Below are 144179 nucleotides of genomic sequence, written 5' to 3'. Positions count from 1 at the left end.
TCTGAAAATCCTAAATGTGTCTTTTTGAAGATTTTAATCCAAAATTACCTCTCCCTACTGCACTGACAGAGCAACATGCTCGGAATAAATAATCAGCTTAGATTGTAATGCTCAGGTTTTAAGTAATGTCATGACCTTGATCTGAATCAGTGACAGATCGGTAGTACCATTACCAATCTCAGTGGAAAATGTTGAGGAGTGTCAGAGCTACATTTTGATGGGAATTATAGTGGTGATAATGAAACAAACCCAGGTCATGGTAATATACAAAGACCTGAATTAACAAAGAAGGCAAGTTGTTATTAAAAGTACATCAAGGTTTACTCAGATTTATGGATGCAGTTTCTTGAGCAAGTATGAGACATAGTTTGGTTGCACTTGTGTACTTGATTTTGGACCTGGGTTAATGAAAGTAGAGTACATATTAATTCAATTGTTGGCAGATGTTCCATGTATTAGTTATGAGTATTTTATAATTAAATAACGGGGAATGTGACATTCATGTCTTGTTTCTGCTGCATCACATAATTTTATGTTTCAGGCTGAATACGCCTGGTAAACTCAAAATCGTAGCTGACTCTCTATCTCGACTGCATGCTCAGCGGTTCATAGAAGCAGCTCCAACAGCAGATGCCATGTCCTGCCAGATTCCCTCCAGCATAATGTTCAACTGAACGACACAGTAGCTGCCTGCAACCATGCAGCACTCAGTTGTCGCACAAAAAACTCCTACTCCACAGGGGTAAAATCATGGTTTCGATTCACTCACAGAATTCACTGCCTACATGGTCTCCACATGCCCATAACATTTCCCTATAACAGTTGACATCCTGAGATGGTTATGTGCATTGCTATGAGACATATTTTCGGTCTATTGTTTGACCTCTTGTTTGAATCAACATTTCTACTATCTTTTTTCCTGCGCTGCACCAAATTTACCAGCACAACCAAAGTCTCAACCTCTGCATCATATTAACCTCATCATATCAGAAAATGCTGATCAACCCGCACATAACTGTCCACAATAAATTACAGCTTTCAAGACTACCCCCTGCAATTTGGGCACCGTAGTGGGCGCCCTTGAGCTTTCCCTGGCCACCAAGTTCATGGTCATTGACCTCTGCCTTGCTGCTGTGTCAATGCCTACCTTTGTTCATACATTTTTTGCAGCTCCCAAGAAAAACAATGATGAAATTAGACCTATAACTGACTATAAAGTTAGGAATGCTGTCTTGAATAATTTGCTCGACAAGTGATAATTGGTAATAATTTATTCATGTCTCCCAAAAAGTTTGTTTAGGGCCTTATCCGATCTATTCCTTAAGTTACATAACCAACCTTGATTGTAAGTTCTTCAGGATAAATCAAGGGAAGATAACTAAAAAAAATCCTTGTTATTTTAACTCAAGAGATCATCAAGGTATATGTATGTGCAAGCTTATTTTTATTCCACTTGAAAGATTGTATAAATTCACACGAATTCTAATATCAAGGTCTAAATATCAAGGTTAGGATAGATGTTTTGTGGTACAGGCAACCAATATCTTTAGATTGAAATATTCCCCCAGCATTTTCACAGGGTCGCCTAGTGGCGTCACAAGAATGATGTGTCGGCAAGGATATAATTGTATTGTCAGTTATCTTGATGACTTTCTGACTCAAAAGAAGAAGAATCAATTATACAAACTCTTATAAGCTCGAGTAAAGTAGTATCACCTGGACAAGATATTACGTTTTTAGATATAATCTCCATGGATGCATAGCCTTGTCACATGATTAGAATCTTGTTTAAGTGCCCTCAGTTTAACAGTGAAAATAATCACACAGAAGTTTAAAATTGAGGCTGTCTGTGGTAAAACAACATATATTATATGCTCAGACACATAAGCCTTAGCTAAGATCATTAGAAGGCTAGTCACAACGTTGTTGCAATATCTTGCTACGGGAATCCTTTAAACATAATTTTGACTAATTATTACAATTGAGTGAGCAGCATATGTATTCCAAGTTAACGTCTTATTTTTGTGACAATCATTTCAGCTTTAATGTGTAGAAACCAGGATCATGAAGTTGCTAGGACTTATTGTCTACCCTAAAAACAAGACTGCCACAGTGGAAACACTATTTCAACATTTGTTATCGGGGCTAAACCTTTACCTATAAAAGACACTTATATTTGCCATTACATAACCCACATGGCAACGTCATTGTAGCACAGCTCTAACTACAGTTTTAACCAGTACAGATTTCTGATAAAATGGTCTATACTGGGTAACGAGGATAATCGAAAATTAACCATTACAATGGATATATTAAGGGATGTTTATCAATTATGTCAGAATTAATGGATTTGCTAATTGGGCAGCAACCTTTTTTTCCTGTAAAAAATGTTACACAAATCCACCTAGTCAGTGTAAATGTAATGCAGATGAACGTTCATTTTTTATGATTGACGTGTAGTCATTGTTGTCAATTGAGAGTGTGTGTTTATGTGACAGTGTGTGTTCATTTTTTTATTCCAACTTTTCATTCATACCTCTAGTTTGGTTTCATTGTGTTTGGGGTGCTTGGAAGTTACCATGGCCCAGGTGTCCCCGCCCTGTGACACACTATAACATGATATATCATAACATAAAAGCCAAATTTATTTCAGCCGAATTTATTAATCAATAAGGAAAACAACATATTGGTTCACTTATGGGCATCCGTTCAATTTTCTCTGCGTTTTTGTTATTTTGTATCGTGATATCACTATTTATAGGTAGGAGGAGTCTTCTATTGTGAAATACAGTTGTGTCAGACAAACTTGAGAAGTAGATGATAACTTATAGCGAAATGTCAAATACGTCGCCTGTGTGAAATGCCAAGTCTTTCTGTAAGCCACTTACTGGTGATATGATATGATAATTCTCATGATAGTGTGCGCCGTGCGTCATATTTGTTTACGGTTCCCAGCACGTGACCGACTTCAACGGAAATTGCGACTACTCGACCTTCTCTTTTTATACGGCATTTCATGCGACATTGGCCTTGTGAGGGCAACTTAGTTCATACAATTGTGTCTAAAACGATATTTCGGTAAGATTTGGTCATTTGTATATAGTTATATTCAAACAGTGTTTAAAATAACAGCTATTGTTACTTTACCTTGGAACAGCATTTACATATACAAGGATTTTCTAATCACCAATTGCCCATCATTATTGTGTTTGTGGGTAGTGCGAAATTACCCATTATAGCGTAATCTCAGCCATGATCTGATTGGGGTCGCTGTTTCCGCCATTTAATAACGGTAAATAAAATATTTTGACACATGCTTCGAAGCGTTTAAAAATGGAGGCACCCTTGATCAAAGTAGCCATGGTACATCAAAGCAATCGTGGACAGGATTAATCAATACTGTGTCTCGAAATGTAAACATATTCTACAACATAGATAGTTTCAATTTTCATCGTAACACCTTCTTAACTAATTGGGGAAATATACATCTGGCAGGAATTCAGCACCAAAGTCTGAATCCGCTATAAAATCGTCGCATATATCAATAATAGTGCATTTATCATGAGTAAACACAAATTTGTTTTTTTTTGTAATTAGTAACCGTAAATATATATACAGTGTGTGTTACGTGAAACACACCCTGTATAGATGGACTGCTTATAGTAGCTTTATGATATTGTTACATTGGTTTACTAGGTTGATTATCATGGTTGTGAATCAAGGACACACAAGTGAAATTTAGTTTCTAAGTTATAATTTGTAGTAGACAGTTCATTGAGTAAAATTGGCTGCCCTTAAAGTGCCTGTGCAATGCCCACCCTCACGTTTCCCATTTTAGATCTGTGTCCCATTGAAATGGGCAGTTATTGATTTTTTTGCCGAAAATGATTACTCGTACCAAGTAAATTTAGGATATTTCTCGTGTTGTAGCCACGCCCATCTATCCTGAAACGGTCGACTGTTTCCGGATTTCCGACTCTCGCCGAAAGTGCGCCACCAAATGCCAAAATGTGAGAGGAAGTCATATCCCTGAGCCGTAATAACACTGGTCATTCAGTATACTTTTAAACGATATATATTTTTCGGTCGGCGTTTTCTTTTTCTTTTTTTGACTATTTTAATTTTTTGAGAGAGAGTTTTTAGATGTTGTGTTGTGGGCAGTTGCAGTGAAACGTATAATCATAGTGTAAGTACTTACACGTTTCTAATCGACCCGAAGGTGCGACATCAGTGGACGAAAGCCACTTAACCTCAGATTTTTTTTTTTTGGAGAAACTGTCGTCGTCCATGAAAAAACAACGTCGACAACATAAACCTGGCGAAACACTTTTGAAAGAAATAGATTCCGGACCATGATCACCGAGGTGGATTTCAGAAGAGAGAGAGACGTCCGGAAAGTGTTTCAAATGAGTTGACTTTTTTGCGATCCTGATTATCGTTTTATAGAGACCATTTAGTCCCTGTTAGGTAAAAGGTAGCAATAATTTTGACAGTGACACGAAAACGAAGCGTCGGACAAACAGGAAATTACACAGCCCTTACACACTGCTAATTGTTTTCATTTTCGAATGCTAAAAGTTTCTGAATTGTTTGATGATTGGTGTTGAATGTCGAATTCACACCTCTGTTCTGTTTTTACCTCCATGCTTGCAGCTTGATCTGCGTAATAATTTATGAAATAAGAATCCGGGCTTGGTCAATGTGTTTCCACCAAATAAAGTTTTAATATGATGTTATAATTATGACAATCACGCCATGGATCACGCTAACTCGAATCCACTCTGAATTTATCGGTATGTGTGTCGATCTCGATTATTTTTGTGATCCAATTAAAAGCCACTTTTAACGCACTTGCCCTCGTCGTGACCCGACGCGTTCACCTATTTCAACAAAATTTCAATTTATTTCTACGCGGCTGTCATTTATTTAGTAACTGTGATTTGTCGTTTTTTTAATTATTTTATAGTGATCACTATAGTCTAATGTTTAGAATGTCAAAATATGTTCTCTTTTATTTTAATTTTGAAAGTTTTACTCAGACGATCGATGAAATACAACAGTGTAGTGACGTGCCTAGTAACCTGCTAAATAACGAGATAATTCCGACGTCAAATTCTATTTTGTTCAGCGTGACGATCACGGTGACCAGCTACACCAGCACGGACATATTTCGCATCTAACTCAATCCCATGCAACAAAAATTGATACTATGTGTTCATTATGGTCCATTCCTCCTTGACGAACAAGTACATAAGTGAAAATTTAATCAAAGACGAGAAAACTGCACAAGAAATTTGCCTTATTTACACGTATCGGCAATGCAAGCTGCCATGCGACTTCCCCTTCTGACGTCACAAGGGGAATTTCTGTATGCAAATGAGAAGCTAATGAGCAGCCTCGTTTTAAAATACACAAAATAAAGTTGCAGTAGATTGAGTTTAAAACTTTTTTTCACTTAAAAAAATAGTTCATGCTTAGAAACAAAAAATATAATATTTATGTATCAATGGATAATTTTAGGCGTCAAAATAGCAGCCATTTCACAGGCACTTTAACAGAAAAAATAAATACATTGTAAATAAAAATAAATGATATTATGTTTGCATATCGGGAATGGATTATTTTATAATATATAAAGATTTATTATTATTTAAACACATCTTTAAACACAACCTAACCTTACAACATTACCGACAAGAAGGAATGTTCCTATTTGCTCAATTTAGTGTGCCGCTCACAGAGGTCGCTCTTTCAGTGTCTCCGTTTCTGAAAATAGTGATCCACATGGTGTTCCCTATCACTGGACAACATTTGATGTAACTGAATGTAAAATTTGTCCCAAGTTTAATCTGTATGTTATCAACATTTTGAGTTCAAACTGAGAAATTCAAATGTTACAGTGAGTTAACTGGTGCTGAGTGAGGGGAAACCCGACGGTTGCAGTGGAGCCCCTATACAGACATGTTTAGGTACCTATGATAATATAATTCCTTGTCCCATGCTGGGCCTGAGCACATGGTGATATGAGGCTTTCATGGAATACCATTTTGACTCACACAGTGATGTAATTAAACAGGGTTGAAGGGGGCTACTTATGAAATAAGAATCCGGGCTTGGTCAATGTGTTTCCACCAAATAAAGTTTTCATATGATGTTATAATTATGACAATCACGCCATGGATCACGCTAACTCGAATCCACTCTGAATTTATCGGTATGTGTGTCGATCTCGATTATTTTTGTTATCCAATTAAAAGCCACCTTTAACGCACTTGCCCTCGTCGTGACCCGACGCGTTCACCTATTTCAACAAAATTTCAATTTATTTCTACGCGGCTGTCATTTATTTAGTAACTGTGATTTGTCGTTTTTTTAATTATTTTATAGTGATCACTATAGTCTAATGTTTAGAATGTCAAAATATGTTCTCTTTTATTTTAATTTTGAAAGTTTTACTCAGACGATCGATGAAATACAACAGTGTAGTGACGTGCCTAGTAACCTGCTAAATAACGAGATAATTCCGACGTCAAATTCTATTTTGTTCAGCGTGACGATCACGGTGACCAGCTACACCAGCACGGACATATTTCGCATCTAACTCAATCCCATGCAACAAAAATTGATACTATGTGTTCATTATGGTCCATTCCTCCTCGACGAACAAGTACATAAGTGAAAATTTAATCAAAGACGAGAAAACTGCACAAGAAATTTGCCTTATTTACACGTATCGGCAATGCAAGCTGCCATGCGACTTCCCCTTCTGACGTCACAAGGGGAATTTCTGTATGCAAATGAGAAGCTAATGAGCAGCCTCGTTTTAAAATACACAAAATAAAGTTGCAGTAGATTGAGTTTAAAACTTTTTTTCACTTAAAAAAATAATTCATGCTTAGAAACAAAAATTATAATATTTATGTATCAATGGATAATTTTAGGCGTCAAAATAGCAGCCATTTCACAGGCACTTTAACAGAAAAAATAAATAAATAAAAATAAATGATATTATGTTTGCATATCGGGAATGGATTATTTTATAATATATAAAGATTTATTATTATTTAAACACATCTTTAAACACAACCTAACCTTACAACATTACCGACAAGAAGGAATGTTCCTATTTGCTCAATTTAGTGTGCCGCTCACAGAGGTCGCTCTTTCAGTGTCTCCGTTTCTGAAAATAGTGATCCACATGGTGTTCCCTATCACTGGACAACATTTGATGTAACTGAATGTAAAATTTGTCCCAAGTTTAATCTGTATGTTATCAACATTTTGAGTTCAAACTGAGAAATTCAAATGTTACAGTGAGTTAACTGGTGCTGAGTGAGGGGAAACCCGACGGTTACAGTGGAGCCCGTATACAGACATGTTTAGGTACCTATGATAATATAATTCCTTGTCCCATGCTGGGCCTGAGCACATGGTGATATGAGGCTTTCATGGAATACCATTTTGACTCACACAGTGATGTAATTAAACAGGGTTGAAGGGGGCTACTTTAGGATAACCCAAGAGTAGTTTCTATGCAGCTACTCTCCCGGTTGTTTATTGAGCTACCCCCTGAGCTATGTTTGATTTGGTGTGTTGGCTTCCATATCATGTCATGTAGCTGTATTGATAAAATGCAATTAAAACCGACTTTAACCGGCTCTCAGCATGAAGCTGCCATAGCACATCGTTAGCCTGCACGGTCTTGTTCCGTTCGGACATTCCTCCCTCCACAACACCGTGCGGTAATTCTATTCATAACAGTGTATGTCACGTGGTTGCGCGATAGAAAGTTTACCGACCAATAGAAAGCTTTGTTACAATGACTGCCAGAAAGCGCCTCGACATCCAAGCCAACAGCTTCCGCAGCGCAGCGACATTTAAGGTCTCATGCCACTAATTAACCAATGGCTGCTCAATTTAAATGCCCAGCAAGAACCAATGAAATTTTTTAAATATTATTTTTCTCAGGTGCTCCCTGTTTGAGGGCGTAATCACCTGGGTCAGAGGTGAGACCAACATGTGGTCTTTTGTTTACTACTTAGCGGCTGTGTACCTGTGGGTTTATTCTGTGTGTTAATGGATGTTCTAATCTTGGTGTTTTTCCAGTGATTTCTCTTGGTGCAATCCAAATACAGTAGGTGTGTCTTGTTTACCTGAGATTTGCAAGAGTTTGAGCTGGCCAACATGTTAGTTTTTTTCATATGGTTGATTACTGGCATGTTGATTTCCCATTTTTGAGCCATATTTTCAACTTTCTTCGTCATTTTCATATAGCAATCTCGTCATATGTTAACATTGTCGTCTATGGAAATTCAATTAGTGGTATGAGCCCTTAATCTCGGGTCAGGCATTTTCACCGCCTGGCAACCATCATGGTGAAAACAAAGGGTGTGCTTAAACCGAAGAACGAAGAATATATATGTTATGATTAAACAGTATGAACGATGAGTGCATGTAAATGTATTAAACTGTCATGATTAAACAGTATGAATATTCTGTCTTGGTTCTTTGGTTTTCGTTCTTCGGTTTAAACACACCCGACAACAAAGGACAATACTATTTCAGAAAACGGTATTTTGGGATGGTTGTTAACACCCGCTGAACAGTGTAACAAGATTACATATGCAACATATTTAAATTTGGTTGTTTAGGATTTCTTCAAAGCTGAAAGGCGCGTGTAAAATACATTGTTTATTTACATGAAATTCGAACACGCGCTGCGCGACGACCACCGCGCTTTAAGTTCGTGCTGTTTTCTCGATTTCCACCGGCTTTTCGACCGGTGTTTCACAGCAGCTCGCGCAGAGTCTATAGAAAGACATGGTAGAGTGGTGCGCGTCTCAAATAGCAATGTGGAGCGTCTCGTGACTTAGCTCCGCCTCGAAGATTCTGATAGCTTGGCCAAGCGCGTTGAAGAAAGAAGCAATATGATTGGCTGTTGTTTCTAAACTGTGAGGGCATTGTCACATACACGTAGTCCTAATGAAATACATCAAGGTGATAGTGGAGTGCTTCGCCGGAACATTCACCTTGAAAATTTAAGATGCCGTAGCAGACTAGCAGGAATTACTTGGAGGTATGTTGCCCGCCCTCTGTGTCAAAACTTGCATAGACTTTTTGTTTTTGTATTTTCACTTGAGATTTCGAATTGACCTGTTTGCATGCGTGTATTATGATGCATTAATTGAGCTCCGCTGTTTGGTTGTTCACAACAGCTATAGATTCCTATTTTTTGGATTTAGATTTGGTAAATTGAACTTAGCTCCTTGTGGCGGGTTCTAGAGGCCGTAGTTAGAAGTATCTGACCTTTATGATTATGTTTGTTATGTATCAGTCCACTTTGGTGAAGAGGCACCTTGAGACTCAGAAAGAAAAACTGACTGCTGTACGAAGTCAGCGACACTCATATTTATCATAGAGTTTTAATGGTCCTAGGGTGGTAAATATGCGTTTTATGTATCGGTCTAACTAAGTATCATCAAATCGAATTGTAAATGATCCCGCTATGTTATTTGAGCCTTCTGAGCGGCGGTTTGTGCTCATAATTATTGTTGTCACAGCAACGGCTATTTGCCGCCATTTCTGTGTGTGATAAACATATTATGCTTTCTAGTTTTCACCTTTTGAACATGTAAGGTGCATATGTGTACTCTCAGTACTATATTATTTTATATTTTTACAGTTTTTACGGTGTTCACGGTGTAACGATTAATGTGATGCTTATAGGCGCTGAAATTGTTTAAACTATATGACTGCCAGTATCGTTTGTAACGGACGCTCTGATTCGTCCTCCTTTTTACTGTTTGAAATGACCCTGAACAACAGTACATACATAGAGTCTTTATTACGATAAAAACACGGGAATGATGAAGACACAAAAATACATTTTCTACTAGAAAGTGTGAAAATTTTTGTGTTTTTAGAGAAGTTGAACTCTGACAAATATATGAACACTTTATTTTGATATTTTTTCAGGTACATGTATTTATGCAAATATACTTTTACTGTATTATTTCAGAAAGCTATATTTAACTTTGGCTATTTTACATTGGGCAATTCCTTGTGGAATTGGGAATCTTATTTGCTGGAACCTGTGAGATTAATATTTGTACTGCTATTATAGGCAGTATTTTTTTGTATTGTGAAAATATTTCTCAACTGAGTCGCATGCAAGTTTTAACAGGTTATAAGTTTAGATCACTTTTTCCCTGGAAACTGGCAGTGTGATTAAAGCGTAGTCAGAGGAGAAGGTGAGTACACATCTTGAGGATAAATATATGATTGGTGAATCAGGTTTACGTAGATCACTGAGGGAGTACAAACTCACAGAGAAGGGAAAGGAATACAAGCTGTCTAAACTTAATAAACAATTTTGGCTTGTACATAAGAATTTGCAGACCGAAATTACAGTCGATGAACCATTGGTAGGTAAGTCAGTTGAACTCCTTAGAACTTTAGTAGACACTGTAAATGATGAATGTTCCAAACTTACTAACATTCATGATCAAATTAGACTCGTTTAAGATATTCCAGTAGAGGACATACTACTAGCTATGGATCGAATGAATTCTCTTGTTCAAGATATGCTCACATATGCAAATGATTTGATAGGGCAAGCAGACTATCATTCAGTGGTTTGTTCCATAGACAAAGCAGAAAATCAAGTAGTTCAGTTTCCTCACGAAGGTCCAAATCATCAAGCATGACCTCAATGTGTAGAGAAGCGGCTGCTACGGCAGCTGCATTGCAAGCAAAACTAGAAGCCAAAACGGGGGAGGCTATTTATATAGAAGAGTTGAAGCAACTTGAGATTGCTGAACAGAGTCGCCAAGCTGCTGAACTGCGTCGTAAAGCAGATGCCGAAACCGAGAGGCAACGTAGGATAAGAAAATTAGAAGAACAAAGAATCAAAGGTGAGCTTCATATTGAAAAGGCCAAACTTGCAGTCTATGAGAAAGACGAGTTTGGGGAAGTGGTTACATTTGGACAGATGAATCTACAGATACAACAACCGAAGAGGGAGAGGTTACGTCAGGAAATATTCTCCAAACCCGCTATGAAAACAGAACCTCCAAGCCCACCCCAGTGAAACCATTGTTAAGTGAGGAGCATGCTAAGTCATATTTTGCAGTCAATGAATCCCAGCCAGCTATGAAGGAGAATGAGGTCAAAATGATGACACAGTATTTTGTAGCATCTATGGCACTGAGTCGGTTACCTACACCACAGCCAGCGATTTTTACGGGAGATCCTTTGGCGTATCCTGATTGAATTACATCATTCACTACTCTGATAGTCTAGAAGCATACCTCCACATGAAATAATTCACTATTTGAAAATATATTTGGGTGGTCCAGCAAGAGAAGCTGTAGCAGAATGTTTTCTTCTTAGGGGTGAAAATGTCTATGACAAAGCCAAGGTAGTCTTGGAGGAAATCCATTTGCAGTGACACAAGCATATAGAAGTAAGATAAACTCATGGCCAAAAATTGCAGGCAGGGATGGTAAGTCATTACAATGCTTTGCAGATGTCTCATAGCAATGAAATTCATGCCAGATATGAAAATCCTCAATGACGTTCAAGAATCAGAAAGATGCTACAAAAACTACCAGAATGGCTTGTGAACTGATGGGCTTGTATAGTCCATGAAGCTAAGAAGCGTATCCTTCATTTGAAGGATTTGTGTTCTTCATGCGAGAAGAAGCAGATATTGCTTGTGACCCATTAACCTTGGTTGAGACATTGAGGTTGTCAAGAGACCATGAAGAAGTACCAAGTCTTATGACAAAGAAACGCAGACAGGAGGAAGTACATTGTCAACCAATGCTGAACCTACAGAAAGTGGCCAGCAATGTCGTTTCTGCCACACACATGGACACATGATCCAAGAATATTATACCTTTGCTGGAAGATCAGAAAAGGTGGCTATTGTTTTGGTTGTTTGAATATTGGACATGTGTATAGGAAATGTCAGAATCGATGCACATGTAAGAAATGTAATAAAAGATATCCTACAAATTTATATAATGGTGTCTCACGGCAACAAGAAAAGTTGATGTCATCAATGATTCTTCCAGTGGTATATGCTTTATTGGACACTCAGTCAGATACTACCTTTATTTTAGAGCATTCATCGGAGCAACTAGGAACAGTATCAAGGCCAACTAACCTGCGATTAACTACCATGACTTCTAGTGATCGAGTTGTGCAGTCCAGAGGGTATTCCAACCTTCAAGTTCTACAACATACTCGCTACAGTATATTCCAGTTGAAGAATCGCATATCCCTATTCCAAGTACTGTGGACAACTTTCCTCACTTGAAAAAAATTTCACATCACATACATCCCCTACAGAAATGTGAGATTGGTTTATTGACTGGATATGATTGCCCTCAAGCACTTGCACCTCGCAAGTGTAACTCATAGGGTAGTTACTAAGAAGACACCAGACTGTTTACATACAAATTCCTATATAAACAGAAATGGCGTAGAACACATTGAAAACAGTGTACACCATCACAAGTCAATTATGTCTTCAAGTCTAATGCAAAAGAATTAATGGTGAATCCTTCCGATATAGTGAAAATTCTCAAATCAGATTTCAAGGAGACCAAAGATGAGAACATAACAATCTCACAGGAAGATATTCGGTTCTTGGAAATCATAGAAAGTGGCATACATAAGGGAGATGATGGTTTTTATACCACGCCCCTTCCCTTCAAGCTTGACAAACCAATCCTTCCAAACAATAAATTGATGGCGGACCATCGCTTGAAGCACTTGAAACATCGGTTCAAGTCAGACCCAAAATACCTAGATGACTACAACCACCCTAACAAAACTGAGAAAATTCGTGTAGTCATTGACTGCAGCACTAGATATTGGTAATAGTCTTAATGACCTTTTGTTACAGAGTCCTGATCAGTTGAATTCACTCATTGCCGCTCTATGTCGTTCCCAAAAGGAAAAGATTACTATCATGTGTGATATTTGAACGCATGTTTCATAGATTTAGGGTGAACAAATAACACAGAGATTGTCCTAGATTCCTTTGGTGGAAAGATGGAAATATTGACGAGCCAAGTGTGTTCAAAATGAAAGTTCATATCTTTGGTGCCGTATCTTCCCCAGGATGTGCTAACTATGTATTTAGCCAAAGAAAATCCTCAGTATGGCCAGAAAGCAGTTGACTATGTCTTTAAGAATTTCTATGTAGACGATGGTTTAGAAAGTGTCGACTGTGTACCAGAGGCTATTACACTTATTCAAGATGTTCGAAACCTCTGTGCAGATGGTAAGCTTTGTTTACACAAGTTCATTTCTAATGATAGATCAACTGTGGAATCTGTACCAAACTTTGAACGTGCCAAAAACATAAAGGACTTGGACCTTTCATTTGGTAAGCTGCCGATTGAAAGAGCTTTGGGAATTGACTGGTGTATTGAATCAGACTCGTTTCGATTTAAACCAACTGTTAAACATCATAAACCAACAAGGCGTGGTATACTGTCTGCTATTGCCTCGATATTCGATCCCCTCGGTTTGCTTGCACCCTTCGTACTTCGAAGAAAACTTATCCTACAGGAAATGTGCAAGAAAAGGATTGACTGGAATAAATCCATACCAAACAACTTACAGCCAAAGTGCGATTCATGGCTCCCAGATCTATCTCGACTCACTGCTGTGAGAATTAAAAGATGTTTCAAGCCTGAATACTTTGGAGTTTTGAAAAAGGTGGAATTGCATCACTTCTCGGATGCCAGTCTGACAAGCTATGGTCAAAGTTCGTATCTCGAGTGGTTGATTGTTTTGATAACGTTCATTGCACTTTCGTGATGGGAAAAGCAAGAGTTGCACCCCTAAAGACAGTATTATGTAAAGACTTCTTGCATAAAGAACTAGATTACAAGAACATAGAAAACTACTTTTGGACAGATTCAAAGGTAGTCCTTGGGTACATCAACAATGAAGCCTGTCGATTCACACATACGTTGCCAATCGTATACAAAGAATCAAGGATACCTCAGCTGCTGAACAGTGGCACCATATTAATACAGATGAGAACCCAGCTGACCATGCATCTTGAGGTCTCGATGTTAATGGCTTGCAGAAATCAACTTGGCTTATAGGCCCTACTTTCTTATACAGAAAGAATCTAAAAGTCCCTGAGGTAACCGAATTGAGTATCACAGCAGATGACCCAGAATTAAAGAATACAAGAGTGCTTGCCAACACCTCGGGGGGACTACCCATGCAAGATCGTTTAAACTATTTTACGGATTGGTCTTGGGCTGTAAAGGCAATTGTGATGCTGAAGCAGTACCTGTCCAAGAAACAAATTCTGACTCCAGTGGAAAACAAGCAACTAGCAGTATTAACAATAGTGAAGTGGGTACAGCATGAAGCATATGCTAAAGAGATATATTTGTTTTCACTAAAACCTTATTTAGATGAAAATGGAGTACTACAGGTGGGAGGTAGACTATGCAGATCACTCATGTCTGATCAGATAAAGCATCCTATCATTTTATCTAAGAAAAATTCATGTGACAACTTTGATTATTAGATGGCGAGTACCTAAAACTGAACAAACAATCATGTAATTAGAACTCAATATTTATTGTGGTGAACGTGGTGATAACTGGAATGACAGAAAAATAACTCAAACAAAGCATAGTCTATTTCACCGAGAAACAGACACTAACCTCGATTTGCATAACCACTGCGTCTATTAAGTTTGCGGCGCATTTCCATAACAATAGCATCCAAACAAACACTGATCGACTTTTGGGGAGGAAATGATTTGGAGAAAAAATCTCAGGAGCATTGTTCTGCGCCAGAAACGGGGAAAGAAAATCAGAATGGTTTTCACGCTACCTCTGGTTGAAGTACAATTCTGAGAAACAACTGTTCTTTTGCAAATCGCGTATTGTAGCAGGTAGAAACAATATCTTCGTCACAGGTGAATGATCAGAAAATCCAAAAACAGATGATTTTTCAAAACATGAAAAAAGTAATGATATAAGTTTGTTGTGACAGCAGCGAACTCTTACTGTTAATGAAGAGATGCCCGAGCAGCGACGAATGCGTACAGTGCCGTCAAAGAGGCTATTGTGGCAGCCATGAGGAGTGTTTACTCTGTTGCAAAAAAAGATATTGCGAAAAGTAAAGTGAGATCTGTTCATGATTTTTGCAGAATTCAGGTGAATTATTGTAGATATTTTATTGGTTTCATTTTTTAATTCCATGTAAATTCAAAATGTATACATAATATTTTTATTTGTGTGGAATATCATGTACCAATTATTACTGTAATCTGTAGCACGAGGTTTAATTTACATTTCTAACTAAAATAGCAATATTTTGCTTTCATTTTTTAAAATTATTTTCAGGGGTGCAAGTCCTTAGAAATTTTGCGGCATTCAGACAGAGTTTGTTATACGCACAGTACTAAATATCATGATCTACATACGTGGTGTAGTAGATGTAAAGATTGAATCACATTTTTTGAGTGTCAGAGAGGTGAAACATGTCATTAATGACAAGGGCCTACTTCTATCAAATATAATTTCACTGGGTACTGACGGTGCCAGTGTTATGACTGGGCAGAGAAATGGATTAACAACTCTTTCAAGGAGGACAATTCGTTTATTCTATCACAACGTTGCACTGCACATAAACTTGCCCTAGCCAGTGGCCAAGCTGCCGACTGCATTCCTTACCTTGTTAAATACCAAGCACTTGTTAATGATTTTTATAAATATTATCATTATTCACCCAAGAATCAGAATAAGTTAACTGCTACTCAGAAAATAATGGGTAAGTCAGTTGAAATATCAACAGACATTTAGCACAAGGTGGTTATCATTCTATAATAGTGTTTCAGCAATTTGTAGAACAGTGAGCTCTCTTATCACAGCACTCAAAGAGGATGTTGACAATAATAGGAACAATGCCCGTGTGTCTGGAATTTTGTAGAATTTTGCTAGATTTGACTTTCTTGCTTTGTCATTTTTTTGCTTGATGTGTTATCAGTTTTAAACACCACCTGTTTAGCTTTGCAGTCTGAACATCACATTAATGCTTGTCAAAAACTGTATAAGACTTCAAAACTAAAAAGGGTAGCAATTATCAAACTTTTATTGATACTATAACACAGGATACTACCAATAGAAGTAGAACTCCATGGACATGTTGTAGCCGCCACTAAAGAATCAAAGAGACAATTTTGATGAGTGTGAAATTTCTTAGTTGTCTCTCAGAAAATAGATTCCATGAAGATGATGACCAAATCAGTTCAGCTTTTGATATTCTGGTATCTTCAAAACTACCAGACAACGAAGACCAGATTGCAGAATATGGAACAGCTGAAATAGAAAAGTTGTGTTATTTTATTGGTACAGAAAAGTCAAGTATCACATGTGTGGACCCCCGAGTATGCAAAACAGCTGTAATTAATGAATGGTCTATTTTCAAACATGTGATGCACAAGTATAGATAGCAGTCTTTCACAGATTTTTGGGAGTGGGTTTTGAATAAATATAAATCTGCTTATCCTAATATTTGTTTTTAGCAACTATATGTCAGTGACTTCTGTTAATGTGAAAAGGGTTTTTTCTCGTTATAATATTGTGAAAACAGCACTGAGGAATTCTTTGTACACAAAGAGTGTCAAAACGTTACTGACTTACGCATCAGCTGCTGCATCGCATATATTATAAGTGTGTAGAATGCAGACAGCTTAGAGGGAAAACTGGAACACAGAGAATGGCAGATTTACCTGTGGATCGCACAGAACCATCTCCGACATTCACATATGTGGAATAGACTGTTTTGGCCCATTTATCCTGAGAAAACGCCGTTCTGATGTGAAGCGTTATGGGATGATATTTACCTGTCTTGCACTTCGAGCAATGCACCTAGAGGTTGTAGAAGAAATGTCCACTGATGTTTTTTTTAATTGCTTATGTGCATTTATCGTCATAAGGGGTCCAGTGAGACACATTCGATGTGATAGAGGTTCTAACTTTGTGGTAGAAAATAATGAACTACAATGCGGAATTCAGACTTTGGATAAAGGAAGAGTCAAAGACGTGATGTTACTGAATCATTGTGAATTCGTCTTCAACTCACTAGCTTCAAACCATATGGGAGGTGTTTGGGAAAGGCCTGTAACAACACTGCGCTGCACATAAACTTGCCCTAGCCAGTGGCCAAGCTGCAGACTGCATTCCTTACCTTGTTAAATACCAAGCACTTGTTAATGATCTTTATCAATATTGTCATCAATCACCCAAGAATCAGAATAAGTTAGGTTAAGTCTGAACGTCCTTGCAGGAATACTCAGTAAAACCGGAACAAGACTAAATACGTCTTCCCTTAGAACATTCATGTATGAGGCTATGGCAATTGACAACAGTCGACCCTTAACTGCCGAAAACTTGAATGATCCAACCGGACTTGCCCTGCTTACACCTAATCAACTCTTAACCATGAAATCTGATGTAGTGTTGCCTTCTCCAGGTAACTTCATCAAGGAAGATTTATTCGCAACCTGGCCTACTTGTATTGGACAAGATGGCGTAAGGAATATTTACTGAATCTTCAATCTAGACTACTATGGGTCCATTATGATTGGACAAAGCGTGTCTTCAGAATATGGAGAACTAAAAATGAGTGGTAAATGACCTGTAAAATAGTTAATCTAAGACCGACTTTCACTCTGACAAAGTGAGTGTTTTTAGAGCCATATGTTTAATCCCCAGTGCCTTAGATTTGTGCATGAGGAATCGCTGGCCAATGTATTATGGGAGATAAACTCCCATTGTATGCATTTATCATTCTGGAAATTCACTCAATTATATGTAATTTATTAAATGTTTAGGATTTATATCAATAATTATATATATTTGTTTAGCCTATGTCACCGAGCACAATTTTGAGATATGGAGAAATACTTTCACTATTGAAACCAGTGAAAAAGTTTGAGCATTTCCATGATATTTTTTTGGTTTTTTCATCTATATCCTGAAGATGAGTTTTAATATGCAGATATTGATTGGCTGAGTACACAAGCACACCTGGGGTTGGGTGATCTGCCCAGAGCTTCGAACCAACGCAGAAGTACATCGATTTCAAAACCCGGGTAGGAAGGAGGAGCTAGGACTCAGTAAAATATGTCCAGATCGTGGTCCAGTGGATATATTTACGAATCCGAAATAAATAAATTCTGCTAGCAAACGGTGTTTACAAGTCAGATGTTCAAATGTCACTGAATTCAGCAATTCAGAAGAAGGCTTATATATTATGTCTACTGTAAACATATATTTTATATTATGTCACACAAAATGCAGTGTTTCTATTGACAGCGGTGCGCATGAGGTTCTTTGTGTGAAATAACTGAAAAAATCCGCTAATAGGGGAACGGTAGACTGAGTAAACTCCAGTGTCTCACCGTTGACCCAGGTGATGCACGCCCTCAAACGACGCTCATCTGAAAATAACAAAATGTCATTGGATCCTACAGGCCTTTTAAGCTACGTACGGATGGCGCTCGGTTGTTTAGAAGGTTGGATAATTCGCTCCCTCCTGTATGTGATACAACAACATCAGCGCTGAATAATTAAAGTTGCTGTAAATTCAAACAATTCAAATACATTTGGCCCTTGGTGGCGCTATACATTTCACATGCGACAGCCCCAGTGAAAGAGACATAGCATATGGCAAAGTATTCTTGTACCTGAAAATCATTGTTTTTAATAAATAAAATGGGATACTGTTATATCACAATACACCAACACCGCTCGCATCTTGTATCTATTTTGTTACCAAAAGGATAATTTTGGTCTGATCTTTGGAGATTCAATAATAAAATCTGTCATTTTTTATATTCAAACATCAATGTTTATTCTTTCTTTAATTGGTCACATTCCCCAATATGAGTTCACTGTCTTTACTGTGATGTTACCGATATAATGATATCAATGACCCTGAGACATAACACTGAATTCTGATCAAGCATGACCATAATTGGCATAATTATTCTGACCGGCTTGTTATCATACTTACCCAGATCCAATTAAATGTAATAACTTAATGAAAACAAATAACAAACATTTACAGAGAAACATAGCTTGTTATTTAATACAGGCATATAATATACGAGATAGTATGTAACCTTTACTAGCACTTCTTGTACTTATTATTTTTGTAATATTCTTTGTACATAAGGCCGGAGACCAAAGTACTAAATAAATTATTATTATTATTATTATAAACAAAACAATGGCTGTTGGACCAAGTTCCAGAAAATATCTCTTGTCTGGATTAGAGGTTAGGCCAGCGAAGTAGGTGACCACTAGTGTGAGCTGGTTCAACATATCAGGCTGCAGGATGCTTGACATGGAGAAAACATCAAGTTTGTGGAACAAGTGAAACATTACTTAACAACGCTGTACACAGTTGACTTGCAGTGAAATGACATTAAGAAATAGGGAATTTGTGTGACTGTAGGCTTGATGTGTCAAATTATACCTGCAAAAAGTACCGCTTTATGAAGTCGCACAGAACTTTACCACAAAAACTAATCCCAATTGGATATTTTGCACTTTTAACTCACAGGACGTTAATGACACGAACACTAATTCTGTACTTCGTAAATGTGAGGCTGCTGGGGAACATTGGTCAGGGAGAAAATAAATTCATTGAAGCAAAAATAAATTTACATGAAGAGAGACAAAAATATACATAATGGAAATGAAAGAAAAAGAAGAATGAGTAGATTTGAGTTATATAATGAAGTAAAGAACCTGACAAACAGAATACATTGACTATTATGACAGATATACCCCTCTTTCACCGACTGCGAATGTCTGGTGGTCTTGCATGTACTGAGCTACACTTTCTTGAGCAAGGAAATCTCACTCTCATTGTACCATACTGTGTTCCCTTGCTTTATTTTCTATACTCTGTTCACAAAATGCAGCTAAATAAGTTTTCAACTGGCCTAGCCTTTGTAGTTTGTCAGAATAGTTATCCAAACCCCATTCGAATGAGGTCAATATAATGCAAAAATAAAGTAATTGAACGTGATTTCAACCAAAGAAGTTTGAAAAATTGAAAATCTGGACCTCAAATCTCACTTCCGGACTCCAACAACTTATAGATGACAATGTTAACATATAACGCTAAGACCCCATAACATATCCATATGCATTATTACCGTATACAAATATATTATACATACTTCTCACAGAAATTCCATTTTGGTGAAGGGAAGCCCGTCGTAATGATCGAGTGATGGATGATGAATCATAGTTGATTGGGTTATCAAGCGATACAATAACGTTTATTTTCTTTATTGGATTCATTGTATTTTGTATTGGCGTACTTAATTTTAAAAAATTACAGTGTATGTATATTCTTATTGAGATGTCAATGATAGAATTGGTTATGTTAATAAAACAACAGTGTGTCATCAATTCATTTGTCTTACATGTATTATTGTATCTGATATATTGTACAGTAATATAATATATGCTAATATGAACATTGCTCAGCTGAATTCACTGAAAGTATATGCACATGGAAGTCACAGAGAGCTTCGAAATGTGCATTTATGGTCGCAATTTCCAATCTTATATTAATTACGAAATCATGCATCATGGAATTAAGTAAGTGCACAATCTTCCAATATCTGAAAAATACTTTCCTAACTTTCAAACATAAAAGCCTTGTTGGGAAATCAATAGTATAATATTACAGTGAACATCTTAAATTTATGCAAATATGGTTTACGAAATGTTAAAATGATCACATGATTGGTTTGATAGATATTCCAGTGCATTTAAATAAGAATAATGTCTTCTAAATCACTAAAAAGTTAATTAGAGGTGAAATTATGTCTCTGATATTATGGTGACCATTTATGATTTATGCAAATTAGGAAAAATTAAGTGTATGATTTCAGGGACTAAAATCCATAAAAATATTCTGTATAGACTTCTAGTCCAAATTCTTGGCTGGCAAATACATATGATGTGTAGTTAATTTTATACAACATTTATTTTGAAATATATATTTTATCAACACATATTTGTATCTTTATTATATCAAGTGTTAGATATTAGGGTTATACATTTGACAACGAACAATATCAGAGCAGCAAATTTTGAACAAGCATTGCACATGTGGTCACAATTTATATAACATATGCTCATACACTAATAGAATTGACCATTTTGACGTCAGGGCATGCGTACACGATGTGTGCTCATATTAATAAGCATATTTCAATAACATCACTTTTAAATCTATTTTCAAAATACATGTATACACAAAAGCAGCTTTCTTGTGACATATAATATTATGGATTTACTAATACGTTTAGGAGTACGTGACATAATGTACATTTTGAGTAATCTATACAAAAAAATCTAATCTTTGTGCTTCGTGTTTTTTTAATTAAAAGCTTGACAGATTTAACAAGATTGTATTATTGATATGAACATAGAATAAAACTTCCTGTCAATGGTAGTTACCCAAATTTAAGCGACAAACACAAACAACAGATGTAAGCTCCTGTGCCTATTATATTGTGACATTTTTGGAATAATATATATACCACATTGTGTGACTGTCCACACCTTTTAATTTGTAAGATTACCCAGGCTCACATAAAAATATAATTCAATATTGTATAAAAAGCTGATAATGTAATAAATACAGTAAAATAATACTCGACTAATGCTATATTTTGTATGCAAATGGTTTGCTGATATTGAGCTGTTGTTATCAATAATATTCGTTTGGGAATATATTTTATCGTTTTCAACAACAAAATTGAGAAGTAATATTTAGCTCTAAATTTATTTGATGTATTTGATTTGTTGCATGTGATGTACCCCTCGTCCCGCACACACACAAGCTGAAAGGCGATGCGATATTGCACTCTGCGTTCGCTGTAACATTACCGTGATCAGCCACTGTCTGTGCCGAGAATATACACGTTATACACTGGTCATATTGATTCATGTCATATTTCAGTGACGTACACACCCCTAAGTAGTATGTGTACTATACTGTACTGTATGTTTGCTTGGATGAATAGAACTGCGTTGGATTGCATTAGCCGCGGTTTGGAGCTTACTCTTGTGAACATAGTAAACCTTCCTTTCGTAACATTGTTACCATGGTAACCTTTGTTGAGAAGGTTGATGAAATATATGGAAGAAACGATCCGTCTAGCTGTAATTACATTGTATATTGAACATGTGTGTTGCTTAATTGTGTGTTATCTCTCGGTGATATGTACGGAATGCTATTAAATTTGTGCGTTTATTTCTGACTTCACTTATCCATACTGAACTAATATTTAATTCAGACTAAGGCAGGAATCATGTATCATATACTTATATATGTATCATGTACGATATGTTTTACAAAGTTTATTGTCCCCGATTCACCCTCTCAACCCGGTGGGAGAAAATGGCGATGTCACATAAAGTCCGCGTCATTTAGTCAGCATGTATTATTGACCTCGCTCTATAAATATATGCAGATAATTTGCATATCGCATTATTGATCGTAGAAGCCAAGCGAGAAGACGTTCTGTGGTCACGTGATCACTTGCATTGCGAAGGCGGAAGTGAGTAGCTTTGACTGAGCGATACCGTATTCGTACGCAAATATCAATTCAAGATGGCTCGTCGAAGGAACGTACCTGATCGTTGTCTGGTGGTTTTCATATTCGCTTTAATGGGTAAGCTTTAAAATATTTTCTTTTTTATCCCCATAATTTTGTTCTGAGAAACCATGGGTTGAAATATACAGTAGGTCGTCACCGTCGCTGTAATTGAAAAAACGTCAGGATGATATTTGCCCTGAATGAAAAAACATCCATTGTTCTCAACAAATATATTAACAAATGTGTCTCATTCACTGTTTTATTTAAATAATTCTGTCTTTTAAAGTACCGAATGTACTAAAATGCCGGGGCCTCCCTGACTATTCACAGGCTTTCTCATCGTTTGATAAAATAATGGCTTCCATCTTTCCCTTCTGGCGACATTTTCTCGTCGTTTTCTTGGAACGTAAAACACCATCACTGAGCTGAAAGAAACACATTTACTATTATTTCTGCTTCTTTGATTTTCTCTGAATTACGTTTTATTAAAAAACGGACGCGATATGACATTATTCTTCCATTCTTCTGCAGTCACGTGATAGAGTCGATTTCCGAGATGTTATCTCTTGTGTAGATTTCTTTTGCTCAGGTAGCGTCGTTCACACTATTTGACACGCTTGACCCACACTATTTCCAGCGCGGTAGTTCCCGTGGGGCGCTCGCATGGCGCCTCGGTAAACGGAAAATTACTAACGTAGCAGCCTTGTTAGCTAACCTTATGGATCAAATGTGAAAATACACGTTGAAAACAAGTTGCTATTGTGACCACCGTGACTAATAATTATAAGGCATAGTTAACTCGGAGGAGTGCGGAAAAAAATCCTCAAAAATAGAAGAAAACAAATATTTTAGTCATTCATTTATTAAATTAACGTTACACACATTATGGCTATCATAATTAATATTTAATGTGAAATGAACAATTAAACGAAATGGGGAAAAAACTCATGAAAACGTTTTGCCGATTCGACCAATGTAGACCTTGTGGACAATTACTCAACACAGAATTTCTAAATATACCGCCATGCGCCTACCTCTACTCGTGAATGACGAATTCAGTTTTACGTTTTACGCTTGCCGATATAGGATGAACAAGAACAATGCACTACATAGGGCAGCTGTATAATACACATACATTCCCTGTATTTAATATCGACTTCATATGAATTAGAATAATCCCAATAATAATTGGCGTATGACGTTAAATGGTCGCTGGTTGTCATAGTAACTAAGATAATTTGTTCAGAAGACGCCATTAGCCTTGTTCCGATGTCTTAATAATGGTATTTTATCGAGAATTTGGCAATCAACTCTTGTTAGGGTATAACACGTCTCTCGTCTCGATGTATTGGACACTTCCATGGGAATCCCTCGGCGAAAACCTCACTGAGAGAGTCACAGTCGATTTTCTCAAATTTCCGCTGATAATTCATTATTGTCGCGTGGTTCAGGCCAACACGTGTCAACGACCTCATGTTGCTGTCATTTATGATATGCGATTAATGGAATGACTTGTGGCAAAATTGGACGTTAATAATTACTTGCTGTAGCTACCGGTAATATTTTCGACTTACCTTTTCTCGATTGGTACATTGATAATTCGATAATAATAATAATAATAATGATAATAATAATAATAATAATAATAATAATAATAATAATAATAATAATAATAATAATAATAATAATAATAATAATAATAATTGTGTGAATAATATGCACATATTTGACGTAATCTTTGTATACACACCCGACGTCATCACGAGTCATCAGAGCTTTGATAATAACAGATAATTACATATTGATGAATATTATTTTCGATTTTCAGAAAAAAATTTTACAGAAATTATGCTAAACTGACAATTTGCTGCACACACGAAAAAAAAAGTACTACTTCGAAAAATCAGAAAAGGTTAATCTTATAGATTGGTGTTTGAAGCAACGTATTATTTCTTGATGAAGATTTGTTTTCTTCTCTCATAGAATTGTATTGACAACAATTCATCTTTCAGTTCCGTTTTTCCAATTTTTACAATCCGTCAATTTAATTATTCAACAATTATTATTATAATTGCAACATTGACCGTAATGAATCATGAATTACTAAAGTGATATTGGGGAAATTCACAAGCTGGGGGCGTTGTGCGAGTAACATCCGGTGGGATAATAGTATGCAAATTCGGAATAACAAAGCTAATTTACGCGACTCAGTGACAATTCTCTACTTTGACGACTGCCTGGCAACCGGATTCTGTGCCCAGCAACAACTTCGCTCTAAACTCGCTGTCTAGTATCACATTTTACGTTGTTAAATATTTCGCAATGATGGATTATCTGTGTTTACCGTTAACATTTAAACGAGATGCAGACGAGATAAATGTACAGTGAATGATCGATGACCTATATAGCTTGTCATGGCTAGTGAGAACTGGTAGAAAGGGAATTCCCGTGTCTCCATATATAATGACGTAAAGCAGCTACCCGAGCAGTTGACTTTTCTTGAGAAAATAAAAATAAATTGTTAGTTTTTTTTTATCAACGACACGATGGATTATGAATTTAAAAAACAACGCGAGTTTATTGTCACATTTATCTCATGGCTTATATGTGATTGAATATTCACACTGAATTCGATTAGTCATCTGCATTAAGAATACGTGCGTGGTTATTATCGCATCCCACGAGGTCAATAGATTGCTTACGACCTCGTGTGTAAGATAACGCATAATTATAATAAAAGAATAGGCTTATTGAAGCGTCAATTGTTTGCAATGTCATATTAGATCGTATGAATTTTAATCACGTCTTGATCCAGTGTTATAAATTGATTATCATATCTTTGATTCTGTAATGCGGTTATCGTGCGTGATGAAACCCCCTAGCCCGGTGTTTTAAATTCTCGAGATTAACGGACCAGTCTGTGAGTTAATGTAGCTGGGATTAGGTTAGACAATCTACATCACTTTAGATTTGATTTGTTCTATAAATTCGACTCCTTTGCTTGATATTGCCTATTTTTGTTTCATCTTGTCAATTTACCATCTGTGTTGTAATTCTATTTATAAACGACGCATAACTACTGCTCTAGGCGGTTTGTAAATTAACCTCGTTCGGGAAAACGTTGTTAATTTTAACCACCAATTTTCAATATGTACAGGCTTAAATTGTTCAACTGTTTAGTTATGTATTCCCTGTCTCTAATATAAAATATGGAAATTGTCTACGTTCTTCAAAACCTGCAAAATGGTCGGCGTTTTCAAGAGTTTGTGAACATATCTAAAAGCTACATATTGTAAATTATAGAATAAATTTCAGTCTTATTCGGAAACTAAAAATAACTCAATTCCAATCGCCATGGAAACTGTCGTCTGATAATATATTGATTGATAAGCATTCGAAAACCCTGGCCATTGTCACGAGACTGAATATGGCAGGCTTAGAAGATTAAGAAGAAATGCAGTGGCATTTGTGAAAACAGGCAAAACGAATTATTAAGATCCCCTTGAGTATTATTGGATGTTATCATTAACATACAGATACACTTTGATCTCCCATATTTTGTTATTTAAATATGGCATTACGTCACATATTACAAATTATGTAATCTGTTTTCTTACACTGGGAAATTAATTGTTAATATGTAATAATATATATATATAAATATTGTGATGTAATACACATACTTATTTATGATTTATTTTTCACATTATTCCTGTTATTGGTGTGAGGATACTATGTACAGACTGTATTTTACTCCCAGTAAGCTCTGTATACTTTAAACCGCCGCTGTTTAGTATGTGTCTCAATGCTTTGCTGGCATGAGTAAATTGCGTACAGCGGAAAACATAGGGCTTGCATTTTGACATTTTCCGGTTGCGAGTACGCGTCAGCACGCTAATTCTCAGTAGTCTATTCAATGAAATCGTACGTGTTTCGACTTCTTTTCTTGTGAATACAAAAGCATTTGTCTTGTTGAGCAGGGTGAGTCGTACTATGTGTGGTTAAACTCAAGGAAAAATTATATTCGGAATAATAGCAGATAACAGAATAACACTGCATACCTGTAGTTTTAACAATAAACGTATAAACATGTGTAATGATTGGGAGTAGTGACATAAAATAAATATATTTCACAAAGAAATTAATTAGAATTACGTGTTCATTTAGTACACTATTTACATTCATTGAAATTCGTCTGTAGAACGGTAAATTGGCACGCTGTTTTTTATTTAGATATATATAGATATTATGTTAGCATTAGAGTAAATCACTTATTAGGCTTCCTTGTCTCTATTTAATCAGAAATCGGCGAAAATGTCAACAGATGTCAATGTCGATGCACATGATGGAATCGTTAGTTGTCATCCGTCGTATTTATTCTATGATAATCAATATTGACGTTACCCTTTCTGCTCGATTTCATTTCCCCTGTATTCGTCTTCGTTTTAAGTGATATACATGTATGTGACGTGACGTCTCTCACAATTGTGGTGATTTTAAAACAAATAGTTCGTGTTAAGAGTGACCGATAGACCGACAGTAAAACACTCAGTAATGTTTTATTTATTAAAGTATTATCCGTACGCATATATTACAGTTTTCACCGCCCACGAGAAGCATTTTTAAATGATTCATGTCCGTGACAGCGTCAGCATGACAGCGCCATAGTTCTGATGAACCCAGAAACTTACTAAACGATAAATGGTCTATATTTATTTAGAACCGGATAATAATGAAAGCATGCACACCAAGGGAAATGTTTTAATATTTCCGCCAAATGCCATAATTTAAATAGAAAGCTTAAATCGCGGTGGTCGTCACGCAGCGCGTGTTCTAATTTCAAGTAAATAAACAATGTATTTTACACGCGTTGTATACGTCGCTATGAGTCCCATATCGAACAAGACGCGGCACGACGACTGCCGCCCTTTAACATTTTCTTGGATATATTATGCAAATTTAGGTCGCAGTGCTACCGCCCATTGTGTTATCAGCTGAAACTATTGATTACTTGGATTGGAATCTCCTTCATTTTTAATAACATCCTGACATAGGAAACAATCTTGATTGAAACGAGACAATAGGTAATCTTTTTTTTCAAAATGGAAGTGAGTAGGCCCACGGTGGCTGTGTGGAGGCCACGAGGGGGGTAAATCTTTGTATCTCGAAGAATGAATCGAGCAAGGAAATATATATGTATATGTAGATATGTGTTTTGCGACCCTCAATTTCAATACATATAAAAATATATTCATTACTCGTCACTGTCTTTCATTTGGAAATTATTGTTCCGTTACATTCGCAAAAAAATGTGTCATGCTTTCAATGGATGGTTCAATTTTCGGACAGTGTGTATGGCGACTTTTTACCACAATTATCACCACTTATATATTCACTCACATTTTTGTGTTATCTTTAGTATATTCTTGAGGTAATTTAGAGGAAGTTGAAATAAACATTTCTTGTTTGAAAAGTCTCCAAGATGGATTTAATAGTATTAACTGTAGGACACGTAATGCTTTCGTGGGCGTTAAACTGTTGATTCGATTTGAACTGATCTCGGCTGATTTGTGACATGATTATATGTCAAACGTGTTTTATTTAAAGTTATCTACACAAGTTGTCTCTGTTCTTCGATGTCAACTTAGTTCTTAGTGCACGGTAAATGGAAATTCAAAAAAAAACAGCCATCACGTTAATTATATTTTAACATCGTTTTCATCTGATGAACTCTATTTTAACACTATTGTCTGAATACTTAACCATGATATATAACTGTTTAAACAAGTCCGACTTGCAGAAAAACAACAACAAGGGAATAGTCTTATATACATGTATATACCTGATTTCCGATTTAATAATGAAAAACAAACTGTTCGATCCTAAACTGTTTTCATAAAATTAAAACACGGAACGGAAAAATATTCTTATCTCTGGCATGTGCATGCAACATATTTAAATTCTCGTAAATACTAGCGACATCGCCGGCAAAACCATGAACAGCTACTACCGTCCGATTACTAGCATAGATAATGTATATATGGCTATGTTCGCATTCAGTAACACTGGCAGGCATGGTCTAACATAGAAATATCTCAGTTGAACTTAAATTGTCGTCAAACTTAGCGCATTCATGAGTTCTCTCACGAATGGCAATTAGACACACTTTTACGAACACCAAACACGCAATTATTACGCGGCGGTCACAAATTATGACGTCAGCGGAGAATTGGTGCGTTTATGCATTTTTAAATATTTTGGATATGAATATTTCAAATCACGCTGAAATCATTCTAGACTGCAGTTATAATTCAGTGTATTTATTTTTAAAATAATGTAGATATATTTTATATCATTGTTATATTTGACTAGGATACATATGACCACCCTTTGTATTTGGTATCACTGAGATCATTTTTGCAGATTCATTATGAACACGTAAATTAATTAAAATACGACAATAATGGTAAAACGATTGATTGGATCAAACTCAATGATTACTATGCCGGACTGTGTGTATTTCCAACGTATTATCATTCTCTGAAGTGACCTATTTCAAATACGTCATTCAAAATAAACCGACATGTCTGTCAGAGCCGATCACGACATCCAAGTTGTCATTACGCGAATGATACGACCATAACAGACTGTCGCATGATTTACTAATTGTGGGGGTAATAAAACACACCCGGAATTAAAAAAAAATAGCTTCGTTTCGGATAATTGAAATCACAGTTGTAATTTAAAGTTAATTGAGCAATTAAGTTTAATAAAAGCTAGTCATTTTTGTCCACGAATTTCTACCTATTATATTGCAATAGGAATCACATGAAATGAATATTGCACCAATTTTTGTTCAATAAATATTATATGATGTCCATAATACTGATTTTTGCTCGTCGTAACTATCAAGATAATGATGGACAAGTTCAATATTTTGTCATAAGGAATGCATCTTATATACATCACATTGCTATGTGGTTAGCTTATAGGTTAATTGCAATGATTCGACATGTTTAAGGCAACAAATGCGATGCCGTGAGTGGTTTAACATTCCTGGTTAAAATAGAGTATCGACTTCACGTTGACCAAATACTAGAACGCAGCTGTACACACATACCTGCGAAGAGTTAACTGAGCACTGGAAATTAATATGTCACAAAGGATCGCCAGGATATCAACGTCTTTAAACTAGAAATAGAAACTAGAATTAATGTAAATTAAACACACTCCTACACACTTTACGAATCAATTTTAGTTTTTACGTTTATAGATTAACGTTGTTATAAAACTCTCAATGAATTCAATGTGTTCCCAGAATGCATTGCCATCCTACTATAATCGTAAAACAAAACTCCTTTGTATTTGATAGCAATAACTCGCATATATCTTAACAAAATATGAATTATGTTAGCTTTTTTCCACCATGTCAAATTGGCAATCTCAACTACCTTGTCTTTCTATAATATGTGCATTCACTGCAGAGAACTGAAACCCATTTAAAGCCTCATTAAAATAACATCACTACGTAGTAGACGCATCAATAACAAATGAAACGAAATATTGTCAGTGAATAAGGCACTGTTTTTTTTTTTTTAAAACTAGTTATTTATATTCACAGTAAAAACGTTAGATTGAATTTTCTTGAAATTAAGGGAAACAAATGCTTGGTGACCTACTTCGAATTCATGCGACTATAATGCAATTAACTTCCCAAATAATGCGAAATGTCTCTCGCTCTGACAGTCTTGTAAGTGACGAGCTGCTTTGATTCGGTTTATGTCTAAATTTATCGGCCTTTTATCCAGAGATGCGCCCGTATGTAACCACACACTTGAAGACTGGTTGTCCAAAAGCCATCTAGTGTACGCGGTCTCATTAGTTATACAGGCGAATAAGATCCCTCAGTATTGCGTTTTGAATCATTTTAATACGCTTATGTCCGATGTGAGGGTAAGTGCTCTCGACTTGGACAAACGGACAAGTTAATCTAAAACACGGAATGAGGTATATCTGTTGCGATCGTAAAAACAAAATAGCCTGTGGGGAATCCCTATCCCTATCTGAAAAAATGAAATAGTCCACTTGCCAGTGAGATGGGCGATATGAGGTGAAACATATTAGTAGATACGTTTTGCAATAAGTGAACATTGACCTTACAATATATTCTCCGATATAGTACTTAACGTGTGACTTATTTTTATCGCAGTTGTCTCATGCCTCGGAGCTAGTGTTACGCCGACGGAGTCAAGTCCGACCGAGGCGCCCTCGTCTATAGCTAAAGAGGATTTGTCACCAGAACCGACAATGGGAGATGATTCCACGGAAGGTGACAATGATGACGAGAGTGATGACGTCACGCCACCTGCGGCCGTCGTAAAGGAAACATCGCCGGTATTGTTTATTACATTCATGTACTTTCATATATATCTTTGAATTGAATTGAACTACTGAGATCATGGAGGTAAAAAAAAAGATTTTTTTTTTACCTCCATGCTGAGATGCAGCCAGCAATTACTAAATTGTGCTCTCAGTTCATGTTTGGCCATCAGGGGCGGGGTTCATGATCACTCTCTTACATGGCAAACTTTAGCGCGCTAGTATGTGTTTGAAGAGTTTGTGATTAATTAATTTATTTATTTACAGTATGACACATGCATGACGAAATAAAGAAATACATACAATTTACTATATTTATCATAAAGTGTATACTCTAAAATAAATAATTTGACTGGCGAAGACAAGGCGTGGTTTGTTTCGCCATCCACCATGATCATTAATTTAATTAGATACACTTAATTACTAGTTGTTTTGTTTTAATTATTAAGGTAATGTGGCCCCTATGAATTAATTATTGCAGCCGGTTTCAATGTTTTCCGCAAATGTTATAGGCGACATTAATTTCCATGCAATTAACATATCAGTGGTCATTCGTTTCTTTATTCACAAAAAAAAAAAAACAAAAAAAAAAAACGTAAAATCGTTGATGACAGTACCTTGATGACTTAATTCTCGGGTTCATGTCATCTATAGCTATTCGGTAGCAACCAAAAAACAATAAAACTAAGGTTACATAATGCATTAAATTCATGAACCTTTTTTATCGTTTTTATCGTTTAGGCCAATGTGGAAGTGGAAACGACAGAAGAAAGTGCAGCAACTACTGAGTCGCCGATAGAGCAGACGACAGAGCCGTCGGTCCCTAAAGTAGGTAACTTCAGTTTGAAAGACAAAAATGGCAACATCTGTTTAAAAGCCGTGTTTGCAGCCTGGTTTGAATGTGGATATTACAGCGGCGATGAGTCGAGCGTAAGTAGACATTATTGCATAGCGTTATGTTTATGTATGGATGCAAGGTGATCTTCAAAACGAACAGAAAAAATCGAAAACGATATGGTATGAATGATACGATAGAAAAATGTGTTAAGATGTAATACAAATTTCAATACACTATGTATAATGTGTAATATCAATCATTATATAATGTCCTTCCAATCTCCCTCCATACAGCCCACATTCCTCACCACACTGGTACCGATGTTTGACAACAGCAGAGTTGACGGCAAATGTGGAGACATCTATGAACAATCTATTCTCAACATTCGGTGGGGAGGTGACAAATATTTATTGAAAATGACGTTCGACACGGTGAGTGTAAACTTTTAACATCTGGGTAACAATTAGACTATACTTAGTGGCCGTTGCATTAATTACGTTGAACATGAAATGAGTTTCCTTCGCTTGGAACCCATTAAAGGGGCATGCATGCAGTTTTTGCATATTGATTTCGTAGATTTTAATTACGTTATATTGAGGCAACATAACATTATTTTACCATATAGTGTAAGCCGTTATCTGCAGGACGTGACACGTTTCATAGGTACAGACCAAGTTAAGTTTCACATATTAGCTTGGGTGTCGTACGTCAATGTCCTTGTGTGATTTACATGCTTTGAAATAATAAGGACATGTAAGAATATAATAATATGTTCCCAAGCAGCCTCATTATTGATGCCGTTATACAAAATGTATGAGTAAAAGACAATGTGTGTGATAACGCTATTCACAAAGTAATACAGATAACGTTTTCAACATGTAATACATGTTTTAATAAACATGGTCAATAACAGTCGCTTATCGTGCAATAATTCTTCATATCGACTCAAGTGAGGGCGCTAAGTGTTTTTCTTCCAAAAAAACGACCAGACGGTGTATAAATATTCTAAAATTCATGAAAATGTTAATGAAAATTCGGCGCTAGGTTGAAGAAAGTATACATCTTCTCAGTACTGACATGTAGTATGCTGATTCGATTGTCAAATAACAATTACGCAACAGTGACGTCAGAAGTTAACATTAACAAGCGGGTGATTACATTATCATCTTTTAAATACATATTTACTACCAATTTTCATATTTAAATACGACCACGCAATAATAAATGTATGGTTTAAGGGCGATACTAATGATATTCAGATATTCAACTGGGCCTTTATAAATCCGATAAATGAGACTGCTTTAAAGAACGTTTTCCTTTAAATTTAAGAATGGCTTTCGAATCTCACTGCAAATAACGTTAACCGAAATATGTACATATAACTTTGTTGTTTTACTCTTGCTAGGATCAAACAAACTCAAGCAAGGAAGTTGGAACGTGGTTCGCCAAGTCCCTTCACTTTACCTATGATACAAGTGACAAAACATATTTCACGGACGCTGTGAACGGTTAGTAGAACAACAATCACCGTAACACTAGTGATTGTTTTTTTTTAGTCGAAAGGTCGAATTCAAGATGACAACATCACTTAAGGGTAGAAACGGTTATCGTCCTATCCGGACTAGTGTACTTACCTGAGGGATTAACTGCTCAGAGTAACAGGTGACAGAACCCATTATGTTGTTGACCAATGCTGTGCGTACGCCATTCTAATCAGCTATCCCTCCATTGTGGTCTGTGTCTCTTTTAGAATATCAGATCACACTCTGCCCAACAAATTTGTGTCTTATACAAAATATGTGAGTATAATATATAATTCAATAAACTGTTTGTTTCTGTGTTTGTCACCACTAGCCGGTTCAAGGACAGTACAGACGTATGAAGACACCACGTTTTTCGATACCCCATTAAAGCAATCCTTTATGTGCCAAACGCAGGACAACATTAAGATGGGGTCAGAGGACAGTGAAGAAAAAGTCATTCTAAAGATTTCCAATTTGCAAATCCAGCCATATGAGGTAGAAGATGACATGTTCAGTGAAGGTAGGCATAGATCTGATATATTCATGTGTATCAGTTGGCTTCTGAATTAATGGTTCGTTACTGATTAGACGCGTGGTTCTGACTTTTAATTATGTTATACATTAGATTTAACGATCTATTGATTCATATGAAATGCGAATTAAGACGAATCTGCTCGGTCGATTAAAAATCTGTTATGTAGATTGAATGACTTCTCAGTAAAATGTACTGCCGCATTGTATCCAATACATGTAAAATGTCCTAAACTCAGAATTATGTTAACAATGTTTTGTTTTCTATTTCTTGTTGTAGGTATTCTATGTGAAGCTGACGAGGAGAATCAGAATAGAATAGATAGTACTGTGCCCATCGCTGTTGGCGCTGCTCTTGGTTGTCTCATTCTGGTAGTCATTATAGTATATGCAATAGGAAGGCAGTTTGGTGCTCTGGGGACGGGATATACTGGATACAAATCCGTTGATTAATTTTAGAAGAATGACAATCTGTATGATGGTGGCGCCCTTCGCTTTCATATGATGCGAAGGGCGCCACCACTCAGATTACAACTTTCGTTTGGCAGTGGTCTGAGTTCTAGAGAATTGGCGTACATTTGATATTTATATCGGAGAAAACGGTATTATTTGCAAACAAATGCTCAAAACAATCAACTGTTTTGTCATGTCTTCTAGACCCACCTCTAGAGAAAACAGATATGTTAAATGGCTGTTGTCGTCGCACAGAATCCATCATCGAATCTGATTTGTCGTGACGACCAGAGCTGTTTATCATACCCACGTGTTCATAGGTTGAATGTCTTTCAGCATGGCTATTTGAACACCCTACAACCGATAATTTAGTAGTATGTACGAAACATTAGACTTAAACATTGTAAACCGCCCTGAAAAGACCTAGTTATTTTACAATTATTTCACGCACATATTTAATACAATGCATTAAAGTAAAACAAAATAATTCCAAGTAACCCAAATCATGTAATACTTGATATCATTTTATTAAATAAAATTGTCCTTAGTTCGGATGACGTAAACAATCGTAGTAAAAATTCAAGTTGTAATTCTTGGCAGACTGTAGAATTCACATAGCAATACATGCAATCCTCACTGAATACGACCAGTATACATAACAGTGGGGCATACAACAGATATGTTTGTTTTATTTAAATAGTGATGCCAGTCGTGGCTTTAATATCCTGCTGTGTAATATAAAATTAGGTCATACATGTCTATCTGACCCAGTGTTATTTAATATGTACAAGCGTTTGTGACCCATTTCATGTCTCGGCGAATACAGCCGTTTATAATTTAACCCACCGGGACACGTAATAGTTATGTGCTCAAACCGGTTACAGCAAACAAGTTATTGTTATATATATATATATACGGTTATTTAACTTATCAGCTTAACTTAAGGTGGTTTGCGGAGATGTAAAACGCACTTGGCCACTCCTATTCGAGTATATCTGTATTTATTTTTATGTGTGATTTGCCGAATTGCCAGTGGGACGACGATTGTTATGCAGATAAATTAAAAACAATAATTATACAGAATTGAATATTGATATATATGGTAAATATTGAGGACTATATTTAGTACTTCATTTTTTTCTTTGAATTAGAATTTTAGATATTTATTGTAAATTACAGTCGTGTATATATCTTGAAGCTTACGGTATGTGACTTATATTTTCTGTTATTTAAGTTCGGTGATTATTTGTAATACTGTTATTGTGAAAGTTGGAATTATATATAGTATATCAGAGTAACTTTGCAGGAGTGTATACATTTGTCGTTTGTTGTTACCTCGTCGTTCAACGTTTTCCGTATTGGAAGTTACCCCTCCAGATTTGAGCCGAGTTCCCGTACTTATCCCGACTGTGATTTGGTACGCCCTCAGTACTTCCTAGTCATTGGAGAGTTTAATTTTCTGTTTTTGTATTGATGTAGAGACGCACATTATTTGATTGCCCCTCCCCTCGAGTAAATGACTATGAACGATTTTTCGCGTTTTCCGGGAATGGGGAATTTTTGTTTAATTCTCAAATGAAATTACAGTACAGTCAGATACTGTATTTTAACGAGTTTCGGTGTTTTACGTCAAGAATTATCAATTTAATGTTACTTTGTTATTTAAAATGCCCAAATAAAGTAATCTTTTGAAAACATTGTGTCGAAAGAGTTTGTCGAAATAATATTAATACAAATTTGAACACCAATAATATGAGTGACACTCGTTCTACCGTGAAGTCGTATCTCGTCTCCGCCAGTTCATCGGCCACTTATTCCAATCATCATAATCAGATCAGTTATATGATCATCCACCGATCATATTAGTCCCATTTACGTAAACAATACATATGCCACGATAATTGGTACGTTGTACTATTATTCACTGTGATATTACTATAATTGTTAATGACACTTTTACCACCAGTTTGAGTAAAATGCTGATATATACATGTAATGCAATCAGGCCTGAATGCAACTTTTTTCATCGTTTCGATTTGACAAATAAAGCATGTCTACAGCAAAAGAATAATAATATTAATTACAAATAATCACAAAAAAGGTAATTTGACAGAACAAAAACTAATTCAGAAAATAATTCATAGGTAACATATGTCAATAGTGACAGGACCGAGGTCAAACATGTGAAAGAAAGGTCAAGTTTGATACATTGTATGTCAAACACACCATGATAGGAAAGCACAGCTCATGTCAGATCAAGGTGTGGAGATGAATCTCTGTCCCAACATTATCATAAACATATGTGATTTCCAATAACCTACTGTCAATAGCGGTTTCACCTAGTTACCCATGGCCCGAGTTCACAGTATAGGAAGTCTATGGGGTGTATGCACTCTTGCATACAAACCCAATAGTTCCATTTAGACAAAATTGAGCAGCTAGCAGAAGCAAGATGTTTATATTCTGTGTCCAAGATTTGGCTGACCAAGAGCACAAACTAAGATGTTACTAAGCTTTAACTAGATATTTTCATTGGTGATTGGAGGGTATCAAAGAGTCACATGTTGCACCCAGGTCAAAACTGTTACATGATTTTCATTAGAAGAGCGCATTACAATGTAGACAAATTTAAGATTGAATGCCTTATACTGGCTGTGAACGTGTCTGATATTACCACAGCACCCCAACTGGACACAAGGCCACCCCTTCGAACACGACTTGACTTCATAACTAGAAAGTAATTGAGATTTCCCTGTTCAAACATCTGGTTCTTAGTCTCAACAAGATTGGTCTATACAGTGACTGCATCTATGTAAATGTGGTAAACTTTTGACATATAGTCGCGTTTTTTCAATAAAGTAAAATATATAAATGGCGAAAGCCGGATAACACCTGAAGCTTGTATTAACTTCATAGTACAAAAAAAACAGATGGCAGTGATTAACCAATGTTTAGAAATACCTAGTGACTGCAAAACGGCTAGCGTCTCAGAAAGTGGCAAACTCTGCAATGAGGGTAGACCTCCTGGTCTGGCTATTGTAAATTACTTTATTTTCACTTCAAATAAAATCCAGGGAAAATTTCGGTGTTTATATATCCAACTCATCAATCAGTAAAAATAAAAATGTCTGCAGTTATGTCTATGTCCCAAGGGAAGAAATTGAAGATCATGTTTTGTTGAAATTGCAAAATAGAGTTTTTAAAGTAGTTACAATGTTACCATGGCAACAGACTAATTGACCATTTGAGTAGGTAGATTTAAACAGACAAGACAACACAAAACAAGATTTTTGATATGTTTTTTTTTTTTATTACGAGTAATACCCACTCTTAATAGGGGCAGAAATACTTTTTTTTGGTTGAAAGTTAACAATATACAAAACAAAAATTCAAGTATTTTAATAGCACTTTTTCAATGATGAACAGCCAACACCAGTAAAGGGTATTATGATTTGCCACGGTACGAGTACGGGTACGGGTACGGGTACGGGTAGTAGCATTTACTGTTCTAGAAAATAGACCTAAACCAACATAGTAGAAAGTATAATCACTTCTTCGTCATATTCATAGTATACTGATAGATACAAAATAATAAAATTCTCATGTTTATAACACAAGACGTATAACATAATGACAATATAACAAGTAAGGGCTACTACAAATAGGCACATTCAACATTGCTACTGTATTCTGATCTATAATGGTTTTGTCAGTAATTAAATCAGAATAGTCAAGGAACTATTCTTTTTTTGGGGTTTCAAAAGTTCATTGTGGGACAATATAATGTTGCGAGAAATGTAATTTGAATCTAATTTTCATATTAAAAATAAAATCTTGACACAATATAACGAAGGGTTTAGAGTATCTCAATTATTGCTTGCAGTTGAGTCTTTGAATTTTGTCCATTGATATACAATCAAAAACCCATCTGCCCTAGATTGAACAGAAGCATCACCTAAATCTATATACACTTGAAAATAAATTTAATTAAAAAGTTTATTTTGAATGTCAACTTTTTTTCCACAAAGTCTAATGTTTCTAAAAATACATATTTTTCTTTACAAGAGATTATTTTCACATAGAAAATGTTATCTCCAATGCTGAGTATCATGAATACACAAATAATAGACTGAACCACTCCTCCAATACATACATTTCATGAAATCAATGGTTGCAACTTAAGAACGACTTCAGGCAAACATCATAAAGCAAATTGATTACCTCAAAAATACCTGGGGGCAAGAAAACTTTTACATTTTTGCTTTACAAATTAGCTTATGAGCCTCATCCTTTGAAAAAAGTTCCACATTTTTTCAATCCATATCATACAATATTGCAGCCTCTAAAAATGGTTGTGTGCAACAAACTGGAAGTATAAATTGTCCAGGAAATAAAATTTACACAGTAAAAACAGTGAAACCTCACAGACAGTCCAGGTCAATCTTCAAAAAGACTACTGCATTGATTGTCTATTGTACTTCAGTTCAGTTACAGCAGTGAGGATTATCCTGAAGTTCATTTAACTGTGTCTTATTTGCCTCATCAGTGGCACAAGTGAAGAACCAGGACTAGCTTGACGTAAGAAAGGATGTTGAAGCAATTCAAAAGCTGTTGCTCGTTGGGTTGGATCTCTTACTAACATTTTCTCTATGAAACCTTGAAGTCTTGGCGATACCTGCAATGAGAAATTTGTTGACTTGGTATTTTACACCTAATGTATACAGTAACTACAATAATTAACCTTTCAGTCAATCTACCAACACAGATTGTGGGATTTCTAAGATTCTCTCGAAGTATTTACCAATAAAACTGGCACAACAAATAAAGCAATTTTAGATAAAATACCACTGATCTCTCAAGTACAGCAAAACATACCTCACTGCAAAATACAGGTAGGTCTGAGTGAATAAAAAAAGATAGTCTTACCCTATGTGTGTTTTTCAACTTTGGTGGTGGCATGTCTCTGATACGTCTCATAGCTTGTAGAGGTGGTTCATTGAAGAATGGTGGTTCACCGTCCACCATTTCCATTACCATAATTCCCATAGACCATATATCAACCTGGCAATATAATATATCAAATTTACTGAAATAAGTTAAAGTATTTTTATTCTGTTTTAAAAAGAATTAACCAGCACATATTTGTTGCCGATGTTTAAATGCAACAACTAATAATGAGTACTATTATTTTTAAGCAATAGTAACTTTCAGAATTTATTAATAAAATGTTAAACTGCAACTGAAAGAAAGTATAAGGAAGCCATATCAGATTCTGATGCAAGTATTAATTGCATGTTACATAGTTTGCTTACCTCTGGTCCGTAAGGTAATCTAGATATAACTTCTGGTGCCATCCAGTATGGTGTTCCAACTAATGATTTTCTCTTTGGCATATCTGTTGACACTTGTGCACAGAAACCAAAATCCGACAACTTTACCTGGTAATGCAATAGAGAGCTGAATCAGTACAAACCACAATCAAACATAAATCATACTAATGTACATTAACTCTATATATTCACTCCTAATCCAACATGTACAGACATCACTCAAACACATGCAAAGAAGCATTAAGCCAGGAATGTGTATATTGATGTTGAGTTGTCTTGTTTCAAGTAACACAATGACGATGATTAGACATACAAGTCTGGCATCTATTTAAAACTGCTATAGAAAAAAGTGTCATGTCTGATTAAATTATGATTTCTTCTACAAAACATGCTCATGTGTTTGGCAATTCATTGTATACCCCTAAGACAAACTGTACATTTGAGATCCACAGAAAAATGTGTTGTTATCTTGGCATTCTTAGTTATAAAATTCATTTGTCCACAAGATTCATAGACATACATTGAACTAATGTGATCATTTTCACAGTAGGCATATGATCTTACCTTGCCATCATGGGTTAAAAGTATACTGTCACTTTTAATGTCTCTATGTATAACACCTTGTAAATGGAGGAATGATAATGCCTTCAATACAGATTTACAAACAAATGCTACTTGCTCCTCATCCATCCTGCAAGAAAATAAAACAGGTGGCATTAGAAATTTGAGATACTCGTTCATTTGATTAACTTTATTTCAAAAATGCTGCATTACATTGAGTGACTAGTAAGGGTGAAAGAGGTGGCCAATATCGCAATACTTTCAGGGATACATTTTGTTTTTCTATTTAACATAGAATTAGTGATGTTGCCCTATGATGACAAATTTGAATATTACATTTTTCATAATTGGATCTTAGGCATATTGGTACAACAGTTTAACCACTGCATTAAGGGTATGATGCTTACCTTGCATGTGTAACTATGTCAGTGAGTGCACCACCTTCTAAGAATTCCATTACTACCCACAGTTCATCACCAACTAAAAAGCTATCGTACATTTCCACTACATTGGGATGTTTATAATCCCTCATTATCACCACCTATAAGGTAAGACACAAACAATAATGCTGTAACTGTAATACAACCAGTGATGAGAAAACAGAGTAGAGACTATACAATGAGGTTGGTGTGACAAAATATTACAATGTCATGCTTGATTGCTTATGGCAATGTTTTCTTTTGGAATAAGCAAATGTAAAAAGGGCAAATATTGTGGCTGTCTATCGCACACATTTGATCAGGTCCAAAAAACTGTGAGCACTGTGTCTGTGTAATGGTAACACAAGTAAGAGACTATGGTAGACTGTAATATGAATATAAATTAGTACATAGTCTGTTTCGGTAGAGAAGTCTGGCATCAATGTATAATAAGAACAATCCACACTAAACATGTACTGAAACACCCTTTATATAGGGTTAATAGGATTTACACCTCGGAATTTAAAATTGGAGGGAAACACTGTGATTGGTTTGCCATGTGAGAAGGTGACTATTAAAGGCCCAGGTATACTATAAATACGCTCCTAAACAATAGGGATTATTGCCTTGCATGTCACGCGATAAAAGTCAAAAACACAAACCGGGGAAAGGGACGCGCTCCTAATCTTGAGTAATTAACTACTGACAATTTTCTTCTTTCTATTCCCAGCAAAAGTTTTCAAAATGCAGTGTCGTATAGCCCTATGAAATGATCAGGAATCTTATATTTATACACATAATTTGCTCAGTGTAATAAATTTTCTAAAATCACTGTTAACTGCATCTATAACTATACAGGCTTACCTCATTGAAAAGCAGCTCTCGCCTTTGTTGTTTTCGTAAATCCATCTTTTTCACAGCAACCTGTCTTCCACTCCCTCCTTCGGTTGCTATACATACAATTCCAGTAGAACCCTCACCTATTTTTACAAAATTTTCAAGATTGTCTCTGGGATCACCAGGACTAACTACCATTTGTAATGCTGCTCGGAATTGTTCATGTGATACTCTATGTTCCCCAGCTTGTGGAGAGGGCTGGGTTGGGGTCATCTTTAGGGCATTCATTTTATTATTAGGTTGCTGCAGTGGCATATTTGTTTTATGTGCATCAGCATTGGTATCACCTTGGCCAACTTGGGGTGGTCTGTTTTCTTGTGCATGCTGCCCAGGTGGCAGATCTTTTCCATGTTCCTAGATAAAGCAAAATATAATACAAGTATTAGACAAATATAAAATCCAGGACAGGAAATATTATTACAATACTGACATAGCATTGCGCACATACAGATTAAAATAAATACACTGTATTTGCTCTATTAGAAGTACATCTCCAATAGAAGTACACATACATATTAATAAAAAAAAAATTAAATATGACTTAGTTTGGCCATGGACACATCTGTCATTTCCACTAATAGAAAAAATAAGTTACAAGTAAACAGGGTGTTCTGAATACTGTCAAATTTGAAAAAAGCACCAATCATTAAACAGGGACTATACAAAGGAATTGTATTTTCTATTGTATTTTGAATGCAGTGAGAAAATCTAGCTGTAACTGTTTCCATGTTATTCACCAGATAGTCACATGTTTGAATAAAATTATTTATCAAAATTCGATGGTGCAATCGAGTTTTCTTTAAATATCGAAATGTTTTTACGCATGTTGTATTACTTGCTACGCATGGGACACAATATATCACTGTGCCACTTTAATTTTGAAGAAATGATAGTAAAATGGTATTTTATACAGGCAGGGTTCCTGTTTCAATCCCTTTACTCATATCCTTTATGGCCAGGTATTACATGTACGATTCAATTTAAAAAGATCAATGCCAATAAATACATGCAAGTTATTACTTTCAACTTTGACAATGGTGAAGATCATGTCGGCACTAGAATGGTCACTGAATTTCAAGATAAAAGCCTGCTAATGATGTGTTCAGGAAGTGTAATCATACCTTCTGTTTGTAATATGGATCAATTTGTGGTTTGACTGGCTGTACTTGGTGCTCATGAGGAGAATGTTGCTGTTGCTGAGGTGGTGGAGGTGGATGTTTTTCTTGCAGTGCATTATCACTAGCCCTGAAAGAGGAGACGGGGCTGACACTGTTTGTGGATGCACCGGGCGGTGAATGTTGCTGGTATTTCATTTGTCCGGGATGCTGATCACTAGCACCATGTGGATTGGATCTATTATGTGGCAGTGTTGAAGCATTTTGAGGTTGCATTCGCATCATCCTTGGATCAGATTCATGTCTTGCCCTTGCATCTGGCTCATGTTTTACTCTAGGATCAGGTTCTTGCCTTGTCCTTGGATCTTGTTCATGCCTCGTCCTTGGGTCTTGCTCATGCCTCGCCCTTGGGTCTTGCTCATGCCTCGCCCTTGGGTCTTGCTCATGCCTCGCCCTTGGGTCTTGCTCATGCCTCGCCCTTGGGTCTTGTTCATGCCTCGCCCTTGGGTCTTGTTCATGCCTCGCCCTTGGGTCTTGTTCATGCTTCATCCTCGGATCAGGTTCATGCCTTACTCTTGAATCAGACTCATGTCTTGCCCTTGGATTTAGTTCATGCCTCATTCTAAGGTCTTGCTCTTGCCTTGCCTGTGGAGTTAGTTCTTGTCTATCCCGTTGTTTATCATGGTCTAATCTTGCCTTAAGTTCATATTCCTGTGCTAGTTGTCGCTGCCTTTGTTCTTGTTCCTGTCTGGCTCTCTGATCATCTCTAGGTCTGGAACAAAATATATGAATGCTAGTTACAACTGCTTACAAATAATACAACTAAACTAACTAATGAATAGCCCATACAGATGAAAATGACTTTGCAACGTCACATTCATTCCTGTTGGTCAGTGTATTCTGCTAGCCACTTGTAATGTAATTCATACACGCCAATACTAGAACCTGATATTACTTGTTCACAAAGCATGAATCACAGAAGACCTTGTGGCTATAGTATAACACATTATCTTCTGACCACAAAAATTGTCCAAAACTGTACTGCATTTAAGAGTCCATCAGCAATGCATGTCTCTCTGCAACTGCTTTGGATGATCAGCAGAATTATCAAGATGATGACATTTATCATAGCAAAATGTTTACAGAACCATATTATGTCAATCATATACACTATGGTCTTGCAATAATATGATGCCCAAATAATAAGTAGGTATGCATGAAAGCAGTGCAGTGATCGAAGCAGTATTCTTGTGACAACCTTATTTCTATACTCTATTTTCCCTGCTGGTAGTAATAATTCAATGTGAGATAACAGCTCACAATGGCAATGAAAAAATGCTGTCTGAACGTTTGCGTTCAGCTTCTATGTTTGAAGACTAAGGAAAGTGTCAAATGTGATGTAAACATGGTGCACAAATTCCAAACAAGGAAGACATTCAAACATCTCCGTAAAACTTTTGAACACATTCATACGGATTGGTAAATTCTATTGTTTTAGGTGTCAAATGTATAATAATTACCTATATTGTTCATTAGGTGGATGTTGTCTATGATCTAATTGTCTAAATTCTTGCTCTCGATTTTGTGGAAGTGGCTGCTGCTGCTGCCTTTGTGGAGGTGGTGGCTGTCTGTAATCATGATCTCTTGGTGATGGATGATGTCCATCTGGTTCCCTTGGCAACGTACCATATGGTCTGTCTCTATTCTGCTGTTGGGGGCGGTTTCTCTGCGGTGGCAGGGTGCGATGATCTGGTTCCCCGTAAGCTGGCTGCTGTCTTGGATCACCCCTCTGTTTGGGTGAATGTCTGTAATCTTGAGGGGGTTGCTGTCTGTGTGCCTGATCTCGTTGCTGGGGTGGTGGAGGTCCCCGGTAATCACCGTCTCGTTGTGGAGGATGATGGGGATGCATGTAATTTTGGTGTTCATGTGGCGAATCTCTGTGCTGCCTTTCTTTGTAGAAATCCCTATCATCTGGAGGAACTTCTCTATATTCTCTACCAGAAGGATCTCTCTGATGCAATTCTTGTGGCATCCGTTCACGTCTCAGAGATCCATCCCTTGGTGGTTCCCTCTGCCACTGATCACCATACTGTGGATGTGGTGTTGTTGGTGAGTGTGGAGAGTGCTGCTGTGCATAGTGTGGTCTCTGCCAATCATTTTCCCTTACTACATCTGGTACCTACACATCAGAGAAATTTACACTCACAATATTAATATGAGTACAATACATTTCCACAGACCACAATCAATATAGAATGCATGGGTTTAGTACGTCTGTCTGTCCAATATTTGGATGCAAAAATGAAAGTGTAATTACATTTCACTCCATGGCTCTCATCTTATAATCTACATGTACATATACATTTGTGATGAATCTTGTGAAGCTATCATTCAATTTTCAAAACAATGATACAAGCGAAAGAATTAGAATTGGAAACTACATACCCTATCACCCATGTTCATTCTCCTCATTCTTGGTGGACTGCTCTGGCGAAGTGAATTTGACCGTGCAACAGAAATACTACGAGGTGCTTCAAATCCATTCATATGATGTCCTCTAGGACTCCGTAATTCAGCAGTACTAGGTCCCCTAACAATAACCTACAATAGAATGCATTGTAATATCAGTTGAGAAAAAAAATTGTTGAATCATTTTTGTCTTGTGACGAAAGGTTCTCTAGATTACATGATTAGGGGATAGAAAATTAAACTTTAGATGTAAACAGATTTTACAAGTGAAAATATAAATGATGACAGTAGATTGAAATCCAGTTCTCACAAGAGACTAAATAAATTGCTGGCTGAATTGTTTAGCATGCACTTTAATAAGACAATTATCTCAGTGGTCTGACGGTGAGGTTATACCTCATGATTCTAATCTTGTAGATTAACAAAAGCTAAATTATTCTTCAACATCTAAGGTTATCTGACCTATACATGTAGGTCTCTGGTTATCTAAAGGTTACAGATTGAAGATTTTGAAGGCGTGGTCTTATAAAGCTACATGCATGATGTCATGTTTAAAGTGCACACTACATAGTGATCTACAAATAAATCATCAGTGTTCTCCTATAATAAAATTGCAGTAGCATATTGACATATTGACTAGAATATGTTAATCATCTCTCTCAATATCAGTGTTCATTGTTATGGTAATTATGTAGCAGTGGACCCCATATTCTAACTCCCTATGTTTATCAACACTCGTGCTGCAGTTCATACACAGACTGAATTGGTAACCTTTAGATGGTTTTATGTGGCAGATAAAAACAATACATCTGTAGTGCGTTTGCATTTGATTATTTTTTAGAAACTCTAAAAACATAGATGTGACTAAACTATGATGTGGTTATTTGCTGACAAAGCATGGTAAAACAGACAAGAATGTATTTTAATGCACAGTGAAAACTATTTTTTTAGAAACTCTAAAAACATAGATGTGACTAAACTATGATGTGGTTATTTGCTGACAAAGCATGGTAAAACAGACAAGAATGTATTTTAATGCACAGTGAAAACTATTTTTTTAGAAACTCTAAAAACATAGATGTGACTAAACTATGATGTGGTTATTTGCTGACAAAGCATGGTAAAACAGACAAGAATGTATTTTAATGCACAGTGAAAACTATTTTTTTAGAAACTCTAGAAACATAGATGTGACTAAACTATGATGTGGTTATTTGCTGACAAAGCATGGTAAAACAGACAAGAATGTATTTTAATGCACAGTGAAAACTATTTTTTTAGAAACTCTAAAAACATAGATGTGACTAAACTATGATGTGGTTATTTGCTGACAAAGCATGGTAAAACAGACAAGAATGTATTTTAATGCACAGTGAAAACTATTTTTTTAGAAACTCTAGAAACATAGATGTGACTAAACTATGATGTGGTTATTTGCTGACAAAGCATGGTAAAACAGACAAGAATGTATTTTAATGCACAGTGAAAACTATTTTTTTAGAAACTCTAGAAACATAGATGTGACTAAACTATGATGTGGTTATTTGCTGACAAAGCATGGTAAAACAGACAAGAATGTATTTTAATGCACAGTGAAAACTATTTTGGGGACCTGCATTCATACACTTTCTTAAAACAAATCTTTAATACAAATGGGGGCTCTAAAACAACATAATTTCATGATCTTGTTCATACAGAATGTTCTCTCAAATAAACTTATTGGTTATCTAACATTACCCTTATCCACACCACTAAATGATGATTCATGGCATTATTTTGGTATTCTTAACTGACATGACACTTCAGATACAATACTAATTCATTGAACAAGGTTGCTATTCCATAAGAAATCTTTACCGTACTTAACAAAGAAATGAATGCGATTTCCATGAAGCACACACTGGGATACATGGAGTTTTACATTTTACTTACTGCTTGAATGATGACATTACATGGATAAATGCAATGTTCTTTGGGTAACCATTAACGTCAACAAAATCAGTTAGCAATATATTAATTACCTTGAGATCAGATACTTCAGTAGGTGTAATAGTTGACGGATCAATTATGGGTGCAGGCCGATTTTTTACTGCATCTCTATCAACAATGCTAGCCCACTGCGAGGGAAGACCAACATATGAGCCAGCTCTGGGGTCAAAACCTGTATGTACCCTATGTTCAAAGTTTGTGGGCTCAGAAATGATTGGCTTCTTTTTCTTCTTACCGGAAAACATGATGGTAGTGTCGAGAGACTACTGAAAAAAATAAAAATTAATTTTACATCTTAATACATTGAACAGTGCATGTGTTCTGTGGATGATTGAGTAATAATAATACATGTACATGTACAAGGCAAATGATATGCTACTTTTTTAGTGAAAGGAAACACCTGCACCGCCATGTTAGTTTTATTCGAACCAGAGTCTGCTGTGAAACATCCACAATGCACTATTCCTGATGATTCACAGAGTACTGAAATAGAACCCAATTCTGGCCACATGCCATGAATGAGGTATTCAAAAGGGTTACAAGTTCACCTGATCTTTTCATTTATCACATGAATTTATAGTCAATGATACTAATTATTAATCAACACTTTATCTTTGTTAAATATCTATTTGTTCCAAACAATAATGTATTAAAATAGGTACATATTTTGAAATTCAGTCAGACTGTCACAAAATTGCCAACACAAAGCCTTAGTTGGAAGATGTGTTCCAATTATACACACGAGGTATACATTGCTTGATCTGCACTGGTGCATGTACATGCTGACCTTATTTCTATACAATGTATATTAAACATCAGGGAAAAGACAGAAAAGGATGGGTCAATTTTCTGTGGGACAATTATTCTATTCATATGCATCTAGACAGCAGAACAACACTATCGGAATGTGTCAGTGCATTCTGGTCATGCAAGACTACTTCAAACATACTACTATTCATAGTGTATAGGCACATTCAATTGTGTACAGGTTGATGTACCTATAAAGAAGACATATGGTACACACATACTAGTGTGACCTCATCTACAGTGAAGAGGGTCAAACAGCATTTCCATGGAATGTAGTTTTCTTTCAGCTTTGATGATCAATTTTAAATAACTATTACACCGTAGAAATGCAGTCAATGTTATACTTTGCAAATAAAGTACACATGAGTGAAGCCATTACTTAAATAACTAAATAGTACATTTTTAAGAATAAGGGCAACTGCTGATGAGTCTATATGAGCGGCAGTGTGGCATATGACACACAATTCAGCTATAACGTCCACATATACAAGCATGGCAACAATCTGTTGCACAATGGGGAACAGAATTAGGTATGAGAACTATTCAGTATTGAGTGTCATGTAATGAAGATAACAGCTAATTTAAATTCAAGACAAATCAGATGTCCACAATACTGAAATCATGCATATATCAAAAGTTTCTTTAAAAAATCACAGATAAACACATAAATTAATGGTAGGGTTACTCCCTTATTCAGAATTCTGTATGTAAAATACAAATTTTACTACCTAGTTTTCCCATTTCAACTTCTCACTCAATATTTTTTTTTATAATAGAAAAATGTTTATGAACAAAGATACCAACAATTTGTACATAAACATCAACCATATATGGCTGCTGGGCTAACATGTTCCATTGCAAAATAAGCTACCGGTAATTAAAATTTATAGCTTGATCCAAATCATAAAGTTGAGGATTCTTGGAAAACACTGTAGACATGTTGTAGGTAGAACATTTAATAATGTTTCTCCTGTAATATTCTGTTTTGAATTTATACATGAAAGTATAAATGAATACATAAAAAATCTTTGAGTAACAAAAATAAACAAGAGTCCTATATTACAAGAGTGGTTTGGTGCAATAGCATTAACACTACATTAATCATGTATAGCTACCACCTATTATTTCCAAGGTCACGATTACTCTCAATAGAGTAAGTAGCCTCCAGCAACGAATAGAATCTCAACACTGTGTGACATTCAACTAAACATAACAACCTACCTAGATTCACAGCAGAAACAAGTTAAATATAGACGCAGATAATTACAGTAAGTTAACATTTAATACATTCAGCATGTCCGGTATCAAACAGGGATGAATATTATAAGTGTGTTGGAATAGGACACTGTGGAAATGATAATTCACAACATGCTACACCGCCCTTGGAAGAACAACAAAATTCAAAAAAAATATTACCATATTTAAAATCAATGGCCATTATATATTGCACATAACATGTGTTCTCCTGAGGAAAATAAGCTATTGAAACTATCATAGCTAATTTGCACATGCAAAAAGCAATAATCATTGGTTTTGTTTATTTATTCTTAATAGTCCCTCCATTGTGGCCATCAATACTTGAAAGGCCCTGGAGAGAACACTGTGTACATAGCATCAAAATTATGCGGTATCTAATGTGTTAATATGTCAATATGATCACATACATTATCAGTAACAGTTGACCTTGCCCCAGCAGCATCATTTGCTTGTTTTGGGTACAAGTACTCGCCAAATAATATGAAACTTCTGGAATATTTTGATAAACAAATTATATTTAGCAATAATCAGGTGGCTTATGGTGGTAGGACATTATTACAATGAAAACACTGAAGTCAAATAACTGTTCAAAGTGATATATACACAGGATGAATTGACATTAGCAAGCAGGTTAAATAAACAAGGTGTGAGTAAGAGGACTGACTCTCATTCATAGCATTGTAATCAGTTATACTAACAGCATACACACTTCATGTTTACAATATGTAAATTATCAAAATATTTTTGTGATTTCTGCATAAGCTACAAACAGAATCAATACAAAATCCCTAGACATTATCACAATGGCATTTTGGCATAAGCCACGATGAAAACCATATTAAATTCCAGAGACATTAACATGGTATTTTAGCATATAAAGCCACAACAGAAACCATATAAAATCTTAGATACATAATCATAGTATTTCTGTACAGAACACAGCAGAAACCATACCAAATCCCCGAGAGAGTATCATGGTATTTTGGTTTATAGGCCTAAACAGAAACCATACAAATCCCTGTTGCATTATCATTGTAACCAGGGACATTATAATGGTAGAACTATTTTGACATAAGCCACAAAAAAAACCTATACCAATTCCCAGAGAGAGTACCAGTATCATGGTCTTCTGACATATAAGCAACAACAGAAACCACACCAATTTTCGAGACAGTATAATGTTATTTTGGCAAATAAATCACAACAGGAACAATACAAATTTCTGAGACAGTATTATGGTGTTTTGGCAAATAAGCCACAACAGAAACCATAGAAATTTCTGAGAAAGTATAATGGTATTTTGGCAAATAAGCCACAACAGAAACCATAGAAATTTCTGAGAAAGTATAATGGTATTTTGGCAAATAAGCCACAACAGAAACCATAGAAATTTCTGACAAAGTATAATGGTATTTTGGCAAATAGGCCACAACAGATATCATACAAATTTCTGAGAAAGTATAATGGTATTTTGGCAAATAGGCCACAACAGAAATCATACAAATTTCTGAGAAAGTATAATGGTATTTTGGCAATTAAGCCACAACAGAAACCATAGAAATTTCTGACAAAGTATAATGGTATTTTGGCAAATAGGCCACAACAGAAATCATACAAATTTCTGAGAAAGTATAATGGTATTTTGGCAATTAAGCCACAACAGAAACCATAGAAATTTCTGACAAAGTATAATGGTATTTTGGCAAATAGGCCACAACAGAAATCATACAAATTTCTGAGAAAGTATAATGGTATTTTGGCAAATAAGCCACAACAGAAACCATAGAAATTTCTGAGAAAGTATAATGGTATTTTGGCAAATAGGCCACAACAGAAATCATACAAATTTCTGACAAAGTATAATGGTATTTTGACAAATAAGCCACAACAGAAACCATAGAAATTTCTGACAAAGTATAATGGTATTTTGGCAATTAAGCCACAACAGAAACCATAGAAATTTCTGACAAAGTATAATGGTATTTTGGCAAATAAGCCACAACAGAAATCATAGAAATTTCTGACAAAGTATAATGGTATTTTGGCAAATAAGCCACAACAGAAACCATAGAAATTTCTGACAAAGTATAATGGTATTTTGGCAAATAACCCACAACAGAAACCATAGAAATTTCTGAGAAAGTATAATGGTATTTTGGCAAATAGGCCACAACAGAAACCATAGAAATTTCTGAGAAAGTATAATGGTATTTTGGCAAATAAGCCACAACAGAAACCATAGAAATTTCTGAGAAAGTATAATGGTATTTTGGCAAATAAGCCACAACAGAAACAGGTATTTTTTGCTGGAGATACATTATAACAGTATCCTGGAATGCACCAGAAATCATAAAAATCCTGGATGATTCTGAGGTTGAAATAAAAAAAAAAACAATATAAAAACAAAAATGCCAAACAGATTTTTGTCATCCATGATTCAGGATAATCCCTGGTAAAGTTAATGATCCAGTACAATTTAGCTTTCCACATTATTCACTGCCGGGAGATGTTAACAGCAGTAGGTACATGTATCAATGCACAAGAAAGTCAAGAATAATATATAATGGGGATAGAATATGTCCTGCTATTACAATACTCAACATAGCAGGCATGTATGTTGGCATTGTTGACACCCCACTCACCCCATCTGTAGGGGGTATTCTCAGCGGTGGAGCTACGTCACAAAGTGTGTTACGTTGCTTGAACACACACCACTGTATCATGTATTTCTACAGGCTCTGTGCGAGCTGCTGTGGAACAACATTGAGAAAACAGCACAACTCAACTTTGAGGTAATCCTGAGAAACCAAATTTATATATGTTTCACATGTAGGGGTAGTCTTGTTACACTGTTCAGGCGAATTTTAACAACAAGCACAATATAGATTTTTGTTTAGAGTTTTTGACCTTTGTTTTCACCAGTGATCAATGCCAGGCTGTGAAAATAAAAAAACAACCTATTTTTTATATGTTTATGAGGTTAGAGGGGCAAGACTCCAAGCAACAACCTTCTCATTACATTACCAGACTACATTACAAAGCATGTATGAAGATGTATAACAACATGTGCATTGATGACAAATATGTCAGGCATGTATTACAGCATAGCATCAACCTCTCCAGACTGACCTAATCATAAGTGAAATTGCTGAGAAAAATATTGCCAACTAAATCAATTTACAGAGTATTCAAATATTGAATTGTAGTTCGATCAGTAGAATGTTATACAAATTTGATTTGTATAATTTGAAATTATGCATTTCAGATTATGAACAATAAGGTGATGAAGGATTTGGGTATAAATGAAATTATACTCTGATAAGACATACTCCAGTGTTTTATTTTTTTGTAGAGAAATAAAATATATTTTGTACTAGATTAAAACATGACCTAGAATGACTGAACAATTCAAGCAGAAAACCCAACAAGGAAGCTTTTGTCTGGCCGTCATTCAACATTTTGTAATAATAGACGTGTAACATATGGTGCACCCTGTTATTAATATTCTAGGGTAGAAATCATATAAAAGCAGAACAGGCTAAGCAGCAGTGATGGAACAGTAAAGTGGCATATTTCTACGATGCAGTCAAGCGTGAACTTTGCATGGTACCTGGGAAATATTCAGACAAAATATTTGATAATTGAATAAATTTGGAACTGTATTGTGAATTATTACATTTCGATGGGATAATTTATTTAATGTGAATTATGAATATCTGTACTTGCGCAATTTCAATCTCATTATTAATCACAAGTATATTATGTTTGCAGATGCATGTAGTAGTGATAATTTTAATGTTATGACAAATCATGATTAGACTGCAAAATAAATACTATAGTCCAAAAATAACAAGCACATGGAAGCACTAGTACTGGCCACACCTTTGAAATCCATGCAAGTCAAGGTGAAAACAATTTAGGAAGACAACTGCTATGAGCTTGAAGGTCTGAATATTGTACAGCACGTTGTTGTGTAAGTTTTAAATGACTTACAGTCAAGCATACATCATACCGAGACTCCCAATGTGATTACATGTAATACCACTTTGCATTTGATTTGATGATTTAATATGAACAACAAGTTAACAATATGATATGAATAATACAAGTCAATTTTTCACTTTAAAATAAACATTTCATGGAAAGACAAAAAATATTTAATTTACTGGCACAGTTGGATATAAACAATGATGAATGATTATCTAATTTACTAATGCGATGTGACTTTAAAGTTCAATTTAATTCAATTCAAAACCTAATTCCCAGATTTCAATGACAACGCGACAAGAACATTCAAATTATAAACAGTATGTCAAGAAACTAAGCATACAAACAGGAGTTTTCCCATACTGATCTCCTGACCTAAAAATAACTCCACAAAAATGCAACAATAGGAATGGAGGGTTATTTACATACTAATGCCCTACCTCCCTGACTTAGGAGTGAGTCATAGTTTACACCTGTCTTCAATCGATAGCCGTGGTAAAATCATGAAGAATACCACTGACTGATTTTTACAAATACCGAAGTATGTATGCACCAAGGGGATGCCATGTTGACATCTTGTTAGCGATATCGGAAACTCAATTCACTGCTCTAGTGCACTGTTTATTTGTTATTCAGAATGTTGGTAAAATATTGCACTATAGTAAGTAGTAAATAATATAGTATTACGACTACCATGTGTAGGCTTTCAGACTGAGACATGTTAATGTTAAAAATAAATCATACACCAATTGAGTAACAATCTTGAAACATCTCTAAATATCTTCTGTAAATATTTTAATATTAATTAAATAAGTTCAAAACATTTAGTTATTTAGATTTCTCTTGAAAAGTATTTTATAGATTTACTAAACAGTATGGCCACTCTTACTATTATTGCAATCAGAATTGCATATTTAACAATTATTCTATTACTCGTTTACAATACTATTTAAGAAGTACTAATTCAAGGTGAAATGCCACGTAAATCCCTGCAAGTCAGAAAAGCACTGCAACAAGTTGGTGACCGGAATGTCACAACTGGTTTGAGATTCATTTCAATAAGAAACACTACATTGCATAAGTTTGGTCTAAAGTGTTCATATATTACAACACAATCCAGAGAACAGTGTGAAGCCAATGAATGCATGAAACAGTAAACTTTATTGCACGAATTATATGCGATCAACAACGTAGTCACATGTAAATGTCTGTGACCCAGCCCATAATAGCTCAAACCACTGCAACAAATTCGACACCAAAAGATGCCACTGTTGTTAGGCTAATTATAACGAAGCAATATAACCATTTTTTCACAGCACGGGTATACCAAAATTTTGTTAAAAGGCAAAACCGGGTCAGATCATGTCCTTGTCGTGTTGGAGTGGGAAAATTGGTCGCGGACGCGACCAAACAAGCGTAACTTTTTTTTCACAGTGGCGAATATCCCAAGAATTCCTACAAAATTCGAACATATCACAGCATATATGGCAGAATAACGAGTTAATAACATTATTACCTGTTCAATGGCCACAGCAACTTTTAATCAATTTGACTGATGTAAGCGCGAAGGAACGGACTCACACGAAAAAGTACGCCATCTTGGATTGTGTTTATACACCCTACATCCGGGACTTTACCCCGCATATTTCAAATTTGCGCACAGACTCATGGGAAAATATCGCGTTGGCCTCCAACCTCAGCATAGCAGTGACTCAGCTTACACATCCGGAGTTGTTTAGTAATCCCTCCTCCTAGATGTTCGTCAGTAAACGCAAAACAGAAAAAAAACAATGTTTCAAGGGTGGGGCTATTCTTAAAATGCTTTTTTTATAATGTCTGCTTGATATTTATGGGATGTTTAACGTCTGAATCACTCGCTATTGAAGACTCAGTGAATACACAAGTTGCCCAAACAGTATTTTGAAAACAAAACCTACAAGGAAAATGAAGGAAAATGTTTATATATTTTTGATAGAGTAAAATAAATGCATATGTTCACAGAGTATAACACGGTGTTTTCGCCATCTAGGAGTTTAGGGTGGTCAAGGTACCCAATTTCCACTGTGTTTTGTTCAAAATAAAAATGAATTGAATGATAGAATGCCCGTTATAAGAAAACGTGACATTTCTTTGATGGCTTTATGGTTTTAAGCTACATTGCATCTGCGGTTTCAATTATGCGTCTATACTACTAGCTGAGTATCTGTTCCGCTCATTATACCACGGTCCCTCTATAATAGAGGGATAGAGAGACTGTGGTTATACTGAGACTTTTTCCATGATTATTGTTTAATTGTGTGAAATGAAAAATTATGTTATTTTGCTGAATTCCATGATTTGTCTCTTTTATTTTTGACATTCTGTCCTGGGTGGTCATAATGTTAAACTAGGTTTACAAGTTTCTAACCGATTATGCCCCATTGCGTTCACGGTGATAGCATCACAGAGTAAATAACGGAAAATCAGTGTGTCTGTATGATTAACATAACTGTCTGAAGTACATTATTTCTGCGAGGTCGGCTTATAATTATGGCAAACAAATATGCAGAGAAGGAAAAACTATCACGTACTACATGTCAGTCTGAACAGACTCTGTGAATAATATTCAATATCCGCGGAGTAAAAAAAAACACCTCGTCGTATGTAAGGCGACGTCACGTTGAGGAACATACAAACATTAGCCATTACATGCATCATGTAGTTGCTGTAACATAAAGCCATGTAATATTTTCCCATATTACATGGCCACCCTGGGAGAAATACTGATAATAGTTTCTCCCTAAAAATGAATATTTTTTGGATATTTATTGTACGTAAAATAACCATAATCATCGGGTTTTTATCCTGCCAACCTGAATTTCGCCCGGTGACGAGCCGCATGTATTCTCTGTCTAAACTTTCTATCGACGCTCATTTTTTTCAAAAATATAAATATAATTACAAAAAATAAATAATCGTTTTACTCTGAAAGTATGACAATCGTGTGACCGAAACAAGCATAGGACAATTCTCACACCTTAATGGATAGTGTGACGCACCCAGTACCACAAAACACGAGTGTTTCAAAGAAAGTTGTTTTGTCCCAAGTGTTATTGTTACGCTGTCTGACTGACTCGGTGTATTGACTTACAAGACTTCCATTCATTAAGTGTGAAATACTGGCGATGCTGAATTGTTCGAGTTACAGACATCGATGTTCGGTTAACTTACAGTTCCTATGGACTGTGATTAACTATTAATTAAAGTTCGAGTTACAACTGAGTTACTAAATGTGGACGTTCGACAAGAACCAATTTGAAAATATATATGACCCGTACGTAACTCGAACATGCCAATGAACATCGAGTTATAATTTGGGCATGGTTTCTAAAATATCAATAAGATATTAATTGGGCGTTCTGTTTACATTAACATAAATATAAAATAAAGAATAGTAGTGAGAAAAAAACCTGGGAGTACAATGAATGCAATATAATATATTTTTTTTTATATATTTTTAAGTTGGAAATTATGTGGGACTAGCCTGTGATTTTTTTATTCTCTTTTTAAAAGTTATCCTGCACTCCTATATTCCTAATACGAGTTGGAATGCTATTCCAAAGTATTGCTCATGCATACTTAATGGTGCATTTTCACGCTTTATGTTTAAAGCGCAGTGGTCGTCGCGCAGCACGTGTTCGAATTTCATGTAAATAAACAATGTAGTTTTACACGCGTTGTATACGTCGCTATGAGTCCCATATCGAACAGGACGCGGCACGACGACCGCCGCCCTTTAATTTGGGAATTTTTCCTGGTACTAGGTGAATGAAAAAATAGGGCTTATTAATCTTGGAATATGTATGGCAACCTGTTATTAATAAAATGGTTGAACAAACATGGTTAGTTGTAATTTGTGTTGAATATGTCCAAAATTCCCAGTTTTCTAAATAATGCTGCTGAGGGTGCATGTCTATCAATAAAAGTAATTATTCTAATAATTTCTTTGGATAAGGAGAATCTCATTTACATGAGTTGAATAGGTATTATCCTATACCTTCAAAACTTATGAAATACGAGACAGTATCCGAGTATTATAAATCATAACAATAGACCGAGAAACAATATGTCGAAGTTTGAGGAAGATATCCATAAGTCTGCTGATGTTTTCTTTGACTCCCAAGATGTGGTTTTTCCATAATAAGTTTTTATCTATTGATTTTCCAGTGAATGATGCACTTTTCAGTGAAAGAACCCCAGATGATTTTATCTTTTTACTACTGCTACGAGTTACTAAATGTTGGGTTTTGGCTTCGTTTGTAGTCGGTTTGTTGGCATCGCACAGCTCTGCAATTTTGGTCAGTTCATCATTTAGGGAGTGTAAATTGAAATTGTGTCAAATAAATTCGAGTCGTCCGCATAAAGCCTAAAATTAAAAAATTCTGAAGAAATGTAGATATCATTGAAGTACAATGTACATAAGAAATAATGGGTCATAATATAGAACCCTGTGGGACTCCGCATAATATTGGTAAATTTGTTGATTCAATGTAATTTGTAAACAACAAACTGACCCATAGAGGCAAGATAACTGGTGAGCCATTGCAAAGGTAATCCCCTAAACACCATAAGGGTCGAGATTGGCGAGTAAGATGTTGTGATTGATACTGTTAAAGGCTTTAGAGAAGTCTATGTAGATCCCAACAGTAAAATTTCCCTAGTCATTTTCGTGAAGTAGATATTGGGTCAGGTCAATGAGCGAGATCTTTGTACTGTGTTTGTTTTCCTAAAACCATATTGCCTCCATAAGATTAATATTTATTATGAATACGGATTATTATTATGTAGGATATATATTCTTAGTTTGTTACATAATATAAATAGGCTAAACTGTAAAATTCAAGTCTAAAATAATACTGCAACCCGGATTCACTTCAACACATAGTTAATTTAGCTCTCAAAAAATATCTATGAAAAACTCAGATGATCGGAAATAGGCTTATAATTCACACCAATCGCCACTGTTAAACATTATGAGGACATTTTATAAACGAAGTCAGTGTACGTATCATGTATACATATACAGTATTATACTATTCCATAAGTATTAGGTTCTTAAAAATAACTAAAGATTTATTTATTTAATATACTGTATGTGATTTTGTTATCTGGAGTAAAATTCTAAATTAATATAGAAAAGAGGAAGTGACAATCACCATGTCAACGGGGTTACGCTGTCTCATAGAAATAATAATGTTCATTGGAAACGTGCTGCTAAATTGTTGCATCTCACCCGGAGTTATTCCAAATCTTGAAAATAATAATATTTGTCCCCCTGGGCAAATTCGCTGTTATACCGCCATCAACGACGAATATGGATTTTTGACCGCTAATCTGCGAGCAGTGATTAAAAGATTCACCGCCGCGAGTATTCATACGTTTCTTGATAACAAACTAATTACATAGTTATACAGCTTACAGCTACCACAACATGTACACCATCTATAAATTTAGTGACACATTCATAACCATGTGTACAATAACACACATACCGCCGAGAGTGGTATAAACACCAGTTACGGCATACTTGCGGTTTTTAACAAGAAGCCAAAAATATCACTTTTTACCAAAAATTACAAAAATATTCACCAAAATTAGAGAATTTAAGATATCATTACGAAATGAACAAATCTGAGAAAGGTCCACATGTAGTATCTATATATGTAATATCAAAGCAATTGGACTTGCGGTTTTTAACAAGAAGTCAAAAATATCACTTTTTACCAAAAATTACAAAAAAATTCAACAAAATCAGAGAATTGAAGATATCATCATGGAATGAATAAATCTAAGAGCGGTTTACCCCAGGTACATACACACCAAGTATCAAAGCATTTAGGCTTGTAGTTTTCAAGAAGAAGTTGAAAAAGGAAAACATTGAGACGGACGACGACCGTGACGGACAATCACTCATATGATAAGCTCCGGTCGACAAAGTCGACAGCGGAGCTAAAAATTAAAAAAAAAGGTCATCAAGGGAGCTCTTAACACATTAATTTATGTACTGTTGTCCGAGAACCATCTCGGATGCTGAATGCGAATCACACACTTAACTCTCACGATTTCTACGTAGCCTACACGCTTGAGTACAGCTGGCGAATGGTGAACAATGGTCATCTAGCTTGTATGTCCCAGCATATTTGGCCATGTGTATACTTATTGCTGATCAATACTGTAATGTTTTCTAGGAAAACAAAACATTAAAGACAAACTTATGACAGCTCACATCTTAACCACACACATACATTGGTCACTACATAGTAATTGTTGTTCATAACCTATCATAATGCACTATTAATAGACACTGAAAGCATGTGTTGCACCCCCTGGGAGGGTGGGAGCATTAGAATTGGATGCCCAAACATAGCCTTTTAAAAAAGCCTCTAAATGCATGAAAACATAACCCATCCAAGTACAAAAACATCAAAAGCAAATCCTAATTATGAGGGGATTCACTGGAATTTTAAACATGTGTGATGGGACAGAGATTTATTTCACTAAACCAGTAGTTTCTAAATACTTATGGCAATTGTGATTTTTTTTTTACATTTAGAAACAACGAATGTGTGAGTGAGCAGAGATTTCACTAACTTATTTTTTTAAATATTTTTCATTTCAGTTCTCATCAATTTTCAATGAAACTTTGTGCATATTGAATAATTCACAGATTACCTCAGGGTTGAAATCCATACATATCAATTACATACTAAAATGGGTTCACATGACATCATTAATATGCATATCTGTAATATCTCAAGCACTGCTGCAGACAGCAACATGCAACCAGTGCTATGATAAAGCATAGGGCAAGAGATATGACTAACATATCAGTATTTCTTATAAGTACTTCAATTTTTGTTTGTTTTTCATTTCAAATTCCTTTTTCATTTCAAAGTTAACATCCACTTTCATTTCAACATTCATTTTAAAATCAATCTTTATTTAGTTACCCACTCTATTTTAGTTTTCAATTTTCTCGTCACACGGTCGGTCATAATGTGAACTACCTCAGTTGCTGCAATCGAACGTACGTACATACATACACCCATCACTCTTGCAGACAGATTGTTGGTTGTTGAGTATTTTCACATATACTGTATGCTGTTGATTTAGTTACCCCAGTTGCAGTAGCAATATTACCATATGAAAAGGGCGTTGAAAAGCCTGGTTGACCGCAAATCATCTTAACAGGTGTACATAGAACGATCTACAGTGTGATGAATCTGTTTCACATTTAATTACAACTGCCAGATTCTCACTTGTATTGTTGCCTCAACATTTATTTTATCTTCAAAATAAAATTTCAAATTGATCCTTACTTTAAAATATTATTTTACTAATAATTATAACATCTGTTTTTAAAGATCGATATACAACTGCAATTGTTAACAATAAAAACATTAACATTAGTGTAACTTTTACAATCTTGCCCATTGAAGATCCAGATTAAATAACAAAAGAAGTGAGTATAAAAGTCCTAAAACAATTCAATAATATATCTTAAGTACATGTACTGTATTAATCTCTACGTGCCTTATAGAATAATATGAATTGTATAAATAATAGCACAGCAACATATCTAAGAAAAAATTGGCAAGAAAAATACTAGCTGTGTTTATTAATTAATAATACATATACTGTATTAATCTCAAAGTCCCTTATAGAATATTATAACATGAATTGTATATACAAGTACCGGTAGGTTCCAAAATAGCAAAATACAAGTCATTGAAAATGACACAGTTCCCGTTCAAACTGTTAAAATTGATCTTCATGTTCTAAACTTGGTCTTGACAATTTTCAAGTATTTACAAAGTGCTAAAAAACCCTTCAAATACAGGTTATGCCTGTATAAATACTTGAAACTGACTACTGGGTGCAATGACATGAAAAAACACCAAATTTGGTTCACAGTGATCAAGTTTGAAGGCAAATTACAGGGAGGTAGTCGTCGTGTTGTGCATGTGCGACATTAGTGTTGATAAACAGATTTTTCCAAAATCCAATGCGCAAGTATGAGCTTTGACCTGGTCGCCAGACTTGTACTAATTATTGCCAGTGACTTCTTTGATACCTTAAATCCAACCACCTAAAAAATACCCAAATAAAGCTTGGTAACGTCTCAGTTTGTACTCTTTGATCTGCACATCAGTCAAAGTCGCCATCTTTGTTTATATGAGACTCGTATATATCGTGCATGCGTGGTGCGACAATTATCACACTTTAAATCAGACTTCCAAATGTATAGCTTACTTTATTCTTCAGTGTATACAGCAATGTACTTAAAGGGACGTTTATGATTGGAATGTAATATGGCAGTGTATTGATAGTTTAGTAAGCATTAGAAACACAAGGAGAAAGTGTAGGTTTTCAGGTAAAAATCCTGTGTTAGCAGACAAAAACTGTAAACCTATACTTTAAAGCAAGTACGAAAACAAATTTTTGATTTGCAATCGGTCACATTGCCAAACTTAATTTACATAAAAAACAAGACTTTTTCATTTGCTCATAACTATTCAATGCATACCACTTTACGTCAATATGACCCATTTTCCCCCCAAAAAATCGCAATATCTCGTTAGAGGCTGTAGCTGTTCTGGTTGTGAGTGCAAACCCCCTTCTTTTTCCAATTTTTGAAAGTTAAGAGAAAACTCCATCTCCTCATCAACTTCAGCGTTAAGTTGGTCAATTTGAGAGGTCTGTTTTTAATAGCAGTTAATAAACGTGCTGGTGAGTGTGCAAGTGGCACCCTCACTTATCCTCACCCTGCTTCTCCAGTTTTAAAATTACGTGCACCTCTTCAGTACAAGTATAGTTATCTGGAGGGGCCAAAAAAATGGTCACATGACCAAAAGTGGTACAATTAGTAATCTTTCAGGTGAAAGGCTTCACGTAGCATCAAATCTTTCAATTAGCTGTCCAGGGATATATGGTGGTTTGGGTTATTTCATTATGTAACAGGTATGCATACTATTTCGTTTTAGAATTTCAGATAACTATTGATGACAGATTGCAACTTAAGTTTGAGCGACTGTTCAACTTATTAAGTTGGAATGGGGTAATTTCAAATGCTACGACATCAAGAGATTGTTTGGTTAAAGTGGTGGTTAAGTGTTGGATATGGGCAGCAACTTGAATTAAATTATGAAGAACAACCAAAACAGCATTTCAATCACTACCCATGTAACCTTGGCCATTTCTGCTATGTGAATCAAAAACATAGAACATAGTCTTATAGGTAAATATGCCCAACCCATAGTCTTTGACAATAATAATGGCATGAGCAGTACTTTCAAAAACATGTTTTAATGCACAGTCAATGTCAAAGACAACTTCAGCAAGGCACCCAACAATTGATGTGCATGGAATACAGCTAAAATGATATGGTCCAAATGAAATGCAACTATTTAAATCAGCAACCTGTAAATACGTACTAGAATCTTTGGTATGCCTGTTAGGATAAAGTTTTAAATACAACAATTGCCCTATATCTATATGTTATCAATATTCGCACTGTTCCAGTTAGCAGCATCCATAATCATTGAATATACCAGGGCTACAAGACTGTTTGTCATGCATGTACTGAATCCAGATGTGGTACCCAAATATTTAGGTGAACCTTGATTAACATTACCTGCAATCACTAATTTACCTTGACCTGTTATGTCAGTTTGAAGTAGGACCAGGATTGCTTTCTATATCACCACTTAGCAACAGAATTATTCTCATATAGTACAAATAAAGTTGCATAATCCATACAGGAAAAAATCTTTTTATTACAAACTTTAGTTTGTATACAATGACAAATTCAGAAGACCAAATACATACTTCTATATGCATGATTTCTCAGTCAGAAAGTCTTCTCTGTAATATAATATAATATAATATAATATTGGATATGGTACTGTTGTACGATAATTTATATGGTACTAATAGTATGGTAAAGATATGGTATATAATGGTATAATGTATACTGGTTCAATCTGGAGTACTTTGGTAAGCAGTGTATGTGACAGTACGTTAACAACTGACACCTGCAAGCCTCTCTAAAACAGTTGGTGAGAGGAGTACAGTACCAAATAAAGAAAAAATTGAAAGACAAAAAAATCTTCTTTTAAACACAGATCCTGTAAAAAAGCAAAAAAAAGTACATTTAAACAAATAGGTTCAAACAAGTCACATTGGACGTAGATGGCGCTGTGACAGCAACAAGACGGACTTAAAATATTAAAGATGGCGTCCGTGTTCACGAAAAGCACTGAAGGTCGTCACGATATTAACGTACACTAATTTAGGTCATTTAAAAATTGCAGTTAGATAAACACCCAGTTACATCGTCAAAATAATAAAATTTTAAACCATTCAGTTGTTCTGACCGTGTCATATATATTGACAGTGCACTTTGAATAGTGTAGCCAGTCTTCGGGACGCGATGACGTGACGATACAAACCTCCAAGATCTTTTCAACTTGCTACGAAATTTCATTGTTCCATCACAGTGATTTTTTTTCAAATACAGCATTTGCCGATGTCAATTTCTACAAATCTGCCTGCTTTGCACATCCCTAAAATCACCCTGTCGACCGTTGCCGACTAACATCCAGAACATAGACTGTGACATGGCGAGACATCGTTAAAATGGGGTGCTACTATTTAACGCCCGGACACGCGAGGGAGTGTCCGGGCACGCGCGGAGGCGAACAGGGGGGAATACCTAACGCACGGGGCAGCGGCAGCAATCCTTGTACTGTATAATATTCGTTTATGCTTAAAATTTGAACCGGAGTGGAGAATTCGAGCAGCTATCCACACTTTTTATGATCGACGCCCGGGCATTCCGGCGAGTCGAGTCCGCCATGTTGTTTACTAATTTTGGTTAGCGTTTAACAATAGGACAATACCATTCGATCCATGGGGGTGACAGTCCTACGAATGTGCTGACATTGTCGAAGGACAGGACAAGTTTGTGCAAGTGTGGCGAGACTCCCGTAGTATTGTTTAGTAAGATTCATTTAAAAATGACCATGTAAGACGTCTGTTACGCAGAAATTACCGACTTCATTGCAAGTGTACGTAGCATTGTCACCTGCATACAATGCTGTGTTTACGGGGACACATAACAATGAGAAAACAACATGAGGTGAATAATATTCTTCAACCTGGTATTTTTTTTAGATTTTATTTATCATTCTTTTCGTCTGTTTTTTCGAGTTTAAAAAATGTTAGCTGGCTGGAGCCTTCATCCCTTGTCTATTTCTTACACTAGATACCAGCCGATAACCCCCCCCCCCCTCCCCGCTCATAGAAACTGCGTATTACAGTTGATTATAGTTCCTGGGTTCCCTGTGATCAGACAAAAAAAATCGATCACAGAAAACTTATTATTTTTGAAAATAATTAATTTGTTAAAAGATAGATACCGGAATACCAGTAATTTCGATCGTTGACACAAATGACGGCCATCGCAGTGCAGTGATCACCGGCTACGGACATCAAAATCTGAACAATTTACCTCTATAGATCGGCAAAGATACAAGTCCCAAACATTCATATATCATAGTACTTACAAATATATCATGTACTTACCAAATAATTTATTGATCTTCAAACTATTCAGTATCAGCGCGAAGTCACAGAGAGCATCCATAAAAAAATTGTCCTACACGAGGTTTTTTTACCATTTACCTGATTGAAGCGAATTCGCTCCCATGATGCAACAGTAGAACACATTGCCTGGACCCGAAGATCATGCCCAGTTTAGCATGATCGAGGTACGTGGTAAAAATACTGATATCTTTATTGCAATCATAATCAAATCAGGATATCAAACAAAATACGAATAAAGGTAACATTCTGACAAACCAACATAATACTACTACTTTATTGACATCAATTTAACAACATAAAAACAACTTTGTATTAGATGCATGTAATTTATAGTCCATCTTAATCAGAATTTTCGGGTTTAAAATAGCTGCCAAACGCTCAAAATTGATCTAATCTCAAAACAACTTCACGTGCATATGTATACCTTCATGACATGTATGTGTACCAAATTTGAATGGAATCCATCAAAGTGTGTCTGAAATATGACGATGCACGCACGCACACACGCACGCACACACGCACGCATGCACGCACATAACCAAAAACACTACTTCCCGTTTCGGACTACCGTCCGAACGGGAACTAAAAATACTAGACAGATTTGAAAAAAAGGGGAAAAGTACACTTTTTTTGTATTATACTCATAATAATGAAAACAATTACTTATGTAATCAATAGATCTTGGTAACCATAGTACTTAACATCTGGTTCTCATTATCAGCAGTATAAATGGCTTCATTCTGTCCACTTATTTCTATGTCTAACAAATGTTTCATTTCAGCCAAATTTTACCACATATCTGGAAAATCGCACTTGCTAGTTACACCCAAATTGTAAGTGATATTTAAGCAAAACCTTGAAAAATATACATAGAACATGAACCAAAATTGATCTCGGACAAGAACTTAAACTGATTAAAAATATAGGTTTGAAAGAAATTTGAAAAAACAAAAAAAACGTTTTCGTTATTGTAACCACAAGTTTTAGGATGAAGTCAATGATGACAATAGCAACAACATATACCGGTATACCTTGTTTTTCATCAACCATGATATGGACAAGGTAAACATTTTATTATTTTCGAAAACTGGAAATAAGTTCACTGATTCTTTCCAAGGGCAGAATGTGATTCATAGATAGGTTGTTATGTTTCCATGTTAAATAACCCAGAGATGTCACAGAAGCTGCTAACATGAGTAAAAGTGTAGTATTAACAGCCTGGAAAAAATAAATACAGAATAAGAATAAATTATTTGCATGTATAAATCATGAATAATATCAGAAATTATGGTCTTGAAGAACTGACAACTTTGTTTACACGTTACTAGAATTGTCTATCATACTATCAGTATATGTTGGAGAAATATGTCAATGATATAGTCCCCACTTGTGATGACTATGTGATGTCTTGTCTTTGTAAAAACAAAATATTTCAAGGCATATCCGAGAAGTGATTGAGGCACATACAAATGAAATCAACATTGCCACCTGTTGAATATTGTGAATCAATTCACAAAACTTCATGTATGTTTTCATACCAAGTTTGTATAGCATCAGCACTGGCGTGCTGTAGATATGACTGATCAAATCAAATCTCAATAAAAACTGATGGGCATTAGTATACCCTTATGCTCAAATTGTTGAGTTGAAGCGTCTTGTGGGACAAATATGGCTGCTAGTCAATCATTCATTAGTCTATATAAAAACCAGTCCAGATATGTCTGATGGAGGATGTACAGTTGGACTGACAGGATCTCATTTTGAGGAATGAAAAATAATATATGGTCATCATAGCTATGTGTATAGAAGTTTATGGGCCACACATGATGTAATATTAAAGTACACATGTACATGTATATAAAAGCAGTTATTCTCTGTATGGTAAACAAGTGATGATGTCACACATATTGCCAAGAAGAGCAATTTTAGTGTTAAGATGACTTACCCTGTCCTGTTTCTTCCATTGATTGATAACTATATGGTACCTCATTCTTGTGAATGTCACCATAGTGTAAAGTGGTACAAAAGTGTTAGGCAGTATCCAATGAAGCAAATTATCCACCTTCTTACGGAAAATAAACCATCTTGAATTTACTGATGATCGCATCTATAGGAATAGACAGCTTTTTAAAATTTGAATATATAATATCAAGGATCTATAAGCTATGCAAGTATGTGATAAGCAATGAAGATCTCACGAGAATTGATGAAGTCACGTGAATTGCAAGATGTTACAGTTGAATGCTGAACAGAGATTTTGATTGATGAAAGGATACTAAATATTAAACTTATACTACCTCGATGTAATTATAGAGTGCCAGATCACAGATAGCTTTAGCATCGGGATTGCGAATCCTGGTAAATTCAGGAAGTGCTTTAGCTGTGAAAAAGAAATTAGAAACAAAAACTAAACATATGTATACATATCATACTGCAAATGATGAGTTGATTCCAGAAAAAAAAAAATTAATTCCTCTAGCAAAACTATAGCAATTTGTTTTGCAATGATTAACCTGTCCTAGATTTATTTATTACTATTTGTCTTTGAGTATGAACTAATATGAACATAAATTGTGGAAATATAGTAGTAAGGCCAAAAAGTCAGATGGTTGTCGATCGGCCATCTTTGACCAGATTTTGAAAGAAATTGTCATGGACATGCATCCTAACATGTATAAAGTACATGTATGTGCCAAATTTGAATGAAAACTGACAGAGCACGTCCAAGATACGACAGAAAAAAAACAAAACAAGATGTCTGCCAGTCGACCATCTTTGATCCAATTGCGAAATAAATTGTCAAGGACATGTATCCTAACATGTATAATCTATGTACCAAGTTTGAATGACAACTGACAAAGCATGTCCAAAATACAACATTTTCAAAAAAAACCAAGATGGCTGCCAGTCGGCCATTTTGAATCAAATTGCTAAGCCACTGCATGCGCATATGTCCCACATAAGGTACTAGTCACATGCAAAGAATGAACGGATCGGTCCACAGGATTCTGAAATATGACTCTGGACAGACTGACGCACGGACGGACACACGGACAGACAGACTCAGGAACGCATGGACGGTCGGGAACATGTATCTTAACTTGTATGATCTATGTACTAAATTTGAATGAAAACAGACAAAGCATGTCCAAAATATGACATTTTCAAAAAACAAGATGGCTGCTAGTCGGCCATTTTGAATCGAATCGCTAAACCACTGCATGTGCATATATCCCACATAAGGTACGAGACACATGCAAAGAATGAACGGAATCAGTCCAAGGGATTCTGAGATAAGACTCCGGACGGACGAACAGACGAACGCAGATCGAATTATGAGTCCCCGTTTTCAGACTTCGTCTGAACGGGGACTAATAAACACATAGCATAAATTGGTTTTGAACACTTTGATAGGCTCCAATTTAAGGCCGAGTCCGTCAATAAAACATTTGGCAACACAACTGTGAAAATGTCAGTTTGTAGAATGAAGTTGCTTCATTGCATTACAAAAATATTAAAGGGAGGTGGTTGTCCGCGCAGCACATGTTCGAATTTCATGTGTATTTCATATGCATTGTAGACATTGTTATGACAAGTCTCATATTAAACAGACCCTAAACAGTTAGCTAATGGGTTAAATTAAAACTATTTGATCATGCATCTACATGTTTACATCACAGTCCCTCTATGATAGAGGGACTGTGTTTACATGTACCCCTCTCAAATGGGGCACTGACTTTGGCTGAAATGACCCATGTAATCCCATAATATACCTGTCTGGTTCCCTTCATTATACATCTATGTCTGAATAGATGGATGATAGATGGATAGATTTTGTTTTAATATTATCCTCTAGGGGATTTTGAAAAGTTGTTACACAATATATTCAGTGTGAACTCACCTAGATCATTGTTACACTGATCAAGAATTCCATCAAAAACAGTACAGTCTTCTAAACCCTGGAAAACACATAGAATATAACAAGTGAATTTGATGAGGTGGTGGAGATTACCTTTCATATACTCGGATACGTCACAATGACAGTGGACTATATTTGCATATGGTACAGGAAATTGGAACTAATATTTCTCAGGAGCACCTAAACTTAATCAGGATTTTTAACAAGCAGCCTATCGGCTGAGATAGCTCCGCTGTTAGCAATGCACATTTCAATTAAAGAACTGAAGACATCATTAGAAAATGAACAATATGTATAGTATCAAAGCAATCGGACTTACAGTTTTTAACAAGAAGTCGAAAATATCACTTTCTACCAAAAATGACCAAAATATTCACCAAAATTAGAGAATTGAAGATATCATCACGAAATGAACAAATCTGAGAAAGGTCTACATGTAATATCTAAATATGTAATATCAAAGCAATTGAACTTTTGGTTTTTAACAAGAAGTCGAAAATATCACTTTTTACTAAATATGACAAAAATATTCACCAAAATTATAGAATCCAAGATATCATCACGAAATGAACAAATATGAGAAAGGTCTACATGTAATATCTAAATATGTAATATCAAAGCAATTGAACTATTGGTTTTTAACAAGAAGTCGAAAATATCACTTTTTACCAAAAATTACAAAAATATTCACGAAAATTAGAGAATTGAAGACATCATCACAAAATGAACAAATCTGAGAGAGGTCCACATGTAGTACCTATATATGTAGTATCAAAGCAATTGGACTTGCGGTTTTTAACAAGAAGTCGAAAATATCACTTTTGACCAAAAATTACAAAAATATTCACCAAAATTAGAGATTTGAAGATATCATCACAAAATGAACAAATCTGAGAGAGGTCCACATGTAGTACCTATATATGTAGTATCAAAGCAATTGGACTTGCGGTTTTTAACAAGAAGTCGAAAATATCACTTTTTACCAAAAATGATAAAAATATTCACCAAAATTAGAGAATTAAAGATATCATTACAAAATGAACAAATCTGAGAGAGGTCCACATGTAGTACCTATATATGTAATATCAAAGCAATTGCACTTGCGGTTTTTAACAAGAAGTCGAAAATATCACTTTTTAACAAAAATGACAAAAATATTCACCAAAATTAGAGAATTAAAGATATCATTACAAAATGAACAAATCTGAGAGAGGTCCACATGTAGTACCTATATATGTAATATCAAAGCAATTGCACTTGCGGTTTTTAACAAGAAGTCGAAAATATCACTTTTTACCAAAAATGACAAAAATATTCACCAAAATTAGAGAATTGAAGATATCAACATGAAATGAACAAACCTAAGAGAGGTCTACCCAAGGTACATATACACCAAGTATCAAAACATTCAGGCTTGTAGTTTTCAAGAAGAAGTCGAAAAAGTAAAACATTGACACGGACGACAACGACGGACAATCACTCATATGATAAGCTCCGCTCGACAAAGTCGACAGCGGAGCTAAAAAAAAAGGAAACAGGGGCGCAGCGCCCTCATGCCATGGTCATGCGCCCCCTTACCTGGGGAGCAGATCCTCTGGCAATCATGAAATTCTCATTGAGCATAGATCACATGTAGCCACAGTGACCTGAACGTAATTTTGGCCCCAAGGAAGCCATAGAATGCTCTATTTTAACTTAAAATTATTAATAACTCCACACCCTGGTAGGGATCGAGAACCCCATCTCCCCCACTTGGTGGCACCGCTGAATTACAGTGCTCCCTCTTGCAGTTTTTTTCTAGAAAACCCCCTGCTTAATTAAACTTATTCAATGGTGGAAAGTTGTATACTTTCATTATTGTGACTGACTTCTCAAAGGTTGTATTTAACAGAGTATAGGATATATAAAATACTTACACAATTCATTCCTTGACCATAGAATGGTACCATGGCATGTGCAGCGTCACCCATTATGACACCTGAGTTACCATAGTGATATGGAGTGCACTGTAAAAAAAATACACATACTTCTGTAAAGCAACCAGAGGGAACATAAAACAATACATAGGAATGAATGAAATAATAAACACTAATTTAGTGGAAGTCTAATGGACTCAAGTGAAATGTTTATTGAAACAACTTTCAATAATTTCAATCATCTTGTGCCCCATGAAAACTAGCACTAATTTAAGTGACACTATATAGGAAGCACTCGCACAACATTGAATGTTTATTGACGGTGGCCATTTTTTCAGAAATCTGCTTAAAGCCAGGTGTGCATCTGTGAGAAATATTTATGCTTAGCACAGTGTAAGTGAAGTACATTTTTTGTACTAGTAGATCAACCAGAACACCGAAGAACAATAATAAAACATTAGAATGTGTATATCTAAATTTTGATGGTGATTTACATAAAAATCCCATAATATTTCCTCCCAAAATGAAACCTACCTTAACAGTAATTAATGGTAATGGCTGACAGCCAAAAAATGTCTTTTTAATGTTTTCCTCTCCTATGAAAGGTATGGAATCTTCAAAGTTGTTATGCCAGAACGCCATCAAATCACTCTCAGTCTTGATCCCCTCGAACTCATAAAATGGCATAAACAGTGTGCATGTGAATGTCTTGTCTATATTTGGCAATGCAATTAGCATAAATTCATTTCTTGGCCATATGTGTAGAAAGTTGACTTCCATAGCAAACTATAGAAAGTAAATCCATATTGATAAAGCAATTAGCATAAATTCATTTCTTGGTCATATGTGTAGAAAGTTGACTTCCATAGCAAACTATGGAAAGTAAATCCATATTTGATAAAGCAATTAACATAAATTCATTTCTTGGCCATATGTGTAGAAAGTTGACTTCCATAGTAAACTATAGAAAGTAAATCCATATTGATAAAGCAATTAGCATAAATTCATTTCTTGGTCATATGTGTAGAAAGTTGACTTCCATAGCAAACTATGGAAAGTAAATCCATATTTGATAAAGCAATTAACATAAATTTATTTCTTGGCCATATGTGTAGAAAGTTGACTTCCATAGCAAACTATGGAAAGTAAATCCATATTTGATAAAGTAATTAGCATAAATTCATTTCTTGGCCATATGTGTAGAAAGTTGACTTCCATAGCAAACTATGGAAAGTAAATCCATATTTGATAAAGCAATTAGCATAAATTCATTTCTTGGCCATATGTGTAGAAAGTTGACTTCCATAGCAAACTATGGAAAGTAAATCCATAATTGATAAAGTAATTAGCATAAATTCATTTCTTGGCCATATGTGTAGAAAGTTGACTTCCATAGCAAACTATGAAAAGTAAATCCATTATTGAGATGGCAATTAACATAAATTCATTTGTTGGTCATATGTGTAAAAAGTTGACTTCCATAGCAAACTATGGAAAGTAAATCCATATTTGATAAAGCAATTAGCATAAATTCATTTCTCGGCCATTATGTGTAGAAAGTTGACTTCCATTGCAAATTGTGAAAAGACGTGTAGCATAATTTACTTGATGCGACCGTGTACAGTGAGTGCACACTTTGCAGTATCCTTGTAATAACCTTCATCTTCTTGAAGAACAAAGCTGTGAAAATGGTGAAAATTATTACTGTCTATGAATTTTGACTTCAAAAGTGATTTTTATTTTGGAAACACCATTAATGGTTCCACTTATGGCGACACAGTGACAGATTTATAATATAAAATAAGATGAATCATTTACCTCATTATTTTTTGGAGGCATAGTAAATTCCATATATCCATGGGGGATGTACATTTGACTGTAATCAAAACGCCCCATTCGCATTATCTGTCTTCGAACTGCAGAGAAAGCGCCATCACATCCACATATCAAATCTGCTTTTCTAGTCACTTGTTTTCCATCAGGTCTTAGTATATGAATAAACATGTCATTATTACAACAACATGAAATTTAGAACAATTCTTTTAAAATTTATTAGAAATTTTAATTTGAAATAATGTATAGATTCCATAGAAAATAAATTCCCAAATAGGCACATGTTAGCCAGCATAAACATAATGATGGTTCAAGTCTACATTGCACTCTCAGATCATTCTTATACATGTAGATATATTGGGAATATGATGCGAATTATTGGAAGATTACGCCCTTTTCCACAGATGAAAATTCCTATTAATCCATGCACCTTGGATATTCAAAAGCACACATGATATTCAAACACACACTAAAATGGGAAGCCTAATGAATTGAAAACTTGCCCACATCTCAAATGCAATTGTATATATTAAAGCAGCTTAAATTTATGTCCTCTCCCCATCGTAAATCTTTTTTTCATGTGAATTAGTATTAGGAATAAATGACAAATTGTGCCTTACTGAAGAAACACTATTTCTCCTGTATCAAAGTTGCACCTGATAAACTTGTGATTGAAATACACTTTCACTGTGTCGTATTTTTCAGCAGCTGTAAGCAATAACAACAAGTGTATTTATGTGCAGTGTACGTGTCCTCTCGCTTTAAATAGTGAACTTTCTACATTACATTATGGTTGATGTCTGCGTATATTAGTTAGTTAGGACAATAGCTGCAAGTGTGGCAAAATAGATATAAACCCACATTTTGGATTAGCTAGTGCCCTTGTGCAATCTGTAGCCCAGACAGTCTCCTGGTGTTTCAAATGCATGTTCCATAATGAACATTATATATATCCACAATATATATAAGCAGATAGGTTTCAAGGTTGTATTCAAAGAGAAGCTTATTAAGTGACATACTTGTTAAAGCCAATGCTGATTTTGAAGACATTTTTACCTTCAAATATATACAGATACATGCTAGAAACACCAGAACTGAAGTGCACTGATGTTATAGATTAATTGATAAGATACTCAAGATTGAGAATGATAGGATAAAATTACTTAAACTATCTGGGACTTAAGCAACATATACAGTAACCTCTATATCTTGATTCCTTCATTAGAATTAGAGACAAGATAAAAATTAAATAAATAATATCCAAGAGAATAATTACCAGTGAGAAGTTGTTCATTAAGCTTTCTTCTGTCAATTGACATGATGTACTGAATAAACATAAAAAAAAACAGTCTTGTGGAATACTTTAAATTTTTTTTTTATATTATCGTATTTGCTCTATTGTCAGCGCATGCATAAATTACACAGGTGTTTGTATGATCAAGTATACAGTAAACTTTTGGTTCTTCCAAAGTAATAGTAAAAATACAATAGTCCTCCCAGTTAGTGGCTGCCTTTTATTGTGTTGCACATAAACTTTGAAGTAGTTGTCCATTGCATGTGAATATCTCATCAAATATAAATGTCCAGTACATGTTCCACCTCCCTCCCCTTATGAGTTGATCTGCTATATGCTGGTCTTGATACGTTCAACTTGTACATGTTATACTGTAAAATGACTAATTTTCACTGGGTTTAAATTTTGCTGATTTACCATTTCAGGCATATTCAATGGGTTTTAATGTGTTCTATGCTAAATTTTACACATTCACTGGGTTTTAATTTAGCGCATTTTCCAGTCAGCAAAAAAAGCTAAATTAAAACCAAGTGAATAATTAACCCCTTTACAGTACTTATAATAATTGTACAATTTCTAGTACCTGATCTTTCTTTGTTCCATATTTTAAAGAATAGAGCTTTCCGTCACGAGTGTGGATGCGTCTGGCATTCATTGGGATACCTTCTGCAACAATCTGTGTTTAAAAGATGATAGGTGTCATAATTACATAGCTTGTTTCTGTCACGTACTGTATGCGAACAGTGTCCAGTAAAGCAATCACTGGTCAAAATGAGCACAGAGTAAATAAATCTAGTAAAATAACAATTCCTGTAAAATCTGTATTCGAAGCCGCATCCCTAATAGAAGACGCACCAATTTGTTTTGAATAACTGAGAACCAAAAATTGTGTAGATGCTCTAAGAAAAGTCGCATCCCCCTCTGTTGCATTGTACCATTTTAATAAAAGCCGCTGCTTCTAATACAGATTTTACAGTACTGTAAAACATGTCATTTTAGCTCATAACACTATTATTTCACTATTTCACTTTTTAATATGCAGTTAATAAAAATAATTGTCTTTTCAAGAGCATGAATAAAAGGATTCAATTTTTTCTTGTGCGCAAAATGATAGAATAAATTTTGATCAATAGTGATTAATTTTTTGGGGGTGAAAATAGATAAAGACAGACAACATTTGCCATTATATGACCTTCCATCGACAGGTTTTAGTGAGATATTCATGCACACAACGTAAACATTTATTTCTATGCTATCGATAAAGTGCCATTGCTCGAAACGTCCAGCTATTTTTAATGCGATAGTTACTTACAGTAGGACTACAATTACCAAAAATTATCCAATATACATCATATTTATCAGCCCGAGCAGCATTTAGTAATCTGTCTCTGTGCGTCTTGTCATCAACCAAAACTTTTAAAGATCAAGTGCCCCTTTTTTATAAGACTTCAGTCTCCCAAGGATGCTGCCCAAATAGGGGATGCTGTGAAGTTGGAGGCGTTTGGTCTTTCAACAGGAATTGAGATCATTATCCTCAGATACAGAGACAACTTGGTGTCTATGGTTTTAGCGAGTGTGATCTTGTTATCTACACTAAACACGGAGTCCACATTATCACTGTGCCTTTCAAAGAACAATATTACACCAATATGATACAGAAGCTATTTTTGTTATGGTCAGTTTGTTGTACCTTGACTTTTTGCAATAGCATATTTTATGCCTTGTAATATAATTTTGTTATCCCAATTTTTTTTTTGGGCACACTTCTTTTTAATAGACCTTTCCCATTTTGTATGTACATATTTTAAAATTTAGATGACGGAGGGGTGTATTAAGTTGGTATAGAATATTTTTGAAACTACTGGTAATGAATAAACCACGATGTTTTTATTGTACATGTATTTTAACATACAAAGAAAAAAAATGTAGAAAAAGTCCTTAAAGGAATGTGTAGAATATTTACAATTACTGTAAAATGACTAATTTTCACTTGGTTCCAGGCAGCGAAATAAGCAAAATTAAAACCCAGTGAATAATTAATCCTTTTACAGTATTACACTGCACTTTTATAAATGCACCGTGTATTGCACTAAATCGTATCAGTTTTCAATCTGATTACAAAAGATCTTATTGGGCTTTTTTTATTCATTTTTAAAATAACATTAAAATAAAAAAAAGCAGCCTGTCGACTGAGATAGCTCCGCTGTTAGCAATGCACATTTCAATTATGAACTAGAGATATCATTAGAAAATGAAATATATATGTAATATCAAAGCAATTGGACTTTTGGTTCTTAACAAGACGACGAAAATATCACTTTTACCAAAAATGACAAAAATATTCATCAAAATTAGAGAATTGAAGATATCACGAAATGAACAAATCTGAGAGAGGTCTACCTGTAGTACCGATATATGTAATATCAAAGCAATCAGACCTAAAGCTTTCAACAAGAAGTCAAAAATATCACTTTTTACCAAAAATGACAAAAATATTCATCAAAATTAGAGAATTGAAGATATCACGAAATGAACAAATCTGAGAGAGGTCTACCTGTAGTACCGATATATGTAATATCAAAGCAATCAGACCTAAAGTTTTCAACAAGAAGTCAAAAATATTACTTTTTACCAAAAATGACAAAAATATTCATCAAAATTAGAGAATTGAAGATATCATGAAATGAACAAATCTGAGAGAGGTCTACCTGTAGTACCGATATATATACAATATCAAAGCAATCAGACCTAAAGTTTTCAACAAGAAGTCAAAAATATCACTTTTTACCAAAAATTACAAAAATATTAAGCAAAATTAGAGAATTGTAGATATCATCACAGAATGAACAAATCTGAGAGAGGTCTACATGTAGTACCTATATATGTAATATCAAAGCAATCAGACTTGAGGTTTTTAACAAGAAGTTGAAAATATCACTTTTTACCAAAATAACAAAAATATTCATCAAATTAGAGAATTAAAGATATCATCACGAAATGAACAATTCTGAGAGAGGACCACATATAGTACCTATATATCAAAGTAATCGGACTTGTGGTTTTATATAAGAAGTCGAAAATACCACATTTTACCAAAAATGACAAATCTGAGAAAGAACCATCCAAGGTACTTGTATATCAAATTTGAAAAAATTCAGACTTGCGGTTACGAAGAAGAAGTTGAAATAGTAAAGTTGACGACGACGGAAACTGACGACGAACAATCAGTAATATGAACAGCTCCGCTGTGTTGACTTTGTTTCTTTAGGCCTGTATATAGTAGCACAACAATCAATTCAACAGTGTCAAAATAAAGAAAATGGTTATGTTTTGCTGGTATAGTAAAAGCGTTAAAATTACAAAATTTATCATGGGCAAGTAGGCTAAACAGCAACAATTTTTTTGCTCATAAAAATAGCAAATATGAAATTTTGTTCCCAAAAAAAAATCAATTTTCCACACAATTTTCCCAATTCTGATTAAAACTTGTGATTTGACTATAGAGGGAATGTGCTTTAAGGGGTTAGCATACGTTCGCTGGTTCAATTTTTTGGCCTCAATTTACAGACTGAAACATACATTTTACCCATGCATGTTATATACCATAATAAAGATCTTGTTTCAAACTTTGGAAATATGGCAATTTTTTTAAATTATGCAAACACCAAGTCACGTGATCACAAGAATACGCGAAAATGGAGTAAAACGGTTAATGACGCAATTAATAATTAATTTGCAGCACGACTGAATATATTTTTTTATGTAAATATTATAGAGGGGTGCTTCATGTACAATGTTCTTCGTTTTTTTGCAACTATAATTTATTTTTATGTAGCCTTATTTCAAATGTTTGGGCGTTAATACCTGAGTAAAAACAACATGTCTCTATATAAAAATAAGCAAAAAATCAAAACGAAGGCAGACAGAAATAAATCCAGGAACATTCCTCCAGTACTCTATATAGCGGTAAAGTTGACCAAAAATGGCGACGATCTGACCTTTCGTTTGTTAGAAATTGCGTACTGAATCTGTAGAACTACGTAGAAATCAATTTCAAGATAAACGCAAAAAACGTCCAAGATCAATGAATCTCAAACTAGGCCTAACAATTTTGAAAAATATGGAGTTATAATTATTGAAACATGTCTGCCTAGCGACCAGCTACTAAATACTGCCTTCTAATGTCGGGGCTAAATGTTATACGCGTTAAAAACAAGATGAAATATGTTTTGAAATCTCAGAACGGTCCTTCCGTGCGTCAACCGACAACGTGATGACTTCCCGCGAAAGTGACGTAGTGATTTGCATATTACTAATATGGTGTGGAGGCGGAGTTATTCCAAATAAAGAAAATGGTTTAAGCCGTGTGCACAAGATATTTTCAAGTTTGTTTTCATTACTGTTCACTGTAAAACTGATAGCCGTGTGGTACGTCGTAGCAAGCGTGCGAACACGGTTTCTTTTTTAGTAACCGTGGTGCGAACAAGAGCAATGACTTCGCCTTTTTTCGATCGTTTTTGTGACCGCTTGTTGAATTCGACTGGACAATTTCCACTTTATTTTCGATCGCGAAAACCCCGAAATATCACCGCCCGCTCGCTCGCAGAAAATTTCCGAGGTTCTCATTGTCTTATAATTGTCTTACTGGTTTTTATAAATGTTGAACAGCCGACAAAAGTTCAAATACTTTTCGCTTTAACTATCTATAATTATATGCACGCAATCTAACCCTTTGACTTCGATTTGGCTTGGATTGAGTATTTTATTTTCAACAATATTCTGACGTGAAATACAAAATGTATTTCAACACAAGTATGACATGGTCGTCTGGGATTTCTTTCCCGATTGTTGAGTCTTCGCAATGTGTTTACGGTTTGTATAATTATTGTTGTTTTCCTCAAGGCGAAGACAAGCTGAAGGACCATGAAGCTAAATGGCAGTTCCATGCATGGGCTGAGTGAAAGAAAATATTTAATCTAAGCCTAAAATAAAAACTAATATTACACCTCTTTGTGTATTTGTTAATTTTACATGTTTGTCATGACAGTATATCTAGAAAAATCTCCTCTTTCGTTGATAATTTCCATTGTTTGTAATGTCTGTCGACCGTGCTCCAAATCGATCGATCCCCGTTGGTTTCTCAATACTGAGTTTAGGACGGGCGTCGGTCCCGACGTCCTGCATTCATCACAATCAGCCGAGACAAAACATTTACCGTAATTCATGGTGATCATGTCCCGTAATTTGTGGGCTGAAAACCCAAAATAATTAAACAAGTATTATTATTATATATATTTCATTTCACATCGCGAAACTACAACAGAGCTTGGTTGTTCGCGGTGAAACAGCCGCCTTGAAGTTGATACAACTTCAACTAGCCATTTCTTACCTTGAAATCAAAAAAATCAAAATTCCAAGAGCATATAGGGAATATATTAATAACCATTTTTAGCAAGATTTATTTTATCTGAATACATGAAATGTACGAGATTTTCGACATTTATTGGCAACTTCCGTGCTGAAAATGGTTGAAAATGTGGGTGTGGTTCTCTCGCAAAATCCTTTTTTTACCTCCATGATTATACCATAGACCCTCTAACTGTTAGAGGGTCTATGATTATACGGACAAATATGGTTCTGTGACCCAGGTCGTGCTCCGATCAGGTGACTTTCAGCAAATCAATAATGTTGTAAGAAAGCATATTCATACGCTAATTGAAGGGTCATCCTACCGTCCAATCTCCAGCTTCGATTCACATACTAGTAGTTTTTTTTGTTCTGTGACAGGCTTCAAAATTATTCACTGAAAAACATCGGTATATTTTGACTAACGGAGGGGATTTGACCTCAGTTCAAAAAGAAGAAAAACTAAGCTGAGTCCACGGCGAATCAGTTCTCTTTGTTAGTCGTGAAATAAGATAACCCAGAGTAGGGTCGATGATTTTCAGCCCTGAAGGACTTCCGCATGAATCCTGATTTTCGATTTGTTCATCCATGAGTCGTTTGGCCACCAAATATTTATGGCTATAACTGAATTTGACACGTTTTTTTTCTGAATTATTCATTTATGTCAAGCTCTGTTCTATTTTTTTCAGAGCATGTGGCCGTTTTAGTCAAAATATTTTTTGTGGGAACACTTTTACGGTACGTATAGATCGAGCTCATTCACTGATCGTGACTTAATTTTACAAATTATACCAGACCGACCGCCTGTGGGCCGACGTGGTTTTGGTATCGTTATTTTTGGAATAAATCATTAACATTTTCCTCGTGTCTCTGTTCTGTCGAAAGAAGTTACCTATGCCCTTTTCACGTAGCCTGACAAGTTGGCATAGGTGGCGCCCTGGACTGCTGTGATCCGGGATCGCAGCAGTCCAGGGCGCCACCTACGCCAACTTGTCAGGCTACTTTTCACGTAACTGTCTCATTAAAATAAAATATTACATTTAGAACAAGGCAAGCACCGAAAACACGTAACAAGAGGTCCCAGTTTAATTGCTTTGACGATGTCATGCAACTATTAGATTTGAACAGCCACCATTTCGACTACTCATGTGTGATCAGTGTTTTGGCGAGCAGTCAATGTTTTCAATGAGCGAGCGAGCGAAAACAAGAGCTATTAAAATGCTGTCGGTTTCCGGTCGGACAAGACAGCGCAATCGGAAATCAAGCAATAAGCTGTGGGTGTAAAAGCGGAAGGCTAGGCGAAATGAGTACCGTAATTACATAAACTTTGTAGTATTGATATGCAAATCGGATCTTTCATCAAGCGTCAATTAGGATTACTTTCACGCGAGTGTTGTGCTTGTGTTGGTGGTGTTTATAAACAATCACACGTGGCAATGTTTTGAAATAGAAAAAAACGTCGAAATATGCCTTTTAAAATGGAGTTTTTGTTTAGAATAAAAGCACAGTCATAGACACTGTCATAACCAACTATAATTTAAAATAAAAAAAAATATTGAAAAAAAACACATTAAACGTATGCTAACCCCTTAAAGCACTTTTTATTTGCCATATAGCTGTAGTTACATTTATGTTGTGAGTCATTGACAATAACAAGTCCCCCTCCAGTTTGAAGCTAAATAATTAGTTATATTCAAGTGGTACAAAGAGCCAGTTCACGTATTTCTAGCCAGAAAATGATGTATCAAACCAATTGGAGTAGAACTTTTAAAGAAGAAGTAGAAAATATAATTTGTGAACAAAAATTACAAAACTATTCATTAAAAATGGAGAATTGAAGATATCATTATAAAACGATTAAACCTCATAAGATGTTCACCCAAGGAACTTGTGTATAGATTTAACAGTTTTCAGGAAAAAAAAGTTGATGTGGAGCGACAGCCCTGCCTGATATCTTTGAGGATAGCAGAGCTAAAAAATGTATCAACATAGAAGTGTTTATTTGGTACTTCCCTGATTTACTCGCAAGGATCGAAACATCAACTCAAACAGGAATTAGTGATTTCAGTTTTTAGGTATTTACATACCTTATCCTTGACACCAATATGGGATAGAGCCGTTCTCCCTCGCAGAGAAAAAGCTAAATTGATACTTCTTCCTTTTACAATTTCTTGAATTCGGATATCTGTAATAACGAATGCTACAGTTAGTGGGACATATTAGTAACAGATCCATGTACAATCATACTTATATTAGGAATATGTACCTACATGTACACAGACATTCAGAAAAGTTATAAATATACCTTCTCTTGCTTCATAAAGATCTACTTCAAATCCTCTCTTTGCTAGAAAACAGGCCTGCGTCGCCCCTACCTACAAACAGACAGACAGACATACATATCATCAGACATAACATCAAATTACCCTAAAAAATATGTCTGGTAAATTATTTAACAAAGTTATTCTGAAGCTCTCCTATATTTCTTAGGATAGGTGAAATCTAGCTAGTTGAGATTCATGGATTATTTCTAGAGATGTGCTTAGGTCAATAAAATGTGAACTGGTTAGTTAGTGATACATTATCTATGTGTAATCAGTTTCGTTTAATTTGGTGCCAGCCATATTTAATTTTGTCCAAAACATTACCTGATACTGATAACTGCACCTTCATTTGCATCTTTTTTCATTAATTTTTTTTAAAAATCATGGCGTTATTTTTCTTTGATAACTATCAATTAGCTTCTTCTTGGCAACCAGTAATTAGCTTAAAGGTAACGAGAGGGGGAAAAACAAGAATTTTTTTTTATAAAACGTTATATTGCATACTTTTGTTGGTCAAAATTTACTGTGCACAATGTATTTGGTGCATAATTTTGGCATCTTTTCATGAACCATGCTCCAACCATGGAGGTAAAAGAAGAAAGGAGTCATAGCCAAGCTTAGATCAAAGGTACAAATGTACCAGGATGATCGCCGCTGTTTGTATATAGATCAGAGAGTTTATTTGCTGAACATAACAAGGAGGACAGTTTCCTCGTTAGTGCAATAAGGATTACCATGCATTAGCACACCTTTGGCACCAGTGATTTTCAAGACAATTTGAGTTAAATTCTTATAAACAATTATGGCGACAATCAAAATACAAACAAACAAACATTTCAGTGTTTGTTCATTCCCAAAATACTCTAGGCAGTGTTGTGCGAGACTTCACTGCCAGTATCTGCATAAGAAATAGGCTTGTCTGCATCTTATCAAATTTGACACTCATTATTCAAAGCGACAATGAAAAAAGGTGAACACAGATTTTAAATCAATTTGTCTCTATGTTGCATGTATATTTTGAATGTTGAATGATAATTTCAAAAATGAAATCATAACAGTGGTATAATATACATGTATCACAGTTGAGAGAATATGCATGTACATGTATGCACAAACATAATTCATATAACGACACCCTTCCAGTATTGAGGGACTGATATACAGTGTAGCATATGCTAGTAGATTCTCTCCACATACATGTGTTACATAACAAAATGCTACATTCAATTCAACATAGAGTACTATATTGAATGTGTCCATTCTAAAATATCCATTATTAAAGGCAGTTGGATAATATATATATCATAAAAAGTATGTTACAGCAGTCCTGAATAATCAAATGTTGAAAAAAAAGTAATCTTGATAATAACATTTCTGGAGAGAAAAAGGTCGTATTCAAACCATCCTGAATCTGAGTAAATAGAAATTGAATTTGAACATACTAATTTCATTATTTATTACAATAATTAAAAATAATTAAAATATCATTTTCACAGATTTTCCCCCAAAATTTTGATCTTGACCACTAGCTACTAGAAAATTAGGTCCAAATGATAAAAAAATATTATGGAAAAAATACTTATAAATAGGCAAAATTATGTTGCTCAAAGGATTAACCTTGAATATTATTTTTAAATTTAATTATATATATGCTTTAGAATAATTTCTTTTTCTTACTATAAGGATTTCAAATAATTCATACATGCACAAAACTAAATATTTACGCTAGCCTTCGTAGAGATTTGTACTCACAGGAATAAGTTGACTGTACTGTACTAAGCTATAAGCATAGAATTATCTTTCATAACCAATACATTGTATTTATACATTTTGCATTACGAGTTATTTATAAACTAGTAGCTTCTTGATGAGTGGCTTTTATAGTGAGTAGATTTCGCAGTGAGTAGGGCTTTGTCGCAGTAACTGGTCCTTTCATCGGAGTTGAGTTTTATGTGGTGTTAATCTGGGAATACCATCGTAATATTATTAGAGAATTTATTATAAAACCTGGACCAAAGAAATCATTATTTTTTCTTGCCATAATAACATTGTATACTGTGTTTTCCAGCATAAATATTGAATTGTTCAGAAGCATAAGATTGTAATGTGAATTTAATGCTGCATGACGACACCACCTTCAGGTCCTAACTGCGTCTGTCTGACTGGTACATGTATATTCAAAATGCAATCAAGAAATAATAGAATAGTAAAAATATAAAGCTAAAAGTCAGTTGCCCGGGTCAAGAGAGCTGCAAAACCAAAACAATCTGTCAGCCATAGATAGCCATCCACACCAGCGATATGATCTGACACATATACGCATTATACACATTTGTACAGCTATCTCATCAGCAATTGAATCATCAATCTTTATGAGTAACTGGTATTTTCATCTACAATCTATTTGCTTGGTGGTCTGAGAGTGAATGTTGTTAAGTTTGAGAATATGTCTGAACAAGAAGTCCATTTTCATCTAGTGTCGTTATCAAATTTTGAAGAATAGAGGACTATTTATACAGGAGACGTTTCAGTACGGAATTGTTAAAATTGTTCAAATGGCTTTTCAAAACCTAGTTTCAAAAATTGAGTCTTACAACCCTTGTTTTCCGAGCGAAAGGTTGAGGCCAAAAAATAACTGGTTTTTCATCCAGTGGTTAGACAGGTTATTTATTAGAGGCACCCCGAGAATCCAAACTTGGTTTTGTGTGGTCACTATACACAAGTCTTATTGTATTTTAAAATTGTATATACAGTAGATTAACCACCAGAGTCTTATCATTATTCATATGATCTCAATGCATTTGGTCTAGAAATGCTAAAAGTCTCTGTGGATAGCTAAAATGAATAGAGAAAAATGGTGTCAACAAGCAATGTGTGAAATGAATATTATGAATTTCTAATCAAGTGCCGAGCTAAGAATCTAATCCAGAACTCCCCCACAAACCAGTAAATTTATAGTCCCAGTGTGCTGGTACACAGTTCAACCTTAGCAATATAAAACCAACATGTCAGAAAATCTACTTGGTTTCCGCAGTACTGACAAAAGATATTTATCTACAAGGTGGTCTGTGTCTTTGACGTTGACAACAAATAGCATGTGTAGAGTCCATCAGGTTTCAGAGCAGCAGTGTTCACTATGTAGGCACTATGTGTTGAACAAGGCTTGTCCCGGTGATTGCGCAGCCGTGACTTAAATCTTAGCCCATACTAAGTGTAGTATGAACATGACTAATACCACTTACTTTGATAATGCAATTTATTTAGAGATCTAAACATTAATATATACAGAGCCTTGAATAGCACATGTGATTATCAATGTCGTAAATGTCGCCACCAATGTACTTGACTTCCTGTGTACTAGTATTTGTTACCTCTACATTTGATGAAATAAAGTGACTTCCATTTCAAGGTCAATCAAGCAGCATCGCGTGTCCGTATCTCTTTATCATTTATGATAAATCATGTTACCTTTGGATTTTTATTACGCACTGCCATTAATAAGGTGTATTTAGTGTAACCATAGACCCTCCAGTAGAGGGTTTATGGTGTAACCTTTGTAACATAAACAGAAAAGCTTCAAATAATGCTTGCAGGGGGGAATTGGGTCGATATCCAATTATTATCAATGCCTGTACTACAGTTATGAGTAATTTTCAAAGATTGCATTGTAAGAAAACAAGCAATTCTATTTTAGAAGCCGCTTTTAATTTTAGCAAGTCTAGTTGTGATTCATGGAACATCTATGTCAAACAACTATTACAAGTTACAGTTTACAGTTGATGACCTTAATCAGAATGACTTTGGTGAGATGTTCAAAGAAAAAAATGGAAAACATTTACTTTAGTAAATGAAAGAAGGAAATCACCAAAACAGATAACAAACTTTGCACTTATAGCACTTTTAAATTATGTATTAAAGTTGAACAATATTTAGAAAACATCAAAAACAGGAAATTTAGAAATGCTCTCACCAAATTCAGGACTTCAGCCAATCAGCTACCAGTCGAAAAAGGTCAACATAGAGGCATTAATTAAAAGAGAAGACAGATTCTGTCATCTGTGTAACTAATGAAGTTGGTGATGAAAAACATTACTTTTTCAGATGTAACCATAATAAAATGAGGGAATTAAGAAATGCATTATTTACAGCAATCTATGTTTATACCCCTAACCTAGACTGGCACAGTCTGGGCGATTTACTTCTTACTATTTAAAATTAAATAAAAAAAATAGCGAAATGGGAGTGTTAACGCGAAATCCTCTGTAACCACAAAATCACCCAGATTGGATGTTTTTGCTGCACCCTCTGTGGTGAAAGCAGGAACTTAGGCGAGGGTTCTCCGAACCCGCCTATTCACATAGTTCATACCCACCATAGACTCCGGTCAGTCAAAATGACTATTTTGAACTGTAGGCATTAATCAGCGATTCTGCTGGTGACGGAGAGATAGAATCCAGGTCAGGGGAAGCCACATGACCTCAAGATTCTTTTACCCCTTACGTCACGAACCCACGTGACCGAGGCCACCTGGCAGCGCCACAGGTAGCCGTCCTTCACTCTGGTTCCTTTCTCTCCGCCTCGAGGACTTAGACCAACGCGACGGAAAGAGTGGGGAGGTTGGGGGGGACCCGGAGTCTATGGTGGGTATGAACTATGTGAATAGGCGGGTTCGGAGAACCCTCGCCTAAATTCACTACGTTCAATTACCCACCATAGACTCCGGTCAGTCAAAATGACTATTTTGAACTGTAGGCAGAGTCAGACACCGATAGGTGGCGGGTTTTTCCGAGCAAACAGAAAAAAAGGAGAATGATGAAAGACTTTCCCCCAGTCCGGGATGAAAAACAAACCCAAAAACCTAAGTTAAGACCCAAGAAGGATGGTGTCTTACCTTGCCTGTGCTGTCCCAGAAGCAAGAAGCCAATGCTGCTGTGGTGACAGGGTTCGGTGTGCCCGAGAAAGCTAGACCCAAGCCGAACTCGGGGGTGATAAGCTTGAAGTAGGACCGAAACAGTTTGCATGAGGGCGTAGGTCGACAGAAGCGAAACCTGGGAGCTGCAGTCGTTCGGGCTGGGTCAGCAAACAAGGCCTGACCCGCTACGACGGGGCCTAACCTGAAGAGACCCTGCTCAATAGATTGGGTGTCTCCTAGGTAGTAGTTGATGAAGACGTTCTGCGTTCTCCAGAAGCCTGCCCTCAGAATGTGTTTGAGGGGGGCACCTGACGCTAGCGCTAGTGAGTTAGCAATCGCACAGACCTCATGTTCTTGTACTTGGTGTCTCTGCAAGGTCTGTGTTGAGGAGGATAGTGTATTATAGACCTCCAGTACAGTCGCAGTAATCCACCTGGGGATGGAAGTCGGGGAAACCGGCTTATCCCGCTTGTCAGGGCCGTAACACAAAAACATGTGTTTGGTTCCCTGTCTAGAAAACCTGGTACGGTTCTCGTAGCAACTCAGCGCTCGGACCGGGCAGATAAGCAATTCCTCCTGATCTTCTGGACTGACAATATTTGCCAGCCGGGGGATGACGATCGGTTGAGGATCGTGTCCTGGGATTTGGTTCTTGGCGAGAACCCGATTCGTGTCTTAGTACAACTTGATCGCCCATAAAAGCGACACAACCGTCCGCAAAGGATAGTGCGCGCCTAGCTTTGACCGGCGCCTACCTGAGGCGAGGGCCAGTAGGAAGACTATTTTCCACATCAAAAAATTGAGTGGTGCTGATTGGAGAGGCTCAAAAGGCGGTCTGCTTAGAGCGGACAACACAGCCGACAAGTCCCAGTTGGGCAGTTCCCTTGCATGGGGTCTCAGCGTCTGGAAAGCAGTAAATAGTCTCCTAATAGTAGGACAATCGGTTAGTCCTGTTCCCGTACGTTTGAATGGTGGGGCACAAGGCCGACCTGTAGCCAACGATCGCTGCGTAGGACAAACCCACTTCGTCAAACAGGTGGACGAAGGAGCCTGCTACCTGGCCAATAGAGGGATGGTATCGATCAATCTCCCTTCCGCTACACTAACCAGTGTATGCTCGCAGCCTAGAAATGTAGGCTGCATTGGTGGAATCCCAGTTCGCCCTGGCCAGGACGTTGGCAGCCCGCTCAGATAAAGCTTTCGTATGTGCGGGTCTAATGAGAGCCTCTATGCGGATAAGTGATACCCGCTAGGCTCGTGGTAGTGCGCCGTCTGGTTGGGACGGCATGTCCGGTAAGTCCGGAAGCACTGCTGGTGTTTCGACTATCGTTTCTGACAGAAGTGGAAACTAGGCCCTGTTCGGCCAATTGGGTGGACCAATGATAATATGCAGGTGTGCACCTGTCGAAGTCTTCTCCGGTGCCCGGTGGACTAGCGGGAAGGGAGGAAAAGCGTACACAACTAAGTGGATCCGCGGGGTAGCAAAGCGACCCTGGCCCAGGCTCCTGGAGTCAGCAGGAGTGTTACGTACGTCGGGAGCTTGGTGTTCCGGGGTGCGGCAAACGGTCTAACCTTGGACCGTCCACAGCCGAAACAGCCTGGAAGCTACCCACTGGGGTATCAGCCACTCCGTGTTCTGGAGACGGAGTCGCCCTGAAAGGGCGTCGCCAGACTGTTCCTCACCCCTGGAAGGTGGATTTTGCTCCGCTAGGACTGACAACGATGGGGAATGCGTCCCCCCTCCTTCTTGAAGGAGACCACCGCTGCGTTGTCTGTGCGGAGCAGGACTCTGTGGTCTCGAACTACGGGTAGAAAGCGTGGTAGTGCTAAGTACACTGCTCACAGTTCGAGCCGGTTGATTTGGTGGTCCCAAAACTATGCGGGAGCCATATCCTTGGGCTTGTTCGTCCAATAGATGCGCTCCCCAACCCTGGGGGGAGGCATCTTTTACCAGAGTCATACCTGCGGCGAGCAGGTCCAAGGGGGCCCCTCTGCCCGAGGTTGGTCAGTGACGACCACCAGGGCAGGGCTTCCTTCACTTGGTCCGAGATCGAAACCCGCCTATCTAGTTCCCATAGGAGAGCTCTGCGTTATAACAAGCGTTATACCGGGCGGCTGCGTAGTGCGGCCTGGGGAACGACCCTTCGAACCGAGGTCATCATTCCGATGATCCGCATTAGTTCACGGAGGGACACCGAGGGAACGTTGACTAGGCATTCGGCTAGGCTGCTTAGCGCTAAGCAATATGCTTGAAATAGCTAAGCCAAGCTTACCTCTGTGTCAAAACTCCATGCCCAGGGACACCAACTGCGCGTTGGCTCGAGGTGGGACTTGTCGATTTACTAACGAGCACAACTGGTGAAGTAAATCCTGTGTTAGCCTGATGCGTTTGGCTATTACCCCTTGCCCGGGTTGTTGGTAACCAGTAGTCTGGGTACAGGTTGAGGTGTACCAACATCTGGTGAAGCAGCAGCACTACCTGTTTCATCCCTCTGGTGAACACGTAGGGCGCTGTGCCTAACCCGAAGGGGGGGGGGTTGCACCGAAGTTCGAATACTTGGCCCAGCTGGGCGATTCGAAGGAGATGACAACTCGCTAGGTGCATTGGTACGTGCAGGTAGGCCCCGCTTAAGTCTAGCGGGGCTAGCCAGTCAAAACGGTGGATGGAGAGAAGAACCCTGAATGGTGTCTCCATGTGGAACCGATCGAGGGGCACGTACTGATTCAGTCTGTCTAGGTCCAAAACTGGACGCCTGCCACTTGTAGATTTGGTACTACGAACACATTTGGGTAGAAGCCTGGACTTAGTTCCGGCTGATGTACCCTGTGTATGGCGTCTTTCCCCAGCAAACTGCTACTTCCTGTCTGATTGCTTCCGCCTTGCGGGAGTCCCCTGGCAGTGCCCAACAGGGGAGACACTGACGGGGGGAAATGGAGATTTCAGCGGTATGCCGTAAACGGATGTCACCCGCCGTCTCCAAACTGGACTACACCCGCGCAATCTGTGTATGACAGGGATGTGTGGCCATGTGTTCGGCAGTTGCAGGGGGGGGGGGGGGGTGCTCCCTTCCCCCATGAGGCGAGTTCCCCAAGGCCTGAAGTAGTCACTAAGTTGTGACCTGGCCACTCACCGAACACGTGCCTGTCCCCCCCCCCCCCCCCCGGTTGAAGAGGTGAGCGTCAAACATGCTTCCCCTGCTGCCGGGTAGACGTCCGCCCAAAGAGGGTGAGGAGCCACCACCTGGCTCTTACCTCCCTGGGGGCGTGCCACTACCCTTCCCTCCCATGGAAGGGTATAAGCGCTTGCCTCCTGGCTGACTCTGGCTAGCGGACAACGCCCTAGGGCATTGTGTTTTCTGTGCTTGGGGTGCTCTCCGCTTGCCCATGGCAGGACCAACTGGCTAGCGGATTCGATCTGAACCCTCTGATTCATTGCACTCCGAAGCTCCGAGACTGTACCCACCATTCACTGAGCAAAGAGGGTGGAGGGTGTCCAGTCTGCGTCACTGAGGTGGGGGACGTACCCCAGCTCAGCTTGTCGGCGAAAACATGTGCGTCTAAGGCCGCGTCTCGTAGCACAGTAGTGGCCCTGGCCAAGCGAGCCAGGTAACAATAGGGGGTGTCGCACGTAGATGTGCGGTGGCCCACCAGTAAAAATGTCGCCTGGTCTAGGAGGCTGGTGCGTTCTGCCTCCAAGGTCACCAGAGTGCTGGGCACGCATAATAATGCGCTCAAGCAACTCTGCCCTCAGGGCTAGATGGGTCGTCCTCAATTGGCAAAGACACCCATGGAACGCGGCTATCCCCCTTTGCACGGTTTGCCAAATTCGTGGTACCGGGGTCAGGGGAAGGAGCCTTGGAATCCGGTTGGGGGCGTTTTGGTCTCATCCCACGCTATGGGGTCTGATCCCGAGACACACCGACCGGGTAGCGTTTGGTCCAGTGGGAAGTGTTGCCTAACGTTATCCCCACCCGGGGGCCTTAAGCATTACATCCTCCGTGGCTGACCAACGCCGCCCATCAACACCGTTTGCGTGCTCTGCGCCCCACTCCGCACTCAGACGGACAGGGGAGAGATGTGCCGACGGGGTTGCTTTGGATCCCGACGCCCGTGATCCCATAAGTGTTGAAGCAACCTTAGGTGGTCACTTTAGGATCAAGGGTGGGGGTATATACATCGTATCACTGGGATCGATGATACTCCGCCTCACCCCAAAAGCGTGGCTCACCGAGTCATACAGATGGAAGACTCTGAGGGACCGCCCGGAGTACCGGCTGTATCCAACGCGAGCGAACTGTGTCTCCTTTAACTTAAAATATGCGAGAGGGAGCGTGTTCGACTGTGCGTCTCATGACAGGGTCGGTTCCCTCTGGGGACGCCCGTGGGTCGGTAAGAAAGTAGTCAAAACCCACAGCGGGGACCGGACACAAGGATAAATTTGTTACCGTTGTACCGTTACCGCGTGACGAACCCTAGCTGGCTGAAAGTGGGGGGGGTCAACGCGTGCCCTGCCCTGAAAGCCCTGCCCCGAGATCGGAGACTTGGCTGCCAGCACCCCGTTGGCATTCAGTGCCCGCGGATCCAGAGAAGGACCGGTGCAATTAGCCTGAGCCTCGGCCACCCCCCAAAACAGGGGTTCCCCGGAAGAGACGTGTTTGAATGCAAACATGCTTTCGTGTCTCTTCCTGCTTGCCCACCGAGGGGACACAGTGGAGACAGCTCGCTCCGACTGCGTCTGATCTACCCGGCCTGCCAGGGACGCAATTGCCCCAACAGTCCTTCGACCAAAGCCCTCAACTCGGAGGCAAACTCGGTGCCATGCGAGGAAGGGTCCACGAAGAGACCCGCAACGGGCCCCATAGGAGGAAAGCCTCCAGGGGCACAGCCTCGCTGCAGCCGGTAAAATCGGGTAAAAAACACCGCCTGAAAAAACAGACTGTGAGGATGCCCTCCAATCAGCGGGGGAGACCGAGAAAATATCGGTACCTCCGCCGTCGGGCCTCTTACTCGACGTCCCGGTACATGAAGTACCGGTAGCCGAGCGTGAAGACTTTCCACTCATACAAAACACGCAACTCACATTAACCGATTTGTTTACTGGACGCGCAACCTTGCTGTGACGCGGTCAGTGTCAGCGATTTTGATGGCTCTGAAAGAAAATCTCAGGCCTCAGAACTCCAGTGAAAAAACACGCTTTCACGCAACAAAAAAAAAACCCGGAACCCACACGTAGCCACGACAAAGCATCTCGGATGCGGGTTCTATGCTGGTAGATTCTGAATAAACCACTGTACGGTCGGCTCGAAAGACGAGGAGACCGGAAGAAAAAGGCAGCGAGCCTTGAAGCTGTCATTACATCGATATATTGGTAAATACATTAAAAATAAAAGACGACATGCATGAGGGAGACGAATTACAGTTGTAAAAGGTGCCGCCATGAAATCAACATGTGACTACGTAGTGGCGCCGGATTTTGATTTCTTTGCTGTGAAAAATACTACACACAAAGGGGAAAACGACACGAGGGTAAAAAAAGACAAGGAAAACTTATCCTACCAGCTACCATGTCGGATGCCGAGCAGCGGCAACAACCCAAGCTATAAATCCGGACAGGAAAAAAAGCAGGCGATCCAGCAGAGCTCGCTAGATTTCATCTCCACTCGAGGCGGAGAGAAATTAAGAGCGAAGGACGGCTACCTGTGGCGCTGCCAGGTGGCCTCGGTCATGTGGGTTCGTGACGTAAGGGGTAAAAGAATCTTGAGGTCATGGGGCTTCCCCTGACCTGGATTCTATCTCTCCGTCACCGGCAGAATCGCTGATTAATGCCTACAGTTCAAAATAGTCATTTTGACTGACCGGAGTCTATGGTGGGTAATTGAACGTAGTGAATTAGTGTGTTTTAATACTTGTTTGTATGTTAATGAGCAGAATGACAGGCAAGAACGTTATCCAATCAGAGTAATTTGACCTTTAAACTATATCTAGTAGTAGTTAACCTTTGCACCTGAAGACTTCACTTTTCTTCAAGTTTCTTGATTGTCAATCATAACAAACGAATTACTATTTATAATGTTCCGTACAAATTATTCTAATGGAGAGATGTAGCGTGTAGCTTTATCTCGCCTGGGTTACAGTGAAAAGCGATCTGCACAGAAGACCCACAATGTTTACATAATTATGCAGCGTGCACACCCCCACTCCTTTTCTGTATATATTCAATGATGTCACTGCATATCATGAATAAATAGCAACAGATTCGCTGCAAATAAGACCAGTCTGTGGTGGTTTCGCATTCACCCCACCTTTCGCAAGCTATTTTTTCCAATTTTTTTAACTGAAAAAAAATCACCACAGCTGATATTTTTGTTTTGATTTTTTCAAGTTCTGATGATTTTATTTGTAGTTGTCTAGAAAAATGTTATTTTTATATTTTAGAATTGTTTTTGCTTATTTTGTAATAATAATAACCTTTATTGATATCGTATCCCCTCTGGGATCTAGATTAGAATACAATAAGGATATGAGGAACAATAAAATACATAAGGAATAATAATAATAATAAAAAAAAAGAAATAGTAAAAGAAATAGTAATACTGTGAAAATATTATTATATAAATATTTCTGGTGTTATTTTGAGGCAGCTGGTAAATTGCTTTTCATGAAGTTCTCTCTTTTAGTAAAAGAGTCACTGATAAACTTGGCAATTGCTTGGACAGTTTCAGAATTTTTGTTATTGAGAAATGCTTTCAGATTACTGAATAAGTTTAAGTTTCGAAACAAAGCATCTCTTTCAGATTTGTACAGGTTACAAGTGAAGAGGAAGTGTTCTTCATTTTCATTGGAGTCACAGACAGGGCATGTTCTATTACTGGTATGAGATATTTATGTTGTGATATCGCCCAACTTCAATCTGAAGTATGTGGGCACTTATCCTCAGTTTAGTCATATACTCATAGATGATCTATGGATGGGGTTATTAATAATTTCAAGGTATTTTTCAAGTGTAAAGTCAGTTTTCAGCTGTCTGTAGGTACAACGTTTATTTTTGTGATTAGTGCCTTTATTGTCATTATGGCATTGTTTCTGTGCAGTGTTTTTCAAACTTTATTTTTTAGTTTTTTTCTAGCTAATAGGATAATACACAAACATTGCGAATTTCTAAAAAGTTCAGTATTTTTTTGATGCCTGTGGTCTAATTGCTGATGTTTTCTTTGTCCAAATTGGTGCCAAGTTTATAGGTCTTAGAGATCAGAGTGTTTTCATCCATATGTTTTATTTTCAGCCAGTAGTTAATCATACGTTTGATGCTTGAGATGATAAGTAGATATCTTCCCACTTCAAGTAAACATGTCAAGTTTGTAGCTTTACAGTTTACTTGTAGTAATTTTTCCATAGGCAAGGATTGTTTAAACAAGCATGTTAATAATATCGCTTGTCCAGATTTCACCACAGTATGTGTTATTTTGGACTTTACACGAGCTCTGTATTGTGTACGTGCCAAATAAAATATCCTATCCTATCCTATCCTAAATGGCAGCTGCATAACACTTTGACCCCGCCCCGTTCCGGCAGTGCATGGAAGGCATGGGCAGCGAGTGAACTTTACTTGCCGTCCATGTTTCACTGCGTTATTCTGTTCAAATACTAAAGCAAGACAAGAATATGGTAGTTAACTTTACTTACCAAACCTGCTCCAACAACTGCAACACGTTGTTTTGCATGTGTGTTATCGTTCGACATAGTGATCGACGTTAATACAGTAGTCTATGACGACCGTCACCTTTCCACTAGTTGTTACCTCGGAACAACTTCACGTGTGGTTAGGGTTATGACAGGGTCAATCTTGGTTTATTCTTGGTGCGAGCATAGGTCTATGGTGCGAGGCAGGGTGCGAGGTGTTGGCCCAACATTTGGAGTTTACGCCCTCTATGGAGAGTTTAAGAGATGAAATGACCTGTGATATTGATTATCCAATCAGAATTGATATTCATGAATACCAAAATCCTTCCAAAGCGAGGCGGGATTTTTTGAAGATGGCTACCTATTTTGCATATTCTGTGCAGTGTTGTTCATTTCGGCTCTATTTCTGTAGAAAATAATGATATTTTTGCAACATTTGATATCCGAGATGGAACCTCATTGTATTCTATAATCAGGAATGAGTATCCGGGAAGTGTTTCCTGCAAGGAAACGCCGCTATTCTTACGCAGAAAAGTCTCAAAAGACTCCACGGTCAGGACGTCGAACGCGTTCAGCTTTTGGTGAGTACATAGCATTCATCATACAAAATTACATGCAATATTGTGTTATGCACTGATTTATATTGTTATAGGAGTGAAAACATCATTGTAGTGTTTCGAATGTAAATATCATTCACGTGATTGATGCTGTTTTCTATTTTCACTCTGTGACCGGCACTGCTTTTACGATTGTCACGAAAACAGAGCAGCCGGGAAGTGTAAATAAACGGGTGAAACTTATTAAAACATTGCAAGTATTTCAGATGTTTTTACCATGAAAAAACTATGTATTCAGCCTAGGAAGTTAACTTTTTGGCAAGGAGCAAAATGCTCCTAAGCACTAAAAATTTAGGAGCAAAATGCTCCTAAACCTAAAATTTTAGGAGCAAAATTGTTTCATGCGTAGAACAAATAAAATGTGTTATGCTAATCTTTGCGAATACAACTACAATAATCACATACTGTAATGAGAGATACTGTTCTGTTACAAAATATCTTGATTTGTATCCTGGTCGAACACTGCATTTACGATCTTATCAGGCCCCTCCAGTTTCACATTTGGTAGTCTTGCCCGCACTGATTCCTGCATCCATCTGGGAACAGAGCTTGAAGGATCACATTCGGCAATGCTAGGGCCTTCCAGGCTGATAAGTATTAGATCACCCACATCTTCCGTTTTGTGGCTGAATGCGAGGATGTAGAACTGATGCCCCGGAGTTTGTTGTTGGGATTGTTTTATGCTCCACCGGCCGAATGATATTAGTAATCTGCTTATTCGCCATGTCTTGTTCGAGCCGAAAATGCGACTTTGATTATTGATATTTCTAACACTACTTAATTGACACTGAAAAACGCCGTCACGTTAGCCAATGGAAATTATTTAATTGACAAACAAAAAGCTGTCGACAGTGTAAAACTGGCATTCATTTAAAAAAAAACTGTATGCCCGTATTTTGACAAGAACAAAACAACTGCCAATAACATATTTACAATGTTACTATTTCTTTATTATGACTTTCCCAGTACATCCTAAATTATTCAAAGCCTAAAGATCGTGCACGGTATCTCGTCTAGTGTGACTCGTGAAAGGCACGTTTCAGCTGCGTGTAGGGCTTCAATTTTCACTCGCAAAATACAACAGTTTCTGAAATCTACAAGCTAAATGCGGATACTTACAAGTTTGTACTCGCATAGACGTATATTTTAGGCACATTTGCGAGTAGGTACTCGCAACTTCCTAGGCTGGTATTTCGAGTGCGGCTAGCTCTTGAAAAAAAACCATTTCTTGCAGTTCTCGCTGCAAACGTCGAGGAGAGGCCAAGGATTAGGCTGCAGTAACAGTTGATGGCCAACAAAGAGTATACCGAAGATTCACAGTCAATTCATTTGCCTCGTCACATTGTGCAGGGTGATGTCGATTTCTATAAAATACAATCGGATACAATATGTACTGTATTTCGTAATATTCAGAAATAAACATCTTTTCCATGTTTACCAACACTTCGGCACATTGAATAATTATATTTTATTATACATCTGTCACCGTAACGCCATAAGTTACAGCGTGCTGTAATTTTGCGGTATTTTACGGGGTATTTTCATCCTACCATATTAGGAAACGCAAATTCCAAATATGGAATGATTACGCGGGTAAGCATCCTCTAATATTAAAAACAAACATGGCTGCCATCAGGGTTTGACCCGAACTCCACACAAAGAAGTTTCGGCATTCCCATGATGTATCCTTGGAAGGAAAAGATGTACATAATGTATAATATTAAGGTTATTACAAGGATACCTCAATGTATGCACTCAGACAGTACGCTGTTGCATCGACCTCTGCTGCGCGTCGGTCGATACTGCCACTGTACTGTCTTCGTGCATACTTTGAGGTACCTTCGTAATAATTTATAATATTCAAATAATAATAATAATATTTTATTAGCCTTTGAAATGAAGTGAAAAGAAACATACAAGTCAACAACAATAATGAATTGGTAAAAAATATCTGCATGAGCCAAATCTTCAGTAGTGTGTAAACGAAAATGAAGGACTAATTAACAATATTCGGCACATACTGAGATCTTGTTGCGTAAACACTACGATACTACAAATATCTTATGATCTAAACTTAATTAATCGTACAATCACAATCTTATGGAAATGGGAATGCTGACACATGGATTATAAACCACTATACACACCGTCACTCAACACACCGGGTCTATAATATTTGTACATCTGTTTATATCTTGTATGTTACAAAAACTTGGCTACATCAATCGTGTCGAGTTACCGTACATGGAGTTACATTTATAGTATGATTTAAGACCAAATATTTGTTTGCTAATTCTAGATAGGGCAGTCGGCCGCTCCCCTTGGAATGATTCCATGAATGCCTCAATAGACGGAGAACCAGAGATAACTTGGGATAACAACACTCCATCACCTAGAAGATGTACGAGACTTGGTAAGATATAGGAATATGTGTGAAAAAGTATTGTATCATGTGTTGACATATTGACATATTATGACACCTACATGTGGCATTCGGCAAGCTGTTGGCTGAGTGAATAGGTCGCTGGTGCGCGTGTAAGTCATCAAAAATGTGTACTATTTATCAATGAATCAGTCATTCGCTTCTATCCGCTGAAAAAAACAAAACACATGTCTGTGAACTGAAGACAGAGATTTGCATATTACCAATGACAAGTTGTATATGGTTACAGAGTAAGGAACTCAGTGTCACTATAATCACTTCATTATACAGCAAATATTACAGCAATTCTAAGCACTGATTTGACGCTGAAGTAGTGCTAGATATAGATAACATTCTACAATAGGTTACACACTTTGTTTTCACATTTACATAAGTTGCAACTAGAAACATAAACATTGACTGCAAATCAGGGGAATGATTGACAGATAATGTTTTCTATTTTTGCTACAAAGTCCGATGCACCCAGACTTTGTGGCGCGTCTGTCTTTCATTCACTTTTGGTCAGTCATTGTGTTGATTGCGTGTCTACAAATCGGAATTTGTCCAAGTTGTTTAAACACCACAATGGAGAAGCAAGGAGTCGAAAAACCAGTTGAAGATTGGAAATCGAAGTGATGTTTCAAAGCTTATAATATCGTCAAACGGTTTGTTACCACGGTGAGAGTATTCTGCCAGGAAAGCGTAAGAGCTACCAATCCGCGCCTAAAAAACTGACAACGTTATAGACTATGTCGAATATTATAAAACGCTGAGACCGAGCATTTACGAACCGTTGTGGTAAATTCGACAAAACTACTCGAAGACGGTGTATGTATGGCGGCAACCCTCCCGGACGTGTGATTGTGTGTTGCTAGCGATAAAGCTGTTTGCGGATACGGTGGAGTTATCATGCTTTAAAAAGTAAAAACGTTTTTCAAGGGGAAAAGTGTTTTGAAGCATGGCAAAATATATATTTTCTTGAAGCCCTTGTTCCTGGCTTTTTGAAAAAAATAGTCTACAATATGTATCACGGATTAGTCAGGTGATTACTAAGTAAACATGGAGGTGTTATTTTGAATAAAGATGAGTTTTGTGTAAAAACAGAGGGGTTTTGTAAAAAAAGAAAGCTGAAAAATCACTGCAGCATCAGCATTATTTGGTGGCAATGTTTTGGTTCTCATAGTCAAGAACTAATAATCGAATAACATCCATTCTACTTATGTATTCAATTTCATTATTGATATACTGGCGAAGTCTTCATAGGACATTTGTTGCAGGCAGCTTTCAGTTTAATATATCACGGTTTAGTGGTTATATAGATCGGCGTGATTCGTACATTTCCATAGTAGGAATAATGCACTTTGATCAACATTTCTGCCATGATCAGTTGGTCAGCTGGTTCTGTAAAATAACTCTAACTAACGTTCTTTACAGTGCCACCACTTTATGCGCTCACTGAAATAACATGTGACGCAAATTGAAGTAGGAAACTAAGTTGAGAGCCTCAGTCGTTTATTGGAGGAGAAATTCAAAACTAATGTACCGCCACTTTTATGGGCGGAGCTTCCTTCTGGTGTGCTTCAAATTGCAGACATGCTGTATGCATTATTTGTAACAACTTCTGTAAATGTGAAAACAAAGTGTGTAACCTATTGTAGTAAGTTATCAACATCTAGCACTATTTCGGCGTCAAATCAGTGCTTGGAATTGCTGTAAATAATAATTTCAGTGATGATAGTGAGAAACTATTGCAACCATAAACCCTTGGGAAGATCTTAATCTTACGTAGTCTCATTTACACAATTTCGCTGAAGCAGACCATCGATGGCTGTCTTACTATATTTGAACTTTGTTTATTTGATTGGGTTCGCTACTAGTAAGTCGCTGGTTCTATCCATCAGCATTCCCATAACAGCAACTCGCATCGATTTTCAATTTCTTATTTCCAAACCAATAGATTTTGTCGTCTTATATAATACCATAGCTTAACTGATAAAAAGATGCGACCTTGCATGATAACCATAGACCCTCCATGGATATAATTTAGTGTTCTATTTACCATTAAAAAGGGTCAGAGCATATGCCACTATTTGATATATTTGACAGTGAATATAGGTTAACTGTATCCATCCTGCCAGGGTTTAGTAATGAGATGTCAGCCGAATTGATGAAACAGAGCTGGCAAAGACGTGCAATTTACTGCTCAATATTAGGTAGTTTAATGTAGTAGGATTATGAATTTGCCATCCTATTCAAACCATAGCATTTGTATACTTGCAAATGATTTGCATATTTATTGACTTATGTAATTTCATTTCAGCAACTAAAATAAGAAAGCGAGATGCCAATGCAACAAATGTTTCAGAAATTGTTAGGAGGATTACATCCACCAGTAGTGTAAGTATTGTTTTTAGCACTCTGTAATGTGGTCGGCCTAGCAAGATGTACCACGCAGGTATTTCCAGTTGGGAAATGATCAAAATGTATGTATATAGACTCACCAGAGTGGCAACTCTAATTGGTCGTTAACACACAAATATAAATGATATTGTGACATCCCTCAACTAATCACCTGCTAAAATAGCAAACCATAGCTCGTTTAATGGTTAAAAAAATAGTTTTTTGTTCTCTCTATATACTGGTATTTTTGTGCATTCACCAATATTTGTTTTTGCTTTAAATCGCTTTTGAGGATATTGCTGTTTCCATTTCTCCCAACCTTACTGAGAATTTGTTTTCCCCACTGAACTGCTGTTTACTGTTCAGATCGCTGATACACTTCGCCCACAATTAAAATGTTGTCAGCATGTCTCTATAAACATAAAATTAATCATTTGTTTAATCGCAGGCAAAGAGCTGGTTGCATTATTTGTTCAAGAAGCAGTGTTCTATTATGTAAATAGAGCACGCCAATACACTTTATGTGCACACGTAACTATTCTAATGTTAGTAAGTTTCTGTCAGCAAGACAGCTGGAAATACATACATGTGATAAATACATGCAATATATCAGAATTTGTGACCTCCATGCATCTTATTTATTGAACTTGTGTAGTAATCTTCATATGTTCTTCACCAAAGATATCACACGGCCACTCATTGGATACTGATCATACTAATCAAACAAAGAATCACTCATTTCGTAACCAGATCTGTCTTGTGTTTGAAAAACTTGTTTAAACTTGCTACATACCACGAGAAGCGGTCAGAAATCGTCTGATTTTTATCTGCCTTTTTGTCTGCAGTTGAATAATATTTGCCTTGAAATACTGCAACCTGGAAAAGCCCTTTGGAGACTTCCATTTTTGCTTAACACAGGTGAATCACCTTTTGATCAATGTGTATTATTGTCAGACAAGACTGACACTTCTTGTAAACAAATGCCAATGCTACATGTATAAGCGTCACAAGACCATGAAGCTTCAGAGGCCTGTTGAATACTAATTACTTTAAGATTTATCCCCATGTCTTCATCATTGATTACTATTTACACTACAGTGTTTGTTTCTTATGTTAGGATGTTACCTGTGCAAAGCCAAGCACTCCAACTCTACTGAATGTCTGGATGAATAAAGATGATGAAGGTGGTAGTTCTACCCGTAGAACTACTAGTCTATCCAGTATGCAGACCCCTATCAGGAGAAGGTATGCAATACGCCAAGCAGACATCAGTGTTCACGCTCACATTGCTTTCATGCCTAATTCATTTCAAGAATTTGTAAATTAATTTTATGTATGGTATATATATATATATATATATATATATATATATATATATATATATATAGTATATATCATTGTTCTCCACAATCCAAAATAGTTTTTGGGTAACCTAAATTGCATACATTCACAATATTAATTTGCATATACATTTATTATTATATATTCTAGCGTTTATATTTTATATGTGAAAATGTTTTGTGTATATGCACTCAATCTTTCGAAATACAAACAAAATCTTATACCTGATTCTGCCGTAAATTTGCCCATTCAAAAAATGGCTGTGAAGCCCTTATTTGGAGTTCAAAATTTCAAGAAATGATTATTAAATATTTTTTTAGGACTACGCCCGCAGTTTGACTACCAAGACGAAAGAAACTACAGAAACTAATCTAAGATATGATAAAAAAAATTCTTGCTGAACTGAAAAGTAGACCGCCTAAAATTACATTGTCACCAAGTGTCATCTTTCTTCAAAAAAAATCACATTAACGAACCTGGTATGTCAAATTATACAAATTTTCTTTAAATTTTTAGCTCCGCTGTCGACTTTGTCGAGCGGAGCTTATCATATGAGTGATTGTCCGTCGTCGTCCGTGTCAATGTTTTACTCTTTCGACTTCTTCTTAAAAACTGCAAGTCTGAATGCTTTGATACTTGGTGTATATTTACCTTGGGTAGACCTCTCTCAGATTTGTTCATTTTGTGATGATATCTTTAATTCTCTAATTTTGATAAATATTTTTGGTAAAAAGTGATATTTTCGACTTCTTGTTAAAAACCACAAGTCTGATTGCTTTGATATTACATATATAGGTACTAAATGTGGACCTCTCTCAGATTTGTTCATTTCATGATGATATCTTTAATTCTCTAATTTTAGTGAATATTTTTGTCATTTTTGGTAAAAAGTGATATTTTTGACTTCTTGTTGAAAACCGCATATCTGATTGTTTCGATACTATACTTTATCGTTCATTTTCTAATGATATCTTCTGTTCTTTAATGTGCATTGCTAACAGCGGAGCTATCTCAGCCGAGAGGCTGCTTGTTTTTTATACCCAAACTGTCGTTTAATGGCCCAGGGTGAATTTACGGCAGAATCCAATGATTTGCAGTCATAGAATTTACACAATGCTTGGTTTGAAGTAGGTGATTTATGCCTACTCAAAATAATCTGTAATCATGAAATGCAATGTGTTCGATTGATATCTAAAACACTATGTGGAGAACACTGATGTATGTTCTTCCTGGTGTCATAATCATTTGTTTTAAAACCATAATACCCACATTATTTTTTTTCGAATTGTGTGAAGATAAGTTGCCCAGAATGAATTTGCATTTTTTTTCAGGAATAAAAGAAAAGTTAATGGGCGACCAATTGGTGTAAGATCATCACAAGTCACTAAATACATGAATAAACTAATTGAAGAAGCTGAAGCGCAGGATATGATCAATAATGAAGATGACAATATTTTTCAGGAAAAGTATGGTTTTCGTCAATTCAGATTTGTATATTTTATTATCTTAATGTGGAAAATTCTTAATGATTTGCAAAAGATTACAATTTGTTTCTCGCACTGATTTCTAAAAGCAAATATAGGTGCCTTTATTCCAATTTAAAAAAATCATCACAATTTTTTTTTAATGATGTTGCAAATAATTTTAACGAAAGAACAAAAGATTCAAACAATGTTAAAAGGCCAGGTTTTATGACGAAATTTGGCATTTTGGAAGGAATGGGGGCTTTGTCTAACATGACACCAAAAATTAGAAATGTGGGTGGTTAGGTCAAGCATGGGTGCTAAGTTGGACAAGTATGCTACATGCAAAGTAATTCTATAGACACATTCTTAGTTGTTTCTAAGAACAATGTTGCATTTTCTTATTGATTTCCCTGCAAGCCAACTTAAGTATTCTCATTGACAAGATTTAGTTGAAAGCCCAAAATATTTAATTTGAAAGTAACAGCATTCATTAGTTATACTGAGGTAAATCTGACATATTTTGCAGATTTAAGTTATTATTTAAAAAAAATTTTTCACTACAATATACATCATGCATTGCTGTTCTTAAGGTAGAGATGCAGTTTATTTGGCTTGCTTTTTAATTGAGTAATTAGACAATGAAGATGGTATTATATATCCAACGTGTTATATATTTTCTGAAAGCTTATTATACAAACTTTGTAAAACTTATCTTTATTTTAAATATCCAAAATACGTTTTTGATTTTGGGTCAAAAATATGCTTCTTTGGGCAAAAGTGGTTTAAAAAAAATTAGCTTAAAAACTTCAAGTCCGTTTGTGGGTAAAATTACCCCACTGGATACCTTGGTATACTACTAATTCAAATGCATTCATCTCTCTAACGGCTTTCAAAGTCGCACAACATGACCTCAAAGTTCACTCTTTTCTAGTTTTGCATAATTTATATATCTATATTAATTGCGGACTTGTTATTTTTGTTCCACTCGCCGTAATAAACTGTCCGGACGCATTTTGAAGGGGGAGCACCTTGTCAATAATGTGTGAAAATTTCAAGACAAATGGAAAAAGCGTCTATCAGCTATTTTAATTTAGAGCCCAAAAATTCACCAAAAATAGAAGACGAGAAAAAGGCTAATTTGCATATTTGCCCGTTAAACCGAGAATTACTGCTTTGTCATACTTTGTCAGACTTTCTAGACTATTGAAATTGAAAGTTAATGTATAGACATACATTTTATGTAAAATCAGAACAACTGCTCTTCAATATATAAATCAGAAACACGTCATTCGTACCAGTGTTTTGATGGGGTCGGTAAAAACACGTGGCAATGCCCAGTAAATATGACGTCATCTCATAAATTATTAAACAGACGGCGGTCCTAAGAAGGTGACTTTTTATCACGACCAAAACATCATGGCTTCTCTTCCATGTATTTTCAATAAAAAATCTACGAGTATTTCAGAGCCTATGGTTTACCGTGAAGAGTACAAAGTGTGATATTAAATTATTTATCCTCGATGATTTTTTATGTATTGAGAATCAATCCCAGGAAGCGAACGCACAGTAATGACTAATCGCGTAACCCTAGAATCGAAACATGAGGCACAGAAGTTTGCATAATGTCAATCAAAGGTTCTGTTATTTGCTTACTCATGCAAATTAGGCAATTGGACATAAACATTTCCAATTGTGAGTGTTTTTTTATTTTTAACCAGAAAATAACGATCAATTTTAACGGTGTTCCAATAAGAATTCATTGGTCAAATTTTCACAGAATGTTCTTTAGATAAAAATCTATATAAAAAACGAAAAAAAATATTGTTGATGAAATTCACAAATAAACTGCATCTCTACCTTAATTCTACTTTGGTGCACTTGTATCACAACTAATCTAGAAAGTACATAATGTTTGAAGCTTGCTTGGAAACACGAGTAAAAATCAACGTCCTATAAGATCAGAAAGAACAAAGGAAAACAATCCTAATGGGAAATGTTTTATATGAAAGGTTCAATGCCTTGTTGACTTCATAAGATGCTGAAAAGTCATTAATGAATATGGTGCAATAATTGTGACATGTTGTACATTACGAATAACAACCAGCTTTACGATTAAGTGATACATCAGTTGATACTGTAACCTTTTTATCCCATGATCACATGAGTGTCATAACGACATAGAAGTCACGATTTTACAGAACTACAATTACGAATCCTAAGCTAATTAATGCTAATTATGTGTGCCGTCAAACCATGTTGGATGGCATTATTAGTTATTGTCTTCGCACTATTCGATTAATTGCTTTTATCCAGTATGAAATTTCATATCATATCATGGTTATGTTTAAAGTACGTTATTATGTAAATATGTTTTTATTTATGTTTTACTTGCATGTACATTATGTGTTTCGTTGATCAAGTTTATTGTCGCATTCGTAGTCACCTCGTCTTATTGCATATTTTGTTTGTTTTTGAAAACAGACCTAAAGTTGGTAATGACAATCAGGAAACAGCTCTTACAAAAAATGGGGAAGTGATATTGGCGATCGATAGTGAAGAGGAAGATGAAGACAGTGAGAAACAAAAGAATAACAACAATGATTCTATTGAACTGTTTGAGAAAGTAACAACAGAAGTTGTGCACAGTGAAGTGAGTGAAGATATCCAACAAGATGACAGCTGTAAATATGAAGGTGGAGGAGAAAATGCAGATGTGCAAAGCGCAAAACTTGGAAAGAGAAAGAGTAATAGCCCCGATCCATTATTGGGTGATGGTGATGACCTGTGGGATGATGATGATCTGTATTGTGATGATTCATTTCTCAGACAAGCAACACAGATTGAAATTCAGTGTTCACAGATTGCTGACTCCATACCAGTCAAGATTGAGGATTTTAGCAAGAACTCAAATGTCGTTGCTAGTACTCCTCTCGTGCATAAAGCTAAATCGGTTATTGATACAGCGAAAATGGCAACAGGGTCAACTTCTCGAATTCTTCAAAAGCTGAAAGAGACTGAGAGCAAGCCGGTCAAAACCAGGCAGTTTGGTGGAACATCTGTCAAAGTCAACCAGTTTGCAGTTAAAAATAAGCAACAGCTTCCTGTCGCTTCAAAGCCTGCACTGTCAAATCCACCAAGGCTCGTGCCCAATACACGGCAACACACTGCCACTAGGGACACTGAAGGTCCCAGCAATCCCCAGTCGCTCCCAAGAAGACCCTTAAATATTGCAGGTGCAGTGAATAATTTATTGACACAAAGTGCACAGACATCTGTTAACAGTGATTTATCTCAGAGGATGCATGTTGCATCAAGTAGTCACAAAGCCATTCCTACTCTCACCACTACTGCACCCACTACTACTAAATCTCTTATTCCTGCCAAGAACTTTACAGTTCCTTCTTCTCAAGTCTGTCGTACTAGCAATTTAGCAATACAGTGTGCTTCAAAACAATTTTCTCGAGCTTTTTCTCCTCATAAGGCCCACAACGTTGCTAGCACAAATCCCAGTAATCCCTCAACCAGGACAACGAGAAATAACAGTTCCAGTACGCTTGGAAGTACAAAATCTTATCCACATGAATATAATGGGAAAGCAAATTGTTTTTCTAAAACAAACCAGTTAACCACAACTGCCAGTGGTGTGAACATGAATGATCCAGTCTGTCATAAAAACCTGATGAAAACGGCAAACAGTGAATATGACATTAGCCTAACGTCGGATGAACTGCTGTCACTAATTGGGCAAGACGACAGTTGGGACATTGATGATACTGTTCTCGGTAATACAAATGAAGCAAGTGGTCTGAAAACCAATCAACCTGAACTGTTGTATAATAAAGCTGTTGATCCTCCAGTCAGTTCTAAGGCAAACACTAAGATGCAGCAACTCTTTTGCTCAGTGAAAACAAATACCCAGTCTGGTACAAAACAGATTGTTCATGGTGTAACAGGAAGTCATAGTCAGACTATGAATTTGACTGAAAACAAAATGACTGAATCTTCAAGAAAGAATGTCGGCCACTATACTCTGCCAGTGAAGAACACTGGTAGTCTTTCATTGAAGGCAAACTCAACAACTGCTTCTAAATATAATGAAGCATCTAAGTTGGCTGCAAACAGCCAGAAGGCACCAACACGCATGACTCTACGAAGTAGCAGCGTCACTTTTGGAACTACAAATATTCCTACAATCCCAAAAGACACTCTGATGAATAAAACATCAGGACTGAACACCAAACCACTGGGTGATTGTAACAAAACATTGGTTTCACATGGAATGGGCAACAATGCCAGAAATTCCTCCCGAACGAATCAATTCATGAATGCTCACTCAGTAAAATCGTCTGGAAGTAGTGGTACTACCGGTAGTGAAAGCAGTGGTAAACTATCAAGCAGTCAGGGTAAGTAGTCGATTTGTAAATGTTATCAAATCACCCGCTGAAAGCCGCCATGAAGACTCAAAATCAATGAAGAAAACAAATGGTATCAGCAGGCCATGTCATTAAATGTGATATTTATGGCACACCAGAAAGGAAAGATCACCAGGTCGGACATTGGTTATGTTCAATATAATACACTAATTGAATAAGTCACATTATGTACTAGGAATAATTACCATCACCAAGTAAAGTATATATAGGCTTCTAAACAATAGGCATTATTGTCTTGCTGTAGTAAATGGCTCCAGCCAAGCTCTGGTAGAATCGAGTTTCCTTCAACTTTTATTGATCAATTATGTTGTACCAAAGTAAATGTATGTGACTATGAATATCACAAGTGATTCAATGTTTCATCTATACATTTGTATAACGTAAAACTTGAGATTCTGTCGAATAAAGGTAAAAAGCCACATATGGCTCAGTGGGAACTCATTTAACTGGCATCTTTGTAGCCGTTTTCACAATAACAAATTCGTATCAGAACTTATCAACCCAAATTCCCTTGTATTCGACCATATTATACCAGACCCCTGTTGTGTTCTAAATTTCAAGAAAGATTTGCTTATCCTTAGTGAATAACTGATAAAATTAGTTCTCCCAACACGCTATGTGAATTATGTAATCATTTGCATGAATCCACATAGGTCAATTTGAGTTAATGGCCTGCTTTCAATGTCATTTTCTAGCCATGTTTTACAATAAAAAGCAAATATGTCATGCATTGTTTCAAATCTGCATTTTCGACAAAAGCTATTGTACCGGTAAAATAAATATCCTAGTGATTCAAAGAAATTGTCAATGCCACATATCTTCGGAACATGTTCCATAATAGCCACATACAATTAACAACACTCATTAACATAGCAGCACCTCCAATAATCAATAGCCTGTGGTGACTGGATTGGGCCTTTAATGGCTGTTTTTAAGTGTTTGAACCTATTGCGTGTAAATATAGTGAAAACTTGATTTTGGGATATACATGTATGCCATATAGCATTTTGAGTATTTTTACCTGGTGCAAATCATGGTTCTAGGGGAAATAGTGTTACAAAATGCCAGAAATGTTTTCCTTTTCAAACATCTAATCACGTACTTAAATCAGATTTGTATAGGTTTGAGTTACGAACACAAAGTTACAAAAACGCACGCACATATTTTAACCATGCCCACTTTTAAGAAACGGCGCCCAATTGTAATTTTATGTTCAACTTTGAGTTATGGGCAACATAGATTTACATTTAGTTACTCAAATTTTAATCAACAGTTACCAAAATTTATGGGGAATATAAAACTCCCTATATTTTTTCTTGAACCTTCAGTCATAGGATTGTGTACACAAAGGCAAGACATGTTACGTTTCTATGGGAAATCAAACAGGAAGTTCAATGATTTTGTCAGTTAAACTATGACGTGATATAAGGTTTAAATTCAAAATTAATGCAAAATTTTACATGAATCCTGATTGATAGATCCAGCTCCTTGACACGCCCAATCAAATCATTCAATTTAACCGAGGTCAAATACGGCTTTTCCTAACATGACCACGCACAGGTTTGTAGGGACTGCCATGAATGGTTGACTTCAGTGAAACCGCACAAATCAGATGATGGTGTAGCTGGTAAATGTATCCTGTAATCCTTGGCAACTGACTGTGTAACATGCTAAAATTTCTCATTTCATTTCAGGTGAAAAGACATGTTCTCAGCGATACACTCCAGAAGAGATAGAAAGAAAAAAACTAGAGGCTTTGAAAAGACGTCAAGAAAGACAGCAGTCATCGCAGGAGAGTAGTGGAAGATCGTCTCAGTGTAGTAGTAGCAGTACCAGTACCCAAAGTAGAAAGTACAACTTTAAACACATCAAGAATGGACCCAAATGACAAATATGTTTGCTAATTGACTTTGACGACAACCAGGAATCGTAAAATCATGCCTGTCCATCTCTATAAAATTGCATCTTTGGAAATTGTCGCTTTAATACAGAGTGAAAGCATGTTGCTAAGCTTTCATTAAACTCAATTAGAGATTGCGCTAGCATTATGTAATTGATAACAATATATTTAATTACAAATCATAGTATAGTATGTAACGTGACAGTGTGTAAATAAGACGTTCATTTCCAATAAAAAGCACAGCTGAAGCTGTAGGTCTGAATATGTTATTATCCTCTCTGTATCTGTAAGGGTGGTGTTTGTTGTGCCATGTACGCACAAGATATGGGATTCGTATGAACAAAGATGGCGATTTTGACCAATGAGTACAAACTTTGACGTTACCAAGCTTTAACAAGATAATTTCTTTGGTGATTGGAAGGTATTGAAAGAGTCGCAGGCGGTAATTACCGGGGGTAATACATGTTGCACCAAGGTCAAAACTCGTACCCTTGATTTTTATTACAGTTTATTGGATTGTGGGAAAACCAATATTTATCAACGCACATGTGTGGCTAGACTACCACCACCCTTTAATATGACTTTTGTATTTGCTCTATGAGAAGCCTATTTCCAATAAAAATGCATGCAAGTTAGACTTGCTTGCAGTCTGTTGCGATTCAGATGGCATATTCTTGAAAAATAAATATAAATTGCGTAAACGAGGGGTGAACGCGAAAGTCATGTTACGGCGAAATCCCAACAGACTTTCCATCAGTGTAAGCGCCCTCACATTACTGGCCAGGTTCGGGCTTGTAAATTTGCATTATGTCATATGGGAGGTGGAGCAGCCAAGCCACGGAGTGTGGGTGGTTTCCGGGGTCTCAGTTGATATGTTAATTAGCCTGTGATCTGATTGGTTGAAACACATTAGACATGTCAATCATTATTCTTTTCTCCTTGACAGTCTTTCACTCCATGAAAGTTTAGATACATGTATTAGGAATTACATTTTTTTTTAGCGTTTTGGTGACCCCCCCCCCCCCACATATTTGTATTGCATGACCCAGGATTTTGTAGCATGAATAAATTGATAGAATTCAGAGAATTGTTCATTGATCTGCCAAACCAATTACCATGGTAAGCAATTTGCATAATAATTTGCCAAATTCAAGCATTTTCATATGTTCCCCATATTTACATATTGCAATGAAACTTGGTACATGGATGTCCTGGGATATTGCACAAACTAGATTAGTTTTTGGTTGAAGACAAGTGCATATTAATTACCTAATTTGCATATTAATTAGCCAATTTTAAAAGAACCATTCAATGAAAATTGATACACATGCTCTGGGATAATGTGCAAATTTGGTTTTGGGTTGAGATCAATGTGATATGACTAATGTTTTAGATGACTATATATGGTCGTGTGATCTCGTGTATTTGCTGATAATTTTTGACTCCCGTGTGCGAAGCACACAATGGGAGTTTTTGCAGTTACCTTGTCTGTATGTATGTGTGTGTGTGTGTGTGTCTGTCTGTTCGTTCCACGGATATCTCAAGAACCGTATGTTGGTTTTTAATGAAACTTGGTGTGTAGATGCTCTGGGCTAACGCACAGATTTGATCGGGTTTTGGTTGAAATCCATGCATATTAATTACTTGATTTACATGATAATTAGCTAATTTTTAGCTGTTCCTTGACTGTTCCACTGATATCTAAAGAGCCATTCATTAGATTTTGATGAAACTTGGTACACAGATGCTCTGGACTAATGCACAGATGGGATTAGTTTTGAGTAAAAATCCATGCATATAATTAACCTAATTTGCATAATAATTAGTAAATGTTTGGCTTTTCCACTGATATCTCAGGTACTGATCATCACATTTCAATGAAACTTACATAGATGCATAGGACGATGAACAGATATGTGAAATATTAATTACCTAATTTGCATAATTAATCAATTTTCAGCTGATATTTCAAGTACTATTACTTCATTATTTTTCAATGAAACTTGGTACATAGATGCTCTAGAACAAACCAAAGACCTGATTAATTTTAAGTAAAAATGTGTGCATATTAATCAACTAATTTGCATAATTAGTTATTGTTTGGCTTTTACACTGATATCGCAAGTACTAATTATCCCATTTCAATGAATCTTGGTACATAGATGTTCTAGGGCAATGCACAGACCTGATTAGTTTTGGGTTAAAATCAGTGCATGTTAATTACCTAATTTGCATAATAAGCCAATTTTCACCTTTTATACTGATATCACATGTACCACAGTCCCTCTATCACTGTGCATGTACTAATCATTCCATTTCAATGAAACTTGCACAGACCCACTTCGTTTTGAATTAAAATCAGATCATATTAATTAGCTAATTTGCATAATAAATCATAATTTTTGGTTCTCATCACATTTCAATAAAACTTCGTACAAAGATGGTCTGTGACAGTACTTATCTTAATTCAATGAATCTTGGTACATATGTACTCTAACACAATGTGATGATCAAATTAGTTTTAGGTTTATATTCATCATAATAATTACCTAATTTGCATAATAATTTACTTTTCAGCTTTCCACTAATTTAGTTAGGATTAATCATCACATTATAATGAAACTTTGTACATGTGCGCCCTGAAACAATATGGACATAAATCTATGCATAATAATTGCTTAGTTTTTGACTCTTGTGTGCGAAGCACAAAAAGGGAGTCTTTGCAGTTAGTGTGTCTGTATGTGTGTGTGTATGGGTGTGTGTGTGTGTCCGTCTGTTCCACTGATATCTCAAGAACCATACATCAGTTTTTGATGAAACTTGGTGCATAGATGCTCTGGGCCAATGCGCAGATTTGATTAGGTTTTAGTAAAAATCCATGTATATTAATTACCTAATTTGCATGATAATTAGCTGATTTTTAGCTGTTCCACTGATATCTAAAGAACCACTCATTGGATTTTGATTAAACTTGACACACAGATGCTCCAAACTAATGCGCAGATTTGATTAGTTTTGGGTAAAAATCTGCGCAATATTAATTACCTAGTTTGCATAATGATTAATCAATTTTCGGCTTTTCCACTGATATCTCAAGTACTAATCATCACATTTCAATAAAACTTGGTACATAGATGTCATAGGACACTGCACAAACCTGATAGTTTTTAGGGTAATATCAGTATATATTAATTAGCTAATTTGCATAATTAATTAATTTTCAGCTTTTGATATTTCAAGTAGTAATCATCACATTTCAATGACACTTGATACATAGATTTCATAGGACACTGCACAGACCTGATAGTTTTTAGGGTAATATGAGTACATATTAATTATCTAATTTGCATAATTAATTAATTTTCAGCTTTTGATATTTCAAGTAGTAATCATCACATTTCAATGACACTTGCTACATATATGTCGTAGGACACTGCACAGACCTGATAGTTTTTAGGGTAATACGAGTACATATTAATTACCTAATTAGCATAATTAATTAATTTTCAGCTTTTGATATTTCAAGTAGTAATCATCACATTTCAATGACACTTGCTACATATATGTCGTAGGACACTGCACAGACCTGATAGTTTTTAGGGTAATACGAGTACATATTAATTACCTAATTAGCATAATTAATTAATTTTCAGCTTTTGATATATCAAGTAGTAATCATCATATTTCAATGAGACTTGCTACATAGATCTTCTAGGATTATGCAGACACCTGATTAGTTTTAATTGGATATTAATTACCTAATTTGCATAATGTTCCACTGATATATAAAGAACCACAAATTGGATTGTAATGAAACTTTTACAGAGAACTATGCAGAAACCCAATTAGTTTTTGGTAAATATTTATGGTTATTAATCACCTAATTAACATAATTAATTAACACTGATATCTCAATTACTGATCATCGCATTTGAATAAAATTTGGTACATACATGCTCTAGGACAATAGACAGGCCTGATTAATTTTGGGTTAAAATTTGTTCATATTAATTCTCTAATTAGCATAATAATTCATAATTTTTTTGTTCTGTTCTGTTCATATAATAGTTACCTGATTTACATAATTAGTTTTCAGCTTTTCCATCAATATCTCATGTACTAGTAATTTTGAATTATTTTGTAATGTGTCTTCAATACTCTCAGCACACGGGAGTTCTTTCTGTTATGCATCTCAAATAGCAGACAAAAACTATTTGCCAAGCTTCTAGTTTGAAAGCAAATCTTAAATTATGAATTAATTTTAATGTGTCTCCAATACTCTCAGCACACGAGAGTTCTTTCTAAGTTTTGGTATTCATCGAACTGTGATAGAGTATTAAAACTGTTTCGTGCAGGGTGTATTCCTATTTCTGTTAAACAAATTCTAAATGAACGTTGACTGTTTTATTTTATAAATTTATTCATTTTCCTTTTTCCAATAAAAAGAGGTAGCTTTGTAGCTCAGTCTGCAAACAAATTGACACGAACTGCCTGTGTAGAGAATATGTTCACATGGATAAGTAGTTCGCGCGATTTTAACGACCGCCCTAGGGGGTTCTTGTTGCTGTTTCAGACAAAATGGCGTCAATCAGTAAGGAGTTGTCGATGCTCGACACATTACCTGAACAGCCCACTTTGTTGAGCCTTCCTAGGGAAATATTGGTGCACATCATGTCATTTATGAATTATGAACAGATGAGCGATCTTCGTTTGGTGAGTATTAAGAATTAACAGAAAATATCTGACAATTTCAAGAATCGCTTGCTGTGCGCCATCAGTGCTCGTCTGGAAATGCAGACAACAAAGCAACAGCAGCAACAAAGATAGTATTATGTCACCTTGCAGTACTTTTAATTTAGGCTGATAATTGCTATATCAGGACGACCACCATGCCTTACTACCCAATGAATGTATGTGCACTGGATGCAAATTTAGTTCACGTTTAAACCATGGAGATTTTTTACCTCGATGTTTAAACCAAATAAAACAAGCTGAGCTGCCCCCCCCCCCACACGATAGTTGATGGTCATGAAGATTTTCAGAAATGTTCTCAACCATCACCGAGTTGATGGTACATGATGCTGCTATGAATACAGTTGATTATGAATAAATATCACATGATGATTGTTGGAAACCGTTTGAGCAGCCAGTAGGTACATGTACCTCTAATCACAGACACCCTATGCTCGAAATCGAATACAGTGTTGTTTACGCTTTCGAGACACGCTGTGCAGTTTCCTGTTAGAACAATAACTGTTTTTTTCACACATGAATAATAAAGACATACCATGGTGTAGCATCCATTTTCTATAATATTTGTTTGAATAATATATATGTATGCTTATTTAAAACAATGCTTTTTTCAGAACGTGTACAAGTACATGCATTTATGTGTAATTTTACGAAAAAGTGTTAATTCTTATAATTAATGATTTTCCAGCTTATTCTTTGATTTAATAATGTGCCATTTTCCATGCTAGTTATGGATAAATTTTAAATATCGTGCAGTTACTGTATGATAATCACCTGCTTGAAGTCTGCTCATTTTCTCCACTCAAGGATTGAACATGGGACATTGAATTGAGAAATGCAGTAATGTGCTGCTGAATTTTTTTTCTGGAACAAATCTGATCATGGAGGTAGAAAAGAGAAGGAGTAAGGACGCTATTTAAGCCCATGTTAATCTTATAAACATCCTTTGTTTACGGTCTGGTTAAGCCACTTATTGTTTTTGTTTAGAAGTCGTTTTATCTACATGATGATAGCCGCTTATTTACACAAGAAAACAAGAGTAAAACTGAAAAAAATAAATTACGTTTAAACATCGTCATACAAAGGTCATTTCACACTTGTAAATACCGGAAATTCTGCATACGGACGCAACCAAGATGTGTGCTTACTTCTTTTTGATATTTTTCATCGCAATAGTCGTCCAACTTTGGACATTGATTAAAAAATTCCCGCAAATTTCCGCAGTGAAATTTAAAGATACATGATAAGATTATAACAAGATGTTTTGACTCGTCATTTTTCATTGGTGTGCAGAACTGTGCAGATGTTGAAAATCGCGCCTTTTGTTGTAATAGATTTTGGGCGTTGAGTACACTCAGCGTACGTTTTTCGCTGCATTTTGTATTATTGTTATTTGTTTGGGCATGCGCAGTGCGTTGAAAATCTTCGTGAAGCTTCCGAATACAGCCGAAACACGTAAGCCGATTAACTGTGACATTGTACAGTGTGTTTGCAAACTAATTACAATGTGTACTGAGTAAACAAATCCAAAGCATCATGAAACCAGCGGAAACAATAGCGTCCTCACTCTTTCTCTTTTCTACCTCAATGATCTGATGTGGTGTCACAATTGCTACACACAAGCCATGGCATTTATTATAAATTTGTATATATTTTAGTCAATTGTGCGTATGACATCTTTCAGGTATCCAAGATTTTTGATGAATTATGCCAAGAACTGTTGAATCATGGTTACAGTAAAGTGGACAGATATCATTCTTCATTTCAAAAGGAGCTGAAGTCTCGTCTACCAAGGAGGGAATCAGAACGCCGTAACCATCCTCTAGCAAGACACTGTGATATTTTAGCTGCCATTGAAACCCGACTGTCATTGCTTGGCATGACATTCATGAAATATGTAGACATGAAACTGTGTTGCTTTATTCCTGGCAAGGTGAGTGTGTGAACACATTTTGCATCAGTCCAGAGTATACATGTTATTGTTCAATCAAAGCAAGCTCGAATACCTAGAGAAACAATCCAATCACTCAATCTAAATATCTGTTTTATTTGAAGGTTCTCGATGAGATAATGCATTTAATAAATTACATCAGAAAGACACCGAATCCTCCAAGAGCACATGAACTTCTTCAGGAATTGAGAGACATATCCTCCATGGCAATGGAATATTTTGATGAGAAGATTGTACCAACACTTAGAAGGAATATGCCACATCCGTCAGAGTATATCATAACAAATCCAAGTATGGGTATGTAACAATAGTATTTCCTACTACAATAGAACATATGCATATTCAAAATCAATATCTCTCTATAGACCGGCTTGGAAATTGATCAAATTTCTTTCAAACAGTGAATGTCGGCATAGACCCTTGGTTCTATGATATTAGGGATAAATTGTGATTTGGGCATTAGTCACGCATGTCATTAACTCTGCTCAAAGTTGTCTTGAACAATGAAGGAAACCTTTTCTGATGAAGGTTTTAAATAAAAAAAAACTACCTCGAACTAGCTCACCATATTAAACTTAATTCAAGCTATCCTGAACATTGTTTTAAAGATTTTATTATTAATAATAGAATGAGAAAAAAGGTGAAATGCTGTTGGATATGTGAATCTATGAAACAACTGCCCAACATGTTGAGGTACTCATACCAAGCATCAGTGGCGGATCCAGCAAAATGTATTGAGGAGGGTCCAAGCTTCGCTTAAAATATATGGAGCGTAAATTGCAGAGAAGCTATGCATAATCCAGATGATATGAATCACCCCCCCCCCCTCTCTGGATCCGCCACTGCCGAGCATTATATATGAGATTGAAGTAATTTGGATTTTAAACATTTGCTTTTTAGCTCCGCTGTCGACTTTGTTGAGCGGAGCTTATCATGTGAGTGATTGTCCGTCGTCGTCAGTGTCAATGTTTTACTTTTTCGACTTCTTCTTGAAAACTACAAGTCTGAATGCTTTGATACTTGGTGTATATGTACCTTGGGTAGACCTCTCTTAGGTTTGTTCATTTCATGTTGATATCTTCAATTCTCTAATTTTGGTGAATATTTTTGTCATTTTTGGTAAAAAGTGATATTTTCGACTTCTTGTTAAAAACCGCAAGTCCAATTGATTTGATACTACATATATAGGTACTACATGTGGACCTCTCTCAGATTTGTTCATTTCGTGATGATATCTTCAATTCTCTAATTTTGGTGAATATTTTTGTCATTTTTGGTAAAAAGTGATATTTTCGACTTCTTGTTAAAAACCGCAAGTCCGATTGCTTTGATATTACATATATAGGTACTACATGTGGACCTCTCTCAGATTTGTTCATTTTGTGATGATATTTTCAATTCTCTAATTTTGGTAAATATTTTTGTAATTTTTGGTAAAAAGTGATATTTTCGACTTCTTGTTAAAAACCAATAGTTCAATTGCTTTGATATTACATATATAGATACTACATGTAGACCTTTCTCAGATTTGTTCATTTTGTGATGATATCTTCAGTTCTCTAATTTTGGTGAATATTTTTGTCATTTTTGGTAAAAAGTGATATTTTCGACTTCTTGTTGAAAACTGTAAGTTCGATTGCTTTGTTAATACATATATAGGTACTACATGTGGACCTCTCTCAGATTTGTTTGTTTTGTGATGATATCTTCAATTCTCTATTTATTTTGGTGAATATTTTTGTAATTTTTGGTAAAAAGTGATATTTTCGACTTCTTGTTAAAAACTGTAAGTCCGATTGCTTTGATACTATTCATATTGTTCATTTTCATGATGTCTTCAGTTCTTTAATTGAAATGTGCATTGCTAACAGCGGAGCTATCTCAGCCGATAGGCTGCTTGTTAAAAATCAGTCTATAGAGGGACTCATACATGTATCTAGCGTAAGTCTGTTGCTGTATTTTTAGCTCCGCTGTCGACTTTGTTGAGCGGAGCTTATCATATGAGTGATTGTCCGTCGTCGTCCGTGTCAATGTTTTACTTATTCGACTTCTTCTTGAAAACTACAAGCCTGAATGCTTTGATATTTGGTGTATATGTACCTTGGGTAGACCTCTCTCAGATTTGTTCATTTCATGATCATATCTTCAATTCTCTAATTTTGGTGAATATTTTTGTCATTTTTGGTAAAAAGTGATATTTTCGACTTCTTGTTAAAAACCGCAAGTCCAATTGCTTTGATATACTAAACATATAGGTACTACATGTGGACCTCTCTCAGATTTGTTCATTTTCTAATGATATCTTCTGTTCTTTAATTGCCATGTGCATTGCTAACAGCGGAGCTATCTCAGCCGTCAGGCTGCTTGTTTATAGTTTAAGCAATTCACTTCAAACTCTATGCATAGACGTGGCATACATATACCTGTAAATAATTTTGTTGTCTGATCAAAGATGGCTCACTGCTCACTTTAGTTGTTAAAAATCAGGTATTTTGACATGTTTGGAAACCAGTAACAAGATCTCAAGCATGTGTTATCTAATTTTCTTCAAACTCAATGGATTAACCATTATTGGTAGATGATGCTCATCACTCATCACTTTGATTTGTAAATTCAACACAGGATGGTGACTGGTGGCTATTATTCTTTTGACAAATTGTATTCCAGATAGACATGTACATCTCATACATGTACATGAGCAATTCAAACTTTATACCTCTATCATGGCCACAAACAATAATTGTTGTCATCTTTCCAAAGTTGGCCAACTGATTACTGTATTAGATGTAAAAAAAACACAAATCATGTATTCGTCATGTCTAGAACCATACCATGGGCAATGTGTTGTTTGATTCAAACTCTGTGGATGAAGTAACCAGCAGTGGAAGTAGATGTACGTCACTTGGTTTTGCATAGTCTGCTCATGATGGCTGGCTCAATCTATCTATCAGGTCATTCAAGTACTATTGGCTCTGTATATAGTAAATGATTATAGGAACCAAATCAATTTTATTTATTGTACACATACAGTTCTAATAATATTGTTATTATTTCAGGGATATCAAGTGGCAGTGCAGCATGTTCCAGTGGTGTTGTAGCAGCCAGGCGTCAGGATCTAATTAAACTTCAGGCTCAGTTAAAAGTCAGCATAAATAACCTACTGCATTTCCGTAAGGAGTTCCTTGAACACAAAAAAGAGTTGTTAGAACATAAAAAGAAGAATTCAGATCAGGAGAAGCGAATACAAAAACAGGAACAAGTTATCACAGATCTAAATAACAAAATATGTGTACAGGACAGAAAGCTGAATGAAATGAATCGCAAGTTTGTTGACTATGATCAGAAATTTGAAGACCTAACAGCAGAAATTGGTAAACTGACCCGGATCTCCACTGAACGGTTGCCAGGGCCGCTGAAGCGTAAAAGAAAATGTGTCGACTTGGACGAAGGGGAGCAGAGCAGTGATAAACCTATCAAATTAAGGACATCAAGGCCGAGAGAGAAAAAACAGAAACACTCTTCCAATTAACTTTATTATTGTAATACATTGCTGTTAGATAAAGTAGTATAACCATTTACATAATTAGTGACCACCACAAAATGCTGTGAGTAATGGACAATTTGCATAACAATGTAGTATGTTAATTACCTCTTGCATCATTATTATATTAATTTATTCCATTGTTTTATTAACAGTGGAGCCACTATTCTATTATACTCTGGGGGAGAACCCCGAGTCAATTACTTATTACAAACATATATTTAACAGACAAAGATATTTATGTCTAGTCTTTGCGCAGAGATGAATTAAAATGGGCAAAATATTGCTTCTTTTACATTTTTTTGTGTGAAAGCGACAAAAATTTGAGGATTTTACATCAACTTAGGTGCCAATTCAGTGTTTACAGTGGACAACAAAAGTATGTCCAGCTACCAGCTACCATTAGAGTAAAATTCCTGAAAATGCAGTTGGTGGTGTTTGGATGAACCATTGGAAAATAATATACTGAATGCTTTATCATTCTGCTAGTCACCATGTGTGCTTCCTTTTTCCGAACATCATAATTGTTTTCAAAATATAAATAAAATGCTATATCGATTTCAGATGTCATTGTAAGGTCGCGTGTTTTCAGAGGAGTGTGAGCTGTCTGCTTGTGCTCTCCGAAAAAGTTGAATATTCTTCGTTGTTTGTGAATATTACTTGACTATCTGGACTTTATAAATAGTGATACTTAAAGTAGCATCGGTGGGTGTTGGAATTGTGGCATGGAGAGCCATTATTGGTTGGTTTACTCAACCTAAAAGTTGGAAAGCAGTTTTGCTTAGTGATGGTTATACGCCATACTCAAGATGGTCTCCTCTCAATAAATTTGTGTACAGAATGATATGTATTGCCCTTGTATTTTCCATTAATATTGATGGCGGTTTCATGGTACATTGTATTTCAGTGTCCTGATTATTATGAATCTGATGATTCAAAACTTCATAGATGGTATTGGACAAGCAACAGACTTTTCCTTGGAAGAAACCACGACCTTCTATAAAATGGTGGACTATGAGATTTGTAATGATAGAAATTTTCATGACAACCATATTAACTACAATGTACCTTGGTTGTGATATAACAAGAATATTGTGGTAACCATGACTAATAGACAATATTTCATCGTAGAAAATCTTTATCAACTCTGTTTTGAGAAGACAGTCTACAAAGACTGGAGTTATTTCGAACATGAGGTCACTTGTCTATTTTTTCTAATTTTTGATGGCCAAAAACGGGGACTTATGCATGAATTCTATGCATGGGTCATCTGCATCCAGCCATATGTCTTGCCAGTTTTGACCACACACATATGTTGTATGTCATTTTATATTTCAGATTGGGCCGACTGGTGGCCATTTTGTTTCAAAGAATGCATCTCATGGACGCGAATGTTTCTCCAATGTGACACATTACCGTGCTTCTGAGTGTTGCTGAGCCTTCAATCACTTTATCATGTGCATGTTCATGTTGTCTATTGAATGGACAATTGTTTATGTATAGACAATTATGGTTCAGCAGTGGCGCTGGTAGAGGGGGTGGTCGCCCCTCAAAAAAAATGTTGAGGGGCGTTGCCCCTCAAAAATCAAGCTGAAACCCTTTGTGTCGGCAAAATTCTCCCCTCAAAATGCAGGAAATAGTGTTTCAGATGGTCTAGATTTCAAAATTGGTAAGGGGAGCATGCCCCCGGACATCCCTAGTAAGACCGAAAATAATCCAACCCGATTTAATGTTAATCTTGCAAGACGTGCAATGGCACTCTATTCCCACTGTATCTGTCTGACAGGAACCCCGATTTTTGCATCGTTTTCAAGGATGTGTGTTATTTAATCACTTACATGTATTATTATTGAATAGAATACATTGTGATTTCATTGTCAAAATGACGAGCCAGTATGGGGGGGGGGGGATACATAGAACTTGCCTAATGGGGGCTTGCCCCAGAAATGGGTCTTGTTTTTTGTATTTTAGGTATAAGTATAAGTCTTATTTCTGGTCAAGATAGGTATAAATATCTTATAATAATTTTTTTCCGATTTGGTATACTTATGAGTCCGTATATGAGCGAATATCTCCACCTCAGACCCCGGCCTCAGATCCATATATACATCAACCCGGAAATTGAATAAGGAAATCAACAATAAATGAATCAATATACAATGCAACTGTTGGCTTACATGTGCTTCTACTGGAGATGCACTTCTAATAGAGCAAATACGGTAACTGTTTTATTTGGAATAAGGCCACACTGATTTAATTTTATGGATGACATCCTCTGGAGACCCCAAAACTAATGCGAGAGGGCGAAAAAAAAAATCCTGCCAAAAAAAAAAAATCCTGCTAAAAGCACAGGACTACGGAGCTGCTATTACGAATTGGACCACAGAACACAATGTATCAAAGAACAGCAAGAAGTCTTTATTTGTAGGAGGCACATGTTGATATACACATCTCGTACTGTATTACTGTCACAGGTATAACCATTTCAGACAAGCTCTAGTACATGTAGTCATGATGAAGTTCAGTAGAACGTCGATTATCCGAACGTCGATTTATATCCGAAATGTTCGGTTATCCGAACCTACTGTGTGTCCCCCAAAGTTTGTATGCAGGTCTGGCTGTGTTCCGTATAGTAATACAAAAGTCAACTGTGAACAATAAATACTACAGTCGCCTTGTGTGATTTCCTGGTGCAACACTTTCAATAAAGCTGTTATCAACATGTAATCCGACGTCTTTCACGTGTACGTTCATTGTTTACAGTGTCTGCGCAAACAATGAAACGAATTACAGTATCCAATAATTTCCTAAATTCAGACAAGCCTATTACGCCACACCAGTGTTCCACTGTAAATAAAAAATGTCCTAAAAACACAAACTTCATCAAATGTCTTCTCCACTGTTTACAGTCAGATCCTTAACTTTACCAAGTTGTAAGTCACCGCAGTTCGGATACGTTTCCCGGGAAAATTGTACGGTGTTCCACTGCCGTCAAAGAAACGCGGCCATGAGCCGATCCCATGTTTTTTCCGATTTTTAATTTTAATGTCCAGTATGAGAAGTCACATCCTCTTCGGAATAAAAAAAGAAAGAAAATAACTTCTGGGATGTCTTGCCACAGAAGCGACGCCAGTTTAATAGTGCAGTAAAAAAGAGAGGCGAAACGACAACCCTTTGGTGTGCCTCTTTGATGGTTTATCAGCAGACAACGGCAACCAATGACCACAGTCGGCGGGCCGTTTGATGGTTCACAGCGTCGAAGTGTTTACGTCCGATGATCACAGTAGCCAACCTGGATTTTTACAACAATTTATTATGTCAATCGTTTAGGTGTTAAAAACTTTTCTGAATCCAATAAAATCGGGACATCTTGTAGCAGTTTACCATTCGAAAATCCCAGAGCAATCTGGTAACATCGAGCCGCTAGCCGATCTATACACAGCGAATACGAAGCGACCTTTCACCTGTTTACTTTATCAGCGTCTTTTATCTAGCGTTGGCGTGGCTACCCCCAGTGAAATGCAAACGCTGTGTGCTTGATTTGGACGCAAAGTTGTCAATTATAAATCGACTAGAACGTGGCGAAACCGCAAGCAATCTATCTACCGAGTATGGTGTTGGTAAATCGATGATATCCGATATCAAGGCAAAACAAAAGCTGCTGGATTTTTTCAGTAAAATGGATTCAAGTGCAGGACTGAAACGAAAGATAACGAAAACAGCCTATGACGATCATTCAGAGAAATCCGTCTTCACTTGGTTCCGGGACTTGGTTTTCCCAAGAACTTTATTATCGCTACATTTTACGGACATTTTGAAACACTTTTTAACATTCCAGCATGCAACATTTTTATTACAATATATTACTGATTAAATAAAAATGTTTTTAATGACGTACTCTACATGTATTATTGTTTGATTTCATTACAGTCATGTGCGTTAGAATTTGTGTGTAGTGAGCCTGTAAACTTGAGCACGCCCACACAAGATCGCATATCCGAACTGTTTGCATAACCGAACAAAAAGCATGTCCCCCTAACAGTTCGGATAATCGACGTTCTACTGTACCTTCAGTCAAAAACACTGCATGCAAGGTACAACATGGACATCATTTTCAGTACAAGTCAAGGCGGAATGTACATATCACTACTTTATGACAATAACTAACAAAACATTGCAATGATACAGAAATGTCCTTGCTTGCTCCTCTCTACACAGTAGGGGTTAGCTTTAACCAATCTCTCGTATAGCTGTGTAAACGTCATATCTCCCTGGTCGACGTCAATTGCGTACCAGTCTACAACAATCCCTCAGTTTTTCCTCTGAACTGTTATGCTCACGTATTCCTGGCAACACAATACGCATGTGCAGAAGATCATTTACGACAAAATTGGCACGTTTTTAGATAGTCCAAAAAGAGTTTTACGACAAGCCGGCGCTTTGCGACAATATGAGTCGGCAAGTTCCGGACAGAAAACCGATCTGTAGAGACTCGTCGTTGGAGATTTTTTTTTTTTTTTTGAGAAAAGGCGAAAACTAATGCGCGCGTGGATGTCATCCATACAATTAAGTCGGTGTGGCCTAAACAATGACAGAAATGGTACTTGGGTATAAATATGGGTATAGATTTTGCCACTATCCAGGTATAAAAATGGTCACACTTTTGAGCTCTCAGGGGCACCTCCATACCCAGCTATGTATCAACTGCCCCCTCCCCTCCCGGGGGGTGGGGTGGGGTGGTGTGTGTCAGGTGTAATGTTTCAGCTCACTGCTTCCACATATCGGACAATGTATGAATGGCGGGATGCACAATTTAGTTGCGCGTGGCCGGCAAATGTATAAAATCAGGGGTACATTACTTGGGGTTTGCAACTCGCATAGTACTGTATGGTGACATCATGTCAAGATCCCATTCAAGTCTCTTCTCGTAGATAGCGAGACTGAGGCTACGACCTTCTGACATGACGCATATCAGTGTTCAAGGTTTGTAATGAAAAAAATAAACTTTTCTTGTCACTATCATAGTGAAAAATGTAATACATCGAAAATGTACAGAAAATATAGTTCTCGTAATCCGTCATATCGTGGGCAGCTATTTTGATCCACCTGGACATCCCAGTATCCTAGTTACCTCGGGCATGCGCATTCGCATTTTTTCTGAGTTGGAACGTTTATGCGAGAGCGAGATTGTGACGGGATCTTGTTATCATGTCACCGTAGTTACAAACCCCAAGTAATGTACCTCTGATAAAATATAATAAACCCAATAAACCACTGTGTCATGGTGATAACATGTTAGCTGACGTAATACTGCATTGACGTACATGCTTGTATTTCCATGAAAAATTCGGATTATGACCTGTTCATTTTGAAGTGTATATCGCCCATGCAAACAATTTTCGGCCATTTTAGCGAACAAGTCAATTTATCTTTAGCTGAAAGCGCCCTCAACGTCGGTCTTTTTGGGTTCTCCTTTCACTCTGACCCAAACTCCATGCGAGTACCGCCAGTGGTGGTGGTGGGGGGGGGGGTACAAAAACAATAAGCCAACACCAAATAAAACGTATACATTTTTTAATTTCTTTATAAATTATATACGTAACACTAAATACTAATTCACTCCAAATGAATTCCGCTAATTGTTGGATTTACATCCCCAGAAAAGTTTAGTTAAATGACTGACATGACCTGACATATATTTATACGATTCATAATAATATCGGTGTACTATTTACATAACATTATGTAAAATGATTAAATAACATTTCAATTATAGCAAAATCTCTAAACAATTAAACAAAACCATATACAAACATACAAGATCTAAATTAATTTAAATAAATACGTATTAAACACAGTAAAACAGTTAGGGCTGAAATGGAGGATTATTAATTTATGAGCTTAGACAAAGAATAATTTGTAAGTTTGCTATTGTTTGCTTCAAAATGATGCCTTTCTGTGTCCGATTGTAAAAATACATAGAGCTAAGTTCATTAGACACATTCAATATATAATATAGCTTCAGTGTGAAATATATTATATGTGTAAGATTATTATAATAATGTTTAATGTCATACACCATTCCATCACGTCTCACTCTCTAAAGACTGACCTCTCCCCTGACGTCAGTATGACCTAAGTAGCTAAGTGCAACGTAGTTGAAATACACAACTCTAACTTTGAAGACATTACACATATTAACAAAACATATCAACGCTGCGGACGGTGTCCCGAACATTCATTACGTCACAGAGAATTTTTCGTCGATAGAGTTCGCAACCTATAGGAACTGTGTACTAATGGATCAACAAGCAATTTTCCCATTGTTGTGGAAGTTAATCATGTAAACTGACGCTAAGTAGAAATATCTAACACAACGAGTAGTCATAAAATCCCTCGGTGTTCCGAACGATTGGGCGTAACGAATCGCACCCCAGCAGTTCATTAACTGAATATGTGACTTATACAAATGACCGGAAAACAAATGTACGAATTACACAGTGGCGGCGGCACAGGGGGGTGGGGGTGCTCGCCCCCTCGAAAAAAATCAAGCGGAATCTATTTGTGTCATAATGCAGAAAATAGCGTTTCAGAGAGTCTAGATTTCAACTTTTTAAGGGGGAGCATGCCCCCGGACCCCCTAGTAAGGTCGCGCCTTCGGCGCAAGGTGGGTGAGCAGATCTCGCCCCCTCACGCACAATTTTGTGACGCCGCCTCTGTTTCACAAACGTGCCAGCAGTAGGTGATTGACACAAATTGATTGACATGTTGACAGAGATACGCAAAAAGATTGTAAATATATGAATTGTATTATCGGTACGTGTATCGTTTTTGTGTGTATTGTGCAGTGGCGACCGCTTCGTTGAATTTCTGAAATGCTTATCATTAAAATATGACGCTACACCTGTGTGATAATGTAGTATATAAAAATTATAGACTGTATTGCAGAAAATAATTAACAATCACCAGCACAATAATCTGCGAAAAATAAAAACCTCACATCCTCACATCGTTACTTCAATATATACTAGTTGTCTGTGTTCAAAAGCTAAGTACCACGTGTTCCTTTGTGTTACACACATACTTGCCACGTATTAACTACATTATAACTACAAATAATAAATCACTCGACCAAATCCTTCAGCTGCCTTTTGAACATATTAGTGACATAGACATAAACAAATCGACTACTTTCTTATCGAATAATACAGAACCATTTTAGTGTGAATAATTTCTATATATATAATATTAAATTGTCATTATACTAAGGTTAAACACTGAGACAGATTCAATATCTCTACTTGATCATCTCACTGAATAAGAACGCGACTAGTAATTGTTTTCTCGTACGTGATAGTGTTAATGCTGGGCTAGATATCACTATTCAGCTACAGAGTGTCACTATATTACAATTGTGTTACTTCTAGAATTAAGAAGCTCGATATCATCTGCTAATTTGGTGTCACCCACAACTTTCAAGGCTTTAAGTATCTTATCAATCGCAGTTCGGACGACCGAAGGACCATGGTATTTATCGCTCCATTTTTCCATTATTTTGCCTAACTTCGCTTTCGTGGAGATGCATTCTCTGTCAATCGATTCTACTACAATCGGTAGTCCAAGATGTGTAGCCAGTAACTTCCATTTCTGTGGGTCGAATTTTTCCACTACTAGATTGATAGCTTCTACCAGTCTACGTTCTGCAATATACATATTAACGAATAAGAGTGATAAACATTGTATATATTCACAAAGTATAAAAATTACCTTTCTTCGCAATTTAATTTATGAAATGTTATCTATTTCATTTTCACTTCATATGCATTTTCACGACCTACTGTATGATTGTCAATCAGCGGTCTTTGATTGGTGAAGGTTAATTTGGTATAATTTTTTTTATTGATTTGAGCAAAGCCTTTGACCTAGTCAAACGACGCATTCGACTAAAAAGAACTTATTATTGATGTTCAATGAACACATTGGTATATTCCAGCTCGTATCTGAAAATGTATCAAATCGTTCGGAGTGGTGCAGTGAAAATAAAATGTTAGTGAACACTGCAGAAAACGAAATCCATGGAAATTGAAGCCATCTGATAAAGCAAACATAAAATGAACAAACAACTCGGAAACAAACTGAAAATGGAAAACTGAATAATTTATCATAAAATAAGTATGCTGGTTTATATTGAAGGAACAGTTTCTCGTAAACTGGAATTGTTTAGGTGTATGTAAATATATGCTCGCAGAATGTTTTATACAAATTACATTTTACCGTCTCTTCATTTCTGTTGTGTAATTTAGAGAAACTGTGAGAAAAGTAATATGGAGAGACTTTTAGAATTACAAAAGCGAGCAATCAGATTAGTGTGTGGGGTATCTACCCAATCATATTTTTTCAAACGTTTAAATGGTTACCACAAGTAACACACTGTAATTCGAATTTGTGCAATATCACCAACATACTTGCTTACTTTAATGCGTCTGTTTCTATGCGTAATCTGCTTTCAAAGTAATAAAATTTGTATCCACCTCGAATAAAACAGAATTTTTTCATAATTTTGATCAACACAATGTTATTTCCTAACTTCTTATTCAGACTATTTTACCAGTTAAAGGAAGTGGACTTCATCATTCTGAATTATTAAAACCCCCATTGTGTCCCAAACATTAGATATTGTGGCACATATTAAATTATGCATGATGTGATGCGGTTTTAGAACATATGTAAGTTAGTAGCAGTGTCAGTATATGTTTCACTGGCCAGAAACACACTGGCGGGTGCCTCATATCACTGGCCACAATTTCTTTCATTGATGTGTTATATAGAACAATAACTTGCACGAACCTTTAATGAGGTCAGGCGGCACTTCTGCAATGAATTAAAATACAAGAATGGTTAAGGCGATGGAAAATATAAATAAATATTTATAATTTATGGAATACTGTAACAAAATTAGACAAGTTATTTGTAAATAACACATTTTAATAACAGGAAATTGCCACTGTTTTTCATAAAGACACTTATTAATGTATTACCTTTCATCCTCTGTGGGCAATCATTCATCTGTATTTCAACCTCTGAATATTGCTTTGGGATGGACTTCCAACTTGTGTGGTATTTTATATCGCCACCAGATCGACATTCAGAATCTTTAGGACATATTATATTCAACAGGACCTTATACTGCAAATATGGGGAAAGCTGTTGTATACATTTTTCAAGTCTCTTAATAATGATGTGGTGTAATATTTCAAATGTGGTCTCTAGGTCCTTATGTATGGCAGTATAAATGGTGAGTGACTTTGCATTTCCGGCTTTGGTAATCTGCACAGCAGTGGGAACTCCACCAATTGTAGCGAGGAACATGTCTCTTGAACCCTTGTTCACATGAGTGTGCACATCACACATGTATACATTGATGAGATTCTTAGGAAAGTACCATGGGAATTCAATTTTGGCTGCAAAGACAGGTTGTATTCGGTGCTCGAGAATGTTATTCTGAAGGAAGGCGGGTAAAAGAACTACTCTTGGCGGGTCGTCTTCTTCGCAGTGTCTATGGAGAAACGAATCTTCATTCTCAGAAGCTGGCACTTCATATGCTATGGACAAACCTATTAAAATATCAAGGATCAGATTGATAATGCTGTCATCAACTTCTAAGTGTTTGAATATACACAAAGAGAGGACCTCTGAAGACAGAACTGCTTTCTCATTAAAAATGTTCAATATTACTTGAATTGTTTCTTTAAATCCGGGTGGAAACATTCTTCGACTCAAAAGCTCATCTCTGTTCTTTCCAGCAATCGTATGCAGGATAGTTTTCAGATAGTCTATGTTATGGAATATATATCCACAAAGTGACGACTCCTCTGTAAAACACTGGATAACACCAATTCGCTTCAAATATTCCCTTGCATCATCCACGCCACTCTGTTTCATTCCAACATCTTCACAAAGCTCTTCAAATTCAAAAGTAGTGAGTCTGATCTTTTGCAAACCTTCTTCTTCTTGTTGCTTCTCTACCAAAATTTGTTCTAACTTTAGCATATTCAGCATACAAGGCATCCCATCATTATAGAGCCCGGGAACATCAATTGGTAATAATTTGTTCTTATTATTTTTTAACATTTCACAAATATGTGTTTGCAGTCCCTGAATCCACTGTGTAGTTAATATAGGATCTCGTGAACTTCCAACTGTTAAAACATCACAGGGAGAAGATAGAAAATGGTCACTGGTTTTATTCCGTACCTTGAATGTGTCGAAAAACCTTTTCAGGCTGTCTTTAATTGTCCCACAGCATTTCTTAATGTGGTCATCTTCAACTTTATCACAATGAGTTCCCACTACTTGCACCATAAAGTCACCGCCAATAACAGAATATACATCTTTTATCCAGTATTCAATGTGTTGTTGGAAAGCAGAGGATGTAGATGGCTTATATTCCTCCAGGTTAACCGTGATTACGTACAGAGCATTTGGTACATAGAATAGATGATGTACAACTTGTAGTTCAACTGGCCCACTACAATCAGTCACATTGATGTCAATTTTGTCATTTGCTGGCCAAATATTGCTACTGAGAAATGCACCACTATTTCGTGATTCAGCTGTTTGTATGTCATATGGATTACTCCCACTAGATAACATCAATTTATTCATTAATAAGGTTTTTCCAGAATGTCTTGAACCAATGAAGTACATGCACCCTCTCTTCAGGTCACTGAGGTCCTGTGCATCTGCAAAATCTGTCAATGTAGTAAATTTTGCCAGGGCAACACGTTTATCTATAGAAGATGGAATATTCCGTGCTAAGTTACCCATAATTATAACTTCCGTTGGAGCATTTTCACACTCATTTGTGTTTACAAGTTCAACTAATGCAGATGGGAGAAAGTACAGCAGATTGTAGGACACATCTAGCTTCTTCAAACTTGTAACTTTTTCCACTGATTTCGGCACTGACTTGAGAAAGTTATTGCCGACATTTAAATGAGATAAATTTCTTTCTGTTGTATCATCGAGTGTAGGTATGTTTTTAGATATTGTATGTATTCGATTGCCATTTGCAAGGAAAGCCTCAAGAGACATATGTTGAAAAATATGCATTGGAACAACCACAAGATTATTATTCTCTACACTCAGAACTCGTAAATTTTTCATATTCTGGATCTCCTCTGGAATCTGCTCAATATTATTTCCACCAAGTAAAAGCTCTTCCAAAGTCGGAGAATCTATACATCCATCCGGAATATACTTTGACTGAGTATTTTCCATGTTTAAGCTTTTCAGGTGATGTAAGCTACTGAACATGTCACTAGTTTCCGTGTCACCAATTGTATTGTAGGAAAGGTTTACGATTTCAAGATGAGTTGCATTCTTCAACTGGGTGGGAAACTTTTCAAATTTATTTTTCGAAAGGTTGATTTTCTTCAGGTTTTGCAATGAAAACTTTTCTGGAAGAGAATTTATTCTATTATCTTCAAGGTTTAATGATTCTAAATTTGAAATTTGACACAATGTTTCAGGAATATTTTTCAATTGATTGCTTTTTAAGGAAATTACCCTCAACATAGGCATCAAACAAAAATTAATATTCAGAATATCTGTTATCATATTATCGTCTAAGTATAATTCCTCAAGCAAGTGGGCCGTCATATTTACAGGGAGTGATTGAATTAAGTTTGAACGAACCGAGATTTGTTTTATTTTCCTTAAAGGTATGGTGTCTATAGTATGAATCTGGTTGTTGTCAATATTAAGATGTTCAAGATGTAAGGAAGATTTAGCCACCGGAAATTCACTTACATTGTTATTTCTTAAAATAAAGGTCTTTAAATTGGTCAGGTTGTGGAAAGTAGTTGGTACAGTTCTGATATTGTTGCTTTCAACATTAAGATATGTAAGATTTGTCATTTGCGATACTATGTTCAGCACTCCAATATCAGTTTCTTCAGTGATATTGGAATCCATCTTATTGCCGCCCAGATCTAAATGTTTCAATCGTTTACCTGATAGGCCAACGTTTCTTGGAAAGGTAAGTATAGTATCCTGTTGATCATCTAGTTTCAGAGTTTGTAATGCTGGGGGTAGAGTGCCTATGGTTGAGATAGCATTCAGGCTGCAGTCAAGATACTGCAAAGCGTGTAACATACGCATATTGTCTGGCAGTTCTGTCAATCTATTCGCTTTCATGTGGAGATTCCTGAGATTTCGCAGTTTATACAATCCTGAAACGTCTGACATTCTTTCAAATGCATTTTCACTTAGATCAAGATATTGCAGTTTAGTTGCTTGATCCACATCATATATCTTCTTCAGATTATTTCCTACTAGAATTAAGCGACTGAGACGAGGAAGTTCCAGTAACTGATAAGGAACATGTGTTATCCTGTTGTGGCTCAGATCGATCACTTCGAGGCTTGTAATATCTTGTATTTCAGGCTGTATTGTAATAATTTCATTATCTGTCAGTTTCAGGGTCTTGAATGCATCTGAATTAGGATGAAACAGAGTTTCCGGTAAGGCTCTTAGTCGTGTCGTTTTTGTAATTTCTAGCTTAGGTTTTGGTTCTAGTGGTTTAGATAGAATGGATCCCATTTTCTTGTTTAGCTGTGCTCATATATGGGAATTATTGGTAGATTTGCACTGTTCCGTGTTGTCGTGCTGTTGGCGGAAAGTAATAGTATGTGAAAATTTAAGTCGAGCTATATACAAATATTCGTTAAAACCATGGAACAGGAAATTACGATCGCATATGATGACATGTTTTGTTCATATCCGGTACACCAATGAATGTTGAATGTCAGGTAGTTATGTGTGAAGTATTATGTTCTTGTACACGCATTATTCCTCGTGCAGATAACTTCTTGTTTGTTCTGATGACTTCTGTCTTGTTCTGATTTCACCATATATTACCTACTGTGGCATGTCACTCGTCAGTTGATTATCTTTGCATATTCCTTGACATGTAATCGCATGTAATTCCTGTGCAGCACAGCATATACCAGAATATCGCTATATTGTAAAAAAAAAACAACAAAAAAACACACTGGTTACCAAATATGCATCGAATTACATGAGTGTATATTGTTTGCTTGAATGTAGTTCAAAAACGGGGTTCAGTGCAAACATCACTGCACATCTATAACATTTTCGAGGCAGATTATTGGAGAATCATAAAATAATCGAATTTGTTATTTAATATCTATATTATATATCAGCAACCACATGTACTAGATGTGTATGTACAATTATGTCAACTCTAATATTCAGTAAGATATACAAGTGAAAGTACGCAGTTTCTAAGATCACTCTTCCATGAATTATATATATATATATGGTAAGCCGTCAAGTGAGAAATTACCTGAGGTAACCAAATCATGCAAAATGCTGACGGATTGAATGACATTTTATAAAATACATATAAGGGTCTAGTTAAAAAAGCATAACAATTGGAAAAATTGAGGATTTTATTTTGTTTGCAAAACAACGATTTTACATGTCAATAGTTTTCCAATATTTCCACAAAATTATACACTTCGCGATAATGGTGATGCACACACAATAGTAATATACCATTTCAAAATACTGTTATATTTTCATTACACAGATAGACAAACACGTTTATTAACGCTTTTAGTAATACACCATGTGAGCAAATTACATATATATGCATTTCAAAAAACACAGAACCACTGTATTGCTAATAGATATACTTTCATAAATAACCATTATATATATATGTTTTTTTAATACCATTATATATTGTGCTAAACATTTTATATACTCGTTAAAAAAATAAAACTACACAATATAATTATGTATAGAAATCATATTAGTTCACTAACAAATATTCCAACAATTAAATTTCTATTTAAGCTGATTATAAAATATTGTGTCTTATGAATTATGTACACGTGGCCTACTCGCATCATGACATATAACAGAAATATGAATGCTTAGCTTTGTAGAAAGTTATATAACACTGTTTACATTAACTGTAGTAGGCGTGAGATGGCTATCTATGTTTACTTTGACAAGAAGCTTCTACGGAAAAAAAAACTGGGAGAATATTATACCCCTATTATGTGGACATGGTACAATTACCACTCTGAGACAACATGATAGGAAAACAAAGTGTGAGCACAACATTTCCAAGAAACAAAAAGAAACAGCATAACGTACAAGACTTGTTCCAGGACCTGAGTCTAGCTTGTTGTAACTTGCGCAAGCATGATGACAATATAATTACAGAATCTTGACCTTGTCCCGAATCTATGTCGAACATCCCAATCACAAAACATATGAAAAAAATAATTAACTCAAAAACCATGCACACAACAACGATAATTATAGTAACAACCAGGCTTGCTGATGCATTGCATTTCAGTATTACTGTCACTATAAAAAGTATGGATAGGTGTGATACAAACAGAGAGAAATTCAAAACTCCAACAGCAACCGTCTTCACAGTAGTGTATCCATTGTAACCAAAATTCTACAAAAAAAAGCGAAAATGATCTGATGAAACGTTTATAAAAGATGCAAAACAGTAAAATAGGGTAGGGTATTATCACGAATTATTAATGAAATTAATTACATTATTCGGAAATACAGTTATGGTATGTACCTTTTTGTCAGGCTCTCCATCGCACACCCACTCCACATCAGGCTTGGATACCAGTCTCTCCATTGGAAAACCCCCACCAGATATAGGATAGACGGCATCGATATCTCCATTACGTTCTCTCAATTTTATGGTTGATGCATCCAAGCAAAATATTTTACTGAGAACATTCACAGTTAACTGCTCTTCAGTCAGGTAAATTCTACTATTCATGCTATGCGGACCCGCTGCTACAGTTCCGTGAATAACTATCCCTTGAACAGAAGGTAGACTCTCTGATTTTGGACTCACTGCTGCCATATTGTCTGCAAATAATGGCACAGTACATTGACACAAAGAAAATCGAAGCTGGCTTTTGCTTAGTGATGGTTTCGTCCCAAGGAAGTAATTTTGACAGTTCACGACGTGGGACATACATTGCAAATGAGAGAGTATCGCTTGCGATTAACTACACTTTTCCGGTGATTGTTACTCTTATCGCGACAGACTTGGAAATGTTAAACTTCACTGTAGAAACAGCAACACACCCCAACGATAACACAAAACAAAAGTTTGACACATAATCGACATGCACACGACAGTCCTACAAAACAAGCCACACTCTTTTTATGTTTTGAAAATATTGGATTTTACAAACATTCATTGTGTGTTTTAATCGCAGGCTAATAAACAGTATGTTTACGTAAGCTCAATTACCTCAGACAAAACAAATCTCAGTGGTAATACCACTTTTGTTGTAGATGAAATCTACGTGATTAGATACAATGTATCAACATAAAAGTGTGAACTGTTTCGACTGCAATGCGGATCCTGTTGCTGAAAGAGCTGTAATACGAACAGAGCTTGTCCATTTTATAGTCACATACCATGGTTCTATTGAGCGTGTCTGTACACAACGTTCCCTGGGCAAATAACTTGTTTTCAATTCAAAATCCAGGCCACTCTACATTGTTTTCCTATGAACTGTTGCGCTTAATACAATAAGGAATGTGGGGAGCATAAGTGCATATCACGTTTCTCGGGTTTTTCGCTAGACGGGTTTTAAGAGATGGCTTCAAGCTAGCAACGACATGTGATCAATTTAATGTCAAGTAGATGGCCATGACGACAGAAACGCAGGCTGAGTTCGCTAATGTTTGCATTATTGATTATTGATATCCAGAAAGGGGTATTAAGAACATTGCTTGGCAACGATCATACGTATTCCAAGTATGCTACCTTAACAATATTGTCTTTTATTCAAATGGAGCATTGCAAAAACACATTTGATAACGATACAGTTGTTAAGTGTAAGAAGCTTTTAGACTTTTATTATTCAGACAGCGTCTGAACCTCAAATTAGTTGTTGTAATCCACCTACACAATAGTTTCGTCTCACGCACATCAATGATGTATTGTTGTCATGCTACACTTGTTGCACATTAAAGGAAAATAGCTTCCCACGCCAGGGAAAAGTTCAAACAACACCTTCATATTATAAGGTTATTCCCAAAATATCGGTATTTACGTCTTACGTGTCGGAATTTAGTGCATCGTTCAGCGAAGGTATTGTCCAGGATGCACGAGGACGTAAATTCCGGTGTTTTGTGTATAACCTAGAAATAATACTTTCTGAAGATATTTGTAACGTGAAATTGACATCTGATGAAAAAAAATCAAAATTAAAATCTGGTTTTAAGGTCAATGCGCTCATGGCATATATGACTAACGTAGATAACCGTTTCTAAACGATGTGTAATTAATCTGCGGTGCTTTCCACAAGAATACACACTATCACATAGACATATAATGTGTCAGGGGAAACTCGTCGAACGATGGGAACGATCGTCATGAACAAAACAGAGAAATTACATGTATTGTTCCTAAATGGTCACTGAATAATTGTACAAACAAACTGGTGAAACACTAGGGCAAACCTAGGTCCCAGAAACTAATCCCTTTGCAAACTGCATTAAATCAAAGTCCATGTTAATGTGTCAGAATCTGGTAATGACTTCAAATACCGCAATAGCTTGCACCTGTTACAGAACCTATTGCTCCTGAAATGCCAGTAATGCGGTAGATTTGCTACTCGAGCTTTAAACAAATTCAAATACACCATACCTGTCAAAAGTGCATATATCTTATGCTTCCAGAGAGCTAGCATGGACGTCTTGAACGTTGAAGTGAATCAACAGCCTCTGCAAGACAGTAATGACTTGTGTAAAGTCCTGCCATTATATAGTTCTGAATTGAATAGATGCTAACACAAAGGCCTTGTTTAGGTAAACAACCTGTTGTCAGTCGCCGCACAGTTTACAATTTAACATACCAACCGCAAAAAAATAATGTTGTTAAATGGTGAATTCACACTATTCCGTAACTACAAGCACAAGTCAAGAACACGAAAAACATACCGTTTATACGATTTAAATGACAGTATAACATGGAGGGTCGTTCTCAAATTCCATGGTATTGCATAGTCACGCCATTATCGTATTGACGTGTATGCATGCAACATTACGCTAGGCAAACAACATGCTTTTGTTTCGATTGAAAACATTCCAATTGTGTGCCATTTAATGAAACATATGTTAAGTAAACAATCCAAACAATTAAAAAACAAGTGTCATGGTGTTGTCCAAGTACGCCGCATCAAGCTCATATTGTTTTTTATAGCATATATTATATGTTTCACTAGATACAATTTGCCGTAGCCTCGTTATTTATGAGGTATATGAGAGGAACAAGATTATTGAGTTTACGCTGATATTGCCTGGCAACAGTCCGGGTATTCTGAATATGCTATTTCGATGCATGTATTATTTGGTGTAGACAGACAATGTATGAATAGAGACTAGTGTCTTGTCAAAGAAAACACGTCTTGAATAAGTATTGATGAAAACAACCTTTGTTTGGTGTGGGCAGACGTTTGTTAATACAGGTATTTACTAGTTGACAATACTAACATACAAGCACAAACAGTTTCTTCACATTCACACATTTCAGACGCGGAACGCATTCAAGTGTCAATTGAGATCAACCTACAAACCCACTCTGCATTACTCACCTCCCGGGGGTCAGACAACTATTGCATCCCGAATGAGTTTTGATATTCAGGTATTCTCTTTTACACAGTGTTCTTTATTTCGCCATTTCGTTATTTCGCCGTGGCGTTCGCTTCAGGCTGGTATATGGATATGGCCTTTGGTTTACAATCAGGTGGCTGATAGTTCAGCGTGTTCCGTCCTGTATATTTGGACTGTACACTGTGATTCTCTCCTGCAAGATATATATATATATATATTTCAGACAATGTCATTGATTTTTCCAATATGTTTGTTGCTATTCCTTGCTTTGCATATTGTGTTCTATTCTGAAATTACACTATTCCGTAGCTACAAAAACGAGTCCAGAAAACTGAAAACGTTCATACGATTTAAATGACAGTATAACACGGAAGGTCGTTCACAAATTCACAAATGAAGTCACGCTATTGTCGTATTGACGTGTATGCATGCAACATTACGCTGGGCAAACGACTTGCCTTCGTTTTGATTGTGTGTCTTTTAATGAAACATATGTTAAGTAAACAAACCAAAAAATTAAAAACAAGTGACATGGTGTTGTCCAAGTACGCCGCATTAAGCCCATATTGTATTTTATTGCCAAAACGCTTTAGCGTGGTATTAAGAGTTTTTCAGGGGTGGGTGATACCAAGGTGGAAAATGATTGCACATATGGGGGTAATTCTTGGAATTGCAATAGAGAGGGTTCAGGCCGAAATACGATATATAGTGTTTTCATGTTTCGTCTGGGGTATTCTGCTGTATTGTGTGCACTCCAGGGTTATTCGTTTTTTGCTGAAAAACCCCATATTTTTAATGGCAGAGTCAAACTAGTTTCACACCCACTGGGAAATCATTGCATTGTCGCTTGAATGAGAGTTAATTAAACACATTTTCAAAACCGTAACCGTAGATGTAACAGCCAATTATAACAGCCTATTACGTGATTTTACTCATAATGTCAACATAGAAAGAGGCTATTCATTGGTATCACAATAGATTAAAACTTATTATGGAAAAACCACATCTTGGGAGTCAAAGAAAACATCAGCAGACTTACGGATATCTTCCTCAAACTTCAATATATTGTTCCTCAATCCATTCTTGTTATAATTTATAATGCTCTGATACTCTCCCGTATTTCATAGGATTTAGAGATATGGGGTAATATCTATTCAACTTATGTAAATGGGATTCTCCTTATCCAAAGAAATTTTTATTGATAGACATGCACCCTCAGCACCATTATTTAGAAAACTAGGAATTTTGTATATATTCAAACAACACAAATTACAACTAGCTATATTTGTCCACGATATTATTAACGGGATGACTTTCGTCGACAGCGGCCGTCGCTGAGCTGCACGCTACAACTTCGCTTGTGATGTTGCTTGCTATCCATGGATGGAAATCGTTAATTTTACTGCGGGGGATCTTCCGAGAGCCCTTCAGAGTAATATACAACTCAGTTTCCAGGTGGTCAACATACATCAAGTTCTCTCAATTGCAGTATTCCATGTGATGTACACCTAATATGCTAAAAATTTCGCTGAGCGATTTGAACCGTATAAAAATAGAAGACGAAAATTTGTTTACAAATTTAAATAAGCATAGTTCGGTTGCCAATGGGAACACGCCGGTAGTCTGGTTGACGATCCGCTCCGCTCAAAAAAAGCAACATGTTTTCGGCTGTTGCCATGGTAGGACATGAACGTGAAGCTAACGTCGGTTAATAACTAAAACCGGGCACCGTAAACGAAGTTCGCAAAAAAAACAAAAACACATTCAGTCTTTAGAAGTCACTTTATTTTATTGCTAGGACGTATTCTGCTGTTAAATGTATTATTTACAACCGTTTTGCGATAGTATTTTCTAGATTGGAGGCAGCATTTACATTCCATTCAAAGTTCAAAGTTGCGTTGGGATTACGTTGATACAGCACAGGGAGGCCAGGAACTATAATCAACTGTACGCACTCCCTATGGGGGGGGGGGGGGTATCGGCTGATATCAAGTGCAATAAATAGACAAGTGATGAAAGCTCTAATGAGCCCATATTTTTTAAACTGGAAAAAACAGACGAACAGAATGAAAAATAAAATCTATAAAAAATACTTGGTTGAAGAATATTAGTTGCTGTTTCAAATTTCGCCAATGCCTTACCTATATTTTTTCTATATTTGCAGAATAAATCAAGAAAACTACACAAATTGACTCCATTTATGAATAATTAACGGTTGGCCCGAACGCACGGCACAGTTGGAGGCGTGGCCTATTCAGAATTTGTCAATCTGTCACAAGACTGGTTGTCTATTTCTTGCACTTGATACTAGCCGATACCCCCCCCCCCCCCCGCGCTCATATGGAGTGCGTACAGTTGATTATGGTTCCTGGTCTTTCTGTGGATGCAGTGTAACAATGTCGGCGCCGGTGATCTCTTACCGATGTGCAACGTAGCCAAAATAAAAGGCATGATCATTTGAACACTGCTATTATAAGACTGGTATAAGGTAATAAATTTGGGGCGAAACTATTTAAAAAAAAAAAACAGTTTTTGGCTGTTGCCATGGTAGCGGTGGGCCAGGACTATGTTTCCAATTAGTGACGGTACGACCTGCCTGCCAAGTATGAACAAAATCTGCCAAGCCAAAAAAAGTTAAAAGCCGTTGCTGGTGAAAAATTTGGGGTCAATATTTTCGGTAATTAAAATAGACATAAACAGTAAATTTTTTGCCCACACTCAAGCTGAGAGGAATAAGCTACGTCCGTCCGTCTGAGAAATGTTGGATGTGATACATTTTGCGCGAAGGTTTAAAAAAAATTAGTTTTGGGTGAGCCAGAATTTTGTTTCAGATTTTACAACCTAACTAGAGTGAACGTGTGACTTGCCTGCCAAGTTTTAACCAAATCGGCCCAGCCGACAAAATCACAGAAGATTAAAAATGCCATTCCTGGTGAACAGTTACCCCAATTTTGGGGTCAAATTTCTCATTAATGAAGAAAAAAGATATCAAAAATTCAAATAGTAACTTTGTGCCTACAGTCAAGCTGAGTAGAATGAGCTATGTCTGATGTGTTGTATCCTAAATTTATAGGAGATACATTTGGCCATTTGGAGATTTTCAAATTAGTTTCAGTCAAAATAAGTGACTGTCTAAAAGTACCATTACTGTTGTTAAATTTCATTTCACTCGGCAAATATATTCATGTACCCCAAGGGTAAAATATCGTACTTCTAAATATTGTTTATTTCTGCTGTTTCGAGAAACGCTACTCCTGAACGGACTACTTTGTTTGCTCTCAGACCTCATTTTCATATGGGGTGTGAAAATACCGATTTTGATTTCAGGGACGAATCAAAATAAACTGCAGTGCATATGTAATAATGTGGAATACTTCATTTTCACTTAAAACATTTTTATGATGATGCACACACAATAGTAATATATCATTTCAAAATACTGTTATATTTTCATTACACAGATAGACAAACACGTTTATTAACGCTTTTAGTAATACACCATGTGAGCAAATTACATATATATGCATTTCAAAAAACACAGAACCACTGTATTGCTAATAGATGCACTTTCATAAATAACCATTATATATATGTTTTTTTAATACCATTATATATTGTGCTAAACATTTTATATACTCGTTAAAAAAATAAAACTACACAATATAATTATGTATAGAAATCATATTAGTTCACTAACAAATATTCCAACAATTAAATTTCTATTTAAGCTGATTATAAAATATTGTGTCTTATGAATTATGTACACGTGGCCTACTCGCATCATGACATATAACAGAAATATGAATGCTTAGCTTTGTAGAAAGCTATATAACACTGTTTACATTAACTGTAGTAGGCGTGAGATGGCTATCTATGTTTACTTTGACAAGAAGCTTCTACGGAAAAAACTGGGAGAATATTATACCCCTATTATGTGGACATGGTACAATTACCAATCTGAGACAACATGATAGGAAAACAAAGTGTGAGCACAACATTTCCAAGAAACAAAAAGAAACAGCATAACGTACAAGACTTGTTCCAGGACCTGAGTCTAGCTTGTTGTAACTTGCGCAAGCATGATGACAATATAATTACAGAATCTTGACCTTGTCCCGAATCTATGTCGAACATCCCAATCACAAAACATATGAAAAAAATAATTAACTCAAAAACCATGCACACAACAACGATAATTATAGTAACAACCAGGCTTGCTGATGCATTGCATTTCAGTATTACTGTCACTATAAAAAGTATGGATAGGTGTGATACAAACAGAGAGAAATTCAAAACTCCAACAGCAACCGTCTTCACAGTAGTGTATCCATTGTAACCAAAATTCCACAAAAAAAAAAAGCGAAAATGATCTGATGAAACGTTTATAAAAGATGCAAAACAGTAAAATAGGGTAGAGTATTATCACGAATTATTGATGAAATGAATTACATTATTCGGAAATACAGTTATGGTATGTACCTTTTTGTCAGGCTCTCCATCGCACACCCACTCACATCACGCTTGGATACCAGTCTCTCCATTGGAAAACCCCCACCAGATATAGGATAGACGGCATCGATATCTCCATTACGTTCTCTCGATTTGATGGTTGATGCATCCAAGCAAAATATTTTACTGAGAACATTCACAGTTAACTGCTCTTCAGTCAGGTAAATTCTACTATTCATGCTATGCGGACCCGCTGCTACAGTTCCGTGAATAACTATCCCTTGAACAGAAGGTAGACTCTCTGATTTTGGACTCACTGCTGCCATATTGTCTGCAAATAATGGCACAGTACATTGACACAAAGAAAATCGAAGCTGGCTTTTGCTTAGTGATGGTTTCGTCCCAAGGAAGTAATTTTGACAGTTCACGACGTGGGACATACATTGCAAATGAGAGAGTATCGCTTGCGATTAACTACACTTTTCCGGTGATTGTTATTCTTATCGCGACAGACTTGGAAATGTTCAACTTCACTGTAGAAACAGCAACACATCCCAACGATAACACAAAACAAAAGTTTGACACATAATCGACATGCACACGACAGTCCTACAAAACAAGCCACACTCTTTTTATGTTTTGAAAATATTGGATTTTACAAACATTCATTGTGTGTTTTAATCGCAGGCTAATAAACAGTATGTTTACATAAGTTCAATTACCTCAGACAAAACAAATCTCAGTGGTAATACCACTTTTGTTGTAGATGAAATCTACGTGATTAGATACAATGTATCAACATAAAAGTGTGAACTGTCTCGACTGCAATGCGGATCCTGTTGCTGAAAGAGCTGTAATACGAACAGAGCTTGTCTATTTTATAGTCACATACCATGGTTCTATTGAGCGTGTCTGTACACAACGTTCCCTGGGCAAATAACTTGTTTTCAATTCATAATCCAGGCCACTCTACATTGTTTTCCTATGAACTGTTGCGCTTAATACAATAAGGAATGTGGGAGCATAAGTGCATATCACGTTTCTCGGGTTTTCCGCTAGTCGGGTTTTAAGAGATGGTTTCAAGCTAGCAACGACATGTGATCAATTTAATGTCAAGTAGATGGCCATGACGACAGAAACGCAGGCTGAGTTCGCTAATGTTTGCATTATTGATTATTGATATCCAGAAAGGGGTATTAAGAACATTGCTTGGCAACGATCATACGTATTCCAAGTATGCTACCTTAACAATATTGTCTTTTATTCAAATGGAGCATTGCAAAAACACATTTGATAACGATACGTTTGTTAAGTGTAAGAAGCTTTTAAACTTTTATTATTCAGACAGCGTCTGAACCTCAAATTAGTTGTTGTAATCCATCTACACATTAGTTTCGTCTCACGCACATCAATGATGTATTGTTGTCATGCTACACTTGTTGAACATTAAAAGAAAATAGCTTCCTACGCCAGGGAAAAGTTCAAACAACACCTTCATATTATAAGGTTATTCCCAAAATATCGGTATTTACGTCTTACGTGTCGGAATTTAGTGCATCGTTCAGCGAAGGTATTGTCCAGGATGCACGAGGACGTAAATCCCGGTGTTTTGTGTATAACCTAGAAATACTTTCTGAAGATATTTGTAACGTGAAATTGACATCTGATGAAAAAAAATCAAAATTAAAATCTGGTTTTAAGGTCAATGCGCTCATGGCACATATGACTAACGTAGATAACCGTTTCTAAACGATGTGTAATTAATCTGCGGTGCTTTCCACAAGAATACACACTATCACATAGACATATAATGTGTCAGGGGAAACTCGTCGAACGATGGGAACGATCATCATGAACAAAACAGAGAAATTACATGTATTGTTCCTAAATGGTCACTGAATAATTGTACAAACAAACTGGTGAAACACTAGGGCAAACCTAGGTCCCAGAAACTAATCCCTTTGCAAACTGCATTAAATCAAAGTCCATGTTAATGTGTCAGAATCTGATAATGACTTGAAATACCGCAATAGCTTGCACCTGTTACAGAACCAATTGCTCCTGAAATGCCAGTAAAGCGGTAGATTTGCTACTCGAGCTTTAAACAAATTCAAATACACCATACCTGTCAAAAGTGCATATATCTTATGCTTCCAGAGAGCTAGCATGGACGTCTTGAACGTTGAAGTGAATCAACAGCCTCTGCAAGACAGTAATGACTTGTGTAAAGTCCTGCCATTATATAGTTCTGAATTGAATAGATGCTAAAACAAAGGCCTTGTTTAGGTAAACAACCTGTTGTCAGTCGCCGCACAGTTTACAATTTAACATAGCAACCGCAAGAAAATAATGTTGTTAAATGGTGAATTCACACTATTCCGTAGCTACAAGCACAAGTCAAGAACACGAAAAACATACCGTTCATACGATTTAAATGACAGTATAACACGGAAGGTCGTTCACAAATTCACAAATGAAGTCACGCTATTGTCGTATTGACGTGTATGCATGCAACATTACGCTAGGCAAACGACTTGCCTTCGTTTTGATTGTGTGTCTTTTAATGAAACATATGTTAAGTAAACAAACCAAAAAAATAAAAACAAGTGACATGGTGTTGTCCAAGTACGCCGCATTAAGCCCATATTGTATTTTATTGCCAAAACGCTTTAGCGTGGTATTAAGAGTTTTTCAGGGGTGGGTGATACCAAGGTGGAAAATGATTGCACATATGGGGGTAATTCTTGGAATTGCAATAGAGAGGGTTCAGGCCGAAATACGATATATAGTGTTTTCATGTTTCGTCTGGGGTATTCTGCTGTATTGTGTGCACTCCAGGGTTATTCGTTTTTTGCTGAAAAACCCCATATTTTTAATGGCAGAGTCAAACTAGTTTCACACCCACTGGGAAATCATTGCATTGTCGCTTGAATGAGAGTTAATTAAACACATTTTCAAAACCGTAACCGTAGATGTAACAGCCAATTATAACAGCCTATTACGTGATTTTACTCATAATGTCAACATAGAAAGAGGCT

At 36.4% G+C, this 144179-nt stretch overlaps 6 protein-coding genes and 1 long non-coding RNA gene across 9 annotated transcripts; 3 read left to right on the top strand and 4 right to left on the bottom strand.

Moving 5' to 3' along the window:
- The first annotated feature begins 22595 nt into the window (after positions 1-22595).
- On the top strand, positions 22596-34986 carry LOC102801976 (lysosome-associated membrane glycoprotein 5-like). The gene is made up of 7 exons (XM_085494149.1): positions 22596-22759; positions 30894-31078; positions 31805-31993; positions 32195-32332; positions 33307-33409; positions 33756-33944; positions 34236-34986. Exons 1-7 carry the CDS (start codon positions 22699-22701, stop codon positions 34406-34408), a joined length of 1038 nt encoding a protein of 345 aa, XP_085350275.1. The 5' UTR covers positions 22596-22698; the 3' UTR covers positions 34409-34986.
- Positions 34987-37695: 2709 nt separating this feature from the next.
- On the bottom strand, positions 37696-54902 carry LOC100378766 (uncharacterized). 2 transcript variants are annotated; one of them, XM_006816969.3, is made up of 11 exons: positions 54756-54902; positions 47221-47454; positions 45176-45331; positions 44251-44909; positions 42737-43502; positions 41583-41969; positions 40707-40840; positions 40303-40429; positions 39721-39846; positions 39335-39469; positions 37696-39083 (listed from the first exon to the last, which is right to left on the bottom strand). In XM_006816969.3, the coding sequence occupies exons 2-11, from the start codon at positions 47431-47433 to the stop codon at positions 38928-38930; spliced, it is 2859 nt and encodes a 952-aa protein (XP_006817032.1). In that variant the 5' UTR covers positions 47434-47454; positions 54756-54902; the 3' UTR covers positions 37696-38927. The 2 variants fall into 2 exon arrangements, with proteins under 2 accessions (XP_006817032.1, XP_085350274.1); XM_085494148.1 differs by having other exon boundaries at positions 47221-47451.
- An 8120-nt stretch (positions 54903-63022) lies between these two features.
- On the bottom strand, positions 63023-64960 carry LOC146748655 (uncharacterized). The gene is made up of 2 exons (XR_014931430.1): positions 64865-64960; positions 63023-63405 (listed from the first exon to the last, which is right to left on the bottom strand). It is a non-coding gene; the product is annotated as an uncharacterized LOC146748655 (long non-coding RNA).
- A 945-nt stretch (positions 64961-65905) lies between these two features.
- Positions 65906-94408, bottom strand: LOC100376208 (kynurenine 3-monooxygenase-like). The gene is made up of 13 exons (XM_085494147.1): positions 94173-94408; positions 81559-81628; positions 81341-81438; positions 74431-74523; positions 73830-73878; positions 73174-73261; positions 72539-72704; positions 71255-71506; positions 70721-70810; positions 68787-68844; positions 67183-67265; positions 66831-66992; positions 65906-66103 (listed from the first exon to the last, which is right to left on the bottom strand). Exons 1-13 carry the CDS (start codon positions 94227-94229, stop codon positions 65960-65962), a joined length of 1410 nt encoding a protein of 469 aa, XP_085350273.1. The 5' UTR covers positions 94230-94408; the 3' UTR covers positions 65906-65959.
- Positions 94409-94541: 133 nt separating this feature from the next.
- LOC100378911 (uncharacterized) lies at positions 94542-109017 on the top strand. Its single transcript, XM_002735144.4, has 7 exons — positions 94542-94750; positions 97086-97199; positions 99529-99605; positions 100726-100853; positions 102281-102415; positions 104897-106818; positions 108543-109017. Exons 1-7 carry the CDS (start codon positions 94648-94650, stop codon positions 108734-108736), a joined length of 2673 nt encoding a protein of 890 aa, XP_002735190.1. The 5' UTR covers positions 94542-94647; the 3' UTR covers positions 108737-109017.
- A 4284-nt stretch (positions 109018-113301) lies between these two features.
- LOC100379059 (F-box only protein 28-like) lies at positions 113302-119555 on the top strand. The gene is made up of 4 exons (XM_085494146.1): positions 113302-113461; positions 115185-115433; positions 115556-115748; positions 118508-119555. Exons 1-4 carry the CDS (start codon positions 113327-113329, stop codon positions 118978-118980), a joined length of 1050 nt encoding a protein of 349 aa, XP_085350272.1. The 5' UTR covers positions 113302-113326; the 3' UTR covers positions 118981-119555.
- A 4994-nt stretch (positions 119556-124549) lies between these two features.
- Positions 124550-143527, bottom strand: LOC144352762 (uncharacterized). 2 transcript variants are annotated; one of them, XM_085494144.1, is made up of 7 exons: positions 143267-143527; positions 141172-141472; positions 136674-136885; positions 135728-135804; positions 128031-132012; positions 127840-127863; positions 124550-126692 (listed from the first exon to the last, which is right to left on the bottom strand). In XM_085494144.1, exons 5-7 carry the CDS (start codon positions 131593-131595, stop codon positions 126394-126396), a joined length of 3888 nt encoding a protein of 1295 aa, XP_085350270.1. In that variant the 5' UTR covers positions 131596-132012; positions 135728-135804; positions 136674-136885; positions 141172-141472; positions 143267-143527; the 3' UTR covers positions 124550-126393. The 2 variants fall into 2 exon arrangements, with proteins under 2 accessions (XP_085350270.1, XP_085350271.1); XM_085494145.1 differs by lacking the exon at positions 141172-141472.
- Positions 143528-144179: the final 652 nt, after the last annotated feature.

This window comes from Saccoglossus kowalevskii, chromosome 2, assembly GCF_978046115.1.
Source record: "Saccoglossus kowalevskii chromosome 2, keSacKowa6.1, whole genome shotgun sequence".
Taxonomy (NCBI): Eukaryota; Metazoa; Hemichordata; class Enteropneusta; family Harrimaniidae; genus Saccoglossus; species Saccoglossus kowalevskii.
The sequence above is the reverse complement of the archived record's forward strand: the minus strand, read 5'-3'. Positions and strand labels throughout refer to the sequence as shown.

Coding starts and splice junctions, on each gene's coding strand:
- LOC144352762 (XM_085494144.1), bottom strand. CDS start 131,595: ATGGGATCCATTCTATCTAAACCACTAGAACCAAAACCTAAGCTAGAA. Junction 127,864..128,030: donor TTGCCCACAGAGGATGAAAG/GTAATACATTAA, acceptor AATTCATTGCAG/AAGTGCCGCCTGACCTCATT. Junction 126,693..127,839: donor GCCGCCTGACCTCATTAAAG/GTTCGTGCAAGT, acceptor TGTATATTGCAG/AACGTAGACTGGTAGAAGCT.
- LOC100379059 (XM_085494146.1), top strand. CDS start 113,327: ATGGCGTCAATCAGTAAGGAGTTGTCGATGCTCGACACATTACCTGAA. Junction 113,462..115,184: donor AGATGAGCGATCTTCGTTTG/GTGAGTATTAAG, acceptor GACATCTTTCAG/GTATCCAAGATTTTTGATGA. Junction 115,434..115,555: donor GTTGCTTTATTCCTGGCAAG/GTGAGTGTGTGA, acceptor TTTTATTTGAAG/GTTCTCGATGAGATAATGCA.
- LOC100376208 (XM_085494147.1), bottom strand. CDS start 94,229: ATGTCGAACGATAACACACATGCAAAACAACGTGTTGCAGTTGTTGGA. Junction 81,629..94,172: donor CAGTTGTTGGAGCAGGTTTG/GTAAGTAAAGTT, acceptor GTCTGTTTGTAG/GTAGGGGCGACGCAGGCCTG. Junction 74,524..81,340: donor ATATTGGTGTCAAGGATAAG/GTATGTAAATAC, acceptor TTTTAAACACAG/ATTGTTGCAGAAGGTATCCC.
- LOC100378766 (XM_006816969.3), bottom strand. CDS start 47,433: ATGTTTTCCGGTAAGAAGAAAAAGAAGCCAATCATTTCTGAGCCCACA. Junction 45,332..47,220: donor CTGAAGTATCTGATCTCAAG/GTAATTAATATA, acceptor ATTCTATTGTAG/GTTATTGTTAGGGGACCTAG. Junction 43,503..44,250: donor CCACCTAATGAACAATATAG/GTAATTATTATA, acceptor ATTTTGTTCCAG/ACCTAGAGATGATCAGAGAG.
- LOC100378911 (XM_002735144.4), top strand. CDS start 94,648: ATGAGTATCCGGGAAGTGTTTCCTGCAAGGAAACGCCGCTATTCTTAC. Junction 94,751..97,085: donor TCGAACGCGTTCAGCTTTTG/GTGAGTACATAG, acceptor TGCTAATTCTAG/ATAGGGCAGTCGGCCGCTCC. Junction 100,854..102,280: donor CAGACCCCTATCAGGAGAAG/GTATGCAATACG, acceptor ATTTTTTTTCAG/GAATAAAAGAAAAGTTAATG.
- LOC102801976 (XM_085494149.1), top strand. CDS start 22,699: ATGGCTCGTCGAAGGAACGTACCTGATCGTTGTCTGGTGGTTTTCATA. Junction 22,760..30,893: donor TTTCATATTCGCTTTAATGG/GTAAGCTTTAAA, acceptor TTTTTATCGCAG/TTGTCTCATGCCTCGGAGCT. Junction 31,079..31,804: donor TCGTAAAGGAAACATCGCCG/GTATTGTTTATT, acceptor TTTATCGTTTAG/GCCAATGTGGAAGTGGAAAC.